The sequence below is a fragment of the Camellia sinensis genome, chromosome 2 (assembly GCF_055761805.1).
Source record: "Camellia sinensis isolate YWXY chromosome 2, ASM5576180v1, whole genome shotgun sequence".
Classification (NCBI taxonomy): Eukaryota; Viridiplantae; Streptophyta; class Magnoliopsida; order Ericales; family Theaceae; genus Camellia; species Camellia sinensis.
The window spans coordinates 108,953,760-109,097,938 of record NC_138962.1 but is presented as its reverse complement, the minus strand read 5'-3'; the positions used below and the strand labels follow the sequence as shown (position 1 = coordinate 109,097,938).

The 144,179-nt window shown below is 36.6% G+C and overlaps 6 protein-coding genes across 6 annotated transcripts; 3 read left to right on the top strand and 3 right to left on the bottom strand.

The window, feature by feature from the left end:
• Positions 1-31,816: 31,816 nt before the first annotated feature.
• LOC114258718 (uncharacterized) lies at positions 31,817-33,986 on the bottom strand. The gene is made up of 2 exons (XM_028198701.2): positions 33,490-33,986; positions 31,817-33,198 (listed from the first exon to the last, which is right to left on the bottom strand). The coding sequence occupies exon 2, from the start codon at positions 32,983-32,985 to the stop codon at positions 32,086-32,088; it is 900 nt and encodes a 299-aa protein (XP_028054502.1). The 5' UTR covers positions 32,986-33,198; positions 33,490-33,986; the 3' UTR covers positions 31,817-32,085.
• Positions 33,987-47,913: 13,927 nt separating this feature from the next.
• LOC145818122 (zinc finger BED domain-containing protein RICESLEEPER 2-like) lies at positions 47,914-48,967 on the top strand. Its single transcript, XM_082912781.1, has 2 exons — positions 47,914-48,456; positions 48,713-48,967. The coding sequence occupies exons 1-2, from the start codon at positions 47,914-47,916 to the stop codon at positions 48,965-48,967; spliced, it is 798 nt and encodes a 265-aa protein (XP_082768907.1).
• Positions 48,968-69,401: 20,434 nt separating this feature from the next.
• Positions 69,402-71,374, bottom strand: LOC145820272 (putative disease resistance RPP13-like protein 1). Its single transcript, XM_082915419.1, has 2 exons — positions 69,663-71,374; positions 69,402-69,569 (listed from the first exon to the last, which is right to left on the bottom strand). Exon 1 carries the CDS (start codon positions 71,033-71,035, stop codon positions 70,046-70,048), a length of 990 nt encoding a protein of 329 aa, XP_082771545.1. The 5' UTR covers positions 71,036-71,374; the 3' UTR covers positions 69,402-69,569; positions 69,663-70,045.
• Positions 71,375-85,476: 14,102 nt separating this feature from the next.
• On the bottom strand, positions 85,477-86,203 carry LOC145818106 (uncharacterized). The gene is made up of 2 exons (XM_082912780.1): positions 85,970-86,203; positions 85,477-85,869 (listed from the first exon to the last, which is right to left on the bottom strand). The coding sequence occupies exons 1-2, from the start codon at positions 86,201-86,203 to the stop codon at positions 85,477-85,479; spliced, it is 627 nt and encodes a 208-aa protein (XP_082768906.1).
• Positions 86,204-92,991: 6,788 nt separating this feature from the next.
• Positions 92,992-93,408, top strand: LOC145818092 (uncharacterized). Its single transcript, XM_082912778.1, has one exon. It carries the CDS (start codon positions 92,992-92,994, stop codon positions 93,406-93,408), a length of 417 nt encoding a protein of 138 aa, XP_082768904.1.
• Positions 93,409-98,332: 4,924 nt separating this feature from the next.
• Positions 98,333-121,340, top strand: HBT (CDC27 family protein). The gene is made up of 16 exons (XM_028266337.2): positions 98,333-98,789; positions 99,881-99,953; positions 100,168-100,277; positions 100,414-100,460; positions 104,858-104,955; positions 107,269-107,564; positions 113,296-113,451; positions 114,418-114,634; positions 116,236-116,453; positions 116,550-116,615; positions 117,333-117,452; positions 118,099-118,175; positions 119,725-119,844; positions 119,944-120,163; positions 120,244-120,525; positions 120,961-121,340. The coding sequence occupies exons 1-16, from the start codon at positions 98,685-98,687 to the stop codon at positions 121,009-121,011; spliced, it is 2,256 nt and encodes a 751-aa protein (XP_028122138.1). The 5' UTR covers positions 98,333-98,684; the 3' UTR covers positions 121,012-121,340.
• The last annotated feature ends 22,839 nt before the right edge of the window (positions 121,341-144,179 follow it).

The window sequence follows — 144,179 nt, the reverse complement described above, 5'->3', positions numbered from 1 at the left end:
GGTAGTTACTCCCATCAAAGGTAGGAGCATGATGCAGGTTCTGACCACGAGCTAACTCTGCAGGCTTTGGAAGAGTTTGAGTGAAAGTGGACCAAAATGCCATGAAAGCACTATCCCCGTCTTCTCCAAATTCAGGTTCTTCGGGTTCTTGCTCCGACCCGCTTTCATCATCCCAAGTTACAGTGTAGACTTTCTTTCGATTCTTTTTCGAAGGGCATTCAAGGGCAATGTGACCAAACCCTTGACATTCATAGCACTTGACCCCTTGCCCCTTTACAATCTTCTTTTCAGTTTTTGGAGCAAGTTTTGGTGGAAAAGTTTTGGGTTTTTCATTACTCTTGTCTTTAGAAATAGGGTCTCTGAAATTAGGCTTCTTTTTCTTCAAAATTTTTTTAAATTGTTTAGAAAACATAGCCGTCATTTTAGACTCTAAATCAAATTCAACCTCCGGAGTTTTTGCAGACTCATGAGCACTAGTGAAAGCCATACTTTCTTTTTGTTTTTTCTTTGAAATCTGGTGGGCTTCATAAGTCTGCAAGTTTCCAACCAATTGATCAAGTTTGAGGGTATCAACATCCTGAGCCTCCTCAATGGCTGTCACTTTTGGTTGGAACCTCTCGGGTAAAGACCTCAAAATTTTTCCAACAATTTTAGCTTCTGGGATTTTTTCCCCGAGTGTGAAACAGGAATTCACGATATCACTAAGTTTTGCATAGAAATCATCAAACGTCTCCTCATCGTGCATAAAAAGGGTTTCAAAGGATGAGGTGAGACGTTGAAGTTTTGACCTTTTGACAGAAGTAGTACCTTCATGAATTGTTTCAAGAATGTCCCAAGCCTCTTTTGCTACCTCACACGTGCAGATACGACGAAATTCTTCAGGTGTGACGGAGCAAAACAGGGAATTGAGAGCCTTACTGTTCCAACTTGAGTTTTGGTAATCAGTAGTGTCCCATTTATCAAGGGGTTTAGAAATATCAACACCATTAATGGTGATAGTAGGTTCACTCCACCCATAAATTACGCTGTGCCAAACTTTCTCATCGATGGATTTTAAAAATGCTCTCATACGAGCTTTCCAATAAGAATAGTTTGTACCATCGAGTAAAGGAGGTCTATGGGTCGAGTTACCTTCACGAATAGAATCCATATCACTAGTCACACAAAATCACACTCCTATATTTTTTAAAAACAGAGTGACCCGCTCTGATACCAATTGAAAATCCTAAGTAATTCGTGATTAGATCAAGATTCAAATATTCCAAATCCCAAAAATCCAAAACACACAATCTAAATCAACAAGCACTTACGAAAGTGATTTAGATTGTTTGTTTTTCAGAATAAATAATAAATCGACACAAACAATTTTTACGTGGAAAAAACCACAATTGGACACCTCCAACTGTGATTAAAAAACCACGGGCGAAACGCCACTAATCAATCCATTACTGAAGTAAGAAAGATTACAAAGATAACATACAAATTACCCAACTCAGTCAATTTGTCTTCGAATCTTCTGTAACTCTTTCTCCACGACTTCGTCTCGGAACTGATCAATCCTGAAGTTGATTCCACAACCTCACTTGTCGAATTAACGACTACGTATAAAATCAAACGCCTTTTGAAACTATACGCTTGAATCTTCGGAATCCACCGAAGAGAACTCTCTCTTGAATTTAAAATAACCAACTCCTTGATGTATGTATTTTAGTTCATGAGTGAAGAACTCTTCTCAAAACATCAAGGAAAACTCACTAAAACTTCAGAAGAAAACTTCAAACAAAACCCTAGGACTCTTGAATAAGATCTAAGAAAAGTAAACCTAAAACAGACCCAACAAACGAATTTATAGAATCTGGGATCGCGCGGTCCGCTCGAGAGTGGGAATTCCCGCTCGAGCGGAGGCTACAAAATTGTGTGATTCATATAGGCTTCACGCTCGAGCGGCAGTTTTCACGCTCGAGCATCGAATCACACCATCCAGTACTTTTTCAGGCGACTGCAGAGATGCTAAGAGCTTCCAATCCCCGCTCGAGCGTCACTTTCCCCGCTCGAGCGGGAAGACCAAAATTTGAAAAACTGGAAAACTGAAACCAGTAACAACCTTGGTTTTGATCCATGGATTTTGACAACAAAGGGTCCTAACACAATCGATCAAAGAAACATTCTAATTCTAGCACCAGCACTACAATTAATGTTCTCCCACTTCATTGATGATTTTAGTCTATGCTTAAACCAGTTCTTGCAGAGATGTCAAAGCTGTTGACCTACCAGAAACCTTAAATTATTCATATTGAATAAAACTATGACAAGATAGGTTACCAACAAAATTTGAACAATTGGCACCAATATGTGTTTGAACTAGAGATCATAAATCATAACAATATGACATTCATGTCTACAAAAAAATTAGGGTAAATTGCAATGACCTTCCCAAAGTTTGGTAAAAATACAATAAATATCATAATTTTAATATAATTATACTGATTAAGCTCTCTTTAATTCTTTAGTAAGACTAAAAGAACCGAAACTAATGACAACATTTTTTCCATCAATACGACTGACAATTTTTTTGACGAAAATAACATAAGTGTTATGTAAATTAAAACTTAAAGTAGCCCAATATAATTGAGAGGGTAATTTTTGGTGAAAATTGGGCCGAGCTATGAAATGGATTTTGTGGCCCAAAGTACGAAGGACTGTGTAAAAGAGACTGTAATATTACTTCGGCCCAATAGGGACAAAGTTACTCCGGTCGAAAGAAGAAGAAGTTACTTCGGCTTACGAGTTATAGAGTACTTCGGTCCGGAAACAGTTTGGAATTATACCGTCCAGAATCGTGGGTTCGGTTTGAACGTACTATGGGTTGAACAGGAGAAAACCGAGGTAAGGAAGAATGAAGGGAGAACCGAACCAATGATAATCCGGCTTAATCTGTGGCTCGGCATATCCAGGTTTATTTCAGTTGTATGGAAGTTCGGCCATGATGAAAACCATCCCACTTGGTTTAAGCAGTGGGGGGGTGTAAAAGGATAAGCATTATCCTTTAGGAGTGTGAATCCTAGGAGGACTCTGCATGGAGAAATAAAAGTCCTACTAGGATTGGGCGACTCGAAACCTATAAAAGCTCACAAACATCACCTTGGAGGAGGTAACAGAACACAACACAATTTTGCTTTCTGAGAACATAAAGCTTTGTCTATTTGTCAAACCCACTGACTTAGGCATCGGAGAGGTTTCCGGCACACACCCGCCGGCTAGCTCACGTTTGTGTTTTTAGGTGACAAAGCGACGTCGTACGGAGGAGCGTGGACTTGGTCAACAGGATTATACGAGAAGGCGTATTTCTTTCCCGTACAATTGGCGCCGTCTGTGGGAAGAACAGACAAGAACAAAAACCTCTTGACTAAGCTTCTCCTTTTCTCAATCAATGGCACACATTGAAGAACTACCGCTGTCCGCCGTCGACGGGCTAACTCCAGATGGGGGCGCAAGGCGTGAAGGATTACCCTCTGTCCCTCCTATGGCAGATTTGGAGCCCCAACAACATAACTCCAGGCGGGGTGGCAGGGGAAGGAGGAATAACAGCCCTCGTCACTCTCAAAGTCCTGACAGGCAAAGGAGGAGGATTGATCCTCAAGCCCTCGAAGATCGCGTAAAGGAGCAAGATGAACTAATTCGGAAGATGGCGGCGGACATGGAGGCTTTGAAACACCAGATGAAGACTAAAGATGTGGCGACAGGAGAGGGGCGCAAGCACAAGACGCCCCCTCGCCACTCAGAGAATCGTAGTAGGAATACTACACCCTCCCAAGGAGGGAGCAGAAGCCTCAGGACAGGCGACACTCATTCCTTATCTTCCAGGACTCGTCACTCCAGGTCTGAGAGGACGAGATCCGAAAGATCATACACTAAAGGAAGCACGTATTGGCCTTCGCACTCACACCAAACCAGATCTAGACAGACAGAGCTGCCCAGGTCATCCGACTTACGAACCGTTCTCGAAGAAAAAGCACGATGCAAGGAGGATGCCAGGGCGCGAGATCCACACAGAGTTTCTGCCTTACAGCGGTTGGCTCCTCGGACGCATGGAAGCGTCGAGGTTGGAATGCCAATACCGCGCCCAGCATACGAACCAACGGACAAAGCATTGGCAAGACTACAAACTTCGCCGTTTGTTCCAGCAATCGAAAACGCTCCCCTACCATCAGGCTTCCTTCAGCCGAAATTCACTACATATGAAGGGAAGACGGACCCGTATTCACACTTGAGCCACTTTCGCCAAGTCATGGCTGTGTACAGGCGAAACGAGGCTTTAATGTGCATACTCTTCCCATCAAGCCTTGGCGACCTAGGCTTGACTTGGTTCGCAAAGCTCCCAGAGGGCAGCATAGCCTCCTGGGCCCAATTGGCAGAAGCGTTCGTAACAAGGTTTCGAACAAACACTAAAACGCCGGTGGAAATAGACCAGTTGCTCTCCATCGACATGGGTGAAAAAGAGACCCTCAGATCTTGCAACAGTCGCTACTGGGAGACATTCAACCAGATTGGAGACTGCCCCACCAATCTAGCCATTGCGCAGTATAAAAAAGGCCTTCCAGTCGAAAACAGACTAAGGGACTCTATCACCATGACGCCACCCCTTACCATGGAAGCCCTGATGGAGAGAGTGCATCAGCACATCAGGGTAGAAGAGGATGGCGCACGTGCCAAAGCAAAATCAAGTGCGACCGCAGTACCAGAAAAGAAAACCTCAGCGAAGGTCAACACGGTAGACCGAAGTAACAGGAACGGACGTGGCAAACGAGATAGTGGAGAGGACCCAGACAAGAGATGGTTGAGAATCCGCACCGCCATAACTACGGTGTTCAAAAAACCAATATATCGGATCCTGAGCGAAATAAGAGATGAGCCTTTTGTCAAGTGGCCAGCCAAGCTGGGAGAAGCTCAGAAAGACTATGACGACAGATCACGGTGCACCTTCCACAAAGAAAAGGGGCACCGAACTGAGAATTGCACACCGTTAAGACAACACTTGGAAGAGTTGGTGGCAGCAGGCCACTTGGACAAATATATTGAAGGAGGGACGCAACCGGCCCCCCAAGATCATAATAACCATCCCAACAGAATGCCAATCGACGCACCGCCTCAAGGTATTATCAATGTCATACATGGAGTTTTTGAACCTGAGCGCGTATGCGAGCTTAGAGGATCAATTAAAAAGGCTGAGCACTTTAGAGAAGTGCTAGGTGCCCAACCAGCCACCAAGAAAGGGAAGACAGAGGCAACAAACGTCATGTCTTTTTCGGATAAAGACCTGGATCGAATATACTGTCCTCACAATGATGCTCTAGTTGTCACTCTCCGAGTCAAAGATTTTGACGTCAAGCGGATTCTGATTGACCAGGGTAGTTCATGTGAGATCATGTACTACGAAACATTCAAACAGTTGAAGCTACAAGACAAAGACTTGGCGCCTGCAGTTTCTCCCCTAATTGGATTTAACTCCATGCCAGAGTGGCCCGTCGGCAAAATAATCCTTCCAGTCAGAGCAGGAAGCGTAACAAAACAAATGGAGTTCTGGGTATTGAAGGTCCCCTCCACTTACAACATCATCCTGGGCAGAACATGGCTGCATGCCATGCGATCGGTGGCGTCATCTTACCACCAAGTAATGAGATTCCCCAACAACACCGGTATAATTGAAGAAGTCTATGGAGATCAGATCATGTCAAAGCAATGTTTCGCCACGGTGAATGGCAGCCACGCTGCCAAAGGATATGTTCATTCGGTGGAAGAACCAGAAAGTAATGAACTATTCGCGGACGTCGGTAAAGAGGCTGATCAGAAAGCGGTGGAGGACTTGGTGGAGGTTAAAATAGATGAGAAGAACCCGGATAAGTTCTTCTTGCTTGGCTCATCGTTGTCCAGCGCTGAGAGATTAGAGGTCTTGGAATTCTTGACCTCTAACATCGAAGTGTTTGCCTGGACGCCCTACGACATGCCAGGCATTGATCCAAACTTCATCAGTCACCAACTCAATGTCCACCCATCCGCCAGACCAGTCATACAACGCACACGCAGATCGGCACTCCACCACGCCGAAATAGTGGCAGAAGAAGTAGGCAACCTACTGGAGGCAGGAGCAATTAGAGAAGTGCACTACCCAAGATGGATCTCCAACACAGTCGTAGTGCCAAAAAAGAATGGTAAATGGTGTGTCTGCGTCGACTACAAAACGGTCAACAAGGCCTGCCCAAAAGATAGCTTTCCTCTACCAAAGATAGATCAACTGGTGGACCTAACGGCAAGGCATAACCGACTTAGCTTTCTGGATGCATACAGAGGCTACCACCAGATCGCCATGCATGAACCAGACCAGGAGGTCACATCCTTCACAACACCAAGGGGATTATATTGCTACAAGGTCATGCCCTTTGGCCTAAAGAACGCAGGGGCGACATTCCAACGAATGGTCACCAAGATGTTCGAACCATTGTTAGGCAGAACAATGGAGGCTTACATCGACGACATGGTGGTCAAAAGCAAGGATGAGAATGACCATCTTAAAGACCTAGGCGAGATGTTCCAGATCTTGAAGAAACACAAGTTGCGCCTCAATGCGTCCAAATGCGCATTCGGAGTTGGATCTGGCAAATTCTTGGGCTTCCTTGTGACCAACCGGGGTATAGAAGCAGACCCTTCTCAGATTAAAGCAATCCAGGAGTTGGAGAGACCAAACTCAGTCAAAGAAGTGCAGCATCTCACTGGTATGGCGGCTGCGCTCAACCGGTTCATAAGCAGGTCATCAGACAGACTACGACCATTCTTCCAAGCTTTAAAAGCCAAGTTTGAGTGGGATGAAGAATGCGACCAAGCTTTGGAAAGCTTGAAGGAGTACATGTCTTCCCCACCACTACTTGTTACTCCAGTACCTGGTGAAGAACTCTTTTTGTACCTGGCAATCTCTCAGCACGCAGTTAGCGCAGTGTTCGTTTGTGCAGAAGGAATACAACACTTGCCCATCTTTTATGTCAGCAAGACATTGTTGGGAGCCGAAACAAGGTACTTGCCCTTAGAGAAACTAGCATTAGCATTAATGATGGCATCCAGAAAATTGGCACACTACTTTCATGCCCACACCATAGTCGTCCTCACAGCTTTTCCACTAAAAGCTTTGTTTGAAAGGGCGAACTTTTCTGGGCGAATCTTAAAGTGGGCAGTAGAGTTGGGACAATTCGACATCAAGTTCCAACCCAAGACCGCAATAAAAGCCCAATCTTTGGCAGACTTCATCGCAGAGTTTACTCCTGGAAGTCATCATATCTGCCCAGTCGACCTAACTGACACAACCGAACTAGGGACGGAAGTTGACGCCGGAATAGCGCAACCCCTAGTAGAGGGTAGTCAATCAAGCACCAAGGCAGACCATACTAAGAACAACAAGAAAGAGACAAACAAAGGCTCACCAACAGTTCAATCAGAGGACGAAGGGCAGACAGCAAACATGGACCTTGAAGAAAACACCATCCTTGACCCCACGACATCATCTGACCCCTCCACTTGCTGGAAGTTATTCGTTGGAGAGATGTGGAAGCTCTTTGTGGATGGAGCATCCAACCGGCATGGTGCAGGACTTGGCATAGTCCTCATCTCCCCAGACGGCCTGGTTATAGAGCAAGCAATCAACCTTGGCTTCCCAGCATCCAACAATGAAGCGGAGTATGAGGCGCTTCTCGCATGACTCAAGTCAGCACACTACATGAAGGCCACCGAACTAATGGTTTACAGCGACTCACAACTGGTGGTAAACCAAATTTCTGGCGATTACGAAGCAAAGGATGACAGAATGGCCAAATACCAAGAGCTGGTCAGAACAGAGATCAAAAAGTTCGATGTAGTAAGGATAAAACAAATTGGCAGGGAGGAAAACAGCAGAGCAGACGAACTAGCAGGCTTTGCCTCGATGGCAGATGCATCTACCCCTCATCCATTGCTCATCGACTACTTACCAAGACCAAGCATAGAAAACCCCGAAGCAGAAGAAGTATGTTGCGCAGAACTAGGCCCCTCTTGGATGGATCCCATCATCCTGTTCCTAAAAGACGGCATCCTACCAGAAGAGAAAAAAGAAGCCAACAGAATAAGGGCGAAGTCGTAGCGATTTTGGCTATCTCCATCTTTGGTATTATACAAGAAGTCATTCTCAGGGCCTTATCTAAAGTGCGTTCATCCCAGCAAAGTAGAAGCATTCTTGTTCGAAATACACGAAGGAGTATGCGGAAGCCATCAAGGGGGAAGGTCGCTAGCTTACAGAGCCATCTCACAAGGTTATTGGTGGCCATACATGCAGGCAGACTCAGAGAAATATGTGAAGAAGTGTGAAAAATGCCAGAAATTCGCACATCAAATACATCAACCAGCCAGAGAACTCCTACCATTGACTAGCCCATGGCCTTTCGCAATGTGGGGTTTGGACATCGTAGGACCACTTCCAACAGCGCCCGGCGGCAGGAAGTTCTTTCTCGCTGCAACAGACTACTTCACAAAGTGGGTGGAAGCAGAAGCATTAGCATCAATCAAAGAAAAAGATGTGAAGAAGTTCGTTTGGCAGAATATCATTACTCGGTTTGGCATACCAAAAGCCCTAATCTCAGACAATGGTACTCAGTTCGACGGCAGGATATTCAGAGGCTTTTGTGAAGAGTACAAGATAGAATTCTACAATTCTACACCAGCATATCCACAAGCAAATGGGCAAGCAGAAGCATCAAACAAAGTCGTCTTGGATGGACTAAAGAAAAGGCTAGAAAAGGCAAAAGGCAAGTGGGCGGATGAACTTCCTCATGTTTTATGGGCTTACTGCACCACACCTCGGCGATCAACAGGAGAAACGCCATTCTCCTTAGCCTACGGAATGGAAGCAGTAATCCCACTGGAAGTTGGCCTCCCCACAATTCGAAGCGAAAATTTTGATCCAGACTTGAATGGAGATGCCACAACATTAGAACTTGACCTTGCAGAAGAAAGAAGAGAAAGAGCACTAGTTCACATCGCCGCATACCAACGAGAGTTGATCAGAAAATACAACAAAAAAGTGCATCCAAGACAATTCAAGATAGGCGATTGGGTACTGCGCAAAGTAAAGGGAAACACCTTGATCCCAGGAGATGGAAAGTTAGGGCCAAACTGGGAAGGTCCTTACAAGGTGGTTGGGTTAGCAGGCAAAGGAGCATACCACCTAGAAGACAAGGATGGCAAGGCAATCCCTAGGCCATGGAATACGGCCAATCTCAAGTTATTTTACTTTTAGCCTTTCTTTTTCAAACATGTGTAATTGTTTCTTCTTTCTTCAATAAAACAAGCGATTCTTTTTCAGCATGGACTGTTCTTTGTAAAAACTAGCTTTAGTAAAGATAGGAACATTGTAAACATTGTTCTTTAAAGGTTGGCTGGATTAAACCAACCCTTTATACTCTTCAGCCGAAGTAAGGGTATGGCTGAAGAGTGGTTGGCTAGAATAAACCAACTCTTGGTACTCTTCAGCCAAAGTATGGGTATGACTGAAGAATGGTTGGCTGGAATAAACCAACTCTTGGTATTCTTCAGCCAAAGTATGAGTATGACTGAAGAATGGTTGGTTGGAATAAACCAACACCCTTCCTAAGCCCAGGATAAGGATCCAGGCTGCAGGACGTTTGGTCGGAATAACCAAACATTGTTCTAAGTTAGCTGGAAAAACTAACTTAGAGGTTGGCTGGATTAAACCAACACCCTTCCTAAGCCCAGGATAAGGATCCAGGCTGCAGGACGTTTGGTCGGAATAACCAAACATTGTTCTAAGTTAGCTGGAAAAACTAACTTAGAGGTTGGCTGGATTAAACCAACACCCTTGCTAAGCCCAAGATAAGGATCCAGGCTGCAGGACGTTTTGGTCGGAATAACCAAACATTGTTCTAAGTTAGCTAGAAAAACTAACTTAGAGGTTGGCTGGAATAAACCAACTCTTGTTGCTCTTCAGCCGAAGTAAGGGAATGGCTGAAGAGTGGTTGGCTGAAATAAACCAACACTTGTTACTCTTCAGCCGAAGTAAGGGTACGGCTGAAGAATGGTTGGCTGGAATAAAACCAACTCTTATTACTCTTCAGCCGAAGTAAGGGTATGGCTGAAGAAGTGGTTGGCTAAACCAAACTCTGTGTACTCCTCAGCCACAGTAATTATGTCGGCTAAGAAGTGGTTGGCTGGTAAGCATAGTTTAACAAGTAAAAACCGAAATAGAAGTTGGAGTATTAGAAGGCATTACGAAGTACAGGCATACATATCAGAACCGGAATAAGAGTCCAACAAAATTTTCATTCATTGAAGAGCAAGTACAAGAGGAACATAGCCCGGTTACAGAGGAAAGGTAACAAAAAAGGAGAAAAAATCAGGAAAAAAGTTCTTCAATTTCGGCGTCAAAAGCCGCATCACCATCAACTTGAAGACCGGTTTCAAGAGGAAGTTCGCTCTCGGTTGCCAGGATGGTTTCGGTTGGAACCATGGTGTCACATGGCTGTTCAATAGGTAGGTCCTCTACCATGGGCTCCAACCGAAGGGATGGGTCTGCACTAACAACCGGAATGTCTTTAGAAGCGGAGGAGTCATCAGAATCTGAGTCTTCCAGAAACTCTTGTTGCAAGGCACCCGCATACTCCGCAAGGGACTTCGGTATAAAGTAAGCCGGAGGGTTGAAGACCTCGGTCTGTTGATCATGACCGAGCTTCTCAACAGCCGCCCTCCAGCCGCACTTGAAGAACAGCTCCTTGGCAGCGTCGCACTGTTTGACATAGGCGTCTTCTGCCTTCTTGTAACCCTGCTTGTACCCCTCCTTTTCGGCTCCCTCCGCGCTCTTTTTTAGTTGAGTTATTTCGGTGTCTTTTCTCTTCTCAAGCTTCACCAACTCCCGCAAATACTTGTCTTTCATAGCGATGGCGGCTTTCTGCTTCTCTGCTTCAGCCGAATTAACCAGATCGGCAAGTCGGCCGTTCTCTGCTTGCATCTCGGCCATTTTCTTTTCAGCTTCTTCTAGCTCGGCCACCTTTGCCTCGGCTTCCGCCATTGCCTGCCTTGTGGTTTTTCTAAGCTCTTGGACCTTCTTGTACGTAATGTTATTTTTTTGTAAGGCCTGACGAAACAAAGACATCTCTTGAGCCGAAGTAAAAGTTTGGAAAAATCAGAAAGAAAAGCGGACAGAGCTACTTACCAAAATCATGGACTTCGATGTAGACCGGATTGACTTCATTTCGGTGTTTAATTGCTTTAGGTGGTGCTCCATGTCCTTGGGGAGGCACACACATTTGGCCAGATTAAAGGCCAATTGATGATCATTTTCAGCAACAACCGAATCAGAAGCTTTGATGTCTCGATCGTTGAAGGTTAGCTTCGGAGCCCATTTTGCAGATTCTGCTCGGTCAGTTTGCTCCGGTTGAAGAGTAAGTTGAGGACTTTGGGGGATGGATTCAACCTCATCAACAAGTTGCTGTTCGGTCGATGCAGATCGGGCGCGTTTAGAAGGGCAAGATGAAGAGGGCTGCTGAGAAGGGAGGGCCACAACGGCAGGCTGCGTTTGTACGGATGGTTCTACTTCGGCCCTGGTTGTGGCAGTCAGAAGGGCCCTAACTCTGCTTTTCTTTGCCATTTCTTCTTCAGCGGTTAGTGGGACAAGTCGTATTTCGGGCAAGGTTGGGTCCGGTTCAGGGGCTTCTTCAAGAAGGAAATCGGTCACTCGGGCTTTTCGACGACCGCTATATCTATAGGTCGGCTCGAAGTTTAGAAGCTTTGACCAACTTCTTTCTTTAATCCGTAGTGCGGCTCGAAGTGTGTTCAGATTTGGATAACTATAATGGGAGGCAAGATGAGCTGAGTCTGCAAAAAAGATTCAAACTGTCAGACCAGTTGTGAAATCTGAAACCGAAGTAACAGAAAAACATGTATGAAACCGAAGTAACTCTACCAGGTTCTCCTTTCTTCCAGTTTATACTTCGGCCTGGGATTGGGGCTTGCTGATCTTCAAAATTGCCCGATACCCAGAAGAAGTCATCATCATTAACTTCTTTGTCCGGTGTATCTTTTATTATCTTTTCTCTACGACGGCGTATCCTAAGGTAATAAACCCAGCCATCGTCTTTGGAGCCTATGGAGTACTGATGAAAGATTTCGGCTAAACCGAGGTTGAGGCCTACTTGGCGGTTTAGCTCGGCTATACCCATTATTATCCGGTATGTATTGGTGGATAGCTGGGTTGGGCATAGTCTGGTTTGCCTAAGGAATTCACAAATTAAAGGTTGGACTAGGAACCTTAGTCCGGTCTCTATTATAGAAAGCAGGGTAAAAGGTACAAAACCTGTTTCGCCCCATGGTATGATGTCCTTTTTTGCCAGGGTAAGGTGTACATCGTCTGGAATACCATAATCCCTTCGGAATTCGGCCATACCACCAGGGGTCTCTACCAAATATCTATACTTACCCATCCAGTGTATAATTTATGAATAAATTATATCAGTGCAAAAATCGTGCTCAGTAGCTCGGTTGAGCACACGCAGGAGTGCCTGTGTAACCTAAGTCTGCAAAGTAGAAAACAAAGGGGTTAAGCACTGATCATTAGACCGTGCTACAAATTAAAAACAAGGTAAAAACGCCCTATTTCGGCTTTATGGGCAGGTGATATCTCGGTTTGGCAAAAGGTTTGGTAAGCTCGGGTTGAGCAGGTTGCTTATTAGACCGGTTCACCATCTAGGGGCGGCTTTCTTAGTTCGGTCTAAAAAACTAAGAGAGCAGGCTTAGCCCCAAGGCCTAAATCGGTTGAACTATGTGTTTTGTTACTTCGGTTGAGCCTCTAGGGGCAGCTTTCGGAGTTTGATTTAGAAACTGAGAAAGCTGGCTTAGCCCCAAAGGCTTAGCACGGTTAATGACTGAGGTTCCTAGTTTATTGAGTTCAGACTTCGTTCGGTGATCTTATTTCGGCTAAGTTGAATCGGAAATTCATTTTTCAAAGCTGTTGTCATCTTACTAGTTCTAGTTCGGTTAATTGTCTAAGGTGATCTACCGCGGTAGCACAAAAACAGTATCCTAGTTCGGTTGGGGCAAGATTTTGGATCAGAGACTAATTTTCTACAACATAGTCCATACACGCATGGGTTCTATTGATTTTCTCATGAGAGTACAGAAGCAAAAACTAAAATGTGCAAACATGTTTCGTAAAAACGTAGAAAGCAGTAAGAAGAAAAGCAAAAACAAGTTTTTAGGGACTTACCAGAGAAAGAAGAAAGCTGAAGAGAGGAGAAACAGCACCAGCAAAGAACACCAAGCTCAGGGATCTCAGGGGTTGGAGAAGCAAAGGCACAAAGAGAAGAAGATGAACAGAAAAGGTGAATGAACTCAGGAAATAGAGGGAATGTTTTGTGAAAAAGGACGAGAGAGAAAGGGCGGGACTATTCAAAAATTTCGTAGTACGAGGGCGGCGTGACAGCTGCCCCCAGCCTATCAGAGCCCGCCACGTGGCATGGGAAAGGGAAGCGTTACAGTCGTGATTGAAGAAACGTTTTGACCGGACAAAACAGAGCCCAGAGTAAAAATTAGCTCGGCCTGAAAGGCTTAGGAGTTTTTTTAGCTCGGCTGGAGACGCTAAAGGGTTTTTAGCTCGGCTGGAAAAGTTTAAAAAAACTCTAGCTCGGCTAGTAGACTGGTAATCCCAATCATGCTGTGCAGATGGAATTAAGGGGCAATTGAGAGGGTAATTTTTGGTGAAAATTGGGCCGAGCTATGAAATGGATTTTGTGGCCCAAAGTACGAAGGACTGTGTAAAAGAGACTGTAATATTACTTCGGCCCAATAGGGACAAAGTTACTCCGGTCGAAGGAAGAAGAAGTTACTTCGGCTTACGAGTTATAGAGTACTTCGGTCCGGAAACAGTTTGGAATTATACCGGTCCAGAATCGTGGGTTCGGTTTGAACGTACTATGGGTTGAACAGGAGAAAACCGAGGTAAGGAAGAATGAAGGGAGAACCGAACCAATGATAGTCCGGCTTAATCTGTGGCTCGGCATATCCAGGTTTATTTCAGTTGTATGGAAGTTCGGCCATGATGAAAACCATCCCACTTGGTTTAAGCAGTGGGGGGGGTGTAAAAGGATAAGCATTATCCTTTAGGAGTGTGAATCCTAGGAGGACTCTGCATGGAGAAATAAAAGTCCTACTAGGATTGGGCGACTCGAAACCTATAAAAGCTCACAAACATCACCTTAGAGGAGGTAACAGAACACAACACAATTTTGCTTTTTGAGAACATAGAGCTTTGTCTATTTGTCAAACCCACTGACTTAGGCATCGGAGAGGTTTCCGGCACACACCCGCCGGCTAGCTCACGTTTGTGTTTTCAGGTGACAAAGCGACGTCGTACGGAGGAGCGTGGACTTAGTCAACAGGATTATACGAGAAGGCGTATTTCTTTCCCGTACAATAATTATGCTGAACTTATGACATTTATTGTATTTTCTTTAAAACTTAAGGAAAGTCAGTATAATTTATCCAAAATTTTATTGATCCCAAGGAAAACAAATTCAAACGATTACAGTAAACCAAACAGGAGTTTAACAGCACCCTCAACATCCCGGCTGTGATATTTTTCACTGCAATAATCTAAGCTAGGAAATTTTATGATCAATACAACATGCATAACGTCGTTCAAAAAAAAAAAAAAAAAAAACATGCATAGGGATACTAGCAAATTTGAAAGTATATTTCATAAATCATGTCCTCTGTTTAACTACTAGCCTCAGTTCAAGGCTGTATTTGAATATTGGATTTAGATATAAATTTGAAAAGAAAAATAAAAAATTGAGAAATGTGAATAAAAAAAAACTAAAAAATTTCTCTATTTTCCCTTCCATTTCCAAAATTTACTCAAATTCATAATCTAAACATAGCTTAAATGTGTATAAAACAAAACTGTCGCACTGTATTAAGCTAAAATTTTGAGGGTCATAAATCAAAATTCAAGCACAACTGAGCTACAAATTAAGGACAATAATAATAATATAAAATTTTAATGCCTGGTTTCCAAGCTTTCTTTGGTTTCCCTTTTGCTGAGATTTTAGACATAAAAAACGAAAGGGCAAAATTCACTCTATCTTGAGTGATTTTGTTTCGGAATACTTTGGCTGTGTTTAATTTGGTTTTGAGAGATAATTTTTTTTTTTAAATTTGGGAAAATAGTTTAGGAATTTTTTTGATTTGTTTGGTTGTATATTTTGAAAATAGTTTTGGAGTATAGGAGTTTGGGATAATTTGATATTTTGTTATAGTTGAATAAATGTGTGTGAGAAAAAAAATGATTGAGAAGGAGAGAGAAGAGAGGGAAAAAGTGATTAATTGATGTGTAGGAGAGAGAGAGAGAGAGAGAGTGATTTTGGGAAAAAAAAATTTCTAACAAAACAAAATTTTGGAAATTGTTTTCAAAAATTGTGTCGTGAGAGTTAAACCAAACAAGACCTTTATCTCTATAAATATAGGCAAAAATTTTCTTATGATTTTGGATTAAAGTGCAAAGCTAATTTTGTTAAAAGTGTGGGAGAAATTACCTAAATACCCCTATGGTATATTCTCTTTCTCTCTTCTCTAATACATATAATTTCCTATCTTAATAACATATTTAACAAATAAAATTATAGTAAACTAAACACCATAATTTATTACCATAAAATTATCTTAATCTAATTTTTAATTTTTAACCTAATTTCTTATTTAATAACATTTTAAATTAAACATAAAGTTACCATAAATTAAACCATAAAATTAATCTACACACCTTAACTTATTACCATAAAAATAAATCATAAAATTATTTTAATCTAATTTTAATTTTAATTTAATTTCTTATTTAATAACAGTGTAAAATAAACATATATATAACCAACTAAAAAATTAAACTAAACACCTAATTTATTACCATAAAATTACCTTATTTAATAAATTTTTAATTAAACATATAAATATATATATTAGCAAATTAAATCATAAATTAATCTAAACACCCTAATTTATTATCATAAAATTACCTTAACCTAATTTTTAATTTTTAACCTAATTTATTATTTAATAACATTTTAAATTAAACAGTTACACACACACACACACATATATATATATAATAAAATAAAACCAAAAATTAACCGAAATAGTCTAATATATTACCATAAAGTTACCATAATCTCCTATTTAATTTTTAATTCAATTTCTTATTTAATGACATTTTAAGTTAAATTAAATTAAATTATTTATGAAAGATAACAATTAGGGCTAGGGATTGGTTAGGATTAAGATTTAATTTAGAGAATAAGATGAATATAAGAGTATTATTAACATTTGATACCCACTCTCACTTTAGGAGAGTGGGGCTCACCTTCCGTTATTTTTAATGGAAAAACTAAACATAGCACTTTAGTCCAAAATCATAAAGGAATTTTCCGTCTATATTTAAACCATAAAGAGTAAAGTACATAAAAGGTAATGTGAATTTTGTCCAAAATGAAATCACCACCACCAGTACTTATCTGGTTTGTGTTGAAACTCTAATAGATGACTGGAAAAAAGAAATTATATCAGTGTATTTGATTTTAGTTTTCTAAAGATTGAGTGTTTTGATTTTTTGTGTGTTTTGTGAATATTTTTAAAATTTTAAGCAATTTTTTTTTTTAGATGCATCTTACTTAGATATATTTAAATAGTAAAATATTTTAAAAAATTAATAAATACCCAAAAATAGAAAAAATGTATTGAATTTTCATTATTTTTTTTTTTTTGTATTTTTGTTATTTAGTAAATTTTGTAAAGATTTTTTTCACAAATATTATATTTTTTAAGTGTATCTATGTTTGGTGTCTAAAAATTAAAAAATTGCTTAAAATATTAAAAAAATTCATTGAAAAAAAAAATATATATATATATATATGAAAAATAAAAAAATAAAATTTTCTGAAAAGTATTTTTTAAAAATCAAAACCAAGCAAGCTGATTTATATTTTGATCTTAAGGATAAGTTTCACACACATGTAACTCAGCTAAATTGCTGGATTTAGTCATAGTGAAATTCTGTACAAGTAACAAGGACCAAATAGTAGGAACAGAAGTAGAATAGCGGCAAAGATTAAAATGATTAATATTAAAATAATACTGTTTCCAGTCAAGATTACTTTCCAAAAGATGTAAGGAAGTTAAGTCAAATATCATATCTGCAAGTTTTGCACAGTTTGCAGTTCAATTTGAGGCTGCTTGTATTTACCTAACCATCATCCTCCTTGTCCTTCCTACACTTTACAACTAGTCTTTCTTTTGAGATAATCAATCAGTAGATAAATAAGAAACAAAATGAAACTAGGTCTATCTGGCCATTAGAACAGATGACTTCCCCATCTTCCTTCATCAGACCTACTAGATATGGACTCTTTAAATCGTCCAAACAAATTAGTTATGAAGCCCTCAAGAGGGCATTTGAGTTGGTCATAGGCCAACCGCCTTATGCCATGTTAACATATCTTTTAAAACTACACTTCTATCAACATGTTAAACTCTCATTTCCAATAGATTCCACTTTTCTTCAGATCATAACAGTGTTATCAAAGGCACGCCTAGGCCCAAGGCTCATCAAGGCGTAGTCAGTATACTTTGAGACATCTCAAGTCAGGTAATGTAAAATAGACCCCATAAAAGCATATAAAGCATGCAATTTAGGCTTAGGCTCAAGCGCACAACTTGTGCACTTCTTTTAAAATGTTTGTGTAGGAAAAATAATACACACTGCAAAAATAGATTGGGGCATACCTTTTACGTTACAACCGAATTTATGGACCATATAGATGAATCACGTACCTTCAAAATGAACTCAAACTATTCCCAACTGTGGGGTAGAACTACTAAAGATTTGCACACACTATTCACAATACCGAGTCATGGTTCGTTCTCTAATGTCAAAGAGTTAAAGAGAGAGTTTTGCAAGAATATTTTTCAGTTAAAACCCACACCCCAATAATACGTCATCCTTGATATTTTGTATATCAGAGATATATAATCACTCACATCTCTATCTCCTGCTGAGATGGGGTTGTTGGAGTTTTTATCCTTATCCCCAGGATAAGGTAATTCAAATTAAATGAGTCCTAATAGATTATAGTCATGCCACCATGGGCATCCAAACTAGGGTAAAAAAACCCGACCCAATTTCCGATAGTTTGTTTATTAGAATTATAATTCTTGATTTAATCCTTTTTTTTTTTTTTTTGTGTGTGTGTATGTGTGTGTGTTTTACATGTCAGAAGATAAATACCTAAACATAAATTGCAATCCAATATTTTTTGAGCCCTATTTATATGAAGACGTTGGTTGGATAGAGCTTTCACTTCGACCAAACTAACTGTTGTCACTGTTCTTCTTCTTCATCTCATCTCCTTCTATTTTTCCTTCTCTATGCTTATCTCATTCGACACTTCAATTTTATCACTATTTTTAAATGTTTATGATTTATAAATTAGATTTTTGTGTTTATGTGAACCTTAAATTATTTGTCTATGATAAAATATTTTTATTTGTTGATATTCATGTTTTAAAATATTTAATATTTCATTTTACTTGTGTTGATTCTTTAATTATTTGTTTATATTAAATTATCTATTTTTTAGCATCAACATGAGCCTCACTTCGATGAAACTCTCACCTTGCGCTTCAGTGTGCCGAACACCTTCAATAACACTAGATCATAAACTACTGCCCTAAGAAGCACGGACATGTAACACGACACAACACGACACGGACACGCAGACACGTAAATTTTCAAAAAATACAGAACATGACACGTTGGCGACATGTACAAAATATATAATTTTAAATATTTATTATATTTCATATTTTTAAATATTTATTTTATGTCAAATATTTAATTTTATCAAATTTATCAACTTTAGGTTTGCTTTTTTAGTATTATTTATTTATTTATTTTTGAAAGTAGGTCCTCAGCGTGTTTCCAGGTATCCCAGCGTGTCGCCAACGTGTCTTAGCATGTCTCAACAGGTCCCAGCATGTCTCAAGTGTCCCAACATGTCTGATTTTTTCCAGTGTGTCCGACACATATCCGACACGCGTCCGACACATGTTGGACACCGATTCATCACCTCCAAAGATGTGTCCGTGCTTCGTGTGCTTCGTGACTATTGCCCAAGACTCCATTGAATACCTTCTGATTGTGTTTTATGTCAACGTTTTTAATCTCAATTCTAACATATTCTACTTTTCTAAGATCATAAACTACTGCAAACGCTGCTACAAAATCAAATTTATGAGTCACATGGTTGGGATCATGTAGTTGTAGCCAACTAGCTTCTAAGTTTTTTTATTTTATTTAAATTTACATATTTGATACCATGATGGGCACATTTGTTTGCATCATTTAAGGTGGGATTGAGGTGGAACAACATATGGGCCCACTGGATTTTTAATCAATTTTGATTGCGGGATAAGAGCATCTATAAAGACTCTTAAAATGAAAATTTTTAATTGTTATAATTAGTGTTATCATATTTTAATTATTTTAACGAAATAATTATTATAATAATTATTTTAATAAAAAAATTTAAAATTAATTATATTTGAAGAGTCGTGAGAAATTGTTTAAAAATTTTGTGTAAATAAATAAATAATAGTGTTAAAGTACATAGATAAAAAAAATTTTAAAAAAAGGCACTTTTTTATAAATCTCTTTTCACCTACTTATATTTCATTTAGTCAATATTATTTTCTTATAATCCAATAAGTCCTATAAATGATATAGTTACCAAAATATCCCTAATAATAATATTCAAATTTACATTGTGAATGTTCCGTGATGTGAATGTTTACACCATCAATGTAAATGTTAACACGTTAATGTGAATATTCACATCACATTGTCAATGTGAACATTCACATGTTAATGTAAATATTCACATTATTAAATATGAATGTTCACATTACCAAGTTGCTAACCGTTCAAAAAATATTTGTAAAGGTAAAAATATCCATAAAATGCCTTAAATATGAGAATTAAGATTTGATAGATCAAATTTCAAAATAATAGGACTTATTGACATACAAGAATATCTTATAGAGTAATTAGGATATAAATACTTGAAAAAGAATTTTTTAATAAATCTCTCTAAAAAAAATTAAGCAAATAAAAAATTACCTCTTTTATATTTTAACAAATAAAAAAAAATGATTAGAATTGTTCTACGAAGGAAAGAATTAGAGGTGTGAAACATCTGGGATACGCACCTATTTTAGTCCCATGATGAGTATTGGGTCGTTTCTCACAACTTTCTGTCTTCTTATTAACTGATATTTCTAAACCTATTTACGTTTTCAATTAGCACGTCCTCTCTCTTTCTCTCTCCAATTAATGCAACCACTTTCTTTTTCTCTCTATTTATATGACATATATAAATGCAAATTAATGAATTCCCATTCAATTAGTACCTGTCTCTCTCTCTCGCCATTGACAATTAGAGCTGCTTTTACTTTTCATCTCTCACTAACCAAACCTTAAAAATGATGGTTAAAAATTACCTTACTTTTAACTTATTTTGAGTTATTATTTTTTATATTTTTTTAAAAAAAATTAAAAATCAATTTTTAACCATCTTCTCAAAATAACATAACATTCATGTAAGTCAAAAAAATAAAACTGAATGAATCCCAAAGTTATAAAAAGAAAAAAAAAAGAAAAAAAATTCTATCAATGCGATGTGAACAAAATGCATCAACGTTTTGCTAAAAGGAAAAAAATAATAACAATAATACTGCAGTTTACTAAAAAATTTGCATGAACACATGACTAATGATATGGCGCCAAGTTAACCTAACTTTTCAACACTAGGAAAATATTATAAGCCCTCGTTTGGCAATCCACACTTGGGCTAATTTAGCCATAGCCGTCCAAAATAGGCTAAATTAGCCACAAGAGACAAAAAAAAAGAGTCACGTGGATGGAAAAGGGTTCAGCTTGTGTGTAAATTACCAAACTACCCCCATTGCCAATCCGTTTGTGTCACAACAGCACCAAAACAAACCACACACTTTACCTCACCTAGGGCACGTTTAGATGGGAAGGAGGAGGCAAAAATTGAAGACTACCATCAGCGAAGAAGAACAGCAACTCAAGCTGTCCATAGCCCAAGCCCACCGGAGTGCACATTGGCAGCCACACTGCAACCATCGCATCCTCACCACCACCAATCGTGAGATACATAGATTTTTTTTTGGTTTTGGCTCAATTTGGTCTCCTTCAACCTAATCTGCTGGAGTATTCATTAATCGACCATTTTTTTGTTATGTAGATGTTATTTGTTTGTTTGGTGTGTAGGAAAACCACAGTATAATGATGGATGCTCCATAAATTCTGATGGATCTAGATTTTTGTTTTTCTTTAGAAAATTGATCTCTGAAATTACAAGATGCGTGGTCCGTTCCATTTTTTTGCTCAACAATTCGATTTTGCGCAGCATTTATATGCCAATTTTTGGGAAATTTGGTCTTCTTTTTCTTTTTTGCCATTCTTTACATGTCTTGTTTATAAAGACTAAATTATAAATTTTGTCAAGATGAAACATTATCTGAAACATGTCATGTTTTTTCCATTCTTTCCATTCTTTACATGTTCTATTTATAGACTAAATTTCAGAGTTTGTCAAGATCAAACATTATCTGTTTATAGACTAAATTATAATCTGGAAAATTATCTGAATTTTGATGAGTTGAGAGCTGAGTACTTTTTTTTTTTTTTTTTTTGCTAGTTGTTGATGTTGGAAGCTTTTTTTTTTTTTTGTGGGGATTTGGATCCTCTCCATTTCACAGGGAAATATTGATTCATATATCTTCTACGAATACTGATTTCAAACTATTTCTACTTGAAATGCATGTTTAGTGATCATAAAATTTGGTGAAATCAATATATCGATCTGGGTCGGTACAAATTATGTGTTTTGATATGATTTTTTATGGGAATTAAGATTAGTTTTTATGAATTAAGGCTCAAAAATATCAAATTGAATATTTTTTTATTAGTAATTTTAATATGTCGTTCACTTTCAGCCTAATGTCATTCTAACGCTCATGAGGTTTTTATTTAAGATAATTGGTTTTTGGATCAGGTATTAAAACAGACTATATTAAGGGTAAATGATGAATCTATTAGATCAGTAATAGACATACGTAGAGTTTGTATAAATGAAACATAACTTTCTCGCTTGGTGTGCAAACTTTGGTAACGATGGTTCTGGGTTTGGCAATAAATCCACCTCAAGCTTGATCTAGGTCACTACGCTTAAATCTTCTACAGATGTGTCATTTTTCCAAAGTTTGAAACCAACTCGCAGCTTATGTCTAAGTGGTTATAAGTTATAACTTAACTACAACAACTACACCAAGACTTTAGGTTCTTTTGTAATGTTCAAGTCACCAGTTCTCTAAAGATTTTGGCCATCATACTGGTGCTTAAGCACCACTAACCCTAAATCTTCTTCTGACTGATCACATACCTTTTTTACTTTTTGCATATCCCATTCATATTTGTTTTTTTTTTTTTTTTTTTTTTGGGAAATTTCAAACAAATAAAAGAAATGGCAGATTGTATATGTGCCTTTGGAATGGTAATTACAACTAGTCATTTCATACAGAAAAAATAAAAAGTTGAACAAATGACCAACCATTCACACCCATTCCCATTTATTATAAGAAAATGTGACATGATCATATATTATTGACAATAAGATACCTATTGAATAATTGTGGAACTCAATTTTGTCTGGATAAAGTTTCTATTTTTATGCAAATTTTTGGTTTCATTTGTTACAATATTTGTAGTCTACATATAAATAATATGAATTACACTAGAATAATATACAAGCTTTTGGTTTACTATTTGTCAAGTTATTTGTGCTTGTAAAAAAAAAAAATTCTTTTGTAAAACCTCATGTTTTTAGAAATAAATGGGGACATTTGTCATTTTATACAGAAAGAATTCCTAAACTATGAATTATGTGACACTTACATGTTAACATATTTGTTGTAGAAGTCATTTACACGGCCCAAAACAAACTAATGGCTTCTTTTACCTCAATTGCAGCTTTCACTACATGACCACGTCAGATGTGTGTCTGTGGCTATGGTCAATGTATTGTGAAGATATCTAGATCGAAAAAAAATCTAAGGCATCCATACTTTGCTTGTCCCCGCCCTGTGGTGAATGCCCAATTCAATAACGATCATAATTGCATTTAATTCTAAACCAATTGACTAATAACTTCGTTATTTTCACTCGTCAGCCCTGTGTCAGTTGGATTGGTCTGTGCGAAAAACTAAGAAGACAGAACACAAACTATGCGTCCTCCACAAATGACATTGTCATGCACTTGCGGGATGATATCATACACATTCAACACTCGTTGCGTCTCGTAAAACCATTGTTTCTGTGCTGTGCATTGTTGTTGTCATTTTGTTGTTGCGTATGTAAGCAAACTTAGCGTTTGGAGTGCATGACTGTTGTAATGATGTTAACTGTAATCACTTTAATTTCACCTTTGGTTCCAGGAATAGTTCGGGGGAGACATTAACGACTACTTTAGTGCAACAGAATTATTTAACAATTGCTTGTATTCTTATGACCACTTGTTCTGCATGAATGTTATGTGTTGCTATGCTTATTTTTAATTACTATGCAATCATTCCCATGCAATTTTGTGATTGTGATCATTTTGGCTCATTAATTACTTGGCATGTATTCCTGGTTAGTCCAAATGGCTTCCATACGTACTTCTCCTTGGATCCTTTTGAAAAACAAAGACATTGCAACAGAGAAGTCTAGTAGTGTTGAAGAAACACAAAAGCGGTTCAACCACAAGGCATCCTGGGATAATGAATCAACCCGGATTTTCTTGTTGCTGATTACCGATGAGATTACAAAAGGGAATCACCCATTCCTAGTCCTAAACCAAACTAGGTACAAGTCGTTGGCAAAGAAATTTGAAAAAAAAAAAAAAAAACATGGGCTAAAACAGTTGAAGAATAAATATGAGTCTAAAAAAAGAATGGAATGCTTGGAGGAAGTTCATGGATTCCAGCAAAGGAATTTCAGGGATTGGATTTGACAGCGAAACCGGTTTGTTTCAGGCATCAAATGTGTGGTGGGATAAGATGGAATCGGTAGGTAAATTGTTATTTCCGCATGTTTGTTTTGTTTCATATTTTTTTGTTACAATTTATATTTGTTTTTGTTGGTAGTGAAAATTCCTCATATTGCATGTAGTAACAGTTTTTATTTATAATTTTCATTTTTCAGACAAATAAGGTGTGTGCAAAGTTTAGGAAAAAAACTTTGGAACACCGCGAGTTGATGGGGACGCTCTTCACAGGGGCTTCTGCTACGGGTAAGAACCATTGGACCCCGGGAGAGACAGTAGCTGAACCTGCAACGGTTTCATCCGATTCAGTTGACAGTATAAGATTGCGGCCATTCGTTGATCCGATCCCTGCATGTGCAGTTGACGTGGATCAAGATTCTTCAATGAAACCAATTGATACTGCGATGAAAAGGAAACAAACTCCATCAACAAGTTGTGCAAAGTCAAAGAAGGCAACAAGTGGTGGGCCAATTATAGTGGAAAGCATGAATAATTTGACAAACGTGGTTCGGACCCAAAATTAGCAAGTCACCGTCAGGCACCTTATTGGTAATAAATCACTGTACACAATTTTGGAGTGCATACAACGACTCAAGGCCATTCCTTCCCTTCTCAGTATGTTGCTATTCCATTTTGCGTCGACACTAATGGACAACGCAGATTACCGGAAGGTGATGATATGCTAGCCCGATGACGACCACATTATAGGCTAGCTGACACAGAAACAACTGCAATGCAATGTAATGCTGCTGTGCTATTTGCGAACCTGTTCGAGGCTTGACGGGTGTGATAACATGTCATGCTGAATATTGCCTTCCCTTCTCATCGTTGAAAATTTTTAATTACCGTGGATGTTAGGCTGTAATAAACAGGATGGTTGTCTGTTATTTTCATTTTTTTTTTCTTAGCTCCAAAAAATATGATGGTTGTGTGTGGTTTTTATGATGGAACAAGATGCTTATGTCTGGTTTTTATTATTCACAATGGCGGGCTACCGTGTCATGCTTGTTTATTTATTTTATTTTTTTTTTATAGCTTTATGTACCGTTATTTTGGTTGTGTTGGTACTGCAAGCGAATAATTCTTGGTTTGTATATTAGCAAGTAGCAGCAATTTCAGTGTTTTTTTATTATGAGTTGATAGCTTCTTACATGCAATTGTACCCGCCTGTTAGGTATGTTCGACATGGTCACAAATAAAAGTGGCTTTGAAGGTCAATTTGGTTGTCTTTCACAACTGTTATTACATTATCTCAGTCCATCACAGGTCAACTGATTTGAACCGTTCCTAATATTGTAGGTGTCGCTGAATTTGACGTGATGAACATCAGGGATGGTAGCAACAATGATGGTCAAGTGGAAATGCTTAACCAAATGGTCATACAGTTTCAACAACAATATAACTGGACATTCCTCAAAGCATGCCAATATGTGCAATAGTGGTACGAAAAACATATGTGTAAGACGCCATGCCGCACTTTTATTTTGACTGAACATGCATAGATAACCGAACTATATGCGTGCCATGTCGGTCGATTTGAGGAAAATGTGTGCATGCCAAAGGACGTGTTTGCATCTTTGTGTGACACGTTAGTTAATGATTTTGAGTTACAAGTACCGCAACGTGAACATGGCTTAGCCGTTCAAGAAAGTATTGCAATGTTTTTCCACGTGTTGAAAGGGTTTCAAAATCACGAAAATCCAAGAACGGTTTCAACATTCGAGAGAGACTGTGTCCCGACACATGCATAATGGTTTAGCGGTGATGAAAGAGTTCACTATTACACATTGTAGGCCAACATATAGTCAGCATGATATACATCTATACGTGCGATCTAAACGGAAATACCTACCTTTCAGGTACTATTTTCAAACAAGACTCAGTTAAGTTTATTTAAATGTTTGAAAATTATTTTGACGTGATGTGTAAAAAACACTGTGCTTTTAGTGTCATCAACATTCGAACAAAAACCATTTCATGTACGGGATGTTTGTTTCATTGACGAGATGTTTGTTCAAAATTTAAAAGCAAAATGGGAAGTAGTGCAAAGAAAAAGTAGGAAAATTGCAATGTCTATCCAATAACATATTAAAGTTTTTTTATGCCATTTCAAGTAATGTATAACAGGGAACAACTGGACAAAAAAAAGAAAAAGGATAAATCAGCGTCATGTAAATGTTGAAGTGAATGTGTAGATAATAGGGTTGTTGGCAGGACTATATCAGAGCTATTGATGGAACAAATGTTACTACCCGGGTTATAGGGCCAGACGCTCCAACATATTTTGGTAGGAAATACTATCACACCCAAAATATCATGGTCGTGTGCGATTTTGACGTGTTTCACCTTCGTATCACTTGGATAGGAAGAAAGTATGCACGATAGTCGCATCTTCAACAAAATAATCACAAATAACAATGTCCCTTTTTCCACATCCTAAAGAAGGTATCATATTACATTTTCATTTTTTTTGGTACATAATATTTAAAAACAAAAATAAAATAAAAATTATCGCGGTATTTAATTTGAATTTCTGGTATTTTTGTAGAGAAATATTATCTTGTCGATAGTGGCTATCCGAACCACATAGGTTACATAGCAGCCCTTACCACCAACAACAATTCCGCGTTATTGAAAGGCGTAGGACAACAAACAATCCCAGAGAATTATTTAACAAAGTTCACGCGTCGTTACGGAGTGTGGTGGAATGCACTTTCGGCGCATGGAAAAATCGATGGGGGTTTATTCAAAATATGCCTCGATATGATTTTGCAAATGTGCAAGTTCAGTGGGTTGATGTGTCAATGGCGTTACATAACTATATACGTAAAAATACTAGCAATCCAACAACTATTAACCCCATCTTCAACGTGGAAGAGGCTATGGTAATAGTAAATGGCGTATCGAAAGTTGCACATGACGAGGATGGTTTAATGGTTGGGGATGAGAACACCCATATGGCATTGGCGCGAGTTTGCATATGGGACAAGTTAGTGTTCATGCGCAATAACGGAATGTTATGAAACATATAGTCAACCTAATATTCGTATGCTTGTAACATTGTTCAGTCACGGTCGGGATGTATGTGATTATATTATATTGTACAATATGTATGTGTTTATACGAAAAAATGAAAGTACTATTGTTTACGTGTCTTATTTTGTAAAATTATTGGATTGAAAAAAGAGAAAATTTGTGATGTATTTGTAATAATTAAGCATGGTAGCAAAATGGCAAACCACGATATTATGATTTGATGACCGTGACAAAAAAATTAAAAATTTTAAAGAAATAAAATGGGCACGTACTATGTCGAAAATTACAATATTTGGTCGTTAACTCAATTTTGGGTAAAAGGTAGTGGTATATATGATTTGTACCAACTTTTCTTTAACAAATTGCAAAACCAGTACAGGTGATGTGTTCGGAAATAGATACCAAAAGGGAAATTTATGGGTGTGTTTGGTTTGTGTTTGGAGATAAATTTTTTGAAAAATATTTGGAGTGAGAGTAACTGGAAATTTTTTGGTTTGTTTGGTTATATTTTGAAATTAGTTTTGCAATTTGGGAGTCTGGGATGATTTGATGTAGTTGAGAAGATGTGTGAGAGAGAACAAGTGATTGAAAAGGAGCGAGAAAAGAGAGAAGTGATTGATTGATGTATAAAGGAGAGTGATTTTGAAAAAAAAATTTCAAAAAATTTGAACCAAAGAAAATTTTGAAATTATTCCTCAAAACTGGTATCTTGGCATACAATTTTTTACAAGCCCTCCGTTTTTTTTTTAAGAACGGTAAATTCTCATTTTTCCCGTAATTATAAAAAAACAAAAAATAAATAAAGAAAACAAAAATAATAGGCTGATGTGGCAGTCATGCAACCCACACGCCCAGGTAAATGAACGGCAAAGGGAACACGATATGCCCAAGGGCATTTGGGTAATTTTACATATGGACACCTCACCAAAAAGTCAAAAAGTCAAAAAAACCCTATCCCAGACCAGGCTTTTTAGCAGCAGGCTAAAATAGCCAAAAAACTAAAAAGCCAAAAAATCAACACACATCCCAAACGAATTGTTTCGAAAGACATAAAAGTATAATTTGACAGACAAATAATTTATGCACATAACTAAAAATAATATATGCAAAAATATAATAACATTCTTTAGATAATTAGCTTAAGATCAGGGTTTGTCTCAGACTCTGGAACACAATTCAACTACTATAAAATAATTTATTAAAATATGAAACTTACATCTTCTTTAGTACCATAATTGTTAATAAAAAGTGAGTTGGTTATAGGTTAAGTGATAGTTCAACACGAGTTTCTTAACTAGATCTTACAAGAGTGATTTAACTAGACATAGCATTAGGGCCACAATTCACTAAAAGTTTTTAGAATAAATAAATTTTACATATAGGCATGGGTTTCATAGTTTTGACAAACTAATAAATTTAGAAAAATATACATAAAAAATGAGTACTGAGGAGTCCAAACTGACCTGGAGTTGGTTGGTGCAGCCAGAGCAAGCAGGAAGCCAACTAAACACAGAAATTGCCGACCCAAGCACCAAGTTGATCCGCAGAATGATGTCTTCCTGAAATCTCTCCCTCAATCCAAGCCATGAGATTGTCATATTCACTAGAATCAATGGATTATATTACAGCCAATTAATTTCACTTGTCATCCCCATACAGGGGAGAGGGCATATTGACAAAAAGTTAAGAAAGGAAAAAAAAAATCTTGTTGAAGTTCATAATTATCTTGTTTTTCTTAGAAATGCAAACTCAGGCATCAGAGAGACTTTGGTTGGCACCATACAGCAAGTCCCACAGTTTTGACATAATTGCACTCACTTTCCTTTTAGTAAGGTCAAAGAAAACAAAACTAATGCAAATGATTTGAAAATACAAAGATATACAAGGTAAAATATACATATAAATGTAAAAGAGATTACAACTTCATTTTTTCCTCCATACGGCTAACGAATTTCTAATGAAAAAGAGTCAAAGTGTTATATGAATTAAAGCAATAAGGGAGCCCAGTATAATTATGCCAAACTTGTGAGGCTTACTGTATTTTCTCCAAACCTTAGGGGAGGTCAGTATAATTTACCCTTTTATAAAAAATTAAGGTCAATGAACTCCTATTAATTATTGTGATTTCCAACCAAATTGGACAACTACAATTAACAATAGAAGATCAATTTCATCAATCTTTTCTCCCCCCTTTTTTAATTCCTATCGTAGATTTAGAAATGTAAAATCAACCCACTACATAACCCTTGAGCAACCACAAATGCAACAAACAATTGAAAAACTGTTTCATCCGCTTCCTGCACATATAACACCAATTATAAAGCACTTTTTTCTTCAATTTCGTATAATATTAATCATCATTTTTTCACCACTATCGTAACCCAAAAGTAATCATGAATGACAATCTACTCTCTAGACAGCATACACACCCTTTTGACGGAAGTTGAAGGTCCTTTGCCCCATAAGAGCTCACAGAACAGTCTCTCGCCATGAATTTTCCACTCCTCAAGACCTTTCACGAGAAAGCATCCTCCCTACCCTTTGGACCAGTTTAATGAAACAAATAATGCATGGGCTGCCTCCAGCTCCCACACAAGCAAAAAACAACCTAATAAAATAAGGATGCCAAACCCCTCTAAAACACTAACATAGTTCACAACACCATAATCCCATAAATGGTCCTAGCTTTGCCCAACTTTCACCCAACCCTAACACTCCTATACATCCCTTCCACCACCCACCACGGTCCACAAGCCTGTTGGCCTTGATCATAATCACTAACTTAACAAGGATTAGTTGAACAACTCAAGAGCCTAACACCCAGACCACCTGCCTTACTAGGAAACAGATGTCATTCCACCCGAAGTGGTATTTCAACTCTACTACCAAATTCCAACCCTACCCACAATAAATCCAGCTCAAGTCTAACCCTTCTATCAGATAGGCTAGAATGGTAAAGACTGATAAAAAAATAAATAAATAAATAAACATAGGCAAATCAGATAGAGTACCCTTAATGGAAGTAAGTCCATTAAAGTTGAAACAGTAGTGCAAAAGGCAACCTTTTTCCGCCTGCCCTGCCTTCTCTTCCACTTTTTGACAATTGAGTTGCGCATTATGGCCTTAGTAGATGAACCCACAGTAAAGAAGTAGGTTCAAGGAAAGAATCAATCAGCAGCCAACCATCCTAAACAACTAAGAAGCAGACAACTCCACCCTAAGAGCTCGTATTCATGTCATGTGGTCACTGTATCTCGTAAGAAGTTGAGTCCATGTAAGAATAGTCGTTCCACTAGGAAAAGAATGTCTTATTTTCCCCTGATAAGAACAATCATCACGTTTGCATCATGTCCACTTAAAATTAACAGAAGTCAAAAGCATTTGAGAATGTTTGCTTACACTGCTTCTGGCTTCAAAATACTCTGCTTTTGCTTCCATTCACAATTTTCTGCATTCAAAATGTTGCAAAAACCAAAGAACTAAAATATGGTTATTGATATTCTTTTGTTTCCTTCTTCCATTTTTTTTTTTTTCCATAGATAAATTAAAGGTATTAAAAAAAGAACAATTGTGATGTGACTTAAACTTATAATATCAAAGAAGGAGAAAGAGAAATAAAAAATGAACCTTATTGTATGAATTTTATTTAGCTTATAATTATGATGGACAAGAATGAAAGGAAAATGGAATTGCAAACTACTTCAGTTCCTGTTTTGATCTAATCCAAGTGTTGTTCTTCCAAGAATGAAGTGAACATATTCCATGCTAATGAATTTGAAAAAAATGTAACACGTTATGTGTTGTCTACAAAAAAAAAATGTCATTATGTTTTAAAAGAGCTAGAACCTATATTGCACTGATATGGATTACCATCTGACCTGCCACAAGTAAGCACGTTAAATCAGGCAAATTCAGAAAAAAGATTTAAAGCTACAAAAATTTATTAAATAATATTGTAGAGGCAAAGGATATGTGCCCGAGAACCAAAGCTTAAGTACAGAACTAATAAGGGTAGTTCAAAAAAATATCATTCAACTCAAACCTAGATAGTATAGTAGGAAGGAATGAAATTTCCTAAGCCAAAGGCTTAAATTATGTGACTACACCATTATTTCATAAGCCATGATAAATCTAAATTAGATATGTATGGAAAATAAAACTAATAATGAAATACATTGATTTTTTGTGCTTAAAATAGGTTTTTCACTCATTGACAATTATTCATGCAATGTAGTCCACTTCAAGGAGTAAGTATCTGGTAATCCGCACCTCTTATGTGTATGATGGACATGAAAAAACCATGATGTCATTACGCTTTCCATCAACAAAATAATTTAAGCTCCCACAACATAAACAAGTCAAACTCAACAAGTGGTTATTCAGAAAATGCAAATTAACAGTGTCATCCAACTCAAACTTCATTACATCTCATAATGTAAGATGGAAACTTACAATTCGCATAGCATGCCCACACAGGCCAAGAGAAATAGCTGAGAGAGTAGTGGCATCCTAATAATTCACATTTGTGTAAAGAAACAGTATTGGAATGACAAATAAGCAGATTACTATTTTATAGAATTTAAATAGGATCAAGCAATAAAATTGGCAAAGACCTAGCTCAAGGACATATGGGCAAGAAAAACAAAATCAACTCTAATATCTTCAATCGCTTGAGTTACTTGAGATGAAAATATGTAAGAAAAAACAAATGGACCCATTTATAATCGAGTATAATCCAATCACATAATGAACAAAAATCACAGCTCACTAAAAGTATTTGTTAGTACTCCTTGAAGAATCCTAAAGTACTCTATTCATTTTTCCAAGCACACAAAATCAGCGAAAAACCAAGACATTGTGATTGAGAATCTCGGAATCTCTGCGACCAAGACCTGGGCAATGTATGGGGATCTGACAGGGGTTGGCTTGCCCACAACTTCTCGGCTGAAAGGCTTGTCTTGAACATAAAAACAGCATTTCCAGGTGATGTACCAAACAACCAGTTATGAACATCCCAAAATACTTCTACTTCGAGGCCATCAACCAAGATGGTGTGGTTACCCCGGAACTTCCATCGGAGACGCATCACCTGCATCAGAGTCTTTGTGTCTACACGGATCACAAGGCACGGGTCATTGACACCACCGGTATCACATTCAATTGTGAGGTCATGGAGTGGGCCATTATCACAAAACGGAGCCTTGGTGCTGAATATCTTCTTACCAAAGATGTGCTCTCTCTTGGAAATGAAAACAGCATTGGAGGGAACAGGTGTTGCACCTGTTTTCTTGAAAGCTTCTTTTCTCATGTCCCCGAGAAGGAGAATCATTTGTTGATTAGATACAAGCCCCATGTAGAATCCCTCCAATGGCTCAGGCCCGGATCCGAATTTAGCTGATGAAAGATCCCAATAGATATCAATTTTACTAGAACCTGCTTCTAAACTTTTTGACCCTTTCCTCTTAGAGAACAACCAGGGTTTTATATCAACCTTGCATACACATTGATTAGAATTATCATCAATCCCAACACTGAGTCCTTGACCCATCAAATTCTTACTCCATGTGACAGTAATCAAGCAAGAACGGCCACGTAATCGACACTGATACACACAAGAAACCAAATTCTGGGCAGTTCTATTGGTACTAGATGATGAGAAATCAGCAACCTGAACCCCATTTTCACCAAAACAAGAAGGAAAATCCTTCATACTGATGCAAGAATAGCTTGATTTCTCTCTTTGGTATATCCACAAACAGTTGGATTCAGAGGATGGAGAAAATAGAACAAGTAGAGTTTCACAAAAGGAAAGCCCACATACCTCAATCAATCAGAGATAAACTCAAAGACCCATCTCAGAAATGCTCAAGAAACCGCCAAGCAAGGCTAGATTTAATCTGGGCATAGAGTTTCAGATGCATTTCTGCAAAAACCCAGAAATCTAAGTTCATTAAAAGGGTGAGGGTCCCTCCAGATTAGAGACAAAATTGGGGAATGTAGGTAGTAAAAAATTAATTCAGAGATAGAAACAGACAAAAAGGAGACTACTCAAGACTTAATTTTACTGTCAACAAATCTGCCAAAGACCAATTCTATATACTTATTGAAACATAAACAAACATATATAAACCTGTAAACATTAAAAGACAAAGGGAAAAAAAAAAAAAAAAAAAAAAAAAGACACAGAGAGAGAGAGAGATCAGTAAATAAATACCTCAAGATGGAGACAGCTAAAATACTAATAAAAAAATGAATGAAGATGAAGGGAAAAGGCAAGAATGTAGCAACTGGGTATGGCTGTAAAGGCTGGTTTTTGAACAAGACTCTACACTGAGAAAAGGGGAAAAACAAAAAAAGAATCTTTCTTAGTTTCTCTCTCTAAGCTTTCTGGCTTATCTTCTCTCTCTATCTATGGCTTTGCTTTAGCTGACAAAGCCACATGTGATGACATAGCTAACAACCAAAGTAGACATGCCAATTGATACAAACAGATTGTTTTTTTTGCAATTGCAAGATTCTCTCTACAAGAAAGAAATTTGAAACTTTTTTGTACTTGAAAAATTTTGGGTTCAGAAGGGTGTGCCTATATATGTGTGAAAAGTGAGGTGAATTGAAACTTCCTCTTTCATTTCAAGAAAAAATTAAATATGGTAAAATTTAATGTTGTAAATTGGTCAATTTTTTTGGGTATTTATTGTTTTATTTTTGCATGTATTTAAAATGGAGGAGATTGAGAGACAGTAAAGAGAGAAAGAAAACTGTTGCTGAGAGTGGGGTCCATGAAACATGTTTAATGCAACCACGATGTCACATTTTAATTGGTCAAGAAATGCAATCCCCAGCGCCAGAAGTTTTCGTCGACCAACCCATTGTTTTTAATTTGGTTTTGTCACATAGTCCACGAAATCTTCAACATACTGCCAACCCATCATTGTTTCCGAATAAAATCTACAAATATAAAAACAAAAATACTAGACTTACTAGTAAACATTTTATACAATTTGATAATTTATTTGAAATTATGTGATTACTGTATAAAATATTTAATAATTTATTTGTATTTCTCAACATTGTTTGAATAAAAATTGATTATAAACTGTCAAGATTAGTCTCACGGTTAGGGAGCTTTAGGCTCTGCTTGTGAATTGACTATTTTAATTAAATTTTTATAAAATAATGTGCATAAAATAAAAAAAATGACATAATAATTTATAGTAATTTTTTCAATTTTTTACTACAAACTCAAGTCCTCAAACGGGCCGTAATGTCCATTTGACAACTTGACTATTTATAGTAGTGCTTTGGTTTTTAATTTTTTTTTATGAGGTAAAAAAGTTAAAATGTTTGTGTGTATGCTAAAATTTGATCTAACCATACATAATCAAGGAAGAACCTTAGCTATGAAGACTAATATTAATAGGGTTATCAAATTGTCATTAACTAAGGCCATCAACTCTAACCATTAGGATTAGAGTTACAAATGTTAAAAACTCATTGTCACTAATATGGCCATCAACTCCATCATCAAAAGATGAGAGTTACAAAGGTTGAAAAACTCCATTACATTATATATATAAATAAATATATGTATATATATTGCGATTTAAATAATCTAACTAGATGGGTAGCAAAACAAATACAGGTGTTGAGTCACAACCCAATCCGAACCCATTCTAAAACATATGCACAAGAGAAACCCAGCCCAACCCAACATAGCATAACCTGGCCTATGCCGAAGACTAAGTCCAACACATGCACATACACAAGCTTGGGTCAATCCAGACCATGACTAAGACTAAGTCCAAGTCCAAGTCCAAGCCCAAGCCCAAGCCCAAGCCCAACTTCTATTGATACTCACTTTATGAGACAATTCTCATTCACAACCTAATAGTTTCAGCTTACTATTTCTTTATTGCGACATTCTCTCTTAAGAGAATATGACACCACTTAAATCCACCTCAAACAATAGTTGGATTCCACTTTGATTTCAAATTAAAGTTGTGAAAAATTATTATTTTCCAACAATCCCCCACATGAATAAAATTTGTCGAATAAAGAAAAACGGACAACACTTAATAACAAAGACTCGAAGAGAGAGTACACAAAATAACCCTACATTAGAAAGGTAGCTGTTGGCCTTGAACCTTTCGTAGTGAAAGACTGTTGGATTTACTAGCTGACCAGTGAACGTGATGTCTTGAACTGTTCTACCATTTGTGTAAACTAAGATAATAGACCTCACACAGGAGTCACTCCAACCATTGTTCTTGTTCTCACTGATGTGCTCGGTTTGGCCCTGGAACACTAACCCAATTTAGTGAGTGTTTTTAAAGAATTCGACCCTATCAATTCTTAAAGAAACGGCCCCACTTCACACTCACATAAGTGACCTACATAAGGTAGCTCGTTATATCACGGTTGACTATTCACAGCACTTAGGTCATTAAAAGTATCAGCTTAACCTTCCACCCCACATGATATCACTATATAAAGGAATAGGCAAGAGGATTTGTCTCCTCAGTGACTCACCTGTTACATGCAATTAGGTTGTCCCTTTGAATCTAGATCTTGGGATCTCTAATCAACTAGGTTGGGTTTTCCGTTCTAGTAACATTTGCACAAAAGGCCTTAACCCCACTTCTCTTAACGACTTCTTACTAACTCTTGACTTCACCCTTAAGTTAACAGATCCGTAATATTGTCCTCAAACTGTATGGAGTCTATTACGACAACACAAGAGAGTAGTTATCGTATGAAATTATGTCTTCGGCGAAAATGTCTAGACCTTCCATTATACGTATTATTATGTGCCCTACCAATACTTGATTGATTGTCGCAAAGTATACAAAATTGCTAGCACAAGTTTTGATCAACATGGAATATCCTCAAGATAATAGTAAAACCATCTAGCTACATCAGTAGCTTTATCTAAATCACTGAATTCCGATTCCATTATTGATCTCGTGATACACATCTACTTGAAAGATCTCCAGGACACGGTTAAAACTCCAATTAGAGAAAACATATCCACTAACATATTTGTAGTCTTTATATCCAGTAGATGCCTTTGTACCCTTCTAGTACAACTAGATATCAAATGTTATACAATCCATAATCTCGGCTTCATCGTAAGTACATTAGTACCCGCAACAACGCCTTCTAAAGATAGGCATTAGCATTACTCGTATATTTATTTAACCTGCTAACTAAGTAGGCTATACCCGACCTTGTACAACTCATCAGATACTTTAAACTAACAATAACCCAAGAATATTCTAGTTGAAATACACTTTCAATATTATTCTCGGCCAAATGTAGACTCAAGTCTACCAGTATCTTTAACACACTTGTATCCGATTTACTAAATTTCTCCAGTATCAAATCAACATAATAAGGCCGAGAAAGTTTACCATTGGATGTTGTCGTAAACTTTAATACCTAGAATTACATATGCAAGGCCAATATATTTCATGTCAAACTTAGAGTTCAACAATTTCTTAGTAGTTATGAACATCTTCTCATAATTACCAAATGTACAGACATAAACTAACATATCTATTTGTAAGTGTCTTTGACATCCACACAATTGTCAATGCATGTTTATTTAAAACCCATTTGACAACATTGTGTTGTCAAATTTCACATGCCAGTGTTACAATGTAATAGTTGTTTTTGGGTGACCACTCAAGTAGTCATTTGGTTGCTCGAGCAGCAATTTGTAGCTCATAGTATCTCACAAGTTTGCAAGCAAGACAGCTTGAGCGAAGGAATGGTCACTTGGGCGAAGAATGCAAGCTCCCAATATTTTTCACTGTAGCCCTGCAAAACTTTTGAGACCTTGCATTTACTGCTCGAGCAATGGAAAGTTTGCTCGACTGGTCCCTTTGTATTTTGGCACTTCACTCGAGCGAAGGAAAGTTCGCTCGAGCGGTCTGGTCAGGACAGCAAAGTTATATTGCGATCCGAACATTGTTCCAAATCATTTCTTCCACACTTCTTGTCTCTCTAACAACCTCTTTCTAAAACCCAAGTTAGGAAACTGTAGATTTTATCTAAATAGAGCAAGAATCAATCCTTGGGCTTTCATTAAAGTTGTTTTCCTCATTAAGAGCTACGTTTTGAGCTGAATAGATTGTGGTATTTTGGAAGCTCATTTGGTGGGCCTTCATCTTTCATTGTACAACCATGAGGTAGGAATACATTTACCATTATATACTTATATTTTGGCCTCAATGTGTGTGAATCTTTTGACTTTACGGATAATGGATAAGTAGAATTGGGGAGTCCTAGTGATTGTTTGTGTTGTGATTAAAATGTTGATATTTTGAAATATATTTGAGGTGCCCACGTGCCCAGTTTGTATAAGGATGACGAATGTGGGAATGTGTTTGAGGTGCCCATGTGCCTGGTTCGCATGAGGCCGACTAATGTGCGGATGTTGTGAGGTGTCCATTAGCCAGTTCGTGTGAGGACGACGAAAATGGAAAGGTTTAAGGCATCCATAGGTCATTCGTGTGAGGACCGAAAAATGTGGAGGTTGAATGTAAATTGTGTGATGTGGAAAAGTTTAAAAAAAAATATATGTGAATTATTGGGCATTAATAAAGGTCATGCATATTTAAATCAAATGTTTATATACTTGGTTAAAGTTATTCTCTACTGGGCAATTGCTCACTCTTATTTACTAACCTTTCAGGGAATTAAAAGCCCCAAACCCGTCTATGAGGAAGAAGAAAAGGACTTTCAATTTTTTTTGTAAAATCAAAAAATTTGTGAACTTGAAGTTGTAATATAATGATGAAACTCCTCTTCTTAATTTTATTTGAGTTGTGTATTTTTGTATTGAGGGGCGAAATGTAATTGTTTTGTAACTTTCTCTAACTCATTGAACTGAAATCTATATTTTGTAATCATTGTAACATGAATCTATAATTCAATGAGAAAGAGAAACATTTAAATGAAATTGTATTATTTGGATGTTTGGAACATTCTATTTTGATTGCTCCGTAGGATTTACATCCGGCATTACAAATTGGTATTAGAGCGTACCGGGTTGAATACCAGGAGCTCGTGGGAAGTGGCTTTGTCACACTGGGTTGTCATGCTAGAATGAGGAGTTTATGGTTTTATTTGATTACGTTTTTATGTGAATAGGTGTATATAGGGTCAATCCTCTAAGATATGACTTATGTTCACTGCATTCATCGAAGTCCCTTTGGAAAGGCATCTGGTCAATGCTTTTTCCACTCGGAAATCCTTGAACGTCATGAAATGAGTTGATATCCTGGGAAAGGGATCCATATGTGTTTTGTTTGTTTATGTACTTATGTGTTGAGGATGAGATTGTGACTTGAAGAGAAGTGATGAGCTAGTATATGAATTGCGAGTCAATCTTGTCTACATCTACTCTTATATAGGATGTCTAGAGAGGTCGTTGTAGGCCTTGTTGAGGTGGTCGGGATATCTCAGCTTAACCAGAGATCCCTCCTCAAGAAAAAGGAATAGGTCAAAACAATGTAGCCGCTCCACTGGCCCAAGATGCTATGGGAGTGCTAGCTCAAGAGATGGCCAGAGCCCTTAGAGATTCAATGGATATTCTCAGAGCCAAGCAAGCTACTAGAACTATTAAAGGGAAGACTAGAGTTTCTTTCTTAAAAAAAAAAAAAGTTTTTTCGTTCCAATCCTGTGGAATTTCTTAGGGGTGCTGAACCGTTAAAGACAGATGAATGGCTTAAGCAAATCATCAAATCTTTTGAGATTTTAGATATTCGGGATGGTGAACTTCGGATAGCGTTTGCTAGTTATCAATTGAAGGGGGATATCGGCCAATGGTGGAAATATGCCAAGGGTCGAATTAAGCATACTTGGGAGGCGTTTTCTCATGCCTTTTAAGAGAAATACCTTCCTCCAATTGCGAGGGAACATTTGCGGAGAGAGTTTGAGGAAATTGAACAATCTGACTCCACCGTAGGGGAGTTTGAGGCTACCTTTACGAGTTTATCTCGTTTTGAACCAAATCTTGTGGCTATAGAAAAACGTAGGTGTCTAGAGTTTGAGAAGAGACTGAGGTCGAGAATCTTGATGAAGGTGATGGAAAATATGATCCAAGATTATGACCGGTTAGTGAAATCCATGACACGCATTGAGATCATGCTTGAAGGCAAGAAAAAGAGACAGCGACTAAAGAGGCAAGGGTTTATCGAGTCTCGAGGGGATTCTATGGTATCCAAAAGGTCGAAGAGTTCTACATCTTCTCATCTACCACTGTTACTGGCTGTGTCATTGAATCATATATCAGGAAAGAGTATGGATAGTACAGGACAAAGTTGGATTACTTGTTATCGATGTGGTGAGCAACGTCATAAGTCCTTTACATGTCCACGAAGACATCAACCTTCTATTCGTCTTCAGAATCAGACCTTGGATGGAAGTCAATTGCTCGCTTGTTATTAGTGTGGCCAGCCGGGTCATATGAAGAAGTTTTGTCCTCATATTGCTGGGACAACCAGTGCTTCAGGGTTTTAGGCAAAACAGAGCCAAAGGCAAATTCATCAGCCAGTTCAGTCTGGACAAGCTTCTAGAGTTATACATGGGGCTACCTCCGCACAGTCCGTGCAACATGCCTATCATCAGAGGGATGAGAAGAGTGAATAGAGGGCCCAAGGGAGAGTCTATGTAATTACTGCATCCGAGCAGTCTACTGGGCCGATGGTGATATGAGGTACGTATCTTATATATAATACTTGGGCCCATGTGTTGATAGATACGGGGGCATCTCATTCATTTATAACATCTCCATTTGCATCCATATTGGGGTTAGAGGCTGAACCATTAGAATATTCTCTTATGGTAGAATCGTCAGTCAGGAGTAAGATGGTATTGAACCACAGGGTGTCGCGAGTGTGCGATTAAAGTTGCTGACCGCAGACTTCCTTTTAGTTTGGTGTTGTTAGAGATGACGGGTTTTGATGTCATCATCGGTATAGACTAGTTGTCCGCTTATTGTGCTGTGATAGATTGCTACCGAGGAAAAATTACCGTATGTACTGCTGGGGGTGACTGTTTTTATTTTATGGGGGATAGAACTGATAGACTTTTAATGCCGTCATATGACTCTCGGAGTAAAGGCAAATTCGCTTCCCTTATTGCAACCTTGATAAATGATGGGAACAGTGAAATACAAAGGGTATTCCTTATGGTGGTTTGTGAGTATTTAGAAGTTTTCCGGAGGACCTTACCGAGCTACCACCTCATCGTAAGGTTGAGTTTCCTATAGACCTAGTGCCGAGTACGACACCCATTTCTATGTCATCCTATAGATTTGCTCTGGCAGAGTTACTCATTTTGAAGAAGCAATTACAAGAGTTATTGGAAAAGAGTTTTATGCGCCCTAGTACCTCGCCCTGGGGAGCACCAATTCTCTTTGCGAAGAAAAAGGATGGTTTCTTGTGGCTATGCATTAATTACCGTAAGCTAAATAGAGTCATGGTTAAGAATAAGTACCCGTTGCCTAGATAGATGATCTTTTTGACCAACTCAAGAGTTCTCTATGTTTTTCAAAGATAGATCTAAGATCAAGCTACCATCAGTTACGTGTGAAAGAAGAGGATATTCTGAAACAGCCTTTCGTACTTGTTATGGCCGTTATGAATTCCTTGTGATGCTGTTTGGTTTAACCAATGCTCTGGCCACCTTTATAAACTTGATGAATCGGGTTTTTCGAGAATATCTTAACAAATTTGTGGTAGTTTTTGTGGATGATATTCTTATATATTCACCTTCCGAGGAAGAACATGAGGTGCACCTTCGCATTGTGTTGCAATTACTTAGGGAGCACAAATTATATGCTAAGTATGAAAAGTGTGAGTTCTGGCTCTCCGAAGTGAAATTCTTGGGTCACGTTGTTTCTAATGATGGGGTTACCGTAGATTCTTCAAAGATTGAGGCGATACAGAATTAAAAGCGACCTAAGAATGCATTTTAAATCCGTAGTTTCTTAGGTCTTGCTAGTTACTATAGACGGTTTGTGAAAGACTTCTCCACGTTAGTTTCTCTGTTGACTATGCTAATAAGAAATGGGGTGAAGTTTGTTTGGAATGAATTATGCGAGAAATCCTTCTTAGAGTTGAAGGCTAAGTTAACCACTGCACCAGTTCTATTCATCCCTCAAAGAGGTCTTGGTTACACTGTCTATTGTGATGCCTCTACGGAAGGTTTGGGATGTGTTTTGATGCAAAAAGGAAAACGAGAGGAATTATCCAACCCATAGCTGCAGTTATTTTTGCCCTAAAATTGTGGAGAAATTACTTGTATGGGGAGAAATTTGAGGTGTTCTCAGATCGTAGAAGCCTTATATACTTATTTTCTCAAAAAGATTTGAATTTACGTCAAAGAAAGTGGATGGAATTTTTGGAAGATTATGATTTTGAATTACACTACCATCCCAGAAAAGCCAATGTGGTGGCCAATGCCTTGAGTAAAAATTCCTTGAGTACCCTTGCTAATCTTGCAATTAGGAAATGGGAAATATTGGGTGATTTGGATGAATTTAATTTGCATCTTGGTGAATCTTCTGAACATGCCACTTTGCTTTCCATCCTTGCATAACTGACACTTGTAACTCGGGTTACAGAAGCACAATAGGGTGACTTAGAAGTTGAAGCAATCAAGGAGAAGATTGCACAGGGAAGGGGGAAAAGGGTTTGAGGATAGATTCTGAATCAAATGTTCGATATCTAGACTTTTTTTTTGTACCTGAGTCATGTAGAGAAGAAGTACTTTGAGAATTTCACCACTCCTGTCTTGCAGTACATTCAGGGGCTATAAAAATGTACCAAGATCATAGCCGACAATTTTGGTGAAGGGGTATGAAACAAGATATGGCATCATTTGTGTCCAAATGTCTAACTTGTCATCAAGTCAAGGTAGAACATCAATGACCCATCGGGTTATTACAACCCTTGCCTATCGTAGAATGGAAGTGGAAACATATCACTATGGATTTTGTTTCGGGCATCTGTAGAACACAAAGGAGTAATGACACAGTTTAGGTGGCGATGGATCGATTAACTAAGTCGACTCATTTTCTCCCTATGTGTATGGGGGACTCATTTGATTACCTGGCAAAACTTTATGTTAAAGAGATTGTCCAGCTTCCTGGGGTTCCTGTGAGTATTGTCTCGGATTAAGACCCTCATTTCACCGCACAGTTATGTCAAAGCCTATAAACGATTATGGGCACTCAATTGAATTTTAGCACCGCTTACCATCCACAAACTAATGGACAGTCCGAGCACACTATCCAAATCTTAGAAGATATGTTGAGAGCTTGTGTGCTAGATTTTAAAGGTTCTTAGGAGAGACACCTACCTTTAGCGGAATTTGCTTACAATAATAGTCATCAAGTAAGTATTGGAATGGCTTATTTTGAAGCTTTGTATGGTCAGCCATATAGGTCACCAGTGTATTGGACTGAGGTGGGAGATTCACCTATGCTTTGACCGAAATTAGTTCGTGAAACCACTGAGAAAATAGCTCTCATTTGGAAACAGTTAGTTACAACTCAAAGTCGACAAAAGAGCTATGCTGACAGGAGAAGAAGACCTTTCTCTTTTGATGTAGGCGATCACGTATTCTTGAAGATATCACCTAGAAAGGGCTTAATGAGATTTGGGGGAAGCGGTAAGTTGTCACCAAGGTTCATTAGCCCATTATAGAACGGGTGAGAGAGGTAGCTTATCGCCTTGCATTGCCCCCGCAATTATACAAAGTGCACGATGTGTTTCATGTCTCCATGTTTCGCAAGTATGAACCTGATCAATCCCATGTTTTGGATTGGATAAATTTGGAGGTGGACGAGAATGCTTTTTATGAAGAAAGACCGATGCAAATTTTGGACACCCGGGAACAAGTTTTAAGAGACAAAGTCATACCTTTAGTGAAAGTATTATGGCACCACCACGGAGTGGAAAAGGCCACTTGAGAACAAGAAACTAAAATTCGTGAGAAATATCCGGATTTGTTTATTGACACCTAAACTTGTCGTTTGTAAATTTTTAATCATTGTTTGAGAGGTTGTAAAGGGAAGTGAATGAAAGAACTCTAAATTTCCATGTATATGTTTGAGGTTAGCTTTGATTTTGCTTTGATTTAAGAAGTAGTGATGGTTAAGATTATTGTTATGGTGATATCCATCTTTTTGGGAATTGTTAGAATTGTTTTGGCTGGAACTGTTCAAATTTCGAGGACGAATTCCTTAAGGGAGATAGGCTATAACAACTGTTTTTGGGTGACCGCTGGAGTGGTCATTTGGTCGCTCGAGCAAAGATTTGTAGCTCCCAGTATCTCGCAAGTTTGCAGGCGAGACCGCTCGAGCGAAGGAATGGTCGCTCAAGTGAAGAATGCGAGCTTTTAGCATTTTCACTATAACTCTGCAAAACTTCTGAGACCTTGCATTTACTGCTCGAACGGTCTCTTTGTATTTTGGCACTTTGCTCAAGCGAAGGAAAGTTCGCTCGAGCAGTTTGGGTGGGACGGCAAATTTATATTGCGATATAAACATTGTTCCAAATCATTTCTTCCACTCTCTTTCTCCTTCTAACAGCCCCTTTCCAAACCCTAGTCAGCAAACTCTAGATTTCATCTAGATAGGGCAAGAATCAATCCTTAGGCTTTTATTAAAGCTGTTATCCTCATCAAGAGCTACGTTTTGAGCTGAATAGATCGTGGTATTTCGGAAGCTCATTGGGTGGACCTTCATCTTTTGTTGTACAACCTTGAGATAGGAATACCTTTACCCTTGTATATTTATATTTTGACTTAAATGTGTGTGAATCTTATGGTGTGTTGAACTATTGAGATGGATGTGGTATATATATATATGAACTTTGTATAGATGATGTGTTAGTGTGAAATTGATAGTGAATTGTGAAATCAACGATAAAATAGTGAGTAAATATACTTGAATCAATGAAAATAAATAATTGAATGGAAAAGCCTAAATTTTCATATAAGTAACCCTAAGGGTTATGGTTGATTTTGACTTAACAGATAATGGATAAGTAGAATTGGGGAGTCCTAGTGTGATTAAAATGTTGATATTTTGAAATGTGTTTGAGGTGCCCACGTGCCCGATTCATGTGAGGACGACGAATGTGGGAATGTGTTCGAGGTGCCCACATACTTGGTTCATGTAAGGGTGACAAATATGGAGATGTTATGAGGTGTCCACTAGCCGGTTCGTGTGAGGACGACGAAAGTGGAAAGGTTTGAGGCATCCACAGGCCACCTGTGTGAGGACAGAAAAATGTGGAAATTAGTTTTTAAAAGAAATATGAACTCTTGGGCATTAATAAAGGTCATGCATATTTAAATCAAATGTTTATATACTTGGTTAAAGTTATTTTCTACTGGGCAATTGCTTACTCTTATTTACTAACCTTTTAGGGAATGAAAAGCCTCAAAACTGTCAATGAGGAAGAAGAACGTATTTGTTGGTTAGTATTGTGATATACCGAAACAAGTTCTATCAAACAGATGTTTTGATTTCGAAAAACGTTTTGAATAAACAGAAAGGGTTCTTGTAATTAGAAAGAAAAGGATTTTTGTTGAGAAATCAGACGAATGTTGAAAATGCATTGAGCATATTGTATATATGTACTACTGCATCATGATCATTTATGCTAGTGGAGCATATTTAGTTTTTGAAATATTCTCTACTGAGCTTTATGCTCACCCTATGTGGCTAAAAATGTTTTTCAGGTGTATGATGTTGTTTTTAGATGTGGATGTGGATCTCAGCCGCAGGGTATGTATTGGAGCTGAGTAGAACTGCTCCTTTATCTATAGGCCTTGAGCCATTTCTATTTATTTAATAGGCCATGTGACATTCTTGTAAAGGTTACACCATTTGTATATGATGTAAGACTACGGCCATTTCAGTTTTATGAATGACATCATTGTATGTTTAATTTAGATAACATTTATACCACTTAGATGTTGTAAATAGAATGTATGAAATCGGATGAACACACTTACTGTATACGCTATTGTATTCATTCGCATGAGATACATGATTTTATTATATATTATTGTCATTATATTCATCAATTATAGGTTCATTCATGGGGGTCGGACTTTGTAGATCCAAGGTGTGACAATTTTGGGGTGCTACAGTTCTGTATTGTGGTTATGATTATTTTGCTTACATGATTTATGTTTTGTACCGTGATTATGATTATTTTGCTTACATGATTTCTACTTGATATTTATGTTATTTAAAATTATTTTTTTATTCGAACCAAACTATTTACTGTTTGGCGTAAATAATTATACATAGCGACATTTATACCTTGTACTCTCAGTATAATATTTCTTACTATGCCATGTGCTTATAACTATTAAACCCTTTCGAGTAATGAAACTTAGGGAGGAGTTTTTACCCCATAAAGCAGGATCAAGACTTGAAATAACCACCGTGTGTTTTTTTTTTTTTTTTTGTTATTTGTAGTTATTGTCTGACTCATATTAAATAAATAAAAGCACCAATGTACATTTTTAAATAAAATAAATATTTATGTTCATTTTTTATTTTACTCCGCTCCGTTATTAACTTGTTTAATTTTAGAATTAATCCTTGGTAACTTAGGAATCGACTAATTGCGACATCCAGCCCCTAGGTACCAAGATTGGATCGTGACAGTGTCTATCTGATGCCCTTTTTTCATTTCAACTTTTGACTCAAACCCAACCCTAAACCTATTTGGCGCTTGCGTGCACACGCGCGCGCGCGCACACACACACACACAATCTCTCTCTCTCTCTCTCTCTAAACTTAACCCATCAACCGACGAAGAGCGACAATCAGTGGTAGTGGTGGTGAGCAACAATCGAAGGTATTCTTCTCTTCTCATCTTATCTCTTCTTATTTTTTATGGGTCTTCTTGTTTTTGACTTGTATAGTATCAATCTCTATTTTGTGTTTTTTTTTCCCCCCTTTCTTGTATCAATCTCTGATCTGTTCTTTTGTGTTATTGACCCATTAATGGAATTTTTTATTTTTATTTTATTTGGTAACTAGACAAGCTATAATATTCTGTGTTTTTTTTTCTTTTCTTTCTTTCTTGTATCAATCTCTGATCTATTATTCTATGTTGCTAACCCATTAATGGATTTTTTTTTTTTTTTTTGATTTGGTAACTAGATAATCTGTAATATTCTATGTTTTTTTTTCCCTTTCTTGTATCAATCTCTAATTTGTTTTTCTCTGTTGTTTACCCATTAATGTAATTTTTTTTTTTTTTTTTTTTTGATTTGGTAACTAGACAAGCTGTAATGTAAGAAAAAATAGAGGAATAAAAAATATATACCACCATGACCAACCATTTACAAACTCACTAACTTACGGAAGAATCCATGAATCAATAAAATGAAACAATTCAAAGTAGGCAACATTGTTACTCTTAAGTCTGAAAGACATAAATTGTGTATGATGGATGTTTGCTTGAACCAATTAACACCATTAGAAAATAAATAACAGCAAACATTGTGTTTTAAGGGCATCTCCAAGCCTTAACCCAAATCAAGGGAGACCCAAAATTTTCAAACTTCAATAGTAATTGATTATTTGTTAAATTTTCTCATCATTTAACAATTATTAAAATTTTCTTATATTTATTTATTATTGATATTTGACAGTTTGCTTGATAATCTTTTGATTATGGATCCTCCAAGTGAAGAAAAATTTCTTACTAGTTCTAGTGTTGAACCTGAATCTTCTATTGCCCCTTTAACCTAACCTAATGCTCCCTCTCCTAGACCACCCCGACCAAAAGTAGCAATGAGAGAACACCATCAAAGGTTTGGGATCATTTTGAAAAGATTAAGGGTGTTGATAGGCTAGATAGGGCTATGTGCAAGTATTGTAAGAAAGAATATATGACAGGGTCTAAAACTCATGGAACAAGTAATTTGTTAAATCATTTGAAACATTGTATGTTGTATCCATATAGGGATATTCAGGGGCAACAAACATTGGGATTTAAACCTAGAGAAGTTGGTGGAGAGGGTGTTGTTGATGTTGTGGTTACATCATTTTCTATAAAAGTTGCTAGGAGGTCTCTTGCCAAGATGATAGTAATTGATGAATTACCCTTTAAATTTGTGGAGTGGATTGGTTTTAAGAGGTTTTGTAATGTCATGCAACCCAAGTTCAAGATCCCATCTTGACGTACCATTGCTAAGGACATTGTAGACATATACACCAATGAAAGAGAAATGTTGAAGAAATTTGTGAAGGATCATAGAATTTGTTTTACCACAGACACATGGACTTCCATACAAAGTTTGTATTATATGTGTCTAACAACACATTTCATTGATGATGATTGGAAATTACAAAAGAGAATCATAAATATTTGTCAAGTTGAATACCACAAAGGAGAAACTCTTGATAAAAAAAAATTGAGTCATGCTTAAATGAGTGGAAGGTTGATGACATTTTTACCTTAACTGTTAATAATTCGAGTTCCAATAATCAAACCATCAAATTCTTGAAAAGAACCATAAAACTATGAAGGGAATTGTCTTCGACCATGACTTTTTACATATGCATTGTTGTGCGCACATTCTAAATCTCATTATGGGTGATGGATTGAAGGATCTTGATTCTTGTATTGCGAATGTGAGGCATGCAGTGAAGTATGTGACGTCTTCTCCAAACTGGCTTGACACTTTTAAAAAGTATGTGAAAATTTTGAATATTGAGAGTAAGAGTCGCTTGTGCCTACATGTGCCAACACAGTGGAATTCTACATATCTTATATTGGAGGCAATAGAAAAAAATTTGAGAGTGCTTCTCAATGAGGACTATAATTATAAACATTACTTCTTGGATAATGAAGTGGGTGATAGGAGAGAGATGCCTACAGTAAAGGATTGGGATAATTGTAGAGTATTTGTGAAATTTTTTAAAATGTTCTACAGTGCCACAAAAAGATTTTCTGGGTCTTTGTTTGTTACTTCAAATACATTCTGCACTGAAATCTCTGTGATTCAAAACATGATTGGACAATTAATCAAAGAAAATGATCCTACTTTGTCTTCAATGGCAAATAGAATGAAAGAGATGTTTGACAAGTGTTGGGGAAATGGGGATAATATTAATCTCCTTTTGTATATTGCGGTTATGCTTGATCCTCGAAGAAAAATGACATACTTGGAATTTTGTTTTTTTCCAAATTTTTAGTAGAGATGTGTTGAAAGTGAAAGAAATGCTAGGCAACGTAAAAAAATTGTTTGAATCGATTGTATGATCATTATACCACACTTGATTCAACAAATGTGCAAGCCTCCAATGTGAATGAAATAATAGATATGGTGGTAAATGAAGATAACCCACACTCTATTATGAACTCTCAATTTAACTCATTTATGGAGAGAGTAAGTCCAAATTGGATAAGTACATGGGTGATATTGAGAAAGGTAACAGGAATGCTCAATTTGATATCTTGGAGTGGTGGAAGGTTAATGCAACTAAGCATAGAGTGTTATTATTTGTACCACGAGATGTGTTGGCAATGTCTATTTCCACTATTGCTTTTGAGATGGCTTTTAGTCCAGAAGGTCATATATTTGATCCATTTCATAGCTCACTTGCTCCCAAGATGGTAGAGGTCTTTGTTTGTGCAAAGTAACATTCCAATATGCCCTCAACAAGTAATGGATGATGTTGAACAATTTGAACAACAATATGATTCGAATAATATATATAATGATTTATTTTGTTTGAAATTTCATTTATTTTGTATTATTCAAAATACATTATCTTCACTTCACTTGTTTTTGTTGTATCATGTTTCATGTGTAGTTGTTTCAGAATCAAGTTCATGTTCAAGCCCAAGCCCAAGTTCGGGGTATAGTTTTATTGAAGTTAAATACCATTGGTGTGAAGTGTTGTTAATAGATGTTTACTTGTTTTAAGTTTAAGACTTTTTGGTGTTTTTCTTATTAAATAATATCAATTTTTTGTTAAACAGGTTTACATGGTTTATGGTTTGGCTCAAGAAAATGAATGGCTCTATTATGTCTTTTTAAGTTATTTAGACTATTGGTTTAAACTTAATTTGGATGACTGTAATCTTTTATTTTGGTTGACTATATTAAGACTTTTTAAATATTTGTCGTTTTGGATAACTTAACAAATTAGGAATGGCACTCATAGCAGATGCTTCTATCATATATGTTTGTCTACGCTAGAGGTTGTTAGCTTCTCTTAAGGGCTTTGGCTTTGATTTATTCCTTTATTTTTGGCAAGTTATTCATAATATAGACTCTAGATTATGCGGGCAGGTTGTATTATTCTATAAAATATAGGGCAAGTTGTATTATTCTAATGGCTAGTTACTTTGGTAGGTTATATTATATTTGTTTCACTCATTAAAAAAATAAAATATAAGATTTCATTTCTATTATTATAAAAATAATGAAGAATAATAAATTTGGGGTCTAAATAAGGCCTAAAAAGTAGTGAATTATAAGTTAAAGAAACGCTGAAAATTTGTAAGGTCTAAACTACCAAACCAATTCACATCCATCTATCAATCCACTCAATCTGCATTCACCAATTTGCAGACAGTTACGGATTGATTTTTTCCAATCTGCCTAATTTTGGACCGATGGCTGATTGGAGGTTCTCCAGCCGCAACCAATCCACAAGCACCCCTAATCTCAATAAAATGGTATTGTTGGATAGGCAATAAAACTTAAAGCCCCTTGACATTTTTCAAGTATACAATAAAGTAGCAACTATAGTTCTTGAGTCCAATTTTCTTTCATTTGGCTTATAAGGCCTAACTTTAGCTGGACAACCCCAGACATGAAAATGCCTAATACTAGTGTAATAACCCAAAACTCTCATATCCTTCATATGCTTTAATCCCTCATTATATGTGTGACTATGTGTTTGATGTGAAATTCCATGTTTTAATGTGTGAGTTATATGTTTATAAATTTGTATTTGTCGGTTATAAGGAAACCTGTTGCAATTGTGACCTTTGGACTGCAAATTGAAGGCCTCAGAGGCGTGATAAATCAAAATTGACTTTACAGTTGTGATGAGCATGATTTTGAGAACATAATCTGAAGTTTTGTAAAAATTTGACTCATAATGAATTAATTAGATTTATTTGGGCTCAATCCTTAGTTAAGCCTAACTTAGACTCAATAAGTTTAAGTCTTAGATATAACATATATACTTAAGCCTCATATGATACTTAGACTCAACTCAAACACCAAAAAATATCTCCTGGGAGGAGTTCTAGAGAAAGGAAGAAGAGAAAAGATTGAGGAAGAAGAGAACCCAATCAAGAAGCTTAGAGCTTGGGAATTTAAGGGGGAAAGCAAGAAGATAGCTCAAGGTAAGTGTAAATCAACTCAAATACCCTAAATCTTTCTTCAATTGGTTAGAATCAAGCCTCAAAAGGAAGCTTTTGCACTCACAAAAGTTAGGGTTTTGAGTTATGAACTTGGTTGCACAAATCTCATGAAAATGAACATGTAGTCCTTACATTTGTTTGCTTTAAGAGTTGATGGCTTTAGTTTTGGTTTAATTTGAGTTAGATTGTGAGGAATTGTTCCTTAATCTTGCCTCTTTAAATGCTTTAAGCTCATGTATATGTGTGTCTATGTGTATATAACATGAAAAGATGGAAGATATGAAGGACTCATGGAGATTAAAGTTCTATATGTCAAATTAAAAGATGTTTTGATCTAATTGAGCTTGAATTCATGTTTTATTATGCTCATATCTTATGTTTTTGGAGTAAAATTGCTTGAATTGAACCTTAGAAATGAGTTTGGAAAGCTTAAACCTTAGAAATGAGTTCGGACTACTCAAACAGAGCCTAAGACCGCACATGCGGGGCTCACGGCCGCACGTATGGGATGCACAACCGCACGTGTGGGGCTCAAAGCCATACGTGCAGAAAATAGGGAAGGCAAGTTAGACAATCTGAAATAAAAGCACGTGTGGCACGCCTCTCCGTACGTACGGTGGGGGACTTCCGCACGTGCGGCCAGTGGGAAAAACTATGTCAACTTCTTTTACTCTTTTTGACCCTCTAAAGTTGTTAATGTATCTATTTGATCCTTTTGAAATGCTTAAAAATGAATAGGAATTGAGCGAATCGGACAAATGATTAAAGAGAAAAGCTAAGGAAAGAATGCATTGTTTATCCGTTTGTGTATGTAGCCCCGTTTGGTAGAGCTGTGGGAAAGTGCTTATAGCTTATGCCTAAACAGCTTATAGCTTATAACTTTCAGCTTAAGCTGATTTCCAGCTTATTCTTAAAGCATATCCTGCCCCACTCAAAGAATAAGCTGTTTTCTGACTTCCACAAAGCTATAAGCTATAAGCTATAAGCTAAACCAAACACATCAAAATAGCTTAAATTAAGCTGAAAGCTGAAATAAGCTGAAATTAAGCTGTACCAAACAGGGCCTGTGTGCCATGTGCAGGTCACTCGCTGGAAGGGACCGTTGCTCAACTAAACCACTGTAAGTAATAGTAGTGTAATGATATGTTATGACTAATGTATTTTTTCTCGTGAATGGCATAATTTATTTTGAACGTGAACGGCATATCTTATATGAATTGTGTCTTTGATTTTATTGCAATGGCATACGTTATATGAATTACATTTTGATGGAAATGATTGAACAATGGAATATGAAATAGACCCGAGGTCTTTGTGCGCTTCGGTTATGAATAATGGGCCCGAGGCCGTTATGATATGGACTACTTATGGTTCGTGGCTCTAAGGCCGAGGGAGATGGAGACATACTAATGTTCCATCTACCTTATAATGATATGAATTATTTATGACTCATGGCCTAAGGCCGAGGGAGATGGAGACATGCCGATGTTCCATCTACCCTACAATGTTCTAAACAACTGTTGATATGTTGGGCCTGAGGCCGTTGTGTTCATGTATTGGGCCTGAGGCCATTGTTTTCATATATGGGCCTAAGGCTGTTGTGTTCATATGTGGGCTTGAGGCCGCTGTGTCTTATGTTGGGCCTAAGGCCGTTGTGTGTTATGTTGGGCCTAAGGCCGTTCCATATTTGTTGGGCCTAAGGCTGTTGTGTATTATGTTGGACCCAAGGCCGTTTCGTGTTCCGTTAGGCACAAGGCCGTTTTGTCTTATATGGGCCCAAGGCCTTACTGGAATGAGATTATGAATAAGATAGGCATATGACTTATAACTATATTCTCCAAGGCTTATGCGAATTCACATGAACCTCCTTACATTATTATTATTCACGGAGCCTTGCTCACTCCGTATTTATGTATATTTATGTAGGTGACCAGCTCGAAAGCCAGCCCTAGGTCAGCTCCAGGAGCCTTTTGTGGGACCTGTTTTGTTAAGCCTCCAAAGTTTGAGCCCTTTTGTTGCTTTTGAGGAGATCCTTTGATGCCACTTTTTTGTTAAGTCTTTGGTGGCTTTTGTTAAACACTTGGTTAATATATAAATTTTGGGCTGTTACTCTTTGTATAGATCTACATGATTTGGACGTGTAGGATGAACTGTGTATGTGAGCCCTTTATATGACTTGATGTTGTTTTAAAGATCCTGGCATGTATGCACAAGCTCAATGGACATTATTATTTGTTTTTCTTTCGCTTTAGGCCTCGATATGATTTGAATATTTTTTGAAAATTTTCCTTTTGAGGCCTAAGTACAGACCGGTCATGGCTTAAACTTTTAGGGGCAGGTTTGGGTCGTGACAACTAGGTCTCTTTCCAATATATAATCCATATGGAGTTTTAGCTTCTGCCTTACTAGTTACTCGGCTAAAAATATAAACCGCAATCTTTAAGGCCTCTCCCCAAAAGAGACTCTATCAAAGAAGAATGATTTACCATACTTCTAACCATGTCATTTAGGATCCAATTTCATCTCTTAGCTACACCTTTTGACGCATGGTCCCTTATATGGTGTACTGAGGAATGATGCCATATTCTTGTAAGTATCTCACAAATAGCCCTGGACATTATTCACTTGATCCGTCATACCTACCATAGTATTTACTACCACGATAAGATATAACATCTTTAATTTTCTTATCAAGCTGATTTTCAAACTCAACTTTATATGCCTTAAGTACATCCAATGCTTGTGATTTTTCTGTATTAAGTATAGATGTCCATAATGAGAATAGTCATCTATGAAAGTAATAAAATACAATTGATCATTCCAAGAAACAATAGGGAATGAACCACAAATTTCAATATAAATAACTTTTAAGACGTTTTAACTCCTGTTGACATTTAACTTCCTTATATTTGTTTACTTCCTCTTTAAACATTCAATACCAATTTTAAAATCTGTAAAATCAAAAGGACCAAGAACTCCACTTGACACAAGCCTTTTAGATCTCTATAAAGAGATATGACCCAGGTGCTTGTGACACAAAATAGAAAGAGCTCTCACTAATTAATTTTTCCTTTGTACCATAATTTATCACATGCAAAGCTTCATTTGACTTTAAGTAAGAGGCATCCAAGTCTAACCAATATAGATTATCAATCAAAGAATCATTACCAATAAAAGTTGAACTTTGAAAGAGACTAAATCTTTCTTTTCCAATTGAACAAGTATAACTAGATTTGTTCAAATAAGAAAAATAAATCAAATTCCGTCTAAATGATGGCACATAAACAGTCTTACCTAAATCCAAATAAAAATCAAATTATAATTGAATCTATAGACTTTAATTGCCTCAACACATACTTCATTACCATCTCTTATGTAAATGAATCTTTCAGCATTCACTGGGTAGACAACTCCTTAGGCAACTCTACCTGGTAACACTATTGTGAATAGTAATTTCCATATCTATTCACCAAATATGGATTAGTACTTCAGCTAATTTAAAACCATAACAAACAAAAATAAACATTGTCATCCTTTTTTGTGAGCTACTGGTACTTGGGACAATCCTTCTTCACGTGACAATCCTTCTTGTAAAAGAAACAAGAAATAACCTTATTCTGTTTTTTATTGCACTTTTTCCTGAGAAGTCCCAATATTTGCATTTCCCTTACTTTGTTATCACTTTTTCATTTTCTTAATGCCTGAATTGCCATGAGAAAAATTATTAAGTGAGCACTTTTTGCCTTTTATTGTTTTAGCATCACTTTCTCTTGCACACACTAAGCAATGAGCTCATTAAGAGTCTAATTTTCCCTTTAAATTTTGTGATTAATTTTGAAGGAACCAAATTGTGCCATAAGTGAAATCAAAATAAGACACAGGTGAATTTCATTAGAAAATTCTAACTTTAGTGCTCGCATTCTGGTAACAAGATTAGACATCTCCATAGTGTATTTCCTTATGTATTTCCTTTGCCATTATCCTACATGGTGACAAGTTTGCTAAAAATTCACATTTTCTGATGCAACAAATCGATTTACAATTTGGCTTAGAAATTTCTTGACATGTCCTTCCTTAGACATTGCATCTCGAATTGTGTCAAAGATAGAAAACTTTATTATCATAAGACTTATGCGATTCAAATTATTCCTACTTTTCATATGTAACTTTTTATAGCTACATTTTTATTAGGAAGTGTGGAAAGCTCAACAACACGAAACACATAATTCAAATACATACACCCCAAAACAATAGCAACATGTTCTTTTCAATTTTGTAAAATTACAACAATTAAGAATTGGAATACTATTCAGACTCACAGATATTGAAGATGCATTCACTTTATATAAGGCAAAATAAATCTTACAATTAATAAATGTCCCATCTATCTTAATGAATTGATAAAAATAAAACCATAATTATTATTATCATGCAAAAAATTAGTTTAATCGAAAGGACAATTAATTAGACTATAGGCCATTAAATTTAATAATAAAATATTAAACTTTTAATAATGGGCCCTCATGATAAATCTAACGTATCATTACAATCAAGTCTTTAGCCAAGTATTATAAGATGTAAATGGTCTTCTCTCAAATAAGACTAATTAATATGAATAATATAAAAATAGGTTTGCCCAAACAATAAGCCTTCCTTTGGGCCGACTTTTGAATGCATAGATTAATCTCATAATTGTATCACTCATATTTCGTCTATGACCCAGCCAACCTTCCTTTGGGCCGATTAGTATTCGCATGGATCTAAACGTAGCCATATAATTCAAAAATTTTACCTTAAATTCAAAAAAATTTACATAATAGAGATTACTTAGACGGTATGTCACTTCAATTTTTCTAAATTCTAGGTATGAATTACGAAAAAATATTCATGCTCAAATTAATTCAACTTTATTAATTCCTTATTGAAATAATTAATAACATCACAGTTCGAAAACTAAATAAATGGCAACCTTGTAATCTAAGCATCCATGTAATCTAATCAATAGAAATATAAATAGGGTGACTTCTTCAAAGTGGAAGCACAATTATTATTATTTTGGGGGGGTGAATTATACTAATGGTCCTTATAGTTTGAACCTTATGTCGCTTTGGTCCCTGACCTTTCAATTAGGATACATTTAACTCTAAATTTTGAATCTCATTCCAAATAAGGACAACTGAAGACACGATTGCTCCATTTCAAGGACAAAGTAGTCAATTTGATAAAATATAAACTAGTTTATCAAAAAAAAATATAGCGATCCTGGTTCTTCCTCCTCTGATTACTGTATCCGAACTTAGGTTCCGTGGAGTTGGTTGTTGTATATGTCTTGTTGTCGTCCTTTAATTCCGTATATTTGAGTTTTAGGATGTGTTGGACAGGTTTGAAACAGGTTGGTTGTGTTTAGAAACCTAAGGTAGATGCTCAGATTTTGGCCTTCACGCTCGAGTGGGGCTTTTGACGCTCGAGCGAGCCCTTTGTTGTTGCTTTTCCGCTCAAGTGGGAGTTTTGACGCTCGAGCGTGAATATCCATCTCCCAGTATTTTTCTCTGCAGGTCATCGGACGCTCGAGCGGGAGTTTTGACGCTCGAGCGGGCCCCTTTGATTTCGTTCCTCTGCTCGAGCGGGGAATCTGACGCTCGAGCAGGGACCATGGTCTACAAAACTTCTAAAAGTGTGCAATCGACGCTCGAGCGGATCTTTTCACACTCGAGCGTGAGTCTGTGTCTGACGCTCGAGCGGGGTGTTTCACGCTCGAGCGGGGAGTGCAGTATATCAGTCCGAAGTCTGACTTTTTGGATCACTTTTTCAACTCCTTTTCTCTCTCTTACTTTTCAAAACCTCCATTAGAGAGCACCTCACTCTAAAACTCCAACTTCTCTCTAGGGATTGATCTATGAGTGATCTACTCCCTTAGTGTTTTTGCAAAAAGTGTGGAGCTTGGCTTGGGCTTCCTATCAATTCGAAAATCTTGGGATTTGGAGCACCTTCGATTTTCCTCACCTTCTCCTTTGAGCTCCGAATTTGAGGTAGGGATAACTACTCATTTATATGATCTTTGACATAAATTTTTAGTCATTTTGATTTAATGTTAAAGTTGGGTAATTTTGGGTGTTAGGGTTTCAAAATAAATAAAGAGGGGTTTTGTTATTTTGACCAATACATGTGTATTTGAATCTAAAAATGAGGTTATTGATGTTGTTGTTGATATTTGAGGCTTTGGGTCAAAGTTGAGAAAGAGGGAGAAAAGCCCTAAATTTTGTTATGAATTAATTTATATATTAATTTGGAAATGTTATGGAAATATGAAATTGAGTTGGAAATGATGAAATTGGCATAATATGAGATAGAATGGTGGAGTTGGATTTATTAATTGCTCACTTTTGAAAATGTTGATTATATATCTGTTGAGGCATTTATTATCTATTTAGAAATAATTGCTTTAGGCTATCGGTGAAGGATAGTCTTGATTGTCGTAGACAATGCATAATGATTAGGCGAACTAAAACTAATCAATTGAATATGTCATTAAATATGACGGTTGGAATAATACATCAAATTTATGTATTAATTGCTCATGTATATAATATGTGTTCATATACATTGTGTTGCGTGGGAGGAGATAGGGGATGTACTCCACGGTTTAGGAGGAGATAGGGGATGGACTCGTAAACCGGATATTATTTGGGAAGAGATAGGGGATGGACTCCATTGAAACAGCAACTATTTGTATCTATTGAAGTATTGATACAGCAAATATGTATATCTATTGTGAAGTATGGAAGTACTGTTGATATGAGTGTTATCTCATTTAAATTGTTAATAATGGAAATATTGTTGATATGAGCTGTGGTCTCATGGGAATTGTTTGGCCAGGTTATGAGCCACGTTTATGAATTGAAAATTTGTTTAGTAAAGGAAAATGGAATGAAACATAGACATATTTGTCATGGAATTGAAATGTGTTATAAGTTGGTATATATGGGTTAAACATTTATTGAATACTAATGTTTTAGTTATTGCTCATATTATGTTTAGCATATCTCTACTGGGCGTTGGCTCATCCTATACGGGACATCATTTTCAGGTTCAGGAGTTATGCCGCCTCCGAGGTCTTAGCTTGGATGGTTGTGGGTGTTGGAGGCTCTTTTGTTTATTTTTGTTGTATTACATGTATATCAAGCCAAGGGCTTATTTTGTGTAGAGTCAGTACTCTCCTTTTTGTAACCAAGTTTTGACTTGGAAAGTTGTAAGCCCGTAGGGCGTTTACTTTTATTGTCAACATGTAATACTTTTGGACTAAACACTCTGATGAATGGAAATATGTTTATTTCTCTTATGTTTATGGATGTCGCGAATGCATGATTTATGGGTTTAATTTGAAGGCGTTACAATAAATGTCAATTTATTTTTATTTTTTTTTTGAATTTTTGAAAATTATTTCTACCTACCAAAGATAAAATTATATAAAAATGTTAATTGTTTTACATTTTTATTTGTCACTCCCTGAAAATAATACAATAATACAACCGTAAAGACTAATACAAAATGACATAAACAGAGTATTAGACTTTCATTAATCAGAGTCCATTTACAAAAGGGCACATGCATTACACATTCATAAGTTCTACCCTGAATCTATAGCATGTGGCACCAAAGTAAGTGATCAACGAAATAAATGCCCTACGGGCTTACATCTTTCCAAGACAGTTCTTGGTTATAACAAAAGTAAGCCTAGCTCAACACTATTTAAAGTCCTTGGCTATGCAAAAATAGATATAACATAATAGAAGCTCTTACCCCCAATCCCTCCAAACTACTGCCTTGGCGGAGACACATCATCAGCACCTGAAAATGGTTTTTCCTAAATAGTGTGAGCCAAAGGCCAACAAGAACAATCTAGCACAATATATGAACTTTAACAAGGTTATAAACATGATGCACATGGCCAAAGCTCAAAATAAAATCATTTACAACTCTTCTTCCTAAATTCATATTATGCCAAGTATGATATCCTAATCTATTTCACATAAATTTGTTTCATGTCGTTTCATATCTCCTCAATTCATGAGTCATATCCATTGTTATCCAGACAACCCAACTGAGATTACAACTTAGTGATTTTCTTACTACACAACCATTACACAAACACTTCAATTCGCCATTTTACGAAAATTTTATCCGTGAGAATCGACACACATGTATACACAATGTTTTTGGGACTTTTACCCTGGACTCACAGGCAAACTTAATTCAATGGGGTCTATCCCCTCTTTCCTCTCAAATATAGAGTACATCATCTTTCTCCTCCCAAACATCATACATATATAATGTATTAAACACAGTCATATTCAATGACAATCAATAAGAGATTGGTTTCAATTTACCTAATCCTCATGCAATTTCTACAATAATCATAACTATCCTCCATCGATAGCCCAAAACAGATATTTCTAAACAGATATACAATCTTCTCAACAGATAAATTATTCAAATTCCGATATGTGGGAGGTGACACACATCCAACTTCACCATTTATATAACCATTCATCTAATTTCATATTCTCATTTCCAATTTCATTATTTATGCAAAATAATTAATTGAACATTTTAGGGCAAAACTCCATTTCTATTCCAATCTCATCCCAATCACCAACAATCGACCATTTATAGCATAACCCAAGGTCATATCCATTCCCATAACTATTTCTAAGACATCCATTTTAAAATCCCTATTTCGAATTGAAACCCCAAACCCTAGGTTTGTTAAAATTACTTCACAACCCAATGTTTCTCACACATCAAGAAATGACCAAGTTAAAACTCATAGAGAGTGTAGAGAATCCCTACCTCAAAGAGAGAAGACAAGCAAAGCAAAAGAGAAACTTCAAAGATGCCGAAACCAAAGTCTATTCGGATCAAAACGATGCCTTTTGAGGTGCTCTACGTTTTTAACAAAGGCACACAGGTAGAGAGGTCAATAAATTTAGGTGAAAATGCAGAGAGAAGATGAGTTTTAAAGAGAGAGAGTCCCGATCTATGATTTTGGTGGAAAAAGAGGTGAAAAAGTGATGTAAAAAGGTACTGCTGCCAACTGATATACGCACAATCCGCTCAAGCGCAAGAGTTAATGCTCGAGCGTCAGACACAATAAGTTGTTCTGCTCGAGTGCAAGAAATGGCCGCTTGAGCGCAGAATACACATATCCAGTAGTTTTGTAAACAGAAGAACATCGCTCGAGCGCAAGAATGGCCGCTCGAGCGTAGGAAACGCCACTTGAGTATAGAATATACTCTTTCAATAGTTTAGCAGACCTGCAAAAGTACTAAAAGTTTGCAAAACCCGCTCGAGCGCAAGCTCACTCGAGCGAAGGAGCAAAATCTGGGCAACAAAGGCTTAAAAATCAAGCAACCAACCTGTTTCAAACACAATAACTACAATCCCACAATCAAGATTAAGGAAGAATAAGGGAAAAAAGACATGAACAACCATACAAGGTTATGAATCCCAAGTTCAGAATACAAAATGGATAGTGTCTAAACTAGAAACGCTATATTTTTTATTTTTTTATTTTTACCAAATTAATTTTAGCATGTGTTTGGCTAATGATCATGTAATGGATGATTGTTTTTGTTGATGTTTTTGGATTGTTATCATTTAATAGATGATTGTATTTGTTAACAAATATTTTTGGATGATTATCATGTAATGGATGATTATTAGACCTTTAATGTGTAATCGATATGTTTAATATATGAAATATTTTAGTTTTGAAATTTTTGGTTTAACGGATTAGTTTAATAATAATATCAAAGTTATCGCCATATTTGACTTTTGAAAAAATAAAAACTAATTTAACGAAAATAAATATCAAAAAAATTATTTGAAAATTTTATTTCTACCCTCTCAAAAGATAAAATTAAATAAAAATGATGTGTTTTAAATTTTTTTCACCAATTCAATTTTTAGTTTCTTTAAAAAAATTTGAAAATAAATTCTGAAAACCAGACCAAAAATAACTTTACAACTAAGAAAGTTTCAAGATTATTCATTAAAAAAAAAAGCCATTACATTTCAAACAACATACAAGTTAACCAATACAAAATAAGTTGTATGACAATTTTACCCTTGAAATAAACAATTTGCAAAGAAAATATTTTTTATTGTCTTTATTTGGAATATCAGAATTAAATATATCACAATTAAAAAATTATAAATTAAAGTGATACAATTACTAAAATTATTAGCGTAATTTGCCTTTATTTTTTTTAATAAACCGTTGCCATGAATGACGAGCAAAACATGCAACAAATTAAAAAATAAATAAATAAAGTAAAAAGGAACCAAACATACGTATAAACGTGGAAATAACGTTTGAGTACAATTGTGAAAGTCATTCATTCCTATTACTGTCAATGATTCGAAATTCCACGAGTTTTGCAAATTCACATGCTGTGACTATGATCATAGATTAATAGATTCGATAAAAAAATAATAATAATTATTATTATTATTATTATTATTATTATTATTATTATATTTTCTTTAATAATTTGATAAAAAACGGTGATACTATTTGTGAGATTTCAATAGAAATTTAAATTTTAAGATTAAAAATAAATAAACAAATAAATAGCAATTACTTACATGATACCATTTATAAAGACTTCTTTGTGGTTATAGTCTTCCAGTCTATAACCCTATTCTTGTTTCTCTCACAGATGGATGAGAAAATATGAGACGGAGACTATGATTGGAGCGGAGATTTTAACCACATATTTATAAAGTCTCAATTTCATATTAGCCTATTACAAGTGGGTCTAAATTAGTCTCTATACATATGATTTTAACCCATACTCCTTTAGGCCAAGTTTGGTATGATTGAAAAAAGATAAAAAGTCATTATCTTATTTAAGTCACGTCATCTTATTTAAGTTACATCACCTCTCTAACACATCACTTCAAATCCAACCCAAACTCAACCCATATTTTATAAAAAGTTAAAAAGTGCACTTATTTAGTCTTCCCAAACTAGGCCTTAGTGTACATAGCATGACAAAATATATACTATTAAAGATGTGTCCATAACCCGATAATTTAATGGATTTAACCAACACACTCATACTTCATTTAACAATATACAATATATAATTATTTGATCATTGTGGACTCACTTACAAAAAATTCCTTACACTAAAAACTAAATATTAAATTTTTTACGTTAAAAAATTATTTCATAAAAACTTAGACTGTGTTTGGTTGTATTCTCAAATCATAATTTTGCACATTGATTCATGTATGATGTTTGGTAGGAGTTTTGGAATCACGTTTCCAAAACTCTACAGAGAGCTCTGTCTCAGCCGCGCTTTTAAAAAAAAAAAAATTAAAAATTTTGCCTAACCGGTCATCCGGCCGGTTGACCGGAATAGTGATTTTTTTTTTTTTTTTTTGCAATTGATATGTTAATTTTAATATAATCGGAAAAAACGTTTTCTGAAATTTTTAAAATATTTTGTGCGCTTTAAAATAATTTTGAGTTGTATGTTTAGTTATGAGTTATAAATTTTTGTATCAAATATCAAATGTCACATCAATAATTCTCCACTCAAATCAAAACTCTTTTCAAAATTATTTTCAAAACTCGTTACCAAACAAATTTTCTACACTCAAATCATAATTTCAAACCCTACAAACTTAAAATACAACTCATATTTTCAAATCATAATTACAAAGCTCTACTAAACGCAACCTTAAGTATTTAATTAAAACAAATTATTTGATAAGTAAATGATAAAATTCAAAAAACTTATCTAGCGCATTGACTATCTTGCAAACTAGTGCCAGTTCAGCCCAGTATAATAGCCCACCACAAAAGACTTGGGAAAAAGAAAGAAAAGGCTCAAGTTAGGGCAAAAACAGATTGAAATAATGATAAACAACACTCCTATTTGAAATTGCAGCAGTCTAATTGCAGATGGTATAGGTGCTCCCAAAAATTGCGTTGTTGAGTCGGGTGTAATGTATGATGTGAACGAATCTGAGTCTGATTCTGATTCTGATTCCTCTATCGAAGTCGACTTCGTCCGGGCTGTGGAGTCTGTATTTGGGCCCACTATAGAGCCGAAGAATGTCTTTTACTTCAAGCCTGCTTCTGTACCCGCGCTTTCTTTCAATGAAATGAACATCAACTTTGTTTTACTCGTTTGTGCCTCAAATAAAATGTGTGGATCCTGAATATCCTGAGAAGTATGAGGGAGAAATCCCCAAGAACTCCAAGATATAATTGAAAGAAAGTAAGAGAGACACATGCTTAACCCAAAATGAAATAAACCAACTTTAATTAATATAAGCACTAAGGGCAACCCAAATGTAAGCAATTGATTGAATCATAAAAAGAATTTAAAAATTAGGTCTCATTTGTCAAGTATACATTTTAGTCAAAAAGTCACTATAAGTTATCACATCGCTCTCTTTATTTTTTTGAACATCTTTTCATAAAAAATTAAAAAATTATTAAAACATTATGTCCCAAATGAGGACTAAGTTACATGACTCAATACATTTGAAAAGGCACATCATATAGGATACAGGATGAACTTATAGGATAATTTTTGCTCAACTACCTATGATGTGCACATGTAGTGTGCTCTAAACCTTCTAGTCTATATAACAAAATAGAAAGATTTTTGAAAATATCTCTCTAACACAATTGGTTAATGTAAGAGGGGCTAATTTGAGCCCACTAAATTATTTAGGCCCAATTTTGAGCCCACTAAATTATTTAGGCCCAATAGCCCAAGATTAGTGGGCCCGAATTTATCGCAAGTCCAAGAATCGGTGGGCCTAGATTTATCGCCATCAAACGGATTGAATCGCTGTAAGCCTCGAAAGGGTTCGGGTCCACGAACCTAGAGACTTACTCAGGCCCGGACTCGAAAGGGTATTAAGCAAGCCTAGAGATCCGAGGCACTCGGACTCGAAAGGATTCGGACCCACGAATCTAGAGATCCGAAGTACTTGGCTTCGAACGGATTCAGACGCAATCTAGAAGTCGCTCCGTTAATGAGTCCCAGAACACTTGCGGGCTCGGAGCTTTCCGGGATCTACGCACCAGAACCATGGGCGTAATGGAGTTCGAACAAAGGACCCGATCCCGAGGACGGTGAGTGGAGATAAATTCACTCTTCGGTTAAACTAGCCTATACCCGGGTCGAGGTGGCACGACCCCGGGGGGTCCATGAGACTCGGCAATATTTTGCGGCAGGACGTCCTCTGGGACTACCCCTGACCCTTTGGGATGATTGGGGATCATTGGTTAGGTGTGGCTAAGAAGAAGGGTTCGCCGAGGGATTGATCTCCTCTTCGGGGTTTTCTCATCCTCGGAGAAGTCACCTCCTCGGAGAGGTCACCTCCTCGGACAAGGTGGTTAGAGAGAATATCCCCCATGTGCCTTGCACATGGGCTCCATCCTACATCATGAGGTGCCTATAAATAGCACCCACCCATAGCTTTACAAGGGATGGATTTTGGAGATTTTTAACTCTTGGGAAAGAACTAATTTCCCTTCTCCATTATCGACCTTGAGAGTGAAAGTGGGAGATCAATGGGAGAGCCTTGCCATTATTCTATTCTCTAGCCATTTTGCCTTCTTCTTCACCCAATCTCTTATCTCCATCATCTCCTTTGTTGTCGTGTTCCTAAGTTGAGATTATTGAAGAATCTAAGCCTCTCATCATATTCTAGAGAATTCGAAATTGTTCTTCAAGGATCTTCGAAGATCTTCGAATTTTCCAACTCCTTTCTTGAACCCTCTCCTACATTTTGGCGACTCCACTGGGGAGGCGGATTGGTTAATGGTCTCAACGAGATCTGGAATCCACACAACTCCAACAAGAATGGCGGGAGAAGATGAAGTTCACCAACAAGGATCCTCTAATGGTGGTGATGACAGAACCATGACTCCAGATCAACCACTTTTGCTTGAAGCCATTCAAGGACTTCAGAATACTCAGCAAGAGATTCTTACCACTCTTCAGAATCTCACTCACACCATGTTGGTGATGAGTTCTAACTTTGCACCGGCGCCAAACGGAAATCAAACTGGTGGTGGAGTTATTCCCGCCGGAGCGCAAAATCAAATCCAAGGAGAAGTAGGCCCCAATCAGCCTATGGCTCATGGCAACACGGCCACAGTAACACATGCTCAAACCACAGTAGGCGGCAGCAGTTTGCCCATACCCGGTCTCCATGGCGTGCCAAGCCAAGATCCAATGGTGACTAGGGGAGTTTCTGGTGTAATGAACGACACTCCAACGACTGCTGGTGTCCAGGAAAACATAAGGAGCATGATGGCGCAAAAGGGAGCTATGCCCGTACCTAATCTTGTTACGCCACCAGTGAATGTTACCCAAGCACCAAGCGGGCCTCCTTTGGTGCCAACAACAAATCTGCAAGCACAACCCGGTATAGCGGCGCCGTGCGGTGGACTCTATGGGCCTCAATTCAATATCCCATCACCGACTGGCTTGTCTATAGGCGCTGATGGCCAGTATCGTCAAATGTCCTCACCAATGATGAATTCGCAGCACCAGAATGGCCAAGACGCCCCTAGCTCAGTCTTCGGGTACATAAGCCAAGTCCCGGGAATACCACCATCAAACTCTCTCCCTCAACAGTTTCTCACTCTCGCCGATGTACAGGCCATGTTCGATCTCGAACGGGGCAAGAGGACCTTACCCTCTTTGCTTGATCCAGACGTCAAGCCGCCTTACCCCATTGAGATGCTGAGCTATCCATACCCTGAGGGGTATACAGTGCCGAAGTTCATCAAATTCGACGGCAAACAAGGAAATGCCCGAGAACATGTTGTGCGATTCATCGAGACTCTAGGTATTCATGGTTCAAACCACGTCCTCCGACTGAGAGAATTCTCTAAGTCCCTCACCGACCGAGCATATAGTTGGTATGTTAATTTGGCCCCAAACTCTGTCCGAAGTTGGGAGGAAATGGTTAACAAATTCCACTCCAAGTTCTTTCAAGTGGCGGAGAAGGTGACCACACTTACATTGTGTAAAGAGAAGCAACAAGAAAGTGAAGACATCCTTGACTACGTCAAAAGGTTTCAGGACAAGGCCGTGGATTGTCATGAAGCAGTTGAGGAGAGTTATCTGGTTCAAATTTGTCTAGAAGGGGCATTGAGCAGGTACAAAATATTTCTAGTTAACCACAAGCTACCCACCTTCTCGGCATTAATAGAAGCAGCTCGGAACATTAGCATTCCTCAGGCTCAGGAGTCCGGATTTAAAGCCAGTTACAAGACTAGTTTCAAGTCATCTCGTGGACCTATCGTTGCTGCTGCCTCTGCCCCGGATACCCGAAATTCACAAGGAGGAGGTCATAGAGGCCAGAAAAGAAAGCAATATAATGGTGAAAAGGGGAATGTTTCTTATCCATGTGGAATCGAGGAAGTGAAAGCTCTAGTTAAGGAATGGGTGGCTGACGGAGAGCTAAAATTGCCTTATGTTGAAGAAATGCCATCAAAAAAGGACCGTGAGAGCCCTGAATTTTGTGTCTACCATCGTACATTGAAACATCCGACAGAGAAGTGTTGGACTCTCAGGAAAATCTTCAGAGATAAAGTCGAGGCAGACGAATTGAGGTTCAAAAAGCGAGGGACTCAAGACATCCGAGAACAACCATATCCTCAACACCGAGACAAGGGCAAGAATGTTGCTATGATAGCTTATGAAGGCCCAATGATCGAGGCTATCGCTAATCTCGATGACGATGACTGTTATCTGGACGACATCCTCGAGCCAGAGGGTGAGCAAGTTTACTATGGAAGTGCTCTCGATCCAGAGGGCAGAACATTTATGACTCATGGCGAAGATCCCTTTGATCCAGAAGGAGGAGAAGAATACTACGGAAGAGGAGGACACCATGTTTATGTGGCATCTTATTTTGAAGAGACCGAGGAGATGGTTAACTACGAGCCTCCAAGAGTGGAAAAAGATCCGGATCACTATGCCAAAACCCTGCAAGACTGTGTAAAGTTCAAGCAGTTCTTTGACCAGCTTGGACTTTCCAGGGAGGCAAGAACGGAAATCACCAAGTCTATCATTAATATAGCCGAGGCACACCATGAGGAATGCATGTCGACTGAGGGGTCTATCCCGAGGAAGGCAAAAGAGCAATCTAGTGCCATTACTTTCTCCGAGGCTGATCGGAAGTATCCTTTTTCTCACAATCGCCCGCTTTATGTGACTGCTTTTATTAACGGGGTTGAGTTCAAAAGGGCCTTTCTAGATAATGGAGCCTCTATCAACATTATGACTCGCGCTACTCTAGAAAAAGCCGGAATCTCTGAAGAACGCATTGTGAAGCAGCCGATAGTCATCACTGGCTTCGGTGGAGAAAGGAGAGTTACTATCGGATGCGTAACAGTTGATTTAGCCGTTGGAAAAATTCGCTCGGCCACCAAGTTCCATATTATCGATTCTGAGACAAATTATCACATCATTCTAGGGAGGACCTGGATGCATAGATATGGGGCTGTACCATCGAGTTATCATCAGTGTGTTAAGGCAAAATGGGAAAAGAAGACGGTGACAATTCAGGCTACAGAAAGGCCTTTCGAGATCCATGAAGCTCATTATTCTGATGCCATCTACTTCACCGAACTGGCTGTCGAAGAAGTTCCCACCACCTCTAGGCCTCGAGGGGTCAAAATTCCTCGTTGGGAGGATATCAAAGATGACAAGGAGCTGATGGCAGAGTCAAGTAAGCGGGCAATGTCTAGACCAGAAAGTCCGCCTATTCCTCGGAAGGTGATGAAAGTTCGAGAAGGAGGCAAGATGGTGTACTATTTATGATGGTGCATGATGGCCACAACCCGAGCAGCTGGTGAAAGCTTTCCAAATGATCTTGCAACTCTAGGGGCAAATTTCAACATTCCGTAGAAGAAGTCTATCTATGACATTTACAGTTTGCATTTACTACATTGTCCAAGAAGTTCTATCTTTCTTATGTCATGAAGAAATTTATTTCCTCCATATTATGTATCTCCATTAGAAGTTATTTTCTCTACATTGTATATCTTCATTGTGTTATGTTGCTTGAAACAGTTTTCAATTTTTGTTGCCCCTCAAAGAAGAAAGAGAAATAGTAGACTCAGTTACCAACCTGAAGGGAGTTTTCTTGACATAATAGAAGTATACTTCCACTCGGACTTCTGAGAGATAGACTTGTTTCTGCTCGGACTTCTGAGGGAGAGCCTTCCGAGGGACAACTCTTGCTCTCATTAGTGCGGGTCCGAAGAACAGCCCTTGATTTCATCAATACGAGCTCCGAGGATCTTTCTTTTCAAAGTAGAGTGGACTCTTACTCGAACTCCCGAGGGATAGCCTTTGCTTCCATTAGCTGCCGAAGTAGAAGTGCACATCCACTCGGACTTCCGAGGGACAGCCTCGTTTCTGCTCGGACTTCTAAAGGAGAGCCTTGTCTCCTGCTCGAACTCCCGAGGGATAGCCTTTGCTTCCATTAGCTGCCGAAGTAGAAGTGCGCATCCACTCGGACTCCCGAGGGACAGCCTCGTTTCTGCTCGGACTTCTAAAGGAGAGCCTTGTCTCCTGCTCGAACTCCCGAGGGATAGCCTTTGCTTCCATTAGCTGCCGAAGTAGAAGTGCGCATCCACTCGGACTCCCGAGGGACAGCCTTGTTTCTGCTCGGACTTCCGAGGGACAGCCTTGTTTCTGCTCGGACTTCCGAGGGACAGCCTTGTTTCTGCTCGGACTTCTGAGAGACAGTCTTTACTTCTGTTGGTAGAAGCTTGGTAGACTCGGTTATCTTCCAGAGGAATCTTTCTTGCCAAAGTAGGGTGTGTGCTACTTTCGGACTCCCGAGGGACAGTCTTGCTTCTGTTCGGACTTCCGAGGGACAGTCTTGCTTCTGTTCGGACTTCCGAGGAACAGCCCTTGCTCTCATTAGTGTGGGTTCTAAGGGCCCCGAGGTCGTGGATCTCAATCAAGAATTTATTTGCCTGAAATAGTAAAACCGACAAATGAGATGAGCAATATCAATTTCATATCCTGATTCAGGCATTATCAGAATGAGGCAATATCAACAAATAATAATGATCTATTTAAGTTACAACAATTTTATTACTCTGAGCAAGTTTATGAAAATGCAACAATCAAGTTTTTGTCTCTCCGAGCCGATTCCTCTCAAGCCAACATAAAGCTACAACGGTCACACAAAATTTTGGCATCAGCTTTGTATTTCCCAAGCATCCACAAGTTAAACAAACAACAATATATCATCTTTATTATTCAACGAAGTATTCCATCATATCAACAAGTCCTACGATGAATTCTACATCAGGAGGTCGAGCATGATATCTAATATTCTCGGGGTTGCAACAATCAGTCATTTTTTTATAATTAGATTTACATGATGGGTTTATCAACAGATTCAACCCCAGAAGTCATCAACAATTCTTTTTCTCGGGTATTCTTCAGGTTCAACAAATAGCAATATCAATGTGGATATCATCAACAACAACGGCACATTTGTTCCTTTCTCTTCAACAGAGCAAAGTGTCATTTTGTCTACATTCAAACCAAGCTTCTCAGCAAAGTTTCAATTTCCGGAATTACAATATTCAAACATGCAATATTGTGATTTTAGCAACATCAGATTTTGAGTCAACCAAAAGTGCTTCAAGCCTTGTTTCTATTTTAGAACAAGTTCAACAATAGGAGTTCAGAATCCAGATCTGGGATCGAAATATAAAATTAAAATTATACAAATCCTGTATTATCTACCTCAAGCTGAAATTGCAAATTCTCAGTGTATAAATCAAGTTCTGCAAGCGTCAAAAAAAAAAAAAAAAAATCAAGAGAAGAAGATTTTGAGCTTATATTTACAAACCTGAGGCAGAGGAATTTCAGAAGCTTACCCACAGATCCAAAAATATAAGAAGAATGAGAAGAGGGTTTCAGCGAGCACTTGTCAATCTGAAATAGCAACACAAAGAGGATGGGCCGATGACCGATGCCGCGTTGAGAGGGCGGCATGATCGGCATTGGCTAGAGGCAGTGGCAAGGCCGCAAGTGTGAGACGCACAAGCACGGGCTGTAGATATGAAACAAGCACACTCGAGGCCAACGACAAGCTGTGCAGTGCTAGGCAAGACCACACACGTCGCGTTGAGTGGGCGGACGTGTGTGGTCAATGTCGGACAATCCGAAGCCGGAGGCAACAGTGGTGTCGCAGAGGAGTTGGCAACCACACGCGTCACGTTGAATGGGCAACGGTGTGGTCGGCTCTGGGCAGTCGGGATCAATGGCGAAGTTGCAGCAGAGAGGCCAACAGTGGTTGAGCTCGGCTGTCGAAGGCCAGAGTTGTCACCACAACTTTACTCCCTGGGGCTCCATCATTGAAAAGGCTCTGCAGAACATTCCAATCACTGTATTTTTTGTTCCAAACATCATCTAAAACAATTAAGAACTTCTTTCTAGCCAAAATCTGCTTTAGTTGAACTTGAACATCATCTAAGTTCTTAAAATTACATGTCTGGGAAGTCACTGACTTGATAATTGCTTTTATTATCATCACAACATCGAACTCATCGGACACACAAACCAAGGCTTTCAGATCAAAATGTTCCTTCACGGTTTTATCATTGTATATCATCTGAACAAGGGTGGTCTTACCAATCCCACCCATACCCACAATGGGAATTACATCAACATTGTTGCGAATTGATTCATTCCCCCTTACAAGCAACTCAATTATCTTACTCTGATCATGTTCTCGGCCATAAACGCAAGGTTCATATAACAAAGATGTAGAGTGTGGTCTTTGCCAAGTGTTAACAGATGTGGTTCCAACAATCTTTACCAAACCAAGTTTTGAACATTGTTCTAAACTATTGTGCAATCTGATAGTGATCTCGTCAATATAGGACCTCATTTTGAAATTAAACTTAACATCTTTTGGCTTGAAATTAGGGACGGGATTCCATACCTTGCTGGAACTAGCTTGGGGCAGCTTTGACTTGAGACTCTGTGGCCAAGCTTCGGTAGCGAACTCATCCACGACATCATCCAAATCATATATCAGATCCTGGAGATCGTCAAGCCATAGGCGCACGGCTCGATCTGTCAGTTGCTTCTCCTCCGCGTCAATCAGAACAGCTTGAATTTCGCCCATCATTTCGGTCCAATTGGTAATAATATCTTCAAAGGCGGGTAATTTGGAGGACGCAAGAGAGGACAGCTTCTCAAACAGCACCTGGACGAAGGCAGCGAGAAAGATCTCTAGAACCATTGTTTCCGATTACAACAGTGGGTAGTGAACAAACAGCGATGGTCCTCCGGAATTGCAGAAGCAGAACTTTGTTGAAGAAGATGCCGATCTGGGTCTGGTCTCTTAGTTTAGAGAGGAAGAGCGCCGCAACAGCTGCACAACAAAAAATAAAATAATAAGAAGCTATGCATTAGGGTTTTTGAGCCTTTCTTTAATTAAAAAAAAAAAAAAAGGGAGCATTATCTTTGAATATTCTATTAGTATATTCTAATAATGTATATATAGGTAATTGATCTGCTGTGTGCCAAACAAAAAAAAAATGCTTCTTTATTCTTTGGTTAAAAAAAAAAAAAAAAAAAAAAAAAATTAAATTTTTGCTTGTCAATTTTTTCTGTAAATTGAAGTGCGTCATCAACTTTATCCATAGGCTCTGTCGTGACAAAATGTTTTTTTTTTTTTTTTTGGGGAACGTGACGCGAAGCAGGGTCGAAGAAATGACAGTATGCATGTCTGAGAAATTTAAAATTTCTCATACACGCAAGGGGCAAATGTAAGAGGGGCTAATTTGAGCCCACTAAATTATTTAGGCCCAATTTTGAGCCCACTAAATTATTTAGGCCCAATAGCCCAAGATTAGTGGGCCCGAATTTATCGCAAGTCCAAGAATCGGTGGGCCCAGATTTATCGCCATCAAACGGATTGAATCGCTGTAAGCCTCGAAAGGGTTCGGGTCCACGAACCTAGAGACTTACTCAGGCCCGGACTCGAAAGGGTATTAAGCAAGCCTAGAGATCCGAGGCACTCGGACTCGAAAGGATTCGGACCCACGAATCTAGAGATCCGAAGTACTTGGCTTCGAACGGATTCAGACGCAATCTAGAAGTCGCTCCGTTAATGAGTCCCAGAACACTTGCGGGCTCGGAGCTTTCCGGGATCTACGCACCAGAACCATGGGCGTAATGGAGTTCGAACAAAGGACCCGATCCCGAGGACGGTGAGTGGAGATAAATTCACTCTTCGGTTAAACTAGCCTATACCCGGGTCGAGGTGGCACGACCCCGGGGGGTCCATGAGACTCGGCAATATTTTGCGGCAGGACGTCCTCTGGGACTACCCCTGACCCTTTGGGATGATTGGGGATCATTGGTTAGGTGTGGCTAAGAAGAAGGGTTCGCCGAGGGATTGATCTCCTCTTCGGGGTTTTCTCATCCTCGGAGAAGTCACCTCCTCGGAGAGGTCACCTCCTCGGACAAGGTGGTTAGAGAGAATATCCCCCATGTGCCTTGCACATGGGCTCCATCCTACATCATGAGGTGCCTATAAATAGCACCCACCCATAGCTTTACAAGGGATGGATTTTGGAGATTTTTAACTCTTGGGAAAGAACTAATTTCCCTTCTCCATTATCGACCTTGAGAGTGAAAGTGGGAGATCAATGGGAGAGCCTTGCCATTATTCTATTCTCTAGCCATTTTGCCTTCTTCTTCACCCAATCTCTTATCTCCATCATCTCCTTTGTTGTCGTGTTCCTAAGTTGAGATTATTGAAGAATCTAAGCCTCTCATCATATTCTAGAGAATTCGAAATTGTTCTTCAAGGATCTTCGAAGATCTTCGAATTTTCCAACTCCTTTCTTGAACCCTCTCCTACAGTTAGAACGGTTCGAATCAATCCATCTAAGAGATTCACGGTTAAATTTGCTTGACCAAAAAGAAATTTCCCACCTAAAAAAGTTTCAGCACTTTCCTATCATCTTTCTCTCTTTTTTTCCCCTATTCTTTTTTTTCTATTTTCTCTTCCTAACTACTTGAAATTCACTCCTCATCTCTCTCCTGCTTCACTCCCCATCTCTGTTCCGCTCTTTCCTTATATTCTGCAAAAAATGTAAGATTTTCTGTTTGTGTAAATTTGAATGAGTTGACTAACAATTCATTGTCCTATATTGATGGTTGTTTTTGACATGTATTTTTGGAAGCAACATCAATTACACATATTTTTTTTACATGTGCCATGCAAATTTTTTTTTAATTAATAAATATGTCATAAATATTTTGATACCTAAAATAATTTTTTAAACACCATATTTATTTTTTAGTTTTCAAAATTTAAAATTAAAAAATTTAAAGTAAATATTTTTAAATTTTGAAATTATATAAAACTAAAGTTACATTTGAAATTTCCTTGCAAAGATTTTGTAAATTTCAAATTATATATGGATAAGTATGATAGGTTAGATATGGTTAATTTTTTTAAAAAAAAAATATTTAGATGGACGAATATTTCTATACTATGTGCATTTAAAAATGTCTCTCTAGCATAATTGGTCATTCGCTAGCAATATTTAATTTAGGAGTTCCATTTTCTGTTTGATTACTATTGTATAGAATTTTAAATTTTATACTCCAATTTTGTCATTTTCAATTTGTCAAATTGTTAAAAGATTAAAAAGAGTTATAATTTTTTTTACTTTTCATCATCGTTAAAAGGTTAATAATGCTAATTTGTATCAATTGTAACTTTTATAACTATAAATAATATATTATAGGACTAGGAAAATGTTTGAGGACCACAATTTTTGTGGCTCAAATGGCTCAAAATTACCAAAACGACGTCGTTTTGGCAATTTTGAAGTTGTTTTGTACTCAAAACGACGTCGTTTTAGCAATTTTGAGCCATTTAAGCTACAAAAATTATGACCCTCAATCATTGCTGATAGGACTATTACATATCACCAAAACACCATATTTGAACTATTCACTTCTTATGTGATTTTTATTTAGCTTACTTAGTTCTGTGGTGTAATGGTTTAGGAATACTCTCTCGTCCAAAAAATAGAATCCTCTCTCCCTCCTCCTCTCCTTTCTTTTATATTGTTCCCCCAGGGACCCTATCAAGGCCCACTGGCTCCTCATGGGCTTTGACCTCATTAATGGGCCTTCTATACAGCCCATGGGGTATTCGGCTCTGACGGCCCTTTAACTCGATTTTACTCGGCTACGGCCCTCCACTGGACCTGGCATGGGCCAACTTATCTACGACCATGGATCTGGTATGGGCTGCCGACTCATACTCGGTCAGTTTATGACTCAGTTTCATTTATTCGGCCACTACAATTGCCCCCCGAGCATCCGACTAACATCTGTTATTTGGCGTGGTCAGCTTCCGTGAATATTTTTTCAACTTATAGATTTGACAGACCTCAGAAGTCGGAAATACGGTGCATGCACGCCTTTTGGTATTGATACATTAGATCAGACACAATATGGAATCATCATTGCTTCCCGCCCTTCGTAATTTGATGTTCATTTAATGCGATTTGAAAATTTTATGCGTTGAACTTTGGCTCCTTGGCATTCTTCATACCGTTCTTCCTTCCTCACAAGACTCCCACATTTTCAACTTTGCTTCATATCTCTCCTTCGCTTTCCTTCTCGTTCTGACCTGTAAGTCCCTCTCTCTCTTCCTCTTTTGTTCGCATTCCAGTCTCTTTGTGTATTTTTATTTGTATATCTTTTATTCCATCTGGAATGGCAACTCATTTGAAAGCTCTCCTTTCTGAGGAGCGAGTCGCCACCTTCCATCGTCACTTTTCGATCCCGACGATGTCCACCTGTCCATTGTTGCAGATAGTGTGGTTGATATGGAGAGGGCTTATGCAAGCACCATCATTTTTCCTCTCTTGTCAATTGCTGAGCGTGGGGTCTGTTTCCCTTTACACGCTTTCCTTAGGACTGTTCTGCGCTACTGGGGTCTCATTCCTTCTCAACCTAACGTGAATTTTTACCGTATAATCATGGGTTTAGTGGAACTGAACCGCCCATTAGGGCTCAACCTGGGAATTCCAGCGATTTGGCATCGCTATGTCGTAGCGAAATCAACTAGTCATCAGAGTCGTTATTTTCTTAGAGCCAAGGACATAGATCACCACCTGGTGACTATGCTTGCTAGCTTTGGAAAAAGAGTTGATGACATTATGGTCGCCGTTCGAGGCGATTGGGAATTCGACGAGGGAGAAGATCTCCAAGACCCTGTGCCGAGACAAAAAGGCGAGCCAGGTAGGTAAAAATAATTCCTAATTAACCATTCTATTCGGTACTAAAAGATTACTGACCAATTTTGTTGTGTGCAAGTAACAACTTAAAGAGAATCCTCCCGTCGGTAGACGAAGCTGTTCTTAACTAGGTAAAGATGGTCCTTAAGTATAAAGGGCGGTCCAATCTTCAAGGACAGGGATGTGTCTCGTACATTTTGTTAAGATACAACCCAACCTACACAACTTTTTCGACGACAGATCATATCCTTGTGTCGAGAGAAGAACAACAACTTACGGCACTTATATTTCCCAACTTTAAGAGCTTAAGGGACATCAACCTTAAAGGTTCAGATGCCGAAAAGGTTGGACCGAAGGGTCGTTTAGAAAAAGAAAGTTCAGACGCTGAAGATGCTGGACAAGGGAGCCGTTTGAAAGAATAAGAGTTTAACAAATAAGTTGAGTTGGCCTTTGAACAACTTAACCAAGAGGGCAAGCGAACCCTCTACTTCGGGCAGAGTGGAGATTGCTTCTCAAGAGGACATCTTTTCTGAATTAGGAGACTTGCTTGGGGCCGACCTTGAGGAAATGGGCGGATAGTCGCTTGCCCAATTTGCCAGAAAAAGAAATGCCAAGAAAATAGTGGCAAGGAGGAGAGCCAATGGTATTGGAGGGGACCTAGAAACTCCCTCTCCAACGACCGTTCTAGAAACAACTCACGAATTGATTGTGGTTGATGAAGTCCCCAATCGTCAACTGATGGAAACCTCAGGCTCTGATTAAACTAATCAAAGGGGTGAAAAGCGCCTCATCGAATTTCTTGCCAAATCACCAAAAGAATTGATTGATAAACGACAAAGGTTGGAGGCATTTTCTCTGGATTTGGGTGAGCCGTTTGTCATCTAGCCAAGGATAAAAAGTATGCCAGTTCTGGCTAGTAGGTCAGCTATTAAAGACCCTGTCGTGGCTTTAAGTGTAGCATTAGCGCTTTCACTTCCGTTGAACAAAGCCGCGTTCCATGCCGAGTCGGACGTCGTCTTTATTGCCTTAGCGGCGCAATCGGCTATACTGGTGAGTAGCATGTACTGGGGTGAATCTTTTTTGTCATTTTTATGTTGGCTAATGTGATTGCTATGTCATTCTTGTTAGGCGGCGGACAGGATAACAGAGATCGTCCGTCGTCACTACAACACCATGGGAAGACTCAGCGTGATTGAAGGCCAACTCGAGGATGAAAGAAACAAGGCTGCAGCTGCAATGGCTGATTTGATGGCTGCGATGGCAAAGGCGGAAGCCGAAATGAAGAGGGCAGAAGAAGAGCGGGCAAAGGCTGCTATCGAAGAAAAAAAAGCAAGGCACCCCGAGGAAAGGGCTATTGTAGACACCTCATTTTTGACCGACCTTAAGACTCAGACGTCATCGATTGAGCGCTCGGTGATTGCGCATGTTGTGCTCGTTTTGAGGTTTCGGAGTTCTTGGCTGAGAGCCTCGCCTCCGGACCTCGGAACCCTTTGTACTTTCACTCGGTCCGCAAACCAAGTCTTGTTTTCTCTTCCCGGAGGGAGATAGAGGTCTTGTAGACCATCTCTCAGTGGTCGTAGGCTGCTTTTCGTGGTCGTAGGCCATTGTTTCCATTTGGAGGCTAGTTTCTAGTTTTCGGAGCCGTCGGCTGTGCACCTCGGCTCGGGACCACTTAACATCCTCCGTTTGGCACGATTTTTGGAACACACCTTGTTTCCTCTGTCTAGAGGGACACTGTGGTCCGGGAGACTACTTTTGTGGTCGTACACCACTTTTTGTGCTCAACAGCCAGTTTTTGAGGCCCCCGGCCGCGCGTCTTGCCTCCCGAACTCTCGTTTTGTATCCGTGTTAGTTCGTTCTTGGCACGAACCTTGTTTTCCTTGTTTGGAAGGTGGTACAAGGGTGGGAGACCAGTTTTCTCCTTGGAAACCACTTTTCTCCCCGTTAGCCGATTTTCTGGTCGGGAAACTGGTTTTCTTGGTCTTTGGGCCACATTTACTAGTCTCTCACCCCACCATTGGCTTGCTCTCAGTGTGGAGACCACCAATTACCCCGGCCGACCACTTTTTTTTTGGGAAACCACTTTGGGTGGTCGGCCGACCACTAAAAGTAGCAGGCCGACCACCTTTTCTGGTCGGCAGGTTTCCTCTTGTTTTGTCTAACTGAATGGATGCCAGTTGTGCCAGCTGGAGGACACAGACTGTATCCTCCATACACGTGCATGGAGGGATTGTATCCAAGTTTAGCTTCTCCAAGAAACTTGAACCCTTTATTTCTTCTATAAGAGAGGCTTTCCCTCTCCTTGAATCAGGTTCAGAAAATTTCCTAAGGCACAAACACATCTCTCTCTCTATATCCCTATATTTTGAGCCAAAAGTGTGTATTGTTCTTGACCTTTAACACCCCAACTCTTAGCCATACATCCTTACCATTGAACTGAGGTTCCTAGAGGTTATTTTTGGAGGTTAAAAGGGTGGTTTTTGGCTGAAAAACTTGCCAGTTTTGCTGAGCTTCAAGGGTAATCTCTTTTCTCTCTTTTTAAGCTTTGTCTTGATCACTCTCTTAGCCATACTTGCATGCTTATTTGAGCTTTGTTGTCAACTGAAAAAAGCTCCATATTTAAGTGCTTTTCATGTTTGTTTAAGGCCCTTTTGGTGCTGAGGGTTATCTTTCCTCTTGCATGCCCTATTTGGCCTTGTTTTGTGCCATGCCATAAGGCCTTTGAGTTAATCCTTGCATAGCCTTTTAGCCACTGAAATCCAGTGGATTTTCAGTTGTTGGCATGTGGTTTTGAGGCCCTAAATCAGAGAGGGGTGACCCTCTCTCTTTTGGTCTTGTTTGCTTGCATTTTTTGCCTATCAAAGGAGCATATGTTTTCATACTTTCAAGGCTCGGTTCAGGCACTTTTTGGTGACTTTTAGGGCCTGCCTAGACTCTTTCTATGGCTGGTTTGGTCACCTTGGGTTTGCCTCTTGCATGTGTAGAGTAATCCCTTTTGTGGCTTATCAAAGTAGCATGTCATTCTTGCATGTATTGGTCATATTTCAATGGGTTTTTGGTCATCATTTAGCATGCCATGACTATTTTTGGCTGGTTTGGTAGCCTCTCGCATGCTTCATATGCTTGTAGTGTAAATCATGTTTACTAGCTTAGAATGCATGATGTTTTGGCCCTCTATTCTAGCATATTTTGGCCATGCTCCAACCTGATTTTGTTCATATTTTGGGCTGCCTTAGCTCTGTTTTGAGACCTCTTGGTCAAAAGATGCTTTCCATGCATGCTTGTAGTGTAATAGCCTTGACTAGCTTCGAGTTTTGAAGTCCCTTGCATGCTTAACTTGAGGTATTTTCATGTTTTGGCATCATTGAACATAATATTTCAGAGCATATAGGGCTTTCATACTTCCATGTTTTCCACTCTTTAAGTGCCCTTGAGCGTTGTGCTTTTATACCCTATTTTGTGAGCCATTGCATGAGCTTTATTTTTGTACCTTTCAAGCCATCATCCCAACTCATTTTGCTATTGTTTTGGGCCTGCATAGGGTCTGTTTAGAGTTGGTTTGGCCATTTGAGCATTGCCTTGCATGCCTATAGTGTAATACACTTCACTAGTTTCGATGCTTGAGCCATTCAACATGTATTACATGAGTTGTTTGCATAATTCGAAGTCATTTTGTATGCCATTTCAGAGCTGAAACATGTGTCATTGCACTCCATATTTCACCCTTTCAATGCGTTTGGAAAGTTGTGTTTTGTGCCTTAGACTTGGGGTCGTTGCATTGTGCATGATCGTATGTGTTTTGATGCCTTATTTCCATCATCTATTGGCCACTGATTTTGGTGTGGCTGAGGCCCATCCATTTTGGTTTAAGTCCATTTTGCATTGAGTATGCCATTATAGTTCATAGCATTGAGTATGCCATGTTGTCGCATGATTGATCATTGCATTGCGCATGCCTTGTTCATCTCATTGTGTATGTTAGTTTCTACGTGCATTATGTATGCTAAGTGTCATGTGCATTGAGTATGCCATTGATAGTTCATAGCATTGTGTATGCTAGTTACATGTTTGCATGTTATCCCTTGCATGTTTACATGACTTAGTTGCATTGCATTAAGATTGCATGCTAGAGTTGCATTGGTGCATGCCTTGTTTATTGCATTGTGTTTGGAATAGGGGTTAGTTCAAACACGGGGAACGAGAGACGTTTCATGCTTGAAATTATGAAACGTGCCTTGATTCCCGGTTGCCGACACTCTTGACTACCCATGACGGAGTTGTTGGCTTTAGGTGCTTGTATGTGCATTCATTTCACATTGAGTCGTGCAATTTGACTCCTCGGCCATCATGCATCGAGATGTGTGATTGGTGACCCGAGGATCAAGGACTACACTCCCTTAAGCTTATGCAATGATAGGGAGAGTGGTCGTGCACACATATGTTGTGAATACTTTGCTCTCTCTCTCTCTTGCCTTCTGTTGCAGAAAACCAGAAACCAGAGGCAGAAACTGGTCGGCCGACCAAATTTAGTGGCGAGCCGACCACCTTTTCTGGTTTTCCACCACAAAAGTGGTCGGCAGGTGGTCTCCAAGGCCAATAGTTGGTCGGCAGCCTTCCCACAGATTCCCAGGGTGGAGTTTCAGCCTTCTGGAGCTTTGTGTAGTGTTCTGAGGTCAATTGCAAACAGAGGCAAGCCGGGGCGTCGCGAGGGATTTTCGAACAAGGCAATTCAAGCATGCATGCATCTTTGTCATTCAAAGCAGAGTTGGGGCAGCCCACATTCATTTAGTTTGCATGCTCATTTAGATTACTTACTTAGTTAATGTTGTGCAATAAGTAGTTGTAACTTGTTATTCATTTCGTCGTGTAATAACTAGTTTAATTAGATTAGCTTAGATTAGCTAGCTGGTTCTGTATTATTTATTCGGACCCTCCATCGAGAGGGCAAATTTTGTAATAAGTGTGCGTGTGTGTGACGCATGTCTTCCATCCCCCACTTCTTTCTCCTTTTTTATTTACCAACTTACGATGGTTAATTTTAGGGCATGTTTCAATTAGCATCCTTATACTCGCATGTTTGCATCCATTCATCTGTCTTGCATGCACCGGGCTCGGCGCATCATACTAACTGCATTGTATTTCAATTCCAAGTTGAATATATGTTATCTGTAGCATCTCATATGCCATCTTAGAATAGCCGAGCCTATCTTAGTTGCATTTTACATGTGTTGCATTAGCCATCTTAACATGAACTAGGATCATGCATTGATTACTAATTAGTTTCTGTTTTGGCTCGGAGTACTCGGTAAGTGTTTACGCTTTAGTATCCTTACATGTGTGTGAGTGACTGCCATGATAACATGCTTACCATGAAGCTAACTACTTATGTGATATAACTGCCTGATTGCTTGTGGGTGAAAGTTGAATCACTTGAATTGGAACAATTCATTGATTGCGAGTTCTAATCCCACTTGAGGGTGGCAAAATCCGCATTTTAGCCTACTTGCGAGTAGCAAACCGCTTTCAAAAACAAACATGAGATGTTTTGTTCCAATTAGGCAATCTAGTCTATACTTGTATGCTGTGCGCATAACATAGTAATTCTAGACTAATAACCAGAATGAGAGCACATGTGTCTTCAAAAACAACATATCATGTTAGTATAGGCCGATCTTTGATCGGGCGAACGAGGGTGCTCATTGCATGACCTTCCCCAATCGTACCCAAGTTCCCGAGCTGAGGCAACTTTGGTGATGACGGACACGTGGCCTTAGGCACGAGTCAGGGTTTCCTAAATTCTCCCAAAATAAAATATTTAGATGGCGACTCTGTATCAGGAAAAGCAGTCCATGTTTGGCACTTCTTTCCAAAAATCAATTTTTCAAAACGATTTGCCGGATTTGGACTCTTTGGTGATTTATCGATCTTGCATTGCACTTTGTGAGATTAGATTCAGAACCGTGACATTTGAGACCGAACTGTAGTGAGCCCAATGAACAAAACGGGATTTTCCCGGGACGTCTACAGCTACCTATATAGACGGCAAGTTGAAGTTGGCCAAAATAGAGAATACCAAACTAATGGCCGAGTTGGAGGAGACAAAAAAGGCCCAAGAGTGCGCAAAGGCAGATGCAGCCAAGACATTTCATTCCAGCGAGCTTCAAGCCAAAGAATTATATATAGATGAAGCATTGAAGTTTGAAAACCAAGGCTTCAAGCATGGCTGGCTCAAAGCTTTGGCAACTACCAAAGTGACTCTTGATCTGTCGATTCCATACGAGCAGCTGGAGGTTAAACCTTTGGAATCAGACCTAGAGGACTTTGAAGATGTTTGACGATAGCCAGTTTATTTTTGCTGTTTATGTGTAGTTGTTTTAGTATTAGTATAATTTTAGTAATGTTTTGTATTAGGGCGGTTTTCATCAATAAAATGATACTTTGTTCGTATACAGTTTATGAATGAAAAATGCCTATTCTGAGAAGTGACATGTGTATGAAAAGGAAATTATAGTAATGGTTTGCAGGTTGCGTTTTTGTATGTGTTTGTATGCCTGGTGTTAGATGAGCAGTCCAAAGCACCAAACTATGCTCAAAGCAAAAAAAACGCGCTGTGGAGAATGGTCAAGTGGGGCAGTGGAGTAATTCGGCCACATATGGATGAACCAAATAGATGAGAAATATTTGCCCTTGCCCCATTTGAGCATGAGACCGCCGCCGATTACATAACATAGCCTCCATGGTTAAGTGGGGCAGTGGGGTAATTTGGCCACATATGAATGAACCGAATAGATGAGAATATCTGCCCTTGACCCATTTGAGCATGAATATAGCCTTCATGGTCAAGTGGGGCAGTGGAGTAATTCGACCACATATGGATGAGCCGAATAGATAAGAAATACCTGCCCTTGACCCATTTGAGCATGAGATCGCCGCCAATTACAAGCAGCGACCGCTGGCATATCATTAGTGGTGCATTTTGTAATTAATGAAGGGGGTGTCATTAAATAGCCCTTGTGCAGCCCACAAAAGGGATATCCAGCCACAGTGAGCAGCAAGTCAAGTAGAAGAGGCAAAAACATCTGCGCAGTTATTAGTGTGAACATATGTCTAGCAGACTATTTTTCAACAATAAAGGCGAGGAAAAAAGTTTGGCAGAGCTGGATGTAAAAATGAATCATGAGCTTCCTGAGTGAGTACTGTAGCGTTAGTGGAACGGGGGAGACGACGTTCACCCCATCGACAAAGAAAGTCTCCAAGGAAGAGTTAGGTGGAGAAATTGCCCAGAGGTGGGGCACACCAAAAAGGCAATGCCAGGGCAGCAAGTGCACAGGAGTCGATACGACAGAAGCCGAGTAGATTGTCACGCCCTCTAAGCTTTGCTATCTTTATTGGCAATAAGCCCATGACTGAAACAGACTCGATCATTCACGTTCCCAATGTGGCGGTGGACTTTACTCGGCAAATATTTCCACCCGAAATACAACAATCTATGATCAAGCAAGGCGACTATGAAGTGTTTAGAGATGGTGTCCATGGGTTAATCAAGGGACTCTATTGTGCATATGAGACCGGCATGCAGCTGTGGGACGCTAAAAAAGAAATTGTTCAAAAGAAATTGTTCAAAAGAATAGGTGGATTCAAGATTTGGAACGCCGTGCCGAGAAGGTGGAGAGCAAGATGCGTAGAACTAGAGCTGTTGAGAAGCAACCCGCAAGGTCGGCGAATATAGTCGTTGCTGACAGAATAAACCAGCAGCTGATAGACCATGCTATAGCCGATAGGGACACGGCCGTCATGTTTGCAAAAGAGGCCATACGATCCTGCGCGTATGAGGAAGGCTTCTTTGACAGGCAAAAAGTCGGCATAGAGAAGGCCAAGGAGAAGCTAGCCGATGATGTCTGTCGCTGTGAGAACCGTGGTTTCAAACACGGATGGCTTAAGGCTCTTCAGGCCGCGGGTATTGACTCGGCGTCACCCCTATACCAAAGTTATGAATTTCCATTCGAAGCCTATGATGCTGAGAAAACTGACAAGGAAGAGGAGGCGAACGATGGGGATGCTGTGGCTACCTTTCACACAGTGCAGTAATTTAGCTTTATAACAAATGTTGCCATTTGTTGTAATAAAACTCAAGTTACTTTAATTCCTATTGTGTTTGTTTCTTTCATACAATATGATGTCACTTGTATGAATTGTATACTTAATTCGGAAAAGTCCAATCCTGATCATGATATGGTATTCCGTCGGTTACAGATTGCCAATTGCCAATTATGCATTTAACTCGACTTAGAGTTCGGAGTAACAGCCAATTGCACCAAATACACAGGGTGTTCTGAATTCAGAGGCTTATTCGGCCGATCATGGCTTGTACGAGGGGCACTCTAAATTCGGAGTCTTTTGTAATGGCCAATTGTGCAAGCACAAAGGACGCTCTGAATTCAGAGGCTTATTCGGCCAATCATAGATTGCATGTGGGGCACTCCGAATTCAAAGTCTTTTGTAATGACCAATTGTGCAAACGCAAAGAGCGCTCTGAATTCGGAGGCTTATTCGGCCGATCGTGGATTGCACGAGAGGTGCTCCGAATTTGGAGTCTTTTGTAATGGTCAATTGTGCAAGCACAAAGGGCACTCCGAATTGGGAGGCTTATTCGGCTGATCGTGGCTTACACGAGGGGCACTCCAAATTCGAATTCTTTTATAATGGCCAATTGTGCAAGCACAAAGGGCGCTCTGAATTCGAAGACTTATTCGGCTAATCATGGCTTGCACGAGGGGCGCTCCGAATTTGGAGTCTTTTGTTTGTAATGGCCAATTGTGCCAAGCACAAAAGGCGCTCTGAATTCTAAGGCTTATTTGGCCGATCATGTCTTGCACGAGGGGCTCTCCGAATTCGAAGTCTTTTGTAATGGCCAATTGTGCAAACACAAAGGCACTCTAAATTAGGAGGCTTATTCGGCCGATCGTGGCTTGCACGAGTGGCGCTCCGAATTCGGAGTCTTTTGTAATAGCCAATTCGGAAGCATATTCGGTTAATCATTAGAGTAAGAACCGAACAAATATGAGCCATGAAGATTCATTCCATGCCATTTAATGGTAAAATTTGCGCAAGTGAGTCGCATTCCATGGTCGGGAAAGCTTCTTGCCGGCCATATCCGAGAGCCGATATGCTTCTACCCCAGCAATTGAGTCAACACGGTAAGGACCGTTACAGTTGGAGTCTAGTTTGCCGTCTGCTGGATTTTTGGTGGCAAGAAGCACCTTCTTGAGAACCAATTCCCCTGGGATGTAACGGCGCTGCTGCATGCACTGGTTGTACGATTTGGCAAGCTGCTGTTGGTATCGTACCATATACACAAGAGCTCAATCACGACGCTCTTCAATCAAATTGAGGTCTAAGGCCAACATCATATCATTTTGGCCCGTGTCAAAGGCCTTTGATCCTAAAGTAGACAGGCTGATTTCAAGAGGAATAATGGCTTCTGTACCAAAACACAAAGCGAATGGTGTTTCACTGGTAGGTCGCCTTGGCGTGGTGCGATGAGCCCACAGTACACTGGGCAGTTCTTCAACCCACTTCCCTTTGGCCTTTTCTAAGCGCTTCTTGATTCCATCCAGGATCACTCTATTGGTGGCCTCAGCCTAGCTATTGCTCTGCGAATAAGCTGGTGAGGAGAAGTACGGTTGTATACCATATGTGTCGCACAATTTACGATAGACACCGCAATCGAATTGGGTGCCGTTGTAGAAAATAAGTGCTCACGGTATGCCGAATCGTGTTATAATGTTCCTCCATACGAAACGTTTCACATCTATGTCTTGGATATGCGTCAATGGTTCCGCCTCAACCCACTTTGTGAAGCAATCCATTACGACAATCAAGAACCGTTTACTCTCTGTTGCCCTTGGGAGTGGTCCGACGATGTCCAATCCCCATTGGGCAAAAGACTAAGGGCTAGTGACGGTATTCAATTCTTCTGGGGCAAGTGAGTCAAGGGGAAGAATTTTTGGCATTGTTCACAATTTTTTACATAATTCTCTGCATCAGCTCGCATGGTGGGTCAGTAATACCCCTAGGTTACGGCTCAATGGGCCAGTGAACGTCCTCCAGAACAGGCACTATAACTGCCCTTATGTATCTAAGCTAAAAAATCCTCCACTAGGTCTGGATGCACACATTCCAAATACGACCCTAATAAAGACTTCTTGTAGAGCTTTCCATGGGGATCCAAATAATAGTGTAGGGACTTGTTTCGCAGCTTATGGGTCTCTTTCTTATCTGTTGACAACTATTTCGAGGATAAAAATACGATGATGGGGTCCATCCAACTCGGCCCCAAATCAATGACATTGACACTAACAGATTCAGGGTGGCAAATACTTGACTCGGGGACGAATCCCATCTCAATGGTTCATTTGACTTCTAAATTGATGGTAGAAACCAAGCAGGCGAGGGCATCTGCATGGGTATTTTGGTCACGGGTAATCTGATTCAGCTCGTGATGGTCGAACTGTATGAGCAGTGAATTTGTCATCTTCATGTAAGCTATCATTCGGTCGTTCTCAGCTGCATACTCTCCCCTCAATTGATTGATGACTAGCTTTGAATCGCAGAAGACTTGTAATCGCTTGGTGCCCAGGCGAAGCGCATTGCGGAGGCCGACTAACAAAGCCTCGTACTCGACCTCGTTATTTAATGCATCGAAACCAAGTTTTACTGCTTGCTCGTTTATCGCGCCCTTAGGGGTCATAATCACTACTCCTGCCTCACTACTACGTTGGTTGTATAAACCATCGCAGTACATCTGTCAAATATCCCCGACGTACATTCGCCACTCTTGTTGGGATTAGAAGGCTGGTTGTGGCATGACAACTAGTGAACTCGACAACAAAGTCAGCCAAAACCTGAGCTTTGACAGCCGTCCTAAGAGAGAATTGGATGTCGTACTGGCTGAGTTCTAAAGCCCATTTCGAAACACGCCCTAATGATTCCACACTACAAAGTATTGTTCGAAGATAGTAGTCCGTCAGTACAGTTATTATATGGGCTTGGAAATAGTGCATTAACTTCCTAGCGGCCACCATAAGGGCCAGAATCAGCTTCTCCAATGGTAGATACCGTGTCTCGGTGTCTACCATTGCCTTATTAACATAGAAGATGGGCCTTTCTCACCTAGCTCTTCTTTCAGCAACACGGTGCTGATTGCCCGATCCGATACCGCAAGATACGGGATGAGTAGGTCGTCCAGTGAAAGAGTTGTTAAAAGCAGTATCAAACAGAGATATGCTTTCAATCTATAGAGGGTAGACTGGCAGTCAGGGGTACAGTGAAATGCCTTTTCTTGCCAAAGGGTGTAAAAAAACAGTTAACACCGATCCGAAGAACGGCTGATGAATCTGTTGAGAGTTGCAGCCATCCCCATTGACTTTTGCACTTCTTTGGCCAATTAAGGTGAGTCGAGTTCCAGGATTGCCGTAATTTGATTCGGGTTGGCCTCTAATCCATGATGGTTCACAATATAGCCAAGGAATGTGCCGGATCCAATGCCAAACGCACACTTTGAGACATTAAGTTCCATCCTGTACTTTCGGAGAATATCAAAGGTTATGGACAAGTCGACCAAGTGGGTATGCTTTTCTTTGGACTTTACCACCATGTCGTCGATATACACTTCCATGGTATAGCCGAGTTACTCTTTAAACATTGTAGTGACAAGCCTCTGGTAAGTTGTCCCGGCATTCTTCTGGCTGAAGGGCATGACTTTATAACAATAAGTGCCCCTCATGATAAGGAATGCCATTTTTTCCTAGTCTTTAGGATGCATGGCGATTTGGTGATAACCCCTGTACTCTTTCAAGAAACTCATACGTTGATGGTGGGTAGCTGTGTCAACTAGTTGGTCGATTCTGGGGAAAGAGAAATAATCCTTGGGACAGACCTTATTGAGGTTCGTGAAATCCACGCAGATACGCCAGGATTAGTTTTTCTTCTTAACAACAACTGTGTTGGATAGCCAGGTACGGTAATTCACTTCACGGATTATGCCGGCCTCTAAAAGTTTATCGACTTCAGCAACAACGGCCGAAGTGTGCTCGGCTGCAGATCGATGGCTCTTCTGGATGACAGGCTTAGCCTTTGGATCAACATTCAAATGGTGTTATACCACACTAGGGTCCACGTCCAGCATCTCGTAAGGCATTCAGGCGAATACATCAATATTGCCAAGTAGGAATGAAATTAACTCTTGGCGGTCATTGGCGTTGAGACGTGTGCCAATTAGAAAGAACTTATCTAGTTCATTTGCAAGTCCAATCCGATCAAGATCCTCGATCGCCTTATCGGCGGGAGGTTTCTCAATGTCCTCGAGGCTTTCTCGATTCGGAATTTCGATGGAATTTACTTCCACCTCCCTTAGCTTTTTGATTGAAGCAGTAAGGTAGCACTCCTTTGCCGACTTCTAAGAGCCGCAAATCTGCTCAATGCCACGTTGTGTTGGGTTTGATTCCCACAAACGACGCCAATTGTGGTGTAATGGGTTTAGGAATACTCTCTCGTCCAAAAAACAGAATCATCTCCTCCTTCTCCTCTCCTTTCTTTTATATTGTTCCCCCAGGGACCCTCTCAGGGCCCATTGCCTCCGCCTGGGCTTTGACCTCATTCATGGGCCTTATATACAGCCCATTGGGGTATTTGGCTTTGACGGCCCTTTAACTTGGTTTTACTCGGCTATGGTCCTCCACTGGACTTGGCATGGGCCGACTTATCCGCGACCATGGATCTAGTATGGGCCGCTGACTCGTATTTGGCCAGTTTATAACTCAGTTTCATTTATTTGGCCACCACAAATTCCATTATTTATTAAATAATATGGATCTTATACATACATATGACTTCGATTGCATCAATATATTTAAGAAGTGAAACAAAGTAGTGAAAAAAATAGCGATGAATAGCATTTCTCTAAACTTTATATTGGAATATTGCCCTTAAATTGGATTATTTAATTTGCATTACTGAAATATATAATTGTTAAATTATTAAACAATTTATATATTTATTCTTTAATATTATAGGTAAAAAGCATTGTATTGTTTGTGTTAGGAGTGCCTTTAAACACTGATCATTACGCTAGTATTATATAAAGCGTGCATCTTATTTGGTATAAATAATGTCACACTTTATTTTACAAAAATTGCCTCTATATTGAATAATTGCTAAATAATTTTTTATTTATTTAACAAAAAATCCAAAATAAACAAACGATTTTCTCTATGCATCAAATTGTCCAAATATATATATATATATAATTATAAAATATCACATTTACAACCAATGCTAATTTTTTAAATGGCAAATTACCCACAAGTCCTTTTTGAAAAATGTGTATTCTATTTAATCTCAAAACCTTTTAAATAGACTTAAAAATCCTATATCCATTTATCTTTTCCTCTTTCTCTATATCTTACTTCTTCTTTTTATATCTTTTTCTCTGATATCAGTGACGACGATGATCACGCCTTTCTTCTTTTCTTTCTCTTTCTAATCTATAGTCACCAACGACCAACAATCACTATTGATTGGAGTTCACGGGCAACCACCAAGCACCAACTTCTTGTTTCGTGTTCACCGACAACGAAAGAGATGAGTTTCCGATAAAAGAATATGAGTAAATCCACATTAGATCCGGCTAGATCTAAACTAAAAAATAGTTGTCGGAGTACCAGCATCTCTCTATATTTGTTTCTTTCCTTCGATCTCTCAATTTTAATTTGTGTGCTTGCTTTGAGTTTTTTGAATTAAGTTTTTTGAAAATCGAGTTTTTTGTTTTTTGTGTTTTTTTTTGTTTTAGTGAATATTTTTAAAATTTTAAGCTTTTTTTAAATTTTTTAGATGCACCTTACTTAGATGTATCTAAAAAGTAAAAAATTTATGAAAAAATATTTGAAAAAATTAATAAATGCATAAAAATATGAAAAATATACTGAATTCTCGTATTTTTTGTATGTAGTAAATTTTTAAAAGATTTTTTTCACAAAACTTATACTTTTTATGTGTATTTATATTAGGTGTATCTAAATATTAAAAAAATTGCTTAAAATATTAAAAAATTCAGTGAAAACAAAAAAACACGAAAAACAAGAAAGTAGAATTTTCTAAAAAGTGTTTTTGAAAAATCAAAAACAAGCAAAGTTTATTTTTTTTTTGTGTTACACACTTCTATTTTCCTGTTATAATGGAGAAAATTTTCAAGTTCTAAATAAGTTATTTTCGAGTTTTAATTGCAGGTGGTGAAAATTGTAAAATTTTACAGTTTCAGTTTTTTTTTGTGTGCTGAAATGAGTCATTCTTTAGAATTGTAAATTTTTACAGCTTTATAACATGTTTTTCAGTTTGATTAATAAAAATAAATACTTAATAGAATCATACTTTCAAACTGTAACATTTTACAGTTTCAAAACTTAGGTAGCATTTGGTTGAGTTTACTAAATATGATTTGAGAATAGAGTTGTATTTTGAGTTTGTGAGTTTTAGAATTATGATTTGAATGTGAAAAATTTGTTTGGTTATGAGTTTTAAATTGAGTTTTGGAGGGAGTTTTGAGTTTTTAAAATTAGAAAAGTTATTTGATTCAAAAACTTACAACTCTTAACCAAACACACAATCCAAAATTCTATTCAAAGCTTATATAAAAATTAAAAAAAAAAATTGAAAATATTTTTTATTTACAATATAAAAATAACAGGTGCCAAAAAAAAAAACGAACACTGTTTTGGTCAACCGACCGAACATTTGGGTTAGCCAAATTTTCCTACCTGGAAAGGAGTTTTCAAAAATGGGTGTGAAATTATAATTTGAAAGTTCAAAACAAACACCACACTCAAATCAGTGGGTGAAAATGCGTTTGGAACACAAAACCAAAAACAAATTTTCAATTTGAACAATATTAGAAATTATTTGCTTAAACCCTATAAAAATTGAAAATAACATATGTTTTTTTTTCCATTGTTGTTGTTTATTGTTCTTAGATTTTTTTTCTTATTTTAGTTTATCAATATTTAGCATATTTTATTATATTTTTTTCACTTTAATTTCTCAGTTTATTCTTCTTCTTTTCTTCAGCGATATTCTAGATATTTCGATGAGTTTCCGGCGATATTCTTAATATCCGGCGAACATTCTAGACATGTCAACGACTTCCAGTGATGTTCAAAACATTCCGATGATACTTCGGCGAATTTTCGGTGATATTCCGGCGACTTTCCAATGATGTTGAACATTTCGGCGAGTCGTTAATGATTGTCTGATGGAAGTCCGGTGGTGGTGGGATGTAGCAGTGTCTTTAATTTTTTTTAAAAAAAAAATATAAAAAAATTGGTAACAATTAAAAACATATAAGACTAATTAGTCCGACTATTTTGTTTTGAGACTAGATGGATTTTGAATTTTATGTATGAGACTTATCAGTAAGTTCTCTATTTTTAAATAACAAACCTAATAAAGTCAAAGAGCCCAAATAGCAAGACTCAAAAACCATTTTTACGAGTAAGGCTTCTCTCCAATTGGTAGTGCCAACTAAAGGTGCTATTGGGCTTTTGTAAGCCCATTATGGGGATTAATTCAATAATTTAAATTGTTCATTTTATGAGATATGTTGAGTAGATCATTCTTACAAGAAATTAAATAGATAAGACAATTGTAAATTCATAATTAGATTACATTTGTGTTTAAAATAGTGAATGATCTATTGCTAAAATTATATTTATTGTTTATTTTTATATAACAAATGTAATATGATTATATACTTATAATTATTTAATTATTATTATTATTTGTTGTAATAATAATATACTTCACAGACTCTACAATGATTTCTATTATCAAGGGCTTACAATCAACCTAGCTTGGCCCAACAGGAGAGAAGCACTTCTGATTTTGGAAAATTCTATTTTCACACATTTACTCTCAGTGCATATCTCTTTCAATTCACACTTAAAAAATTATAATTTTTTCACTCCACACACAAGCACATACAATTATTCCAAGTTCATGATGAAAAAATCAGAAGTGTACACACACCTACTCAATCATAGAGTTATCCATTTGTAGGAGAAATTCTATCAGACTTCCATTGTCGAAGCTTCATTTCGTTGGCAAAATTCTTTCAGACCTCTATTGTTGAAAGCACTTCCATTATTTAAAGGTAAAATTTCATGAAGATTCAGTGAAATATGTTAATAGTTCATATATTTGTATAGATTTATGCTGATATTGATATATATTTGTGTACAGATAATTTTTTTTTAGATGGTTATGGTTATATTTATGTAAATGCAATCTTGTAATGCTTACTTCATTAATACAAATTAAGTAATGTAACGCCTCAAAATAAACATGACAAACCCATCTCATTTGCCGAAATACAATTGAAACAACATACTTTCATTCATCAGAGTTAATATACAAATGGTAACATATACGTTATACATTCATAAATGTCCTATCCTAAATCTACAGCATGTGTTACAAATAATCAAAAGATGAGAGTTGAACAAATATTTAAATGCCCTAACGGTTTATACCTTTCCAAGTCATTCCTTGGTCACAACGAAATAAGTCTAGCTCAATATAGTTAAAGTCCTTGGCTTTTCAAATTATATACAAAAAAAATGAGCCCTTGCTCCAAGTCTCTCCAAGCTACTGTCTTGGCGAAGGCATGTCACCAGCACTTGAAAATAGTTTTTCCCAATAGAGTGAGCCAAAACCCAGTAGAAATAATTTAATACAATATATGAATCTTAACAAAGGTATAAGCATGAAATGTACACCTAATGTCCATCATAAAATCAATCACATCTTACAAGATCATAATATGCCAATTTCTTTTATTCCAATCTGTCTTATCTCAATTTTATTCATGTCAATTCATTTCATCTCAATTCATGAGTCATGTTCCTTATGATCCAGACCACCCAATTGAGACTACAACTCAGTGATTCTCAAACATACACAATCAATACATAACACTTCAACAGGCCCGCCCCTGACCATAGGCCCACAAGGCCATGGCTTAGGGCCCCTCAAAATAGGCCCAAAATAGGGGCCCCCTCCTATTATAAGTGAGTATAATATGTTAGATATGTTTTAAGTCTAAAAAAAAAATTTAAAAAGGCCCAAACTAACTTAATTTTTTTGACCCATTAAAAGGCCAACAGTTAAGGCCCAGCCCAACAGTTTGAAAGGCCCCTTTTTGTTTGATAGCACACACCAGCAGCCCAAGCCTTCCTCTAACCCTATCTTCTCTTAATCCAACATTCCCTACATTTGTTTGATAGCACACACCACCAACCCAACCAAGCCAACAAAGCAAAGCAACGATTCAACGAAGCAGTAGCATACACGGACGAAGCAGCAAGCAGAGGTAAATTTTTTTTTTCTTTCTATTCAATTAATTAAATATTTATCTTGTCTTTTACACAATTAATTGCTATTATAATATTGGTATTTACATCATCTAGAAGAATTTATTTAAGTTTAATAGTTCACATCACATAATTTAAAAGTTTTGTGTTTTGTTAAGTGGTGGTGCTCTTGTTTTGAATTTTGATCTAAAAAATATTTTGATCTCAGCACAACAAGCACAAGTAGATTTTTTTTTTCTATTCAATTAATTAAATATTTGTCTTGTCTTTTGCACAATTAATTGCTATTATAATATTGGTATACATCATCAAGAAGAATTTGTTTAAGTTTAATAGTTCACGTCACATAATCTAAAAGCTTTGTATTTTGTTAAGTGGTGGTGCTCTTGTTTTGAATTTTGATCTAAAAAAATATTGTAATTTGGTACAATTTGTTTGGTATTGTAATTTGGTACAATTTGTTGTTTCATGTGAACTCTGTTAGCAAGCTTCTTCAAAGTGAAGATATGGATATAGCAGTTGCTGTAAAGCAGCTAGATGGGCTTGTTAGGTATGTTGCAATGTATAGAGAAGTTGGTTTCATGGAGGCTATGGTTAAAGCTAAAGAAATGGCAAGTGAATTGGAAATTGAACCTACATTTGTTGAAAATCGCATCATTTCTAGAAAGAAACAATTTGATGAGAATGTTAGCGAAGAGGTGACCCAGTCGGCTAAAGAATCATTTAGAGTTGGTTACTTCCTTTATTTTGTTGATAAAGCCCTTTGTTCACTCAAAAATAAGTTCGAACAATTCAAAGTATATGAGGTAAACTTTGGCTTTTTGTTTGACTTGAAAAAATGCAGTGATGAATCGTTGAAGGTGGGGTGTGTGAACCTTGAAGAATTTTTAAAACATGGTGAGATTTCCGATATTGATGGGTGAGATTTCCGATATTGATGGAAGAGATTTATTGATGGATCTAAAAGTCTTGAAAGAGAGATTGCTAAAAGAAGTCAATAAACCAATTGAAGTGCTCAATCATCTGCAGTTGATGGCAAATTGTTTCCTAAATTCTTGGGTTGCTTATAGGATACTTTTGACTATTCCAATTATAATTGCATCGGGGGAAAGAAGCTTTTCAAAGTTAAAAATCATCAAAAATTACCTTCGATCAACCATGTCACAAGAAAGATTGAATGAATTAGCCTTGTTATCCATTGAAAATGATTTTGCAAAAAAACTAGATTATACAAGTATGATTGATTTATTTACTTTTAAAAATGCAAGAAAAGTGAGGATCAAGTGATACTTATTAGTTGTTATAATGTAATGCTAAGTATTTTTTGTGATTTTAATACAAATCTTTTGTCCTTTACTTTAATTTTTTTTTCATTCAATAAAAAAAAATGTGAAGGACCCCATAAATTTAGTAGTTGATTATCGGCTTTGGGCCCCAAAAATCTCAGGACTGGGTCTACACTTCAATTTGCCATTTTACGAAAATTTCGTCTACGGGAATCGACACCCATGTATATGCACGATTTTAGGGACTTACACCCAGGACACACAGGCCAACTTAATTCAATGGAGTCCATACCCTTTCTCTTCCCACATATGGAGTACATCTTCTTTCTCCTCCCAAATATCATACATGTACAATGTATTATAACACAATTATATTAAATGACAACAATAAGAGATTAGTTTCAATTCGCCTAATTCTTATGTAATTTTTACAATAATCATAACTATCCTCTACCGATTGTCCAAAACAGATATACAATATGTATAACAAATAAATTATCCAAATTTCTATAAGTGCAAGATAATACATATCTAGCTCCACCATTTATATAAACAACCTCCCAATTTTACACTTTCACTACCAATTCCATTATTTATACAAAATAATCATTTGAATCATAAGCTATCATTTTTTCCAAGTTCATCCCAAATACCAAAATCAATTATTTTAACACAATACAAGTTCATATCTACTCCCATAACCATTTCCATTACATTCATTCGAAAAACCCCCTTGAGATTTTAAATCAAAACCCTAGGTTTGTCTAAAATCCTCCAAATCTCAATCTTGTCCATACAACATCAAATAGCTAAGTTAAAAACCATATGAAAGTGTAGAAAACCCCTACCTCAAACTTAGAAGACCAAGAGAGCAAAGAAGAAACTTCAAGAGCATCGAAACCAAGCTTTATTCGGGTCAAAACGGAGCTCTAGCAATGCTCTATCTTTTTATCAAAGAGAGTATGGTAAAAAATCCTTAATCTAGGTGTATTTGTAGAGAGAAATGGTGTTCTAGAGAGAGAGAGAGGGTCGGTCTAGGGTTTTTGAGAGAAGAGATATCAAAAAGTGATGTAAAAAAGGTGTTTTTACGAATTGATATACATGCAGCTCGCTTGAGCGCAAGAGTTGTCGCTCGAATGACCAGACACAAATAAGTCACCTCGCTCGAATGCAAAATACACTCTCCTAGAAGTTTTACAGGCAGAAGATCGTTGCTCGAGCACAAAAGTCCTCGCTCGAGTGAAGAACAATACCCTCCCAGTATATTTGCAGGTTTGCAGAAGTACTGGGAGTTCATAAAGCTCGCTCGAGTGTAAGAAGCCTCGCTCGAGCAAAGAGGCCAAAATCTAGACTACAACAATTTGAACCAACTAGCAACCAACCTAATTCAAACACAACCAAGACGTTCCAAAACTCAACTTCAATGAAGAATAAGGAAAAAGGTACAAAAACAACAATATAGAATCATGAAACTTGAGCCCGGAATACAACAAGGATCAGTTCAAAACCGGAATCGTTATAAGTAACATGTGCGATAATGGTTATGGTTATTCAATTTTTTTGTTACCATTTTGGAAACATTTTTTTGGTTGTTTGGTAATGGTTTGCAACGTAACCGATACTGAGGGTGTTTGGAGTGATGGTTTGAGGTTAAAATAGCCAATAAAGACAAAAATAAATAAATAATAATGCTAAAATAGCCAATAAAAATAAAATATCACATTTAAATCATAATCATTTCATTTTTTCTCTCATAACTATCAAATCAATTAGAAAAAAAAAAAAAACAACTATCATCCTAAACACAACTTTTTTAGTCAGGCTAAAATGGTCAAAAAGCCAACTGAAATAGCCAAGTTCCCAAATGAGCCCATTGATTTTTTGTATGAGAACCCGCAATTCAATAGTAGTAAATCAAACAATTTTCTGTCATTCGAACTTCAACTTTCGAACCAAAAAAACAATTTTAAAATAGTGCTAAAAAACGATTTTAAACATAATTTGTTGTCATTTTGTCATTAAATATCAAAATATGGGCTTTCATCTCTCAAATCTTCCACAATAATGACGAAGGATTCAAATAATAAACTAATGTGAGATTTGGGTAAGAATAAACTTAAAAGATGAAGACCTTGAAAGGTTGAGTGAGAAACAATGGAGAATAAAATTAGGGTTTAATGTTAGATTTCTAATAGATGTGTACTAAGAGTTTTTTAATTCCAAAGATATGTACTAAGAAAATTTAAATTTGAGGTAGTATGTGTATATTTATGTCTATATTAGTAAATTTATTTAGTGATAAAATTGTAATATAAAATTTATATTTATTAAGTTTGTGCGTACACAAAATAAATGATGTGTAGAAGTAGAGGCGATTAAGGATGCTGCTTCTTTCTAGTCCACAGTGTGGACTTGACAGTATTGTTGGGCTCATGGGGCTCACCACGGGTTCTATTTCGATGATCCAAACTGTTTAATGTGTAGAGCTTGTTGTGTATTTCATTCTTACAAAAATCACGTTGATCAGATATTAATAGCCCATTGATCAGAAGACATTTTTGTCAATAATTTATTTTTTAAATCATATTTACTATTAAAAAATATGATTCGATCAAGGGGTTATCGATATCCGATCAATATGATTTTTTATAACGATAAAGTACTCGACGAATTTTACACATTGAATGATTCGGATTATTGAAATGGAAACCTTGGTGGACCCCATGGGCCCAACAACACTGTCCTAGAGAGAAGCCTTCTTCATATTGAAAATCCACCACAATTTTTTTTGGTAAATTACACTTACACCCCCTATGGTTTTTGACTAATACGTATTCCCCATTTACATTTTGAAAATTACACTGACCCCCCATGTCAGAATTTATATTTTAACATGGTCAATAGAAAATGTAAAAGTACTAAATTATCCTCACTTATTGATACCAAATTACCTTGCTACCCTAAATCATTCTTCTTAACCAAACTCTAAACATAGACCAATCTTTCTAACTCCCTTCTACTTTCACACACCAAACCATTAAAAGTAACTCCAGCTTATTTTCTCCTCTCATCCTCAATCGCTCGCAATAATGACCACACAGCACCTCAACTTTCACCTTCACGAGACCACCATATTACCTTTCATGCCTCTGGACCATCAGAGTTCCAAACTCATTACTGGTTGTCGAACTTAATCTTAAAATCTTCCGAACACCAAAATGTGGTGGCCATAATGGGGATTAAGAAGATCACAATGCTAACGCAAGCGACAAAGAGGACACAAATAAAAGGTAACAAAGACAGGGGACAACCACCATTATTTGAATTGTACAAACTCTTTCTCTCTCTCTCTCTCCCTTATTCTTTATCAATTTAATTTCAAATTTCAATGATAATAGTTTATAGTAATAACAGTGACAATGTGGTAATAGGCATGGTTGAGAGGAATAAGTAGGGAATGTATGGGGACAAGGTACGACAGGTTAGGAATGAAAGGAGTGACGTCAACTGTTGATTTGGTTTTATGGCTAAAGTGGGTGATAGATGTGGAGGTTGAAATGGATGTGCAAGTGTTAGGTGTAGAGGTAGAGATATATAGACAACATGTTCAACAAAAGTACCAAGTAAGTTGAGTTGGCACAAGATCTTCGACAATAATTGGCAGTAAAGGAAGATTGATGGGTTTAGTCGGTTGAAACAAATCTACAGTGTGATTTTGTGTTTACGTATGGTCGTGTGCATAAGATATAGTAGTATGTTTTGATGTAGTCATATGCTGCCATGGTGGTCTAGTTGCCTTCAATCTGTGGTGTATGGTTCGGGCTTCAAAGTGTTTTTTGAAAGGTTTGAGAGATGTATTTGATTGTTTTGTTGTGGTAGTTAATGTTGATGGAAAGTGTAAGAAGTGATGGCGTGCGTGTGAGTGATGAAGGCTATCAGAGTGAAAAATGCATTATAGAAGAGGTTGTTTGCTATTGGGTGTGAGATGCTTTATGGAAAGACTCTTATGGAGAACATAATTATGATGGTTTGGTTAATGACGTGATGGTTGTTTGCATATGCATGAGGTGTTGCGAGGAAGATTTCTATGTAAGACCAAGTGTTGAAGGCTAATTGTTTGAAAAAATGATTATAAGACCAAGTGTATTAGTGGTTGAATGAGTTGCAAAGGCAAATAGTAGACTATAGGAAAATAATTTGACAAGGGTAAATGTGGGATTTTCAAAAAATTAAATACTGACATAAGCTAAATCTCAAGGGGCACTGAAGGGGGATTTTTGTAATGTGATCATAAATCTCAAGGAAGGATGTAATTCTTAGAACTATAAGGGTATTATTGTATTGAGAAATATTAGGGATCATGAAATTTTTTTCATAAAAATGATTATGAAAGATTTGTGACCCTTAGATTATCTTGATTAGTGTGTGGTGTTTTATTCTAAGTGTAATTTAAAGATTACAAATTTTTCATGATTATTTTCATGAAAAACTTTTCATAATACCTAACATTGTTATATTGTATTAGCTTGAAACCTGAGGGAGCGTAGGTGTAATTTATCATTTTTTTTATGAATTAAATAAAAAAATGAGAAAGGAACGCATCTGGAAACAAAATTTGAATTGAGGGCTCGTTATCGTCACTAGTCACTCCCCCATTTTCACTCCTCTCTCTCTCTCTGCAACTGCAACCCCAACCCCATCCACACCATAACCCTCTAAAGCATCTTCCTAACTACCCAGGTTACAGTTGCTCCGTCGAATCCCCACTCGTTTGCAACTCTCTCTCTCTCTCTGTGGTTTTTCCTCATTTAGGGTTTTACTTGAACCGTTGCTTGGTTTCTTCAAAAAACAGTCCCCTCCATTGTCTCTCTTTCTAGAGAGAGATTTATATAGTGTGATCTGAATCGAAGGCCATGGAGGCGATACTCATGGACTGTGTACAGAACAGTCTGCGTCACTTGATGTATCGAAACGCCATTTTCATGTGCGAGCGCCTCTGCGCTGAGTTCCCCTCCGAGGTATAATCTTTCCATGACTTGCAATCTCTCTCTCTCTCTCTCTACACATTTTATGGGGTGATTGAATGAATGAATGAATACTGGGTCGTGTTGTTTGTAGATACATTTTGTAGTTTTGTGTATAGAATCAATGGAAAAAGACCTAAATTGCAATGTTAGGTAGTGTATGTAATTTACAAGGATATATAATTATGCATAGCAGGGGCTGAGATGAGAAAGAATGCTAATTTCTTTTCTTTTTTCATTTTAATCTTTTGGGTATATATATATATATATATATATATATATCTGTACAATTCAGAAAATAGTATAGCAGATAGTAAAAGAGTATGAATGACAATAGCTCTTGTTCCACTTGGAGAACAATGCATTAGATCCAATTGCCAAATATTGTTACTTCTGGTCCAGTTTCTTTATTCTAGTTGTGCACAGTATACATACGAACTTATTGGGCAAGAGTAACATTGAGAAAATTTAAGGAAATAAAAATTTCAGACACTAGAGATTGATGTTGGAATTTATATCTATTGCTTAATAATTTTTTATTTTTTATTTTCCTGCTGAATCTTTAATCTATTTTGTAGTTGTTAAATCTAAGAGGCCATTTGGATTTGGGATTTTGATTAAATGTTTTGTGTATGCTTGTTGGGAAGGAAGTTTTTTGTTTTTTTTCACTAAAAGACAAGTTGGTTACAAAATCAAAAAAAACTAATCCAAACAAAATATTACATCAAACCCCATAATCATTTCAATTTTTTTCTTGCAAACATCGCATCCAATCACAAAAAAACCCAACTATCTTCCCAATCATAATTTTTTTTTTCTCCAATAAAATCTTACAACTAAAAAAACCTACTACCCAAACACCCACATTGTGTTCTGATTTTCTTCTGTTTTCCTTTCTCTATCATCATTAAATAAATATCACGTTGGCATTTCTCTTTCAGTTAAACTCTTTTCTATTTTGCTAACATTATTTTGGTGAAGTGTAGGACAGATTTTTTTCTCTTCTTTTGGGAGTGAAATTTCTTTTGTTATTCATCTTTATCATATACATGATTGATGCCTCTGGTTTTCTTTATCAAATGCAGACAAATTTGCAATTATTAGCTGGCTGTTACTTGCACAATGATCAAGCTTACTCTGCGTACCATATTTTAAAGGGTATGTACAAATTTTTTTCTTGTCTTTTCTTTTCATGATTCAGCTTGGTCCTGACTGTATGATCATAGTGTCTTGAATTTTTTTTGTGATATGTTTCTTTTATTTTAATTTTTTTTGTTAATATTTGTTTCTCCTTTACTCGAATCTGTCCATTGAAGTGCTGTGCTGCTTATCCATTATCTCTTTTCTTTTTTTTGCACCTGTTTCTATGAAGGAACACAAATGGCTCAATCCCGTTACTTGTTTGCAATATCATGCTTTGAGATGGATCTTCTTAATGAAGCTGAAGCAGCATTGTGTCCTGCTAATGAGCCTGTTGCAGAGGTATTAAGTGACACTTGGTACCAAGGCATTTATTTTAAAATATATTTCATGTGGTTGCTTTCGAAGAGTTGACTTCTTATGGATCGTTGTTGAAATGGTCACTATAAGTTGACTTTTGAATGTCTTTTGAACACAGGTTCCAAATGGTGCAGCTGGTCATTACCTTCTTGGTCTTATTTACAGGTACTGGCATATTTCCATATGATTTTTTATTTTTTATTTTTTACACGTACTGGCATATTTCTGAAATCTGAATTTATCAATTCCACAACAAATCGTCATCCTTTGGTTATGTTCTATGCAATACAAGGGCAAGACACTAATATTCGACTTGAAGTTTTTTCAGCAAAGGACTCCCGTATGATAAATGTTAAAGTCAATAATATATTAACTGTTAAGAGCCTACAGGAAAATAACGCTTCAGATTACATCATCTCCAGCAGCACCCTAGTCTCACTTTCCCAACTCCTTTCTCTCAACTTCCCACGAGCTATATACTTTCTAATGACTCCACTTCTTTTAGGTGAAAAAGCATGTGTATATATTGACATGTATTTATTTTGGCACAATTGTTCTTGTTGTCCTATGTATGGCACATGGTTATTAGTGTTACTAAACTACTGATGGTGTGAAGCTATTTGGAAGTTTTTATAGGATCAGGGGTGATTTGTGTGTAAGAAGTCTTTCAGTTGCACTTGTAAAACCAAGATTTTAAAAAGCAGCCGCAATCGTTATGTAACGCCGTTACGTAATGGTTGTGGCGGTTACCGCCACCTGTTACGGCTGCTATAGCGGTGTGACGGAAATTTACATGTGTAACAGCCGTTTCAGTATTACATAACGGCCGTAACGGTACCGTAACAGCCGTAACGGTTCGTTAGACACCGTTATACCCAAGGTTTCATAATGCGGCATTATGTAACGGTTGCAGCGGTAGGCACCATGCATTACCCCCCACTGGTGTGATTAAGATTCACAGGTGTGTTAGCTTTAGCGGTTGTTGTAGCGATCAAAACAATGCCGTAACGACCATGACGGCCTGTTACGCACCGTTATGTAACGGTTCCGAACTGCTTCTTTAAAAAAAAAAAAGTTGAAAATGGAGGAGGAGGGATAGAGAGAGAAGAGGAAAGATGGAGGAGTAAGAGACAGAGAGAGAGAAGAGGGAAGATGATGAACATGTTATTGATTTATTGAAGTCGTAAGACCTATGCTATTTTATTCGGCTGCTATCACTCAACTATTTTGTTTCTGTATGTCTGTGTGGTCATTATCTATTTAGCTTGATTAAAAAATGTGTATATATTTAGGTTCTTGTTTATTCTCTTATTTTTGTCATCGTTTATCTTATATATAATAGTTAGTGATTGATTTTTTTGTAAAATATCTAGAAAACATAATACCTGTAATTATATATTAATACATATTTTATACATGTCAAATTTTTTTGATTAGTTTATTTTATTTTTATTTACAGGTTATCCAAAAAGAGAATGCTTCCACAAGTATAATAATTAAAAAAATAATTTTATATATCTAAGTCCAATAATTTTTTTTTTTTTTTGACATAAGTGTAATATGGATTTATAACATAAAGTCATTAATTATTACAATAAAACGTAAAAACTTAGTGATTTAAAAATATGAAATATATTGGATCATACTTAAAAATTTATAAAAATTGATCAATGTTTATTTTAAAACCCAATAAATATGATTATGGAAAAAAAAAAATGCGTATCGGTAAGTTTTTTTCAAATTGTACGAAAAATAAAAAAATTCACGGTTTCGGTTACCGCAACCATTACGCTACGGCCTTTACACCCTGCAACTGCAACCGTGCCACCGCCACCGTTACGGCGACCGCAACCGTTTTTCAGAACCTCGTGTAAAACACTAGACAACAATAGAAGTAATTTGTTAGACTCCACAAGCAATGGTTCATAAGGATGTCTTAGCAAGATTTTGTGTCGTAAATTTTTTAGATATTGTGTGTTTATTTAGTTTTAAAAATTTATCAATGTAAAGAATAGTGATTTCTACTGGACTTATCAATGTAAATAATAGTGATTTCTACAAGACAGAATAATGTATGTGCAACATATTATGAAACTTCCATCCAGATGTGAATCAAAATATTGATGCTTTATAATTGTTTTCTAAATTTTTGAGAAATTGTTTGGAAACATTGCGAAGAGAATTTCTTTGAGGAAGATTGGAGTAGGATTCACATAACATCTTATTTACTGGGATATTGGTTGCTCCTAATACATGAGGGGTTAGTGATTAGAAGGCTTAGGAAGTAAACCAAACATCATTGATCATCATAAGAGTGATGATGGAGGTTCAATGAATAGGTTGCAAAACATGTTACATGTCAAAGGCACTAGAGATAATGGGGTGTCCAGGTGAGAGACAAACCTGTCAGAGAGAGCGAGAGGCAATGGAGACTAGAGAGTTTAAAGTCTTTGAGAAAGTACAAGTCTCTAGAAGTGAAGGAATGTTCGAAGTATGATGGGGAGAAGTAAAACCTTCTCTTTATAGAAGGTAAGCACATGCATGTAACTACATGCATTGTTGTCAAATCACAAATTGAATCGTTAATCATTTTGTTAAAATAATGAATCGTGAATCGTATCAAATCGTGAATTATAAGATTCAATTTATTTAATATATATAACTTCATATATGTATGTACATACAAAAATATACACATGATGTTTAAAATAAAGTAAATATCAATATTAATTAAATTATATATATGTATATTCATATTAAATCACATATATCTATATAACTAATTGATCTCTTCTATATATCTTGATAGTTTGGCAAAAATGTAGTCATTTCATGCATTAGGTAACCAAAAAAAAAAAAAAAGAGGAAAAAGAAAAAAAGAATTGAATTGTAGTGAATCATAATGAATTGTAGTGAATCATAATAAATTATAGTGAATCGCAATGAATTGTAGTGGATTGTAAATTGAATCGCTCGATTCACTCAATTTCCGATTCAACGGCACGATTCAAATTGTTTTTGTTGAAACTCGTATTGAATCATGAATTGTATGATTCTAACAACCACTACATTGCTGAGAGTTCTAAAGTTGTTTAAGGAAAGGACCCTATGTGTGTCCCTTTGGCTAGAAAAGTTGGTTTGGAGGCAAAAGAATCAGGCTTCTAAAAGGTTCGAAGAGATGCCCATGTATGGCGAGGTACTTTCTCAAGTCAATTGTACTAGCTTTAAGACAACTAGACCATTATGCTGGCTGCACTAGTGGCGGTTCTGCTTTTAGCTGTGGCTTTAGTAGTGATTTTTGTCATTCCCGTAGTCCAAAAGCCGAAGAAAACTTCTTGTTGGGATGAACCTTGAGGAGAGTTTTGAAGTCATTGTTTGTGTAGAGCACACACTTGCAACATTTGGGGTTGCTTTTGATTGTTTGAAGTGGTGTAGTTGGGGAAATATACTGAAACTCATTTGATGTGATTCATAAGCTGGAAAGTTATTTTTTGAGTTTGTTTCATAGTTGGGGTGATGGAGGGGTGAATCCATCTCTCGAGTCTTTTCTCTTGTATATGGTGTAGAGGAATTAGTTTCTTATATCAGTTACATTGGGGCTTAGTTTATCTAGCTGTTTGGTGTAGCTTATGGGGCTGATTTTTTATTTTGTTTTTTTAAAAATTTATGTTTTGTTTGGTGCAACTTCTGCTTACAATTTATGAGCTAGAAATAACTTAAGTAAGTTAAAAAAAAGCAGATGGGAAGCACGGGTGAGGTGCTTTTAGTTTTTGTTTTTTGATTATCAACTTTCGGGTTGCTAGAAGCTGCACCAAACAAGCCCTATAATAAGCTTTGTCTAGGTTGCGTGTACATGGGTAGCGCTCTGCCCTTCCGCTGCCTTTCAATGATATAGTATACTTGCAAAGGCTTTGTTTTTGAGATAATATCGCAATATTACTGTGTTGAGTTAGGTATGGATAATTAAAACTGTTTTTGATCGTGCTAGTGATTAATTATGACCAAAAGGGGAAAAACAGGTGGTGTGGTCCATTCATGCATTGAAGATGCCCTCATTGTCCAGAAAAAACATAAATTGATTGTTAAATATTGAGTAAAACTTAAACGTTTGGAAAATGAAATGATCATGTTTGGTTTAGTGTAGAAACCAAAATATCAAACAACATTTTACTCTCTTCTATGTTTCTTAGCTGGCTGGATTTTTAGGGAAGTGAGGCTTGTTACTTGGTCTTGATTTCTATTCCCATTATTTTGTGCATATCTAGATTATTAACAGTTTATTGGACAATGTCAAATGGGTCTTAATTTTATGAACAATAAAATCCAATAAGAAAAATTTTCTTCTGGCTTTTTCTTTTTCTTATGCTTTATGAATGGATATTAGATATGAATTTCTGAAATAACTGCTGCTTATTGAATGGATAGTAACATTGAATTCAAAACCGGCATGCTTCTGAAAGAAATGCTTCTTTTTTTTTGACATGCTGTGTCTTTGATTCTAAATTATGTTTTAATACATTCAACAAGTTTTGTGTCATTTGTTGGTATTAATTTGGTTTCAGGTACACTGATAGAAGGAAAAGTGCTATTCATCATTTTAAGCAGGCATTGTCAATAGATCCGTTATTGTGGGCTGCATATGAGGAGCTGTGTGTATTAGGTTTGTACAAAGATTATTAATAATTTTCCAGACTCTTTTTGAGCAGCTCTACTTTGGTTGATATGATTTTGTATTTCATTCTGCTAACTTCATTTTTCACAATCCAGTATGATGAAAACTTGAGTTCAGTTTTTGAATTCAATTCTGAAATAACTGAAACATTACTCAGAAAACTATATTTCTTCTCTTTATTTTTGTCTTTTATGAATTCAAGTAGAGTGACTAATGTTTGCTTATGTAATTTTGCTGAATCTATGGACAGAAAAAAGGGAAAAATCTTCTCACTTTATATTGCTTTGTCTGTAAAATTTGTAGTTTCTTGCATGTTATTATTGGTGTATAGTGCCCTTTTTTTTCAATCAGCAAAATAAATACTTTATTGATAATAATCAAGGACCATCCTTACATCATACATCAATAAAGCAAAAACAAAAAACAAAAAAGCATTGCTATAAGCATCAAGATATAGACCTATCATCCCAACTAGGTTGGCACAAAGGGGCATGCCCAATCATTTGCAGCCCCAGCCATACACAATGGTTGAGGTGGAGACAGCCATACAGTAGCAGCAATGCTACCAGGGGTCAGTAATCAATCTAGGAACAACACAAATACATGCTAACAGCAACCATACTGATAACATAGCAATCCCCCACCTAACAGCATCCATACTGATCCATGGATAACACAAGCTCACATCCATCAGTTGAAACAGCGGAGCCAAATAACTACAGATCAAACTGCACCTGCCTTGCTATTGACCTCTTCCCCTTATAGCATCAAGCTTATACACCAGATCATTAACGGAATAGCTTTCCTCCTTGAAATTGTATGTTAAAACCATAGTTGTTAAATCGGGATTCGTATCGTGAATCGAAATGACCTCGTACCGAATCGCGAATCGAATCGAATCGTGAATCGTAAAGATTCGGTCATTTTTTCTAAATTACTTAAAACATATATCTACACATTTAGATGTTAAATATATCTTATAAATATACAATATTTAGACTTAAATTTATGAAAATATTATTTTGAATGATAATCACGTAGTTTAATAGGTAAGAAGGTAACAAAGGTTCCTATGTAAGATCACCATCTTACATTTTTTTCTTTTTTAGATATGTCTTATCAACCATTCTTAATAAAAAATAATAACCAAATAGACAAACTATCAATTTCTAAAGTAATAATAATTAACGATATTGATATTTGGACAATAAGTATACATACTTTTCTAAGTAACAGTGAGCAAATAATAAGAAAGAATTATTTAGAATCTTTTATTTTAAAACCTAAAACATTTTAAAAGATATAACTGATCTCAGCAATAGATAATTCATAGTTTAACTTTAATTTTAAACATCATTAGAAGATATATTATGATTTTTTAAAGGGAAAAAAATGAGAAGAAAGGTTAAAAATATGTTGGGTCTGATTAAATCTGATTGGATCCTATTAAAAACTCCATAATTATTAAAATAACAACAAATCACGTATATACGTTAGTTATTTTGGTATTAAACACTACTAAAAGTTGTATTATGTAATTTCACCAAAAAGATGGACAAAAAAAGAGACGAAATATGTCGGACAAAATAATTTCAAAAATTGCATGAATCGGAAAAAGTGAATTGAATCGTGAATCGATTGTGAATCGTACGATTCACTAGAGATTCACTTCCAAAATAGATTCACCCATAGATTCGTATCGATTTTACAAAAATTGTGAATCGAATCGTGAATCGAATCGCGAATCGTAAGATTCTGATAACAGAGGTTAAAACCATAGAGCCACTCTTTATTCAGTTCTCTTGTCTCAATTTGCCTATAATCCATTAAACTTGCAATCATTCCTCATCTTCCAAACAGACCACATTGCTGCAAAAGGTAGAACATGCTACATTTTTCTTTCCAACTTTTTAAAGATAAAGCTGTACCTGTAACCAATCCATCATAGTAATAGCCCATTAGCAGTTCCTGGAGTTGCCCGCTGAACTCCCCACCATGAGAAAAACTCAGACCATGTATACCATTCAATTTGCCTGTGATTTTGCAGTGCCTCGCTATTAAATTGAGTATCACAATAATTTATTGCAGCTTCTTTTTTTTATTTTTTTATTTTTTATAATGCATTCATGCTACATGTTTGGGATTTTTTAATCTGCTATTAGTTGTTGATTATTATATTTCAGCTTTGTTCAGATAACTATTTATTTTTGGAGAATAATTTCCGTTTATCAATGTTATTTCGTGCGGCTTTCATACAATGGATTCATGTTTTAGTGAAACAGACTTTTTTGAATTTTCCAGGTGCTGCCGAAGAAGCCACTTCAGTTTTTGGTGAAGTTGCTGCTCTTTGCATTCAGAAGCAGCACCTAAATCATGGATTGGCTTACCAAAACTCGCAGGCATCGAGTGATGATAGAAACTTTGACTCAGAAGATATCGGTCCAAGGGGTATGAGACATATGAATGCCAATAACACAAGAGATGTCCCTGGAAATTATCATGGAGCAGTTATGACTGGAGGAGCTGCTAGTCAACCTCTAAACGGTGGTCCTGCTAGTACATCATTCTATAATACCCCTTCACCCATGGCTGCACAGGTAAGATTATATAAATTACTCTGCATTTTCTTATATATGAGTTGCATGTGAAGTCTTACAATTACAATTTTGTGCTGTCATCATGACTTTACTATTGCACAGGTGGAAACATTCCAACAGTTAAAACCAACTTTCTTCCTTTATTTTGAAAGGACAAGTGACTTGTCTCTATCTTTATTTTATTTTTCATGCCACTGATTCAATGGTTAAACTAGGCCTAGCCTATCAACTTTGAGGTTATGGGTTTGGACCTGGGGTATCTACTTTGTGCAAATATTGCCAAACGTTAGGTTTGTAACTGATCCACCCCTTGCAGACCCCTAACCAATGGGGACTAAATTGGGCATACCTTTTTTATTTTTTTGGTGTGTGTTAGAATTTACCATTCACCCTCACCTACTACACTCCACTACTCACACTCACCTACTACACTCCACTACTCCTCACCTACTACCCAAACCCTCTCCTATATAATGCCACTCTGATTTGTAATACAATATATCAATCTTGTAACAATCAATACATCAATAAATAAAACATCAGTTTATTTTTTTTTTACATGGTATCAGAGCAAGGTTAACAACCTAGTCATTCTGCTTCACCGGCGGGCGGCAGCCTCGCCTTGGCCGCCCGCCGGTCCTCTACACATACCTTCCATCCGCTGCCACGAATCCCATAACTGAATCATCGGAATAGTCGCCGTCGTCCACGGCTTCACCGGCGAGTCGAGCTGGCTCATTCAGCTCACCTCCGTCCTCTTCGCCAAGTCCGGCTTCGCCACTTGCGCCATCTTCTTCTTCCATGCACACAGCATGTTTGCCTGCTTTTTTTTTTCTTAGGCCTCCTTTTTTCTTCGGGGTTTGTGAGCATCAGAGTTGGAACTCAGGTTACTACTCTGACCCGTCCGTGAATCTGAGGATCCCCTGTTTCTGTAGGAAGATTCACTCATGCTATTTGATGTGTTGCTGGATGTGGACATTTCAGCCCTCCGCAAGGGTTGCTTTTTGCTTGATGAACCTCCAAACCTTGATTTCACATGAACTGAATTTGAAAACGAATTGGTTGATGACCGAGGAGGAGGCATTAAAGCTCGGGCAGAGATATGCCTCTGATTCCTTTCATCGCTGGACATGCCAGATGCTGCTTTGCCAGAAGCACTAGAAGCTTGCTCCTTGGTCCTTTGCCAGATGCTGCTTTGCCAGAAGCACTAGAGCTATCTCTCACTTTACTTTTTCCTCACTCTCTTCTTTTTTTATTCTCTTTGTTCCCACTCAGGCCTTGAACTTTGCATTCAAGGATTACTTTAAGAGGCTTTTCAACTTTCACACCCACTATCCTTTTTCTTTCACTCACGTGGGTTGTCTGCATCACTTCCCCACTCAACTTTCTTTTTCTTTTTTTTTTATATTTATTTTAATTCACCTTTTTAAAAAGAAAACGAAACACACGGTTTGCACATTCATCATCTTACTTTTCCATTAGTGGTAGGATCCGTCCAAACAAATTTAAATCTCACATTTCTTTTTTATTTTTATTTTTCTTACTTCAACTTTATTCACAAACTTCTCTTCAATTTTATTTTCTTTATTTTCTCGCACCAACGCACATGCTTTCCTCCTTAATATATTATTATTATTATTATTATTATTATTAATCCAAAAAAAAAAAAAAAAAAAAAAAAAAAAAAAAACAAAAAAAAAAAAACAAAAAAAAAAAAAAAAAAAAAAAAAAACCACGTGAACCACTTTCCTTATTTCCCCCATCTTTCATTTTGATTTCAAATTTATTCTTATTATTTCTTTCTTTATTTTTCTTTCACATTATTTTTAATCTTTTTCAAATTCCATTCATACCATATAGCTTTGCACACCAAACCATCTTTTATTCATTTCAGGGATCAACCCCGATCACAATTTTACACACACAAAAAAAAAAAAAAAAAAAAAAAAAAAAAAAAAAAAAAAAAAAAAAAAAAAAAAAAACTACAAACACACAACCACTTCCACAGGTGAGATTTTTTCTTCTCTACTCTGCCGTCGGCCTCTTCTTTTTGCCTCCAGTCTGCTCCTCCACTGCAGCATCTGGCGGTCCTCCAAATCGGAACATCACGGTGGCCTTCCGTTTCAGTTCCTTATTTTCCGCCTTCAGCACACTTATCTCTGCTCGCGCATCCTTATACATGCGTTGGAGCAGAGCCAGTTGGGAGTTTAACTGCTGCACCTCATTTGTCCTACTCTGCAGCCGGTTCGACAGGTTTGTGACCGCCGTCATGCTTTCCACACATACCTTCAAAGTATACTGATTGGCCTCCACATCCGACAGGACTGCCATTCTTTGCTCCACAGACCGCATCGGAAAGTTCAACGGAGTATACCCAGCGGTGTTTGGTTGAGGTTCCAGTGCCACCGCACCAGTTCTCTCTCTCGTTGACTCGTTGAGGTCGGGAAAGAGGGTGAGCAGTCCACGGGAAGATGAGGACGAGGCCATTTTTCTGGGCAACAGAGTGTTACAGCGTATTACAGAGTTTCTCTCTCAGCACAACAGTGTTACAGCCTCTCTCTCTCAGCACAACGAAGAGTTTTACAGAGGATTTCGCAGTTTTTGTTTTTGCTTCTGCCTCGGCCTCAGGCTCTGTCATGGTTAAATAGCCGAGGCAGCCACGCGCATCGCGCGCCTCTTACCACCAGCCGACAAACGGGCACGCAAGCCAAGGCGCCCACGTGCCTCGCCATCATGTCCGGCACACCTTTTGATGAATTGGGCACGCTTTTTGATGGCACGCCTTTTGACAAAATTGGGCACACCTTTTGAGGGTGCCACTTTTACAAGGGTCCGACAAGACTCTATAAACTGTCCCGACATTTGATACCGGTTAGCTCCTTTATGGGTCCGACAAGACTCTGTAAACTGTCCCGACATTGATTCCGGTTAGTTTCTACAAGGGTCCAGCAAGACTCCATAAACTGTCACAACATTGTCTGCTACAACGGTCCGACATGACCCCATAAACTGTCTTCTACAACGGTCCAACATGACCCCATAAACTGTCTTCTACAACGGTCCGACATGACCCCATAACCTGTCTTCTACAACGGTCCGACATGACCCCATAAACTGTCTTCTACATCGGTCTGACACCACCATACAGTGTCCTCTACAACGTTATGACACCACCATTCAGTGTCTTCACCAATGGTCTGACACGACCATACAGTGTCTCCTATCCTTTTTTTTTTTTTTTTTTTTTTATTTTTATGTATTTTCTTGTTTTGTTCCTCTCTTCAAACTCAAGTTGGTTAGTTTCTATCCTCCTTGAGTTTGCGGGGGGCTGTTAGAATTTACCATTCACACTCACCTACTACACTCCACTACTCACACTCACCTACTACACTCCACTACTCCTCACCTACTACCCAAACCCTCTCCTATATAATGCCACTCTGATTTGTAATACAATATATCAATCTTGTAACAATCAATACATCAATAAATAAAACATCAGTTTATTTTTTTTTTTACAGTGTGTGTGTGTGTGTGGAACATCTATTAAAATATTTTGTGCTAAATTTATAAACTTTGTTGGTAATTTATCTCTGACATTATATCTATATCTGTTTTGGAATTCATCAGTGTAAAAACACCCTGTATCTCTCTAGGTAATTTATTGAATAAAGATCATTTTACTATTTTCTTCTCTTTTCTCTATGCATATCCTATAAATATAATAGCTGCCTCATTTTCTTCTCTCTTGATTTCTTGTGATAGAAAACAATCATTATTAGAGTTAGAAGTAAAAGGAAGGGAAGCATTGTTTATTCATATGGAAGACTTGTATGAAAGTACTACTAGAAAAAAAAGAAAGCAATAACTACCAAATAAATGTCCCCTGTTACCCGCATCAACTTGGAAGATGGCCTCAGGATTTCATCCTGAGGAAGGGAAGTATCGTTCATTCATAATGAAGACTTCAACGAAAGTACTATTAGAAGGAAAAAAAAAATGAAAGAAGGAAATGACGGCCAAACAAATGTCCCCTGCTACCCACATCAAGTTGAAAGATGGCCTCAGCAGTTTGTCCTGAGGCATGCAGTTGAACTGGTTCCTTTTACTTTTCTTTTTTTCCTTTCTTTTTCTTCTCTCTCTCTCTCTCTCTCTCTCTCTCTCTCTCTCTCTTGTTTTCTAGAAGTAATTTGGTGGCAGTGTTTTTGGTACTTGCTCAATCATTCTCCCCAATGGTTGAGTTGTGATCTAAAAGTTTGATATCCTTGTAACTGACAAAATTTTGTTGTTTCTCTCTATTTTTTGAGAAATATACAACATTTTTACATATGTGATTCTTATGGAGCTGGTTTAGATTGAGCACGGTTTGGTTATATGCAGATAATGATTCCTTCCTACACATTCATGTCTCTCTCTTAGAGTGTGAAACTAAGGAGAGAGATCCGTTTGCACATGGATCTGTTATTCGTTGTTCCTCTTACTCTTCATTTCTGGGTTCAAATCCCAGATTGAACATTTAGGATTTTTTCCTCTTTTCTTAGCTATAAAAAAAGAAAAGAGAAATGGTTGAATCGTTTACAAACCAAACCAAGCCTTAAAAATGGTTCACTCATTTATACTTGACAAATGTAACTTGGTCACCTGTGCATTCTGGATTAAATAGAATACCCGGTGTAGGTCCCTGTTAAATAAGGTTGCTACTGCTAGGGGTAAGGCTGGAGATGACCTAACCTTTGGCGTTATTTGTACAAACTGGCTGCTTTCGTAATTGGAAACCGAATTTTGGATTAGATCTTGTACCAAGCTTTGGACCTAACCTTTGGCATAATTTGCACAAAATGTTCTCATGTTGGCAGCCCAAGCTTTTGTAATTGCACCAAGTATTGGTCGTACGAATTTACTGCATTTCTTGTTGTCTTACATGACCTTGAAGCATATTATTTTGGTTAACAATTGCTGCATTTTCTCTCTTTTTTATTGATGGCCCCATTTTATAATTCTATCTTTTCCCTAGTGGATACTGGCTTCTACTTTTCTGCATAGTCTTCTAAATGAATCCTTATATGGAACTTTTGGTGGCAGATGTAACTTGGTATGCAATCTGGGTTAATTCTTTACCCTTGTGCTGACCCAAAGGATATTCTGTTGTTGAACAATTCCTGATTTTCTTTCTTGTGTATTAGTATTATTATTATTTTTTAAATAATTCCAACTTCCCAGATTAATTAACCGTCGATTCCCGCTCAGAGAATGCTCATTTTTTGGGTATATTAGTGAAGTATAAGTACACTGGTATATGTAACTGGTAGGATAGGACGACACTTAATTTTTGATTCCCTAATTCTATCTCATTCCTGCATGGTGACTTGACTTATCCCATCCATTTCTTCAATTTCTTTTTTCATTTTAACATGGGATGCAAAAGTTAAAAAAAAAAAAAAAAAGATATGAATTTATTTAATTTAATTGAGCACGTAATCCTTGACAAAGCAGAATGGCGAAAAAGGATTCATATAGCCAACTCCATTTGATTGCGAAGTTTGATTTGGTTTGGAAAAGTTGCACAAATTGAAAGCTTACTATTATGTGCCTTTGGATTATGCTTGCTGTATTTTATTTGTTCTTCTGAAATAAGCTCTACTTATAAATGTGCTTGCATTTAATGGTTATATTTTTCTCTCACTTGGCACTGGGGATGGATCATTGCTCTTAGCTCTTTTTTATCTTGCAGCTGTCAGGTGTTGCTCCACCTCCTTTATGCAAAAATGTGCAGCATAATGGCCCAAACCCAAATTCAGTTAGTATGGATGGCTCACCAAGGTCAACTGTGAACTCCACAATTCAAGCCCCTCGAAGAAAATTTGTGGATGAAGGAAAATTGAGGAAGGTTATAAACTTGATCTTCTGGATTTGTTGTTGCATATAAGATGTCAATTCCATTATTTAATATCATGATTTCAGTTGAGATTTGCCATAATCTGAAATCAGTTCTTCTATCTATGGGCATATTTCAAAGAGTTTTATTGACCACAAGATTTCAGTAAAATTGTAAATTTCAAAGCCAAGCAACAAACTTGGCTGCTCTGATTTTACTCACTTGATCAGTGGAATGCAGAACATTAACTATGACATATTTATGAATAATACACAATGATTTTCCCTTTTATTTTATCAATTTTTCACTAGTTATAAGGTAATGTTTTTTGTTTTTTCCAGTTTTATTTTGGCAAGTTTGCAGTTTTCAGTCTCCCCACAAGTACAGAATTCACGTCACCCCTATGTTACCCAGCTTTGTGTTTTTTGATTTAGCATTTGGTTCAATATATCTGTTATTCACTATAATGTGTTTTGTTTTTTCAACATGGTTGAACTTCGGAATAGTTCTTCAGCTTTTTTTAATTCTTGTTTCAATTACTTCAATATGCATTTTCTTTCTCAGTCATTATTATGTTTCATTGGTGCACTCTAGCTATGCCTGTCATTTTGTTTCTTCTAGTGTTCTGGTGATGGGGAATAAAAGGTATTGGATGAAAAATATGGAATACTAGGAGTTCTATTTATTTGGGAATTTTTAGTTTATTTTGGAAATTGAATTTATTTGGTATCTGGAGTTATTTAGGATTTTGTTTCCTCATTGGAGAGTGTCTATATTTATATATCCCAATTGTATATTGGAATATTACATTTTAATATTGGTATATTATTGAATACACAGTTTTGGAGTATTTTTCTCTCTCGGTCGACTTCTCCTTTCCTTCTGTCTTATCTTCTTCTCTCTCTCTCTCTCTCTCTCTCCTTTCCTTATATGAGTCAGCAATAAAGTCTCTCATTTCTTTGAGTCTCTTGCTTTCAGATATCAGGGAGGTTATTTTCTGATTCTGGACCTCGACGAAGTACAAGACTTGCTGGAGAAGCAGCAGCGAGCACAAATTCAAGTTCCACGACTGTAGCTGGAAATGGAACTAGCCACTCTTCTAAATATCTTGGTGGTTCTAAGTTGAGTTCTGTGACTTTTCGTTCGGTGACAGTTCGCAAGGGACAGTCATGGGCCAATGAAAGTTTTGATGAAGGTGATGAAACCTTTTAGAATTTGTCTTTCTAATTAAGTTATCTTTGCTTACATATAAAAGCAAGAACATGGTGAAGTTGGCTTTATTCCTATGCTCTAAATCTGATTATTAGTATTTGATTGCTCATCAAAGCATATTACAGTTTTTTTAGTTTGCCATGTATAACATAATTTACTCTCAAAGTGAGCCATTAACGGGTAGATTCCAGGAATCGCTTACATTTGACCATGTCTGTACGAAAGAAAAAATGGGGATCCAACCAACGATTTTCAGACATGGTCCTGTACCTAAATCGATGAAAATCGTCAAGCTGTGATTAATTTTCGTAACTATGATCTATTAAACTGCATCAATCAGATTGAGGGTGAATGCCTTTGTTTATGGTAAGACCGTCTCCAACGCTATTTTTTTTCATCAAATTTAAATTTGATGAAACAAGTACAGTTTTGCTGCTCCGACTATGAACTCAAACCCATATCAAATGACGGGAAACCAAAAAGTTTCATCAAATTGAGGGAGGCTTGCTCATTTCATCAAATTGAGAAGGTAGCCGTTATTGTTGCAGGTAGCTGTTGAGGCGTCACAGTACACTGGACGACTGGCCGGTTGTTTGACTGGTTGTCCGTTGCAAAAATGGAGAGAAATTTACACAAGCCGGTCAACCGCCTGGTTGTCCTCCTAGTCATCCTCCTAGTCGATCAGTTGTTTGATGAAAATTAAAAATTTAGCATTGGAACGCTTTTACTCAAATTTGATGAAAAAAATAGTAAGCATTGGAGATGCTCTAATGTGGCAATATTTGAGTAACACTGAAATAATACATGAGTTGCACATGCATTTTTTGTTTTATATCCTTATGGCCCTAACAGTGTTTTATCTGTGCTGAATGTTTGTTACAACTTTTGATCTTCTATGGTCCATTCCTATTTATTGAGAAATCAAAACTTCATATATGCCATTGTTTAATACGTGCAATTAATTGGTAGCTCTACCAATTAATGTAGCAGCGAGTCCCTTTTTGGTGTCTAATTTTCTCTTTAACTTATGCATATCTTTGGATTTTGCTTTGTTGATACCATTTTATTAATTAACTTCAGTTGTTCAAAACTGGAGTTGAATGAGGATTCAAATGGTTACTGATCATCATTTGCCCTGTTAAAAGCTATTCTTCTCCAAGTTTCAATTTAAATGTGGGAAATGAAATCATCAGTGAGCATTCTTTATGGTGTGATGATAAAAATCTACCTCAGCATTTGTTTCAATGCCTCTGGATCAATTGCAACTATTATGATCTACTATTTGATTGGTTTGAGTTGAAACAACTCATTTCATTCCTTACAGATTCATTAATTCATTCCCTTCCCCTGTACCCGTGGGGCTTTTTTTTCTCTTATTTATGTCTATATTTTTTGGTTCAGCAAAACAAATTGGACTTCTGCATCTGACCTCATGGTTGAGAAACCAACTAGATACTGCTTGGTCTGTATTTATAAAAACACCAATTCAACTGTTGATGTAATAGTTGGATTGCTTTTTTGCTTGTTTAAGCTCATTGACTAGCTCAATTAAAGTTGGAGAGATATGATTTTGATGGCTTATAGGGACGCGCCATGAAGTTCGTGATGATCCTCGTTCAAATACAACCACCTCAAGCTCTTCTCCTGGTGATATTAGATCTCTTGAACAAGAAGGAGCAACAATGCCTATGGGTGGGGTTGTTATGAGTAGCTCAAGAGTCATAACCGGTGCTTCAGAAATTTTGGCTCTCTTAAGAACTCTCGGGGAAGGCTATAGACTTTCCTGCTTGTACAGGTGCCAGGTATACATAGGGATTGTTTAAGAAACAAAAGAATTACTTCTCTTATTTGGTTGTGCTGCTTTAAGTTTTCTGAGTAAATGCTTCTTTGTGGAACAGGATGCACTGGATGCATATCTGAAACTTCCGCACAAACACTATAATACGGGTTGGGTGCTTTCCCAGGTAATTTAGTAGGTTCAAATATCTTACCTTTTATTTTTGGATCTTCTACTTATATTTGCCTGTACTGTAGTGATGTGATCTTGGTTAAATTCCAATGCACTCCTATGATTGAAACTATGGAAGGACATGACTTTTCCTTTAAATTATAACATATACAAACTGGGACAGAAACAATAATTTAGTGTTCTGATTTTCCATGAGTTTCATGCAGTCCACCTCAAATTAGTTGAATTTCAATATATTTTGAGTTGGTTGCATGGAAAAGGTATACTGTTATACTTTGAACTAAGGGTCACATTCACATTGGAAGTTGCTGAAAAAATGGTTGGTTTCAATATAGTGTCTAAGCCATCTCTGTTATGAATTTGACACAGCCATCTATTGGCCAGAATTACTAGTGAACTTCATTTTTTAACCATTAAGATACCAGTCTCAATATATTAACAAACATTCAATTTTTCATATTTCTATTCTATATTTGGTTGTGAAATTCCTCCTGAATAAGGATTGGCTTGAAGTTATTACATTCTCATAATTCAAGAAATCATGTCTCTTGTACTTTGTGCATTCTTTGAAGTTAATGATTTGAATCTTTATCATTTTTTGCACAAGATTGTTTACTTCTTGATGACTGGGGATCTTGGTTTTCTTATTTGCATTGCCGTCAACTGGTCATGTTTCCATTTAATTTCTCATGAAGTGTTTCTGCAACTGCAGGTGGGGAAAGCGTATTTTGAATTGGTTGATTATCTAGAAGCCGATCGTGCCTTTAGTCTTGCCCGGCTGGCATCTCCTTATAGTTTAGAAGGAATGGATATATATTCTACTGTTCTATATGTGAGTTCCTTTATTTTGGAGGATTAATTTTTAAACCACTTATTTATGAGATACAGTGTTATTTGCACAATTATACAATATAATATGTCCATTTTCTCCAAACATCCACATTTTATTTTTCTTACAGTGTACTTCTCTTTCTTTATTGCTATACATTATCTTTTCACTCTTTTGAGTGGTTTTGTAGTAGTTCCTTGTTCATTGAAACACTGCCTCTATGTTGTTACTATCTATTGAAGCATCTATGCTTTTGTTCATTTGTTATTTTGAAGAGAGACTATTGGGAATTCTAGTACCATGAGAAAAGCTATATGTTAAATTGTGTTTTGCATTCCTGGCAGAAGTCTGTGTTCTTGTCTATTTTTGTCTCCTTCGGAGTTGTAAGCATAGTCAATCATAATTATTATCTATAATTCCTGAGAAAAAGCCATTACACTGTAAGTCTACCCAATGCAAGGTGCTGGGAATGTCATCATTTTGCTCAAATCACTAAGTGGCTGTCCTTAGACTTGAATTTTGTTCTCAAACTTGATAGCCTGAGCTTTTACCATATCACCTAGTATTCTTCATTTGGTCTCATGAACCATGGGAACCTTCTTATCCATATACTTGCTTTTTCTCTGAATCTTTTTGACCTTTGTTGCAGCATTTGAAGGAGGATATGAAGTTAAGTTATGTGGCTCAGGAGCTGATATCAACTGACCGCTTAGCTCCTCAATCTTGGTAACTGCAATCAAACTTTTTGTATATAATAATGTGTGTTTCTTGTTTCAGTTTTATAGCCGTATAAGTGTTTTCCACTTATTTTTGCGTTCTTACCTTCAAGTTCTTTGTCTAAGAAGCATGGACACATACATGAACATGGACAGGGGTACAGACACGGGACAATGATTTTAACAAAATTAGGATACAATCACGGCAGGAATACCAAAAAAAAACTTTTTATATATTTTTATTTGCTATGTATATGAATATAAATTTAGTGCATAGAAATATGAGAGACATTAATATATATGGATGTATTTTTTTTTCCCTATTTCCCCATTCATTGTTCTATATATTTTACTTTTGACACCAAATTAGCTTTATAGAATTATATTTTAAAAAACCGCATAAATATGTCGTGCGGTGTCTAGACACAGGAAACAAATTCTATGAAGTGTCTTGCCAAAAAATAATAATTAAAAAATTGACATGCCCCATGGTGTGTCCGACATGTTGACATGCCTGTCCGTCCCCGTATTTGTGTTTGATATGTGTCGGACATGACACCCATTTTGGAGTGTCTGTGTTTGCCGTCCCCGTATTTGTGTTTGATATGTGTTGGACACGACACCCATTGTGGAGTGTTTGTGTTTGATGGTCTTTTGTTTTTGGGTAGGGTAGGGGTGAGGGTGGGGGTGGGGATAAAATGAGCAATTCAATTAGTGAAGGTACTTGCAGTTTTCAAATTAACGAGTTTTTATCTCTTGAATATTCAACTGATCAATTAATTAAATACTATTTATTCATTTCTTGTTTTTTGTGGTTTTTTTTTTCTTTAGTAAATTTTTGTTTTAAATATTTTGGTCATTTTTTAAAAACTTTTTATATGTACCAAAAAAGTAAAATATATGTGAAGAAATATGAAAGAAGTTCACTAATAAATACAAAAAAAAGACAGAAATGTGCATAGGGTTTTTTGTTGTTGTTGTTGTTGTTGTCTTTAGTAAACTTTTTTCATATTTCTTCACATATGCTTCACTTCTTAGAGGTACATTTAAAAAGTTTTAAAAAAATGACTGAAATATGAAAAAGGCTCACTAAAGAAAAATTAGCACAAAAAATAAGTTGAAAAACAGTTTTTGAAAACTAAACCAAACAAGGTGTATGGTTTTTGGTTGTTTATTTGCTCTTGTGGCTTGCCAGCCTGTAATCTTCGTAGTAGTGATGCATATAGCCAAAAATTTCTTCCATAATTTTCTTATTGAGCTCTAGAATGTTGAAATTTTGGGATTTTGTTAGTTATAGAATACTTTTTTTATGCGTGGCTGGTTGGTTGAGAGTAATGTGTGGAAGGGCTACAATGGTTGTACTTGCAATGGCATGATCTTATGAACCTAATCAGGGTTCCTAGTGAGTCTTATTTTTTCTAGGAACATGTCCTGGGCAGATTTAGGGGTTTTACATGGTCACAAAAGCCTATCAATATGTGTTTGTTGGAGGTGCATTACAGTCCCAGTTGTTATCATTGGTTGTAGTCCTTACACTCTCTGTTGAATGGATATGGCAGGTGTGCTATGGGAAATTGCTATAGTTTGCAGAAGGACCATGAAACTGCTCTTAAAAATTTCCAACGAGCTGTGCAACTGAATTCAAGATTTGCATATGCGCACACCCTTTGTGGTCATGAGTATGACATATTATATTCAGAAAGAAAACATGAATTTGAGGTTTTCTTTGAGATGATGTGATTTTGATTGCAGTCTTCGGGATATATCATTGTTTACAGATACGTGGCATTAGAAGATTTTGAGAATGGAATTAAGAACTACCAGAGTGCCCTTCGGATTGATGCAAGACATTATAATGCTTGGTATGGTCTTGGAATGATTTACCTGCGCCAAGAGAAGTTTGAGTTCTCAGAGCATCATTTCCGAATGGCTTTTGAAATTAATCCACGTTCTTCTGTTATAATGTCATATCTGGGAACAGCTTTCCATGCCTTAAAGGTAGTGAGGGGCATTGCTTGTTGATTGTGATTAATATTATATTCTACGGCTTTCTGAATTGTGTCTATATCATCTGACAGAGAAGCGATGAAGCTTTGGAGATGATGGAGAAGGCCATTTTAGCAGATAAGAAGAATCCTCTACCCATGTATCAGAAGGCTAATATACTTGTGAACATGGAAAATTTTGATGAAGCTTTAAAAGTCCTAGAAGAGCTTAAAGAATATGCCCCTCATGAAAGCAGCGTGTATGCCTTGATGGGTAAGATTTATAAAAGGAGTAATATGTACGACAAGGCGATGCTTCACTTTGGATTAGCTCTGGATTTGAAACCACCTGCAACAGATGTTGCTACCATTAAGGTGATTTGCGGTCCTATTCATCTTTTGTTGTGGAATTGGGTATTACGATTAGTTATGAAATAGACTTCCATTCTTCAGAGTTTTGCATATTGTTTTGTTGAGTAAAAGGGCTGGAAGCTCCGTATTTTTTGTATTAAACTGCCTAAATCCCATTTTATCTCTCTTTTTATTTATTTATTTTTGTATTCATTTTTCACAGTGGTGGTTTTTTTCTTTCTTTTTATTTTGTTATCTTGATAAATTCTGCGTTGGATGCTGGCCATTTTTCACCGTGCCATCTCACTTTTGGTCACTGGCTATGATTTGAGTCTGATCTAACAGCTTTTCTTCTCTGAGTTATTTAAATTGGCATATGAAGTACTTTTTTCAACAGTTCTAATGTGTAGGATCAATGAATTTTGTTTTTTATGTGAACTCTTTGCATCTTTCAAACAGGCTGCGATTGAGAAGTTGCATGTACCAGATGAATTAGAAGATACCTTGTAAATCAGTTTATGGTTAGGGTACAGAAGCAGAGAGAGCATGTTGTACATTATCCGGCTACAAGCACTGAGTCCTGCTTGTGCCATTGGAATGAAATGACCTGATGATCCTCAAGGCTTGCTTATTCATTCCTATGAGCGTCCTGTCTGTGCTGTGAGCAGAATTGTAACTGAAGTTTTGTAGGTATTTTACATACAAGCAAAGGTTCAAAATATGAATGTAACTGAAAGCTGCACAAATGTATTAACACTTTCTAATGATTCTGAAAAATGACTTGTACTAGTGGTCTGCAGTTTGATTTATTATTATTATTCATTTAATTTTGAAAATAATTGCAGTGTTGGAGGGCCTGTAGATTGATACTGTCTTGTAATTTTAATTTTTATTTTAATTCTTGTATGTGTTTCTTATTCCTTCTGAAGGGAACCTAAACTCAATTGTGGTTCCGTATCTTGGGTTGTTGGCTGAACTTTTGAAACTGGTTTTGAAAGGGGAAGCAGTGTATCAGATGTGTTCTGTAAGAGTTGATTATAGACCACTTGTAGGTGTAGAGTGCCTGTGTTCATGCTATTCCATGGTTTTGTTAGCGACACATTGATATTTGGGTATCATTGTGCGTGCTGTTTTGTTTGTTCAAATACAGGGTGTGTACTGTTGGCTTCTTGTATAAAAACAAAGACTGCTATGCAGTAGATTATTCTCTTAGGTTGGGTGTGTGGGGTGATATATTGTTGGAATGGGTGGATTAGGGATCAGATTGCTTGAACTAGGATTGTTCATATTAGGCTTTTGATTTCAACATGGGTAGATAGATAAACCCAGGCCAATACCACACAAAGGGTGGTGGTACCCTAGGGCTTTGGGTTGCAACTGTAGGGTTTGGAGACTTTAAGGTTGAGGGAGGGAGGGTTTGAACTTCAAATCCAAGGTGAACTCCAGCCGGGGGCTGGTTGGCCGCTGTTGCCAGAAGAGGCCATGAGAATATCACAATGTTATTACTTGAACATGAGTTTGAGCAAAACGTAACTTTTAATTGGTATAAAGAAACCAACATGGAGATAGTGATAAATTTGTGATGTAGATGAGTGGCAAACACACGAGATGAGATTCGTCGGAGGGGAGGAGTAACATGCTCAAGCGAGAAATCTTAGTACACACTATTTGTTTTGTTCGGATATAAATTTTTGAACAATTGGTAAATGTTTGGACATAAATTGATGAATACAAATGAATTGTTTAAATATATATTTTGTTCAATTGTTTATGTCCAAATAATTATTTTTTGTTTATAAATTTATATTTGAATATTTGACTTTTGTTTGGAAATTTGTTCCTGAATGATATAAGTAGTGTGTACTGGGATTTTCTATAGTGTGTAAATAGAATTACTCATATATAAGGGCACTCAGTTGAGAAATCTAATTTTGATTTTTTTTGGTCTAAAGATCCAGGGATTGATTTTCTTTACCCATAAGGACAAGCATATGTAAAATGACCAACATACCTTTTTGTATATAAACCATATACAACACTGTCTAAACCCTAAACACTCACACTCCTATCTATTCTCTGCTTCATACACGGCGAAGACACTGATACCCGTCGCTTTAGTTAATGCCGCCATCACTACCTCTACCTTCGTCGCTGCCCTCTCTCTCTGTCTCTTCTCCTCTTCATGTCCCCTTCCATCTCCATCCACCTTTAGCAGCAATTCGCTGGCACATCGACTCCATGGTGACGATGATCGACAAATTGAAGAAACGCAATAAACGTTCGAATAGTGACTAAAAACACCTTCTACGTTGGTGAAGCCTCCTTTGCTAGAGAACCATCACCGTCTGTGCCATGGACAATGTCGGAATGACAGATTTGCTCTTTACGTAAGTTGTGTTGGGAATACTCATGATGATTGTGTTTTATACATGTATGTGCTCACTGAAGGTACGAGATTCTCTTATATTCCCTTCATTATAGTCCGTTGCAGTACTATAGAGAGAAAGAGATTACATGTATATATATATATATATATATTTGAAGGCTTGAGTAATTGTTTTGATTGGTTTGCTTTTGTTTAACAATGGCGAGATGATGATTTTCTTATTGATCTATTATTACTTTCGATTTTTGATTCTCCATTATTTTGCTTTCAGATTAGTGATTTGGCGATCGTTCAAAGAAGTAGTTGAGTCCAATTGCGTCTAATGAAGGCATTTCATCTTCTTCTTTTTTTTTGTTGAACAGATCTATGTTAAATTTGCTTTTTATTTTTTATTTTTACGTTTAAGTTCATAGTTTACTAGATCTATGTTAAATTCTTCAGATTTTTTAGGTTTGAACTCATAGTTTAACAGATCTGTGTTAAATTCTTCAGTTTTTTAGGTTTTTTTTAGGTTTGCGCTCATATCTGTGTTGGAATTCGTCTGATGAAGGTATTTCAAAATATTTTTTGTTGTTGTTGTTGTTGATTATCTTATTTTTCTTTGTTTTTGCTTTTGTTGTTGTTGTTAATTGCAACAAATAAAAAAAAAAAAGTTTTGGATCTATGTATATTTATGTAATATTTGAGTGTTGGTTTCAACAGATAGAGAAATAAAAATTGGACAGATAAATGTGTATAGATAAAAATTAGAACAACAATTAATTTCAATAGATAAGGAGGAGGGGGGGAACTAAATAGATAAAAAAAGTTTGAATTTCAAAAGAAAAAAAAAAATTAGAAGAAAATTTTTAACAAATTAAAAAAGATAAGACAAGAATTTCAAAAAAATAAAATAAAATTTTTACACATAGAAATTTCAATAGATAGGAATTTTTTTTTTTGAACAAATAGAAATAAATTTGAACAGATAGCCAATGAAAGTCAATAAGGGGTAAAATTGAAAACAAAATATTCTCGAAAACCAATAAAAGGACTTATTACCAAACTATTTCACAAAAGAGGGACAGATCACCAATAAAAAATATTCACTAGAGTTATTGCGCCTTAGATACTCTCTAAATTAGATTTATCACCAATCTCTCTCTCTCTCTCTCTCTCTCTCTCTCTCTCTACATATACATATATAATTAGTGTTTTTTATTTTTATTTTTTATGTGGCACATTCAAAAGGCTTACTTTTTTTTAAAAAAGTTATACTTTTTCCATTTACATATAAAGTTCTATACAATCTCAATTTCAATTATAATAACCACTTTTGTATGGACTCTATTTGAGAAATTATTATAATTTAATTATTATGATATTTGAATTTTTTTTTATCTTGATATACAAATAAATAAATAAATAAGACAACATGCACTTAATTATGTGCATCGCACATATCAAATTAATTTTCTTTATAGTTTTTATTTTTTATCTATCTTGTTGATGTCTTAATATTAATTTATATTTAATTTTTTATTTAACATTAAATTATTTATTACAAAACATTTATATTTAATTTAAATTTTATATACTATTGTATGTATGAATAATTCAAAAAGAATATTAAAGAAAAAATCATTACTCTACATAATTAATTTATGTATTTTCTTCTTAATCTAAACACAACATCTTAATATTTAATCTTTTAGATAAATTTTGTATAGTTCTATTTCTATATATATTTTTTTCCAAATAAATATAACAATAAAATTAAAATTAAATAATTAGAATCACTTTTAGTTTTATATTACTAATTCTCTTTCTAATTTAACTATTATTTTTAATATTAAAATGAGTATTTAATTTACTATCTTATAATTTAATATATATCATATAAAATCATCAACGGAACTGAAATTATCAAAATAAGCAATTAATTTAACTAAATTTATTATATATAAGTGAAGAATTTAAAAATTTCTGAGATATTGATTTGTGATTATGTTTCAATTTTTAAATAATAAATAACAATCACAATCAAACAATCAAAGACAAATCAACACAACAATTTAACGTAGAAAAAATCACAATTGGAGTATCTCCAATTGTGATAAAAAAAATCACGGGCCAAAGCCACAAAAACAATACACTAAGATGATAAAAAGAAATTACACAGGTGTACCCTTAATTACCTAGCGAATCCATACTCTAATTGAACCGACCCTGATATGTCTCTTCCACCACCGACTTCACCTCGGAATTGTCGTGCCCAACGTTGGATCCATAACACTGATATCGAATCCACGACGATGAACCACTCTAAAATCCACCAAAACTTCAGGCTCAAGTTCCTCAAAATTCATCGAAGAACAACTCTTTCTTTTGTGAACGAAACAATAATGACAACCCTTGATGTTTGGCAATTTGAAGTTCGCTAATTAATCGATCACTTTTTACACCACGAAAACTCATATAAAATACCTATCCAAGATTCTGGACGGTTTTAACCCTAAAAATATCAAATTGCGTACTTTATAATAAATTAAATCTCAAAGACCACTCAAACACACATTTCACCGCTCAAGTGCAATTGTCACCGCTTGAGCGGTAAAACTTTATTCCCAAAAGTTCAGCACTTTGCAAAAGTATTGGATGATTCTTTTCTTTGCTTGAGCGCACAAATGACTGCTTGAGCTGTCAAACAACTTTGACTGCATTTTTGTTTTTCGCTTTAGGAGTCCTGCCCCTTGACCTTGGCTGGGCGTTGCCCCGGACCCACTATGGGGCGATCCCCGTACATAGTCAACGAAGTGGCAATCATGAAAACCTCAAGGTTACAAACTTCGTTGTATAGGCACAATTTGGGTTGTATTCGCATCTAAACACTCATAGCCTCACTGAAATAAAAAGAATGAATAAAATTACAATTGAAAGAAATTTTGTCAAACGAGATTATCAATTATAAGAACCTAACAATAAATATTCAAATAACATTTTTATAGAACGATAATGCTAAGATTATTAAAATAAATAATTTAAATTTAAATTTTATTTTAAATTAAAATTAATATTATTCTTTTGTAACACACATCATAATATAAAATATCATTATATTAATTAAAGTTAATTTTATTGTGATTTTATATTAGATATCATATTTCTAGAAGTGATATTCATACACGTGTAGCGTCCAATTTAATATTGATTGATTAAAATAATGGAACTCGATACTTTTTTTTGTTAAGTTTTTAAAAGATAAATTGTAAATGTCAAATGATAATTAGTGTGAAGTATTATTTTAAAGAATAATGATTCATAAAAAATGATTGTGTATATTTAAGACACCTATTGATGTTTCTTGAATAATTTTTAAACAAAAATTTTGAATTTATAGCATTACTGATAATGCATCTTTATGAGCTCTGCCAGAAAAAATATGCAAAAATTTGGCTGGAATAAAAAATTTGCAGTTATTATGATGTGTCACATGATTAATTAGAACTCCTTTGAGAACTAAAATTATTAAGGTTATAGAGATTTTATGTCTTATTCCTTTTGAGGACACTATTTAAGATTTGAATTTGTAATTTTTTATGTATTAATGTGAATTACTTTGAGTACATTGTTTATGATTCTTTTAAGCATAAATCTTACCTTTGAGTCAACCCACTTTAAGCAATTTTTTCGTGTAATAAAATACATAAATATTGTCATATAACGTATTATAATAGATCATAATCAAACACTACTTGATGTATAATTAAAGACCCAAATGCACCACTTTAGGTATAACAAAAAAAAAGAAAAAGAAATTAGCAAAGACCTTTTCGATTAATAACTAAAATAATATACCATGAGTTATACCAAGTCATAATTTGTATATTATAGAATTTTTCATTGTTTTTATTTTTTTCCAGAAGAAAATATTTTGATACAAGTGGAATTAATAACTTTTGATAAATTTGATTAACACTAATGAAGATTTGATTTTAGTCTGAGAAGACACTTTTTTTTTTTTTTGAAAGAAATTATTTTTATGAGCCTTTTACATTGAATCACAAATACAGCGAATCATTAGCAAATTTTTTTGTATTTGACTTTCAATTGTTAAAATTTTCTACACATAAAATATTAGGACTCAAAATCAATTTTTTATTTTAAAAATAAATTCTCGTGCATCACACGAGTCACCTACTAGTTTTAACATAAAGGTAGAAACTAAGGGCCATGAGACTTGAAACTTATGCATGTTGTCTGGTAAAAGGTTGCACTGGCGACTACGGATGTAAGAAAAATCAAAAAAATTGATTGAATAAGACCAAATCGGCTATATTTGGTCTCTTTTTTTTAAAACAAGAATTGGTCAATTTGTGTAGTGTTTAGTTTAATTTTTTTCGATTTTTGGTTAGGAACCAGTTCAAGCATCTTGTATACTGAACTAAACCGAAATTGACTGCTTCAACATATATTGTATTTATAATATGTATATATATATATATATATAATCTAATAATATAATAATTTATTAACCTCATTAATTAACTTTATCATCTCTATAACTTAAGTTAGTAAACTCATTATTCTTTGACACTTAGTATTTATTATTATTATTATTTTGTTTGTATTTTTATTAATCTGGAAATTGGAAAGTATTTACTAAATGGACGGATTTGATATGTTTAAAGTTGGACAAATAGTTACTATTCAATGTTTTTACATAAATTAGTAACTATACAATAGCTTTGAAAAGTGGCTCAAATTTAAAAGGTCCTCAACTGATTATACCGTACCGAACTAAACCTTTTTTGTGTTTTTTTGATTGAGAAAATCAGCATAACAATTACATAGAATTGAAAGATAAGCACCTAACAAGTCCCATAGGTGGTTGGGCAACCCAATTTGGGGATAAAGTATTTCATAAACATGCAGAAGCAACTCAGCGGGCAGCCCTATTTCCATTTCTAGGACACCATTTAAAAACCAGTCACCTGCTCGTAGCCATCAATCTAACATCACTCAGCACAACAAGCATCTCCCACGGAGGGACCCCTTCTGAACCATTTCAATTGGTATAGTTTGATAGGAGAAACAGTTTGTATCAATATTTCAAATAATAAAACCAACGTTATTGATTCGATGAAAAATTTCACCTAAATATCAGCCATACTGAACCAATTACATCCCGACCTCTTTGTCTCCATTATTAATATAGCCAAGAGATAGCAATGCCCAATAATAAAAAATGTTTGACTGAGTATGGATAACCTTAAACACACATGAACTTTGTTTGGACAGTGTCGCCTCAAAATTAGGCGAATTCTTCTTTATAATAAATGTGACGTCATTACCTTATTTATTGGTTTTGATTTCATAAAATTAGCTACGAGTAGGCTCATTCTGTACAATGTGTATTATACACCATAATTATGAATATTTAATGATTTTGGTTAGAGATAATATGGATACTTAGTTGTTACGTTTTGTAGTGATTAAATTTATAATAAATTATAAATACACCACTATAGATTTATTAAATATAATAGATTCCTCCTTTAGGTTTGAGAACTTACATCTTACTTTTGAGGTTTTCAACCACAAAATAACTGACTCTCTCTATTAATCAATCATTAAATCAAACTATTATAATGTAAGCAATAATTTTCTTTTTTCCCTAGAATTATCTATATTAACCTTTATGAAGTTAAAACAGTTTATTTTCTTCTTTCTTTTTTCTCTGACCTTCCTAATTTCTTATTTTTTCTTAACTAATAACGCCACTTTGCCCAACCTTCGCATCGCATCGCCCTCCCCCACACTCAATCAAAACCACTGTTATTATTGTCTATAAACATTCGGTGTGTAGCCGAGGAAGGTTGTAGAATATTGTCGTGGTGTAGAGAGGAATTTGGTGGTAGATGAATGAAAATTAGGACGGTATGATACTTTCATTTTGGTATTAGAGAGTATTTGGTATTTGGTATTTGGGTTTTTTTTTTTTTTTTGTTTTTCTCCTAATAGGTCAGTTGCAGGAATTTTTTTAATAAAGATTTAAACGTGAGGAGAAAATTTGCACTTTTTTACAAAATCTCAAGAGGTGTATTTTTAACGTATTTATAAAAATATAGTGATTAGTTACTAACAGTTATGAGAATTTATGGTGGTTATTGAGAATGAAGTGAAGTACCTTTTTTCTTTTTTTAGTGTGAAAATATAAGACTTAATACATTACGCATTCAACAATAAGTCATTTAATAAAGTATATTATAGGACAAAATAGGTCCTAGAAGTTATACGAAAAACCTCCATGCACGGAAGAGAAAGCATCCACGAAATGAGAAAATCTCTACACAGAGAGATATTATTGCAACACAAAATTTAAAAAACTTCAAATAGTCACCACTAAACAAACATTACTAATTACTTTCATAATCTGTTCATTATCATAACCGGTTGTGATACCCTATATTTAATCCCACATCTACGTTCCAAAATAAAATATGCTAGATCTGAAGTGGCCACCTAACATATAAAAGCGCGCTTAGTAGCGTTGGATTTCAGTCATTAATTAAATTTGAGTCTAAATCTGAAAGTTTCCTCAATGGTAAGACGATGATGGAGATAGGAGGAGTAATAGTGGTTGGAATGGTCAGGGCCGGAGGGAGCATGTGACCAGGGGGGTCACGTGGCCCCCCTGGATTTTGGGAATTTTTTTTTTTTTTTTTGCAAACATAAAAAAAAAATTAAATAAATAATTACAAAAATATTATTAGAGTGAAATGTCAATGACATTTTAAAAATTATGAAAACAATAATAGTTGTTTTGATTGAAAATGAAGAGACTATTATAAATAAACCATATTAGCTATGAAATTTTTTGAATGTAACGACGATGTCATTATTAGTGATATGTAAGTATAAGTAATCTCACTATAAAGATATGAAATTTATTAGATTGTTAGTTACATTTGACATATGAGGTTCATTATTTATGCGTTTATTTACCATTAGTGGATGATGTTACATACCAGTGATGACGTGATATTACTATTATATTGAATTTTTAATCAAATTTTGTATCAAAAAATAATTTATCATTATATAATTTATTTTAAGGCTTATATCCATATTTTTTTTTGTATTGTCCATGATACACTAGTTACAAATAATATTTTTTTTGATGTTTCCTGAAATCAATCGTAAAAAATTTACGTGAAATATTTTTGTAAAAATTATAATAATTACTAAGGCCTCGTTTGGGAACAGGCTAATTTAGTAACTTTTTGGCTATTTGGCTAAAAAGGTAGGTAAAAAAAACTTGTATGTTTGGGATGACTTTTTGGCTAATTACGAAAAGATGTGCAAAAAGTAGAGAGAAAAGAGAATTTTTGACTTTTTAGTATGAGTTGTTGGCTTTTTGGCTAATTTATTAACTTTTTGGCTAATTGGCTAAAATAGCCTCTTGCCAAACGAGGCCTAAGTGCCTCCTCTAAATTAATTTTCTGACTCCGCCACTGAGTATGGTGATAAATAAGAACGAAAAAAAAAAAATGAAAGAGAGAAACTATAGGAGAAGAAATGAAGGAGAGAGAAACATTAGAAGTGCCACCTTCATTTCTCCTCCTATAATTTCTCTCTCAAAGAAAGAGAGAGGGACTAGAATTTCTTAAAATAAGAGGGACTAAGGTTTGTAAGTTTCTCATTCCTTACCCACAATGTTATATCAGTACTTCGTAATTATGAAGTTTTGTAATTTGTTAGTTATTTACTAAATTAGACTATGTTATGAGACTTCATAATATTTATTTATGAATTAATTGACCTCTATTATGAGTCTTTTATTGATATTTTTTTTTTATTGTAAATCAATTTAATCTTAATTGTAACTCAAAAATAATGGTGAAAGTCAAGAACCAGTCCTTGCAATTAATTACCTAAGGGAGAATTACGATGTTAGTAAAAAATATTCATAAAAAAATAAAAAAATATTATAAATATTAATAATTGAAAAGGAGACTTATTTATAAGTCATTTTTCAAACACTTATGGTAGGCTAAGTCCTGTGTAATTTCTTATAGAGTCTCAAGTCCTATTTAGATAGGAATGGATTCCACAAGATCCTACATAAACGTAACGTGACGTGACACTTACATAAACGTAACGAACTGTGACACCTACATAAACGTAACGTAACGTAACGTAACGTAATGTATCACGTTACGTTTTGCAAACTTAATGAGTTCTTATTTTTTTAAATTGAATGTGAAAATGTTGCTGGTTTATGTTGGTGTCACGTTACGTTTCATATAAATATGATCTATGGCAACATTCAATTTTCTATATAGGAAATTGAATGTTGTCATAGATCATAGGTGTCACGTTACGTTTATGTAGGTGTCACGTTACATTACGTTTATGTAAATATGATCTATGGTAACATTCAATTTTTTATATAGGAAATTGAATGTTGCCATATATCATAGGTGTCACGTTACGTTTATGTAGGTGTATGTTATGTTACGTTTATCTAGATATGATCTATGGTAATATGCAATTTCTTATATAGAAAATTGCATGTTACCATAGATCATAGGTGTCACGTTACGTTTATGTAGGTGTCATGTTACGTATAGGTGTCACGTTACGTTTATGTAGATGTCACGTTACGTTACGTTTATATATATATAATTTATGGTAACATTCAATTTCCTATATATGGTTTTACTATTATTTATGATATTAACAACTAATATTAAGGGTAAATGTGTCAACAAATTTCCCACAGGACTTATGAGAACATAAGTTTTTTAGTAGGACCATATGTAGCATAAGTCTCCCTAATAGAACTTATAAATAATTTTCCCTAATTAGGATTATAAACTTTTTCACTATTTAAAAATAGTTCTTATGGTTCTATTGATATATTATTGCACTATTACCTAACTATTTGGCACCGGGATATTTCCAATTGTAGAAAGACACGTAGAAATAGACACCCATTCAGAAGTAGGCACATTGCATTCGGGTGAGTTGATCATTTGAAACGTATGTTCAATTAAAGCAATTAGGTCATCTTTCACTCAAATAGAGAATTTGAAGGGTTCTTAAAAGTTCTACTTTATTTTTCTTCTAATGAAAAGAAGTTAGTGTGTTAAATTTTAAACAAGTATAGCAGTCTAGATCTAGGCAATTATCTATTTGTTAGGAATATTTTAGAAAAACTTAAAAACTATAACATATATATTAATTCAAAAGTTGACTTTACATAATAGTATAAATATACGTATTGAGTTTGGATTTGTAAAAGTTGAAAATCTCAACTTCACACGTGTAAGTTGGCAAATTGTGAGGTCAATTTATATCCATCTCAGTCATTTAAACCGTTCAATTCATATGACAAACTAGAATAATATGCATATAAAAAATTAGTTTGATCAAACATAAATAATCACATAATTAAATTACGTATATATTATAACAAATGGATGACAATCTATTCTTAAAAATATTTATGTCATCTTGACAATCAATCTTTGATCAACTTGATTTTTTACATATATAATTTCTCAGTTAGTTGTAATAAATAAACCTTTTAAATCACCAAAGTGGGGCCACGTTAAGCCTATAATGGGTTAATTTCACCATAAAATTGAGATAATCAACTTTAATATTAACATTATAGCAGTACAATGCGAGTGGAATAAAAAGCAGTTGAAAAAATATAATTTTATTTATATTTTATTATACAAAGAAAACACTCTTGTATTATAGAATAAATTTGGCTAAAACCCTCATTGGATTCTTTTTTTTGATAAAAATGACACTCCTAATTTATTTAATTGCTAAATCCCCGGAAGCACACATGCATATGTTGAAAGGACAAAAAGATTTGTTTCTATTTTTTCATGGACCATTTTTGTCCTTTGGAAAATGTGGTTTGCATTAGGACCGGGGGGACTAATTCTTGGATTTTGGGTGGCTGCTGTGCAACTTGCACAGTAGCTACTGTTGTGTAACGAAATGAGTCTATTTTGAAGCTCATTTCGATAATCTGAATTGTTCATATTTTTTTTGCATTGACGAAGGCATAGTGGCAATATCGATCCAAAATAGGGAGTGCATGTTTTTTAGTATCAAGCGGGATATATATCAAGCTGGGTTCAAAGGTTGGGGAGGCTGGGGAGATACAAGGGACCATGAATTGTGCTTGGAATTTGCTAGCATATATCATTTCAAAGGTGGGACATCTCCTTGAAGAGTTAGGTATCTGCCATTTTTGGATTTTCAAATGTTGTAACAGTTGATGTATGAATCACTAGTTTTTGAGGCCATCATCACACTACAAGAAAAAGCGTTTTTGGCGACTAAAACTTCATTTTTCGTCGCTGAAAGTAGTAGAATTGGCGACTAAAATGGAATTAGTCGCCAAAATTGAACACTTTTGCCGACTAAAAGAGTTTAGTCGCCGAATACAGGGGTTTTAGCGACTAAAAGGCAGTTTAGTCGCCGAATGTAGGGATTTTAGCGACTAAAGGTTGTTTAGTAGCCAAAAGTGACGGTTTTTGGCGACTAAAAACAGATTGGTCGCTGAAAATGAAGCTTTTTGGCTACAAAAAAAAATAGTAGCTAAAAACAGTCAATTGGCGACTAAAATTCAGTTTAGTAGCCAAAAGGGGACATTTTTGGCGACTAAAAACAGATTTAGTCGCCAAAACTGCTTATTTTTAATTTGAACTTATTTTTTTAGCGACAAAAAATTAATTAGTAGCCCAAAATAATAGAATTGGCGACTAAATAATGGATTTAGTCGCCAAAAGTGGCCTAAATTTTTTTTAATAAATAATTTATTTTTTACATAAATTATATTGAATAAAAATAATTATATTTATATATATACTTTTGTATTAATACCGGTCAATATACTATATAAATAATATATATTGCATATATATTCATGTGATGTTGAAGTGGCATAGTGGAGGGAGTGTGTTGCTAAAGGTGTTGGCGGTTCGAATGTGGGAGAGGTTGGCGGTTCGAATCTCAAAAAAAGCAAAGAAATTGGTTTTTTTTTTTTTTTTCGCGAAAGGACCTTTGGCGACTAAACTAAACCGTTTAGTCGGCGATTTATGGACTATTGGCGACTAAAAGATTAGTCGCCAAATGTGTGATTTTAAAAAATGTAAATCACTATTGGTGACTAAAAAGTTGGTCGCTAAAGAGCTATTTTTTGCCGACTAAAAAAATTTTAGTCGCCAATACCTTCGGCGACCATATATACGTGACAAAAGGGGCGACTAAAAAAATTAGTCGCTGAAAGTAAAAACTCGACTTTCAGCGACTAAAAACGGACTTTTGGTGACTAAAAATTTAGTCGCCAAAAATGCTTTTTCTTGTAGTGTCAAGAACAAAAACACTTTATATTGACCAGATTGAAGCAATCCACTATTCTCGATGGGCAGTGAAGAGAGAGAGGATGAACATGGTAACGTCTGTATTGCTTCGATTTATATATCCGCTGCCATGTCTTTTAATTTTTCCTTTTTTTTTTTCCCTTTCTGATGTCTTGTTCAAAAATGACAGTAAAATTTTATTTTGATAGTGTGTTCTAGAGTTATTTTGTAATGATAGTAAAATATTACTGTTAAACGAAGTAAAATGTTATTATTTACATCATTTTCGATGGAATTTTTTTTTTTTTAAGAATTTCATAATCAACCTAGATTTTATTTGATAAATCTTGATGAGAGAACTCTAAAAATACTAATTTTATTAAAAACCTTCATCTAACTCAAAAGTTATATCATTTTAAAATTTAAATATTAAATTATTCACTAAGGATATTTTGGTAATAGTGGTGTGTGCTCGACTTTTTAAGAAATTTTTTTTGTACTTATCCTTAATACATTAAAATTTTATTATAAGGGGGTTTTGACCAAGTCGAGTGGATATTTTTTGTTGGTGAGAAACCCACCCTTTGTGAAATAGTTTGGTGAGAAATTTTTTTATTTGTTTTGAAAGACATTTTGTTTCTAATTTTATCACTTAATTTATCTATTGATTTTTTTTTATCTATTTAATTTTTTGACTATCTGTTCAAATTATTTTCTATCTATAACGCTCCGAAATAATTACTATAAGCCAATCACAATATTAATTATATAACAACACATGATGAAATAATTATCTTCCATTAATCCTGATTACTTTTACAAAAGGGTAACATATGTAAGTATACATTCACAAATCTAACGCTGAATCTATAGCATATGTTACATGGTAGAGAAATAGGATGAAAGTTAAACAAATAAGAAATACCCTAAGGGCTTACAACTTTTCAAGTCAATACTTGATTATAACAAAAATGGATTAAAATCCAATACAGTTAAAGCCCTTGGCTTGTACAAAAATAAACATGACAACTATACAAAATGAAGCTCTTACTCCAAGTCCTCCCAAGCTATTGCCTTGGCAAAGGCATGTCATCAACACCTGAAAATATTTTTCCCACATAGGGTGAGCCAAAACCCAGTAGAAATAATCCAACACAGTATATGAATCTTAACAAAGATATAAGGTGAACGCATATGCAATGCTCGTGCCCAAAATATTTTTATATTTATTTCCAAAACCGTGCAATGCCAGATTAATATCATAGTTCATTAATCATTTCCTTTATAACAGAAAACAGGGTAGTGAATCACACTCTGGGAATCTCAAAACAAATACAACCTTTTACGAAAATTTCGTTCGCGAGAAACCATAAACCGACACCCGTATAAACGTAGGCTATACCAGCACGACTATTGCCAATTCACTGAAATTTCGTCCGTGGGATCGGCACCCATGCGTACGCACGGTTTTTAAGACTTTCACCAAGGACACTCAGGCCAACTTATTTCAATGGGTCAACACATACCTCCTAGATTCACCCATTTTCTCAAAACGATAAACATTTTCAATGTATAAACATGAAACAATGCCCGATACAAATGGATGAGACAATAGTTTCAATTCTCCTAATTCTCATGCAATTTCTATAACAATCATAGTTATCCTCCACCAATAGCCCAAAACAGATATTTCTAGACAGATAAACAATTTCAATAAATATAAACTTTCCAAATTTTCAAGATGTGAGTGATAATGCATATCCAACTCTATCATCCTAATCAATAGCAACCCAATTCCACTTTTCCAACATCAATTTCACTATTTATATAAAATCAACATTTGAGACATTTAAGGCAAAATCTATTTTTCTTATAAAATCAATCCTAAGTATCAAAATCAACCATTTCATCATAACTTAACTTTATTTTCAACAGCACAATCATTTCCAAGAATCCATTTGAAAACTCCGCTTTTGATCTTTAACCCAAAACCCTAGATTTGTTTAAAAAATCTCCAAAATCACAATATTGTTTAGAAGCAGCAAATAACTAAGTTAAAACTCATAGAAAGTGCAAAGAATCCCTACCTCACGCTTAGAATATAAGAGAGAGAGGGTAAGAAACTTAAGGACGCCGAAAATCAACTTTGCTCTGATTAGAACGAAGCCCTGGTCGAGTTCTACCTTTTTAACAAATGGACATAAGATGAAAACATTAACGGATCTAGGTGGATTTGAGTGAAATATATGAGTTTTAGAGAGAGAAAGTGAGAGAAAAAAGGTTTTTGAAATGTTTAGAGAGAGAGAGAGATAAAAAAGTGATTGAGAAAAGTGACTTTACGAATTGATATACGCACAGATCGCTCGAGGGTGAAAAGTGTCGCTCTAGCGACCAAACACAATAAGTTGCACTGCTCGATCATAAGAAGCTTCGCTCGAGCAAAGAATACTAACTCCTAGAAATTTTACAGATAGAAGACCGTCTCTTGAGCTCAAGAAGGGCCGCTCGAGTGAACACCGCTTGAGCACAAGAAGCTTTGCTCGAGCAAAGAGCACCACCTCCCAGTAGTTTTGTAAACCTGCAAAAGTACTGAGAGTTCACAAGGTCCGCTCGAGCGCAACAAGTGTCGTTCAAGCGAAGAAGCAAAATTTTGAACAACAATAGTTTGAAAAACAAGCTATCAATCTACTCTAAATGCAACCAACACGTCCTAATAGCCAAACTCAAAGAGAAATAAGGGGAAACAATAGAAGAACAACTATATAAGGAAATGAAACCCAGATCCAAAATATTAAATGGGTCGAGTCTAAACCAGAATCGCTATAACCTCCCATCTTAAGGAATTTCATCTCTGAAATTTTAAACCAAGCATTAAAACCATGTTTAAACCAATTACAACAATGATAATACTTCAAATTCATCACCATGACCCGTCCACCGGTCATCCATTCTCATCAGCATGATAAACGAGTTTTCAATATTGAATATATAATTCACATTTCCAAAACATTTACAATGTTTATATTATATTAACATAACAAAATTTTTAATACATGTTCAAACATCAACAAATAGGTTCAGATACTTCTCATGGATTTCTACCTCACACTTCCAAGTAGTCTCCTCAATCCCATGGTGTCTCACCACAACACTTTTACTAAAGGAATCATCTTACCTCGCAAGACCTGGTTTCGAGTATCTAAAACTCTAACCGGTCTCTCCTCGTATGAGGGATCCTCGTCCACCTCTAACTCTGTCCAGTCCAACATATGTGATGCATCCGGCTTATACTTCCATAGCATATAGATATGAAACACGTTATGAACCCCAGAAAGTTGTGGCGGTGTAGACGCCTTATTTTTGACCGCTTTTAAGACTTGGGCACCTCACATTGAACACTCGATGATAAAATGCTACGCTATACAACCGTTCAATTTCTTCCGCAAAAAGTTTCGGTTTTGAGTTTCAGAACCTAAAACCTTGCACCCCTTTTGGACCAAAACCTGATTTTTTCTAACCTAACCACTCAGAGGCTTGCTGACCAACAGGTGGTTGGCATGCCAATTTTCATTGTTCGGCCATCCCTCTCTATGGCCGGTCGACCATGTTTCCAGGCAGACAGATATTTTGCAGCTAGCTATCCCCCCATGTGTATGCCTTGCACCAATTGGCTCAATACAAATATTTCTGACAGAAGAAAGTGTTTTTCTATAAATACTTGACCGTCCCTCATGGTTTTAGGTTAGAAAATTTTGCCAAGAGCCAAAGACTTGTCCAACACACTTCCTCTCTCTCTCTCTCTCTCTTGCAATATACATATACTATACATATACTTCCTAAACCAAAAATTTAAGGCTTCTTGCTGAGATTATTGAAACCAAATTTCAGCCATTGAGAGTGATTACCTTGTGGTTTGTGAACTAAAGAGCATCCTCTCTATAAGAGGTATAGCCTTTGTCATCTTCTCCCTTGTTTACACTACTCTTTCATTCTCTTTTTCTTGTTGTTTATACACTGTTTTGGACTGGTTTTGAGGGCTAGAACATGTGATTTAAAAGCTACCAAAGGTGGAGGGGTTAACCACCATTTTTTGAACATTATCCCATAACTTATATCCTTGTTCTTCCCACTTGTTTCTTTGCTTTTAGCTACTATTTTTTAGAGTTTTCATAGGCTAAAATATGTTATTTAAAGGTTCAAAAAGTGAAAGGGTTGGCCATCCTTCCTTAGGCTTGCTTACTAGCTTTGTTCTCTTCCATTTTGTTTACTTTTTCTAGCTTTTCAAAATAATTTCAGCACTTTTTTTAATTTTGGGGCTATTTTAATTGTTTATTTAGTTTATGCTTTGAATACTATGCTTGTGATGTTGTAAAGTCCTAATGGGTTTGGGTGTTTAGGCCTTAGACACCAATTTATTTGAGTTGATAGCTTTTCATTCCTTATTTTTCATGTAAATATCCACATTTGTAATAATCACCTTTGTATAATCATCTTTGCAAACTTCCTCCATTCTTTGCTTATTTTGATTAGAGAGTTGTATTTAACAAAAGATTGTTGTCCAAGCATAATAAAGAGGCATCCCATGCTTAATGATTTAATCACTTCAGAGGTTCATTACCAAGGCATTACTTCTCTCTCATGCTAAGCACAATATCTTGTTTGATACTTCTTTTTATCACCAGTGCATTGCTTCTAAGTGACTAAACTTTCTAGTTTAGACCCTTGGAAATCATAAAGGAAGGTTTTATTATAGCTTGTTATCGGGTTTTGATTAGTGCCATTATCGCCCTTTTCCGGTTTGACTCCGAATCCATTATCGCTCATAAATGAGTTTGATTTCTCCTTTATAATTTCCCATAAAGAAAATGGCTTAACAAGTCCATTTCTCGAGTTAAGTCATGCTTGCGATTCTTTATTACTTTTGGACTTAGTGGACGTAATTATTAATTTTGAACAAAAATGAATAAAAGATAAGAAATGAAAAGGGAATATATAAATGGCTAGTAAAATTGGAGTAAAAAAGGTAATAAAATCGAGTTAGGTTCAATTGGATGTTATATTGAACCTATTGCATTCTTGAATTATTACATACTCTTCAGTGATGTTCAATGATTAAAGAAATAATGCCCACCACTTCCCTTGAGGTAACCCCATGATAGGAAGGAGGTGTTGTTGGTCTTTCATTTCATTTTATTGAACTTTTGTCCTATCGGTTCATAAATCATCACACAACAAACTTACGACAATTGATGATTTAAGAATCGAGTCTACTCCTCCCTTGATCATCTTCATGATAGGGAGAGACAGAGAGGATAAACATCCCCTGAAAACACTCTGTTTTTGCTCTGTTTCAATTCTGTGGCAGCTAGGTAGTACCCAAAAACAGTAGCGACCACCTTCCTGCACGACCGACCACTTCTCAAGGCTGGCCGGCCACTCATTTTTGCACAGGCAGTGTCCTTTTCACAGCAGAATAGAGCAGAGTCTGAGGCCAAAACATAATAATTTTTTGACTATGAATAGAACAGATTCTGGTAGCAAAGTAGAGAGGTTTTCGGGAGGATGTTCTCGTTCGTGCGCATACGACTCTTTGTTTCCTGTAGTCCTTTAAATTAATGGTTTGATAATAGTAGTAGGTGTGTAATTAATTATTTAGATTCTGTTGAATTTGTAATAGCTAGTTAAGTTAATTAATTCATTTATTTGGCGTTGTAATAATTAGTTTAGCATTCGGACATTCATTCGGACCCTCTTGTGTGAGGCCAATTTGCAACACTTGTAATATTGTGTATGTCTTCCAACTCCTATTTTTTCTCCCTTTTATTTACTTGCATGATGGTTACATGTAGTATCATATTTTTGGTCCCATATCATTACCATAACTTGAATTCATTCTTACATACATAAGGATTTGGCTCATCACACTTAAATAAGCATCGGTTATTTCTTACTTGATTACATGCGCTACCACATGCCTTGAATTGATCCTTATGTCATGTTAAGAAGCCAAATCCGTTAGTCGCATTTTATATGTGTTGCATTAGTCACTTACATATTAGAACATGCATTTTTCTAACTATGTTCTTCTATTTTGGCTTGCCTCGCTTGAGTACTAGGTGAGTATTTTCGCTTTAGCATATTGCATGTATGTTGGTGTTGCCATATTAAGCATATTACCATAAAGCTAATTGCTTATTTGATATACCTCTTTGAATGCCGGTGGATGAAGGTTATTTCGCTTAAGTTGTGATGCCTTTGATAAATGTATATATGAGTTTGCTTTTTCAAGTAGCACATATTCAAAATACTTTTCAAACAAAACACGAAATCAAAGCGTGCCAAAGTGGGTGAAATAGTCTATACTTGTGTGCCTCACATAATAAGTTAGCATAATAATCAGAAACATGAACATATATTGTACATAAGAATCACATCATGATTAGTAGAGGTCGATCTTTGATCAGGTGAGTGGGGTGCTTAATCTATGACTTTCCCCTCTCATACCTAAGTTTCCGATCCGAAACACTTTGGTTATGACGGACAAGTGGCTTTTGGCACGAGTCACGAGTTTTTTAAATTTTCTAAAAATATTTAGGTGGTGACTCTGAAATCTGGTAATGCAGTCCATTTTCGACATTTTTAAATGATAAATGAATTTTTTAAAGATTTGTCGGATTTGGACTCATTTGATTCTTTCCGTTTCACATCGCACTCATGAAACCAGATTTAGAATCACGGGAGTTCGAATTGTAAGGCTATTGTATCCAAGGAGACTAAACCCCTCCGAGGAGCACGAAAAGCAAGCTTTAGGGGGGCAAGGCCAAACGATAAGCTACCTTCCCAATCCGCTCTAGGATCTCAAAAGGCCTAATAAACCTAGGAGACAACTTCCCGCTATTCCCAAACCTTATCAAGCCCTGTCTCGGTGATATGTTCAAGAAGGCATGATCTCCCACCTCAAAGGATAACGGTCTCCTCCTATGCTCGTCATAGCTCTTTTGACGACTCTGAGCCATAACCAACCTCTTACGGATAAGTGCAACTTTTTTCGTTATTTTTCGGACTAACTCTAGACCTATCATAGATGAATCACCCACCTCGGCTCAACACACAGGAAATCTACACAGTCGGCTATACAAGGCCTCAAACGGTGCCATACCAATACTCGACTGGAAGTTATTGTTATAGGCAAACTCCAATAAAGGCAAGTGCCTCTCCCATGGCCCCTTAAAGTCAAGAACACAAACCCGAAGCACATCCTCAAGGATTTGAATGGCACGCTCTGATTGCCTGTTAGCCTGAGGATGATAAGCGGTACTAAAAGTCAATTTAGTACCTAAGGTGTTCTGTAGGCTTTGCCACAACCGAGTCATGAAACACGGATCTCTATCTGAGACAATCATCATAGGGACCCCATGAAGTTGAACAATGTCCCTAATGTAAAGGTCGGCTAAATAATCTACTGAGTCACTCGTACGCATAGGTACAAAGTGTACTGATTTGGTCAATTGGGCAACTACCACCCAAATGGCGTCAAAATCCTGTTACGTCCTCGGAAGACCCACAACAAAGTCCATTGTGACATGCTTCCATTTCCACTAGGCTATAGGCAAGGGTTGCAACAAACCAGCTAGCATCTGATGCTCGGTTTTCACTTATTGACAAGTAAAGCACCTCGACACAAACACGACTACGTCCTTCTTCATCCACTTCCACTAAAACTGGCGACTAAGGTCATAATACATCTTTGTGCCTCTCGGATACACTGCAAGGCGTGAATGGTGAAACTCTCAGAGTACCTCCTCTCGACAAGACTCCGGCACAAAAAGACAGGCAAGGTATCTAACACTCGAGTCAAAATACACGTTCAAGCCCTTCTCTACCTTTCCACTAGATATCTTCTCCCAGAGGGTTTCTATCTCAAGGTCACCCCTTTGTGCTTCTATAACTCGGTTCATAAGTATAGGTTATGCAACTATCGAAAATAAACCTGCTGACTCAACGGACTCACCAAGATGCAAGTTAAACTCGCCAATAGCACCCAATATCTTCCATTCCCGGATGGTAATACTAGCTACACTACTAATGGATTTTCTACTCAAGGCATCGGTCACAACATTGGCCTTCCCTGGATGATAGTGCAACTCAAAGTCATAATTCTCCATAAACTCCATCTACCTCCTCTGCCTCAAATTCATGTCTTTCTGTGAAAATAAATACTTTAAATTCTTATTTTCAGAAAACACCTCAAATTTCTCACCATAAAGGTAATGCCTCCAAATTTCAAAGCAAAGATCACAGCTGTTAGTTCTAAGTCATGGGTAGGATAGTTCTTCTTATGTGTTTTCAACTGATGTGAGCCATAAGTTATTACCTTCCCATCTTGCATTAAAACACAACCCAAACCCTCCTGTGATACGTCACAATACACAGAATAGCCCAAACCCCTCTCCAGAATAATCAACACTGGAGCAGTGGTAAGCCTAACTTTAAGTTCTTAGAAGAACTTCTCACAAATCTCATTCCACACAAACTTCATTCATTTCATTATTAATCCATCAAAGGTGAGGCTAATCTATAGAAGTCCTTCACAAATCGTCGGTAATACCAGGCCAACACCAAGAAACTATGAATCTCAAAGGCATTCTTAGGTTGTTCACAATCTTGCACTACTTCTATCTTAGAAGAGTCTATAGTCACTCCTTCTTCGAATACCATGTGGCCTAAGAACTTCACTTCTTTTAACTAAAATTCACACTTCCCAAACTTAACATACAATTTGTGGGCTCTAAGCAACTCAAGTACAATTCGCTAGTCCAGACGGTGAGTAAATCAAGATGTCATCAACAAAGATGATTACAAAACGGTATAGGAAATCTCAAAAGATTCAGTTCATCAAGTCCATAAACAAAGTCAGTACATTAGTTAACTCAAAAGGCATCACTAGGAACTCGTAATGGCCATACTGCATACAGAATGTTGTCTTCTAGATATCCTCCTCCCTTACTTTCAACTGATGATGGCCCGATCTCAAGTCTATCTTAGAGAAATAACAAGACCCCTTCAATTGATCAAACAAATCATCTATACGAGACAATGGGTATTTGTTCTTAACAGTTACCCGGTTCAATTTTCAACAGTCTATACAAAGTCGCAATGTGCCATCCTTTTTCTTGGCAAAGAGAGCCGGTGCTTCCCATGGCAAAGTACTAGGGCGGATAAAGAAAACATATAAAGAAAAGAAAAAAAGAAAAACCAAATACAAAGACCAAAAAAAGAAAAAATAAATAAAAGATGAGCGTTGATATGAATCTCTATCGGAGGTGACTTCAAGAACCATTGGAGCTCTGGTGAGCACTGTTATCTTGTACCCCTTTTGACACTTGCAAAACCAAGTACCAAGCTGAAATTATGCAACAACTTAAATTTAAGCCAAATAATATAATACGATAATGAAACAAAGAACTGTAGAAAAAGATCTGAGGAGAAAGAGGCAAAGAGCAAAAACCAGAGAGAGAGAGAAGGGTTTGAGAATGGAAGGTTAAGGAGAGAGAAAAGATGAGTGACATAGCGACATACCTTATTTATAGAGACCGAATCAAGTGGGAGTTCGCCGACAAAGTCCTCAACGGCGATGACGGAGTCGATGGCTCTTCGAGATCTAACAGTGACTGAGCGATAGAGCTATCTAAAGACAACTATGCTAAAGAGAGAGTGAGTGAATGAGTGAGACATAGTACCATTTTGGGTGGTGACTGATATCGATCTCTCACCCTAGATCTTCATCTAGATCTTGAAAACCTTATATATAGGGTTAGGGCATTAGGAGAGGAAGAAGAAGAAGCATGACAAAAAATGGTGGTGATTGAGATGGTGGTTCACGATCTGCGACGATTTGAGAGAGAGAGAGAGAGAGAGAG

Excerpts from the sequence above, each read along its gene's own strand:
- LOC114258718 (XM_028198701.2), bottom strand. The coding sequence starts at position 32,985 with ATGAAGGATTTTCCTTCTTGTTTTGGTGAAAATGGGGTTCAGGTTGCT.
- LOC145818122 (XM_082912781.1), top strand. The coding sequence starts at position 47,914 with ATGGGTGATGGATTGAAGGATCTTGATTCTTGTATTGCGAATGTGAGG. Across the intron at positions 48,457-48,712 it reads ATCTCCTTTTGTATATTGCG|AGTAAGTCCAAATTGGATAA; the intron begins GTTATGCTTGAT and ends ATTTATGGAGAG.
- LOC145820272 (XM_082915419.1), bottom strand. The coding sequence starts at position 71,035 with ATGGTTCTAGAGATCTTTCTCGCTGCCTTCGTCCAGGTGCTGTTTGAG.
- LOC145818106 (XM_082912780.1), bottom strand. The coding sequence starts at position 86,203 with ATGGTAGACACCGAGACACGGTATCTACCATTGGAGAAGCTGATTCTG. Across the intron at positions 85,870-85,969 it reads GGACGGCTGTCAAAGCTCAG|ATGTACTGCGATGGTTTATA; the intron begins GTTTTGGCTGAC and ends GATATTTGACAG.
- LOC145818092 (XM_082912778.1), top strand. The coding sequence starts at position 92,992 with ATGGATATAGCAGTTGCTGTAAAGCAGCTAGATGGGCTTGTTAGGTAT.
- HBT (XM_028266337.2), top strand. The coding sequence starts at position 98,685 with ATGGAGGCGATACTCATGGACTGTGTACAGAACAGTCTGCGTCACTTG. Across the intron at positions 116,454-116,549 it reads CCTGCTTGTACAGGTGCCAG|GATGCACTGGATGCATATCT; the intron begins GTATACATAGGG and ends TTTGTGGAACAG. Across the intron at positions 120,164-120,243 it reads CAGCTTTCCATGCCTTAAAG|AGAAGCGATGAAGCTTTGGA; the intron begins GTAGTGAGGGGC and ends ATCATCTGACAG.